Below are 121,896 nucleotides of genomic sequence, written 5' to 3'. Positions count from 1 at the left end.
GTTACCAGTTCAGCCCATAGGCACAGAGCAGCCAGCCCCATACTCTTAGATAGCAGCTCTTCCGATTCCTTTAGCTCTTCTCCTTCTATTTCATTTGGACCGAGACCAGTAGCCTCGCCTAACCTGTCCCCAGTTAGAGTAATGAGCCCAGCTGAGCGACCTGCCCAGCCTATAGTAGGAGCAGCCGAACAGGCTGCTCCGGATCAGATGGCAGCAGGGACCTCAGGGGGGCTGAGGGGCGACTTTGGAGAGGTCGACACTATTCCCCCAGCCCTGGCTCAAAAAGATGTTGACGAGCTGGCGGAAAAATACGAAATTCCGGCCCAGTTCGAGCCCAGGGCCGCCCGTCCAGGGGAGGTCGCCAGCCGACCTCCCCCTGGTTTCGTGGCGATCTACAGGGACCAGCTGATGGCTGGCCTCCGTCTGCCCATCCCCAACTTCCTCTTCTTCATTCTTACCTTCTGGGGTATTCGCATAACCCAGGTCATCCCCAACGCTGTTCGCTCTATCATAGGCTTTTTCATCCTCTGCCGAGCACTCGAAATCCCTTTTTCTCTTGACCTATTTCGAGCCTTCTTCCAGATGAAGGTCAGCGGGAAGGTGCCTGGGTGGTTCTACTTCGCCCGACGAAGTGGAACGAAAACCCCCACCCGCGAGGTGTTTACGGGGACACCTTCCTCCATCAAGGACTGGAAGCCTCAGTTCTTCTTCGTGAAGAACCTAGGTTTTCCTCCCCTTACCTGGAGAGCAGAGACTCAAGTCTCAGATCCCATTCCGTCCCCGCTCCCCGTGTCCGAGCTGAGCCGCCTACTCAGCTCGGACACGAAGCTGGACGTGAAGGAGTTCAGCAATGGCCAGCTTTGGGCGGCGGGGCTGATCCGAGCTAGCTCCTCGGATCCTTCCTTAGAGGATAGGCCACTCTCGACAGACGAGCTGGACGCCTGTAACTATCCTGCCCTTCCATCATCATTATTATATTATTTTATTTTATTTTTTTTTTGAACCGCTGACCTCTTGGCCTTCTGTTTGTGCAGTGAAGCGGTTTTCCTCACTTCTATCCATTGGCGGTAGCAGCAACCCGGGCGCCGCTACTCAGACTCCGTCGGCCATCCCAGCCAGCTCGGTGCCTGCTCCCGTACCTCAGCCAGCTCCCGCCCAATCCTCCAAGGCGGTTGAGGCTGGGAAGAAAAAGAAAAAGAAGACCACTGCTAAGAGAGCCAGGGTGGAAACGCCCTCGTCCCCAGCTCGGGAGGAGAGGCCAACACCCGAGCCCGCCCAAAGCGGCCACTACGGCGTGAACACCGCCGAAGAGCAAGCCCGCGCTGAAGCTCCTCCAAACCTGTGGCAACGCCAAAGCTCCCTGCTCTTCGACCCCCAGACGCAGCTGACGACGCACCAACACCCTATGCACTTCTGCCCCCAGTGGAAGCTATCCATAAACGACCGAGCTCAGTTCCCAGACGCAGCTCGGGAGCTTATCCAGGGCGCCATCCTTCCACGCGACTTCAACCTAGTCAAGACCATGGATTCGTCCGATCTCCTCAATTACTATTACACGGGAGCAGCACAGGTCGGTATTCTCCCACTTCTTTGCTATAGGTAGGAGGTTACTCTTGTCATGGTTTTGACGCCTCCACACTTGTCCTGACAGATGAACGTGGTCGGGCCCGAACTGGCCAAGCGTTACGAGGGCCTGCTCCCCCTGCTGACTGAAACGAAGGCGGCCAACGAGAAGTTGCTCAGCCAGAACGCAGCAGCTGTGGCCGAAGCTGAAGGCCTGAAAAAGCAGCTCGCGCAAGTCCACACAAACTTCGAGCTAGAACTGAAGAAGAACGCCGATCTAACCTCACAGCTGAAAGAGGAGCAGCAGAAGGTAGCTGAGCTGACTGCTCGGGCGGAGGCGGCCAGAGCTGAAGGAGGCCAGGAAGGCGTGCGGGCCTTCCTCAGGTCGGACGGCTTTAGGGGCGACCTGGCTATTCTGAATACCCCTGTTCTGCAACATGGGTATTCCCTGGCCCTAAAGGAAGTGCAGGGGCTAGATCTGCCCGGGTTCGATCTGAGCAAGTTTTCCAGCTACAACCCCCTGGCCGTGGAGCAGCTCGACCGCCTGGTGGAGGGCTACACGCATGGGCGGAAGCTGGTCGACCTGGTTGCCGATCCTTTGCTGCCGGTGACTACCCCTGAATCCGAGCAAGAGGAAGAAGAAGGCGAGAACTAGAGTAGGGTCTTGAAGTCCGAACTGTTAGTAGGCAGTTCGTTTTGTGGGAGCTCGGCCCTTTCTATGCTTAATTCTGTTAGCACGAGCTCAGCCCCTTGTACAGTTTTACTGAATTTAATGAAAAGCCTTTCCTTTGCTTCATACTTAGTCGTATTTGCCAAATTTCTTGTCAAATAGCTACATCAGTTCGGCCCTGTGCTAATATAAATGAACTACATGCTCCACGGCCCCAAACAAAATGAACTACACTCTAAAACAAAATGAACGAACACATTGACATAAATAAAAGGTCTCGACCTTGAGATGTTCTAACACGCGCAAGCTTTAACGAAAAATTCTCAAGTTGGAATTGTGCCAGGTACGCGGGACTTCTTCCCCCCCGAGGTGGGTTAACTTGCAGTACCCAGCTCGATCTGCCTCTCTCACCACATAGGGGCCTTCCCAATTTGGATCTAGTTTGCCCGCGCCCTGAAGCCGACTCACGCTATTCTTTCTCAATACCAGGTCTCCTGGCTTGAAGGTCAGAGGCCTTACCCTAGCATTGTAGTGTCGCGCGACCTGCCCTTTGTACTTAGCCATCCGTATAGCCGCCTCTTCTCTCCTTGCTTCCAGCAGGTCCAAATTAAGACGTAGTTCTTCCTCATTGTCCCGAGCTACGAAATTCTGAACCCTGCCCGAGGGAACTCCTATCTCCGCAGGGATCACCGCCTCGGCTCCGTAGGTTAGAACAAAAGGAGTCTCCTGGGTAGCAGTTCGGGGAGTGGTTGGGTAAGCCCACAGTATGGTCGGCAGCTCGTCCAACCACCCAGTTCGGGCGAACTCCATCCGTGTCTTCAAACCATGCAGGATGGTCCTGTTGACGTTCTCGACCTGGCCATTGGCCTGAGGGTGGCCTACCGATGTGAAATGCTGCCGGATCCCGAGCTCCGTGCACCAGCCTTGAAAAGCAACGTCGGCGAACTGACGTCCGTTGTCTGAGATCAAGACATGGGGTATACCGAATCGGCAGACGATGTTTTTCCAGAAGAACTTCTGCACCGACCTGCTGCTAATGGTGGTAAGGGGCTCGGCCTCCACCCATTTGGTGAAATAGTCTACAGCCACCACTACATGCTCATAACCCCCCGGAGCTCGGGGAAACGGACCCAACAGGTCGATTCCCCACTGGAAAAAAGGCCAAGGGCTCTGGAGAGGGATCATCTCCTGAGTCGGGGCGTGATGGATCGGCGCATGCAGCTGGCAGGACTTGCACCGAGTTACCAGTTCGGTTGAATCCAAGAACATGGTTGGCCAGTAATAACCAGACAGCATTCCTTTCTTGGCCAAAACCCTCGGGCCGACGTGGTTTCCACAGATGCCCTCGTGCAGCTCACGCAGGATGTAGTTTCCCTCTTCCGGAGTGATGCACCTCAGCCACGGGCGCAGGTAGGATTTCTTGTAGAGTACCCCATTTGAGAGCTCGTATCCCCGCGACCTGAGGAGGACCCTCCGCGCCTCCACCCGGTCTTGAGGGAGTTCTCCACTAGCTAAATATCGTACGATGGGATCCATCCATGAGCTCACTACCTGAATAACAGCCGAGTCCACCTGGTCATATGCCCGATTTCTGACGACTTCCACCAGGATTTCTTTGTTCAACGTACCGACCGAGGTGGAAGCTAACTTGGACAGGGCGTCTGCCCTTTTATTTTGGCTTCGTGGGACCTGTTTGAGTGTGAACAGCTGAAACTGAGCCCTCAGCTCGTGCACTTTGGCGACGTACCTTCTTAGGGGCTCCTCCTTAACTTCATAACTTCCCCCTACCTGATTGACTATCAATTGCGAGTCGCTGTAGACTTCTATCGACTCGGCCCCCAGCTTCCGAGCTATCACCATCCCTGCTACCAGGGCCTCATATTCGGATTCGTTGTTGGAGGCCCTAAAATCAAACCTCAGGGCGTAGGCCAACTCGTCCCCCAGAGGGCTGGTCAGGAGAAGCCCTGCTCCGCATCCTTCCTTGCTCGACGACCCATCCACGAACAGCGTCCAGACTGGAATGGTCTGATCAATTTTGCCGGTGGCCTGTTCGATCTCGGCAGTCTCTTCGGCCGGTTCAGCCTCCGCTGCGTCTCCGATCTGTCCGGCCTGAACTTCCTTTGTGACCTGTCCGACCTTGACATGTCCTTTAGCTTGCTCGGCCTCGACTGCCTTTATGGTCTGCTCGGCTTTGGAAGTCCTGGTGGCTTGCTTGACCTGGACAGCTTCTTTGGCCTGCCTGGCCTCTGCTGCGCCTTGGGTTGTTTGGGACCGGGAGGTCTGCGCGGCCTCGACTGCTTCTCCGGACTGCTTGGCCTTGACTGTGTCTCTGGTCCGCTCGACCCGTGACTCCTGTTGTCCGAAGGAGACCCCTTCGGCTATGAAATCTGCCAATGCTTGGGCCTTAATGGCCGTGCGAGGTTGGTAGCGGAGGTCGTGCTCGGACAACTCCACAGCCCACCTCACCATTATACCTGACGCGTCCGGTCTGGAAAGAATCTGTTTGAGTGGCTGGTCGGTCATAACCACCACGGGGTGAACTTGAAAATACGACCTGAGCTTCCGGGCCGCGTGGACTAACGCTAAAACGTACCGCTCAATCGAGGTGTACCTTGGCTCCGCACCCTGCAGAGCTCGGCTGACATAATACACAGGCTTCTGGATTTTTCCTTCTTCCCGAAGTAGCACCGCACTGACTGCCTCCTCCCCCACTGCTAGATAGATAAATAAGATCTCCCCATGTGTGGGAGAGGTCAAGGCTGGCAACCGCGCGATGTGGGCCTTTAGCTCGTCAAACGCTCGCTGACACTCAGGGGTCCACTCAAACTGGGGACCTCTCCGCAGGGCCTTGAAGAAGGGGGAACCCCGAACTGCAGATTTCGACAAGAATCTGTTCAAGGCCGCCATCCTGCCAGCTAGCCGTTGAACCTCTTTTATGCTTCGGGGAGGAGCCATGTCCATGATAGCTTTCACCTTGTCGGGATTAGCTCTTACTCCGTCTTTTGATATCATGTACCCAAGGAACTTGCCCGATCTGACCCCGAAAGTGCACTTCTTGGGATTTAGTCGCATCCGCGAGCTCCGTAGGACGTCAAAGATCTCCCTGAGGTCGTCGATGAACTGCTCCGGAGTTTGGCTTTTCACCAGCATGTCATCCACGTATACCTCCATGTTTCGGCCGATCTGGTTTTTGAACAGCTTGTTGACCAGCCGCTGATAGGTCGCGCCTGCATTTTTCAAGCCAAATGGCATGGTGGTATAACAATACGTACCGTATTCGGTGATGAAGACAGTCTTCTCTTGGTCCTCCTCATCCAGAGCTATCTGGTGATACCCTTTGAAAGCATCCAGAAAGCAGAAGATCTCGTACCCAGTTGTTGAGTCGACCAGCTGGTCGATGCGAGGGAGAGGGTAGCAATCCTTCGGACAAGCCTTATTCAGGTCGGTGAAGTCCACGCACATCCGTCAAGCCCTGTCCTCCTTTTTGACCAGCACGGGATTGGCCAGCCAGGTCGGATAGTAGATTTCTTTCACAATCTTGGCTTCCAGCAGCTTGCCTACCTCCTCCTTGACGACCTCGTTGCGCTCAGGCGCGAAGTTTCTCTTCTTTTGTTTTACTGGTCGGACGCTGGGGTCCACATGCAGCTTGTGAACCGCCAGTTCGAGAGGAACTCCGGGCATGTCGTCGGCATTCCAGGCAAAGATCTCGGCATATTCCTCCAGAAGAAACTCCAGGGCTCTCCGCGTTAGCTCGCTCAGGCCGGATCCTGCCCTGACCACACGATCAGGTCGTTCAGGACAGACGGGCAATTCAACCAGACTCTCGTCTGTCTCCAGCCTCTCCTCTTTTTCCGCAGGTTCCCATGGTTCCAGATAGGCTGTCTGGGCTACTAGTTTCTCCTTACCCTTAAGGGTTGCAATATAGCAGGCCCGAGCTACCTCCGGGTCCCCCTGCACCTCGGCCACTCCCTCGGGAGTGGGAAATTTCATGCTAAGGTGTAAGGTCGAACAGACAGCTCGGAGTGCGTTTAGGGTTGGACGTCCCAATATCATGTTGTAGGAGGACGGCTCCTTTACCACCGCGAAATTCATCGAAACAGTTCGGCACCTCGGTGACTTCCCTATAGTGACCTGGAGGGTTATCATTCCCTCAGGCCTTACCGGCGGACCTGCAAAACCTATCAAGGGAGTACGAACTGGGATGAGCTGCTTATCTTCCAGCTGCAGTTCTCTGAAGGCCTTGTAGTACAACACATCGATGGCGCTCCCATTGTCAATGTACACCTTTTTTACCTTATAGTTACACGTGACGACTTCTATCACTATTGCCTCGTGGTTATTGGAAGCTAAGGGTACCGCATCCTCCGGCCCATAGACGATCTCCTCGTACATCTTTAAGCGCTTGTTTGAGCTCTCCCCACTGGGGGGAGGTCTGTTATTTCGCCGAGCCGAATGGCTATCCCCTCCAGCAGGTCCCCCTGCAATAGTGTTGATTACTCCCGCCAGATTCGGCACCCCACGTACCGGAGTCCGCTCCCGAGGACCCCGAGGTCGGTCGTGCGAGCTGGACGCCCGATCTCGTTTGAATCCTCCCTGCTTCTGATCAGTTCGCCCCTCGCGGACGAACTGGCCAAGATGACCCCTCCGGATCAGCTTTTCAATTTCCTTCTTAAGGTGGCGGCAGTCTTCAGTGTCGTGCCCCACATCCCTGTGGTACGCACAGTACAGGTCCTGATCTCTCCTGTTTCTATCCCCGGCCAAGGGCCGGGGAGGTCGGGAAAGTCCCTCTTGCTCCATCACCGCGAGGACCCGAGCTCGGGAAGCCGTGAAGGAAGTCCAAGGCTTGTCCCCCCCTAGGGGTCGGCCTCTAAGCGGGTGGTCATAGGTAGGCTTCCGCCCTTGGTCACGTCGAACGTCTCCTTGGTCGGTTATTCTTCGGCGCTTGTCGTCCCTCTGCCTCTCCTGAGCGCTCTTCAAGCGGTTAGCCTCTTCAGCATTGGCCTTCTCATGAGCTCGATCCAGCATCTCCCGAACTGACTTGGGCGGTCTCTCCACGAGCTCGGTGTATAACTTCTGCTTCCGTAGCCCGTTAATGAAGGCAGCCATGACCACCTTGTCGTCTCGGTCACGGACCTGGAGGGATTCGTTATTGAACCGCACCATGTATTCACGCAGTGATTCCTCGACCTTTTGTTGGATGGTCATAAGGTGAGCGGTGCTTTTAGAGAAGGCTCGTGAGGAAACGAACTGTGCCGAGAATGCTCGCGCGAGCTGGGTGAAAGAGCTGATCGATCTGGGGGGAAGCCCCTGAAACCACTGCCGAGCCCTTCCTTCTAGGAACATCGGGAAGGTCTTGCACCTGACCGCATCCGCGGCCGTTTGTAAGCGCATCTGCGTCATGAATACGAACAGGTGGTCTTCCGGATCCGTGGTGGCATCGTAAGGTTTCATGGTTGGAATTTTGAAATTCGCGGGCAGTTGGTATTCCTCGATGTCAAGCACAAAGGGGGAAGCAATGTACCTCTCCGCCTCCGGGTCGAGGATTAGGTCAAGCTCGTCCCGTACCTGTTGTCGCTCCCTCCGGGGGGAGAGCCTCCGGACGGGCTCCGGATGTTCAGTTCGGGAATTCTTGTGAGATGGCTCTACGACCTCGACCTGCTCACGTGTGAGTTCCCGATGCGTCCGCTTGGCCCCGTGATTGGGACTCCCAGTTCGGGACCCTGACAGGTCGGCTCCCTGTACCTTAGGCTCCTTGTCGGAATGACCTCCCGACTGCCCTTTGAGGTAGTCCATGATCGCCTCGAAGGTGGGCAGGTTTGCTGCCACCGTCTGCACCAGCTGTTCGGGTGGGATCCGTGAGGGCCCCGCCCCTGCTCCTTCAGGTGTCGGATCCTCATGAGAGTTTTGGGGGCCGCTTCGCTCCATCCCTTTGGATCCACCAGCGTTCCTTTGAGACCTAGTTTTCGGCATGATTCGCGAAGAGAAGTAACTTGTTTCCCACAGACGGCGCCAATTGATGCGACTGCCGAGGAGAAGGTCCGACCTGGCCAGATGCGTGGAGGGCGAGCTGAGCGGTCTGACCTGCACACAGGCGAGCTGCGAGGCTAGGTCCCCTGTGGCAACTCCGACGATCAAGTCAGAAGAAGATTCGTAAGTAAAGAGTAGTGCTTGTGCTGTGAATAGCGTACCTTGTGTTTTCCCCACGCATGGTATTTATAGAGTCACAGGTAGTAGTCTCCTAGTAGAACAGGGAGTCCTTATGGGAGCATAACTCTCCCTAGGGCTCCATAGCTTAGTTAAGGCGTGCTTGGGCTCTGCAGCCCGCGCGGCCCATCCAAGCCGACCTGCTGGGCCGGGAACCTCCTACCAGCCGAGCTTATGGGCCAGGCCGACGTGTTCGTGGGCCCCACTACAATTACTATAATGGATTTCCTTTTTTTTCTTTATCAATTTTTTTCCCTTGCTTCATGATAGGATCGGCTGATCTCTAGAGCCAAACCGCCTCCAAGAACCGGCCAACAACCATAGCCTGTAACATTAGGAAACACGGCAGTCCCGAAAAGTGACTTCAGAAGTGTATCTCAAATGCTTCAAATCATCTCCACCAATTTTAGTAAAAGCAAAATTTCAATTGAAATTCAAGTTTGTACAAATCTGAAAACCCGCTACCGTCACCGCCATTGCTCCTCAAAAATATCAATTCACCATGAATGAATACGCAACATCTCACAGCGACAGATATGAACCAAAAATCAAGAAACCTCAGCAATATCATATAGAATCCAGTCAATAACTAGCGAAGTAAAAAAGAAGAAGAAAACGCAACCATCGCTAACTTGGGTCCCATATTTGACCTATGCTGGAGGATTGAAATTATTTTTGTTTAACCTCTCTCTAAATTCTCTGATCAATTTTATTTGAGATGTTATGCTAACACCCTCCTCCACACCCCTCCCCCTCCAAAAAAAAAAGAAAAAAAGAGACGCTCCTAGTTTCATCTCCACCACTGTCAGCCTACAACCATCCATGTCAACGGTGGGAGAAAACAACTCTGGATGGTCTTTGTCGGGAACGACAACTCTAGCCACTGGTGGAAGATGGTCCCTGTCGGGAGCAACTGCTCTAGTTACCGGTGGAACTCATGGAATTGGCCGTGCAATTGTGGTGGAGCTAGCCCAACTCGGTGCCACAGTCCACACTTGTGCAAGAAAAGAAGCAGACCTGAATGAACGCTTGCAAGAGTGGTCCTCCATGGGATTCAAAGTCAGTGGTTCAGTCTGTGATGCATCTTCAAGAGAGCAAAGAACCCAGCTCATCGAAAAGGTGACTTCCATCTTCTGTGGAAAACTCAACATCCTTGTAAATAACGTTGGAACAAGCAAAGGGAAGCCATCTGAAAAATTTACCTCTGAAGAATACGATATGATGATGTCTACAAATCTTGAATCTTGTTTCCATTTTTCCCAACTCGCTTATCCTCTCCTAAAGGCCTCTGGGATCGGAAACATAGTCTTCATTTCCTCTGTTGCAGGTTTGGTAAGTATACAAGGTTTATCTGTTTATGCAGCAGCAAAGGGCGCAATGAATCAACTGACCAAGAATTTGGCTTGTGAATGGGCTAAAGATAACATTCGCGTAAATTGCGTTGCCCCTGGGGTCATTAGGACCCAATTAAGCGAAGCTGTACTCAATTCTGATGAAAAATGGAAGAAATTCAAATCAAGAACTCCAATGAATCGAGTTGGAGAGCCAGAAGAAATTTCATCCCTGGTAGCTTTCGTTTGTCTCCCAGCTGCTTCCTACGTAACCGGACAGGTTATAGCTGTCGATGGAGGACTGACTGTTAATGGAGTCCAGTGGGACTAATCGTTGAACCATTCTTTCTTCTTATTGATGCTATTCAGGAAGAAGTATTGTTTAATCTAGAAGCATTTTGGGGTAAACTAATGGTTTCTATGGTAAAATATATATTAAGAATTGGCTTGCATATCGTCGGTTGGTGTACTCAGCACTGTATAGTGTGTACTACTACTATATTCTACATGCATGCAATTTCAAATATTCCAGTATCTCCAGCTAATTTGCCTACTGAATTATTTTGTATTGGTTTTTTTTTTTTCAAATCTCTTTTTGAATTCATCTGATTTATTATGCGTATTGTTTTTTTTTTCAAGCTCTTTTTGAATACATGTGGACATAGCATGTCCTAAATGTGTGGATAGACAGTTTCTTTTGCCTTTCTCCTAGGTGTGGATAGACAGTTTATTTTACGTCTTCAACAAGAAAACCAAAGATATGACAGAAGATTAACGTTTTGCACTAATCCAAATAAAATTTCTTGAGTTTAGGGTCCGTTTCAATTGTATCTATCGAAATGATTATGTGGACAAAAAAAAGGATCGTGAAAGAGAATACAGTTGAACTTTCTACACTCAAAAAATTTAAAAAATGAAAGAAATGTTCTAAAAGTACATGAGATCCATATACCATATTCAAAGGTGGAAAATATAGAAAACTACAAAACACCCTAAAACCAAGATGAAACTAAATGCTTTTCTTGAGAAAATAAAGGTTACTACAATAAAACTTACTCAACCATTTTGAAGATATGGGTTGTATTAGTTGTAAATAAGACTTTCAGAGACCATATGGTTTGAAGGAAAGGAAAGAAAAAGATACTAACGGAAAAGAAACGAAAGGAGAGTGGAGGAGTGTGATTTTCATCTATCTTGTTTGGATTAAGTGTGAAAGGAAAAGAAATGAAATACTGAATTTTTCTTTGGATTGAAAAAATGAAAAAAAAAAAAGACAAGGAAAAGATTAAGTGTTAATTTACTAGAAAAGATATGAAAAAAATTATTTTTAAAAAATTTTAATTAATTTAGTTTCATTTCCCTCAATTTTCGTCCACTTTTGGGGGGAAATCATAACTGAACAAAATAACTAGAGCTTTTTCCTCCCTATCCTTTCATTTTCCTTTTCAAAATTCAATCCAAACAATAAAAATTAACATTTGGTCGCATCGTGGTTTCCATGCTGCAATCTGCATCCCTCATTAGTGCGGGAAGGGAATACTTACAGAATCATCTCATAACGGCTGCATTAATCTTCTAGCAGAATGGAAGAGATTTGATAATTTGTCTGTGGTAATGCAAGATCTCATGCTAAAAATACAATCACATTATCATAGGTAGTTGTATTTATCAATTTTTTTTTTTAAAAAACATGTGAATGCATTAAGTCTCGTTAGCCATCTTCTCTCTTCTAGGTCACTTGGCTGATTGAAAAGAATTGATGGATCATTTCGATATTTGAGTTTTACCAACGCTTGATCAAATTCTTTTCTAATTAATTTTGGTTATAATTTCTATCTCTTCTAAGAACTTTTATCTATTCAATAAAACTAAAATTATTTCTTCTTAAGGTTTCTCTCTCTCTTCTAACAATATTTAATAATTATGCCTAATTTGTTTTATCAATATGGATTAATTTTACGAAGTGTGATTTTAATTGTTACATTACTAAACTCATTAATGTCTTAAAATTTAGAATATTCATTCTATGAAAAATTAATTATTGCAATTTTTGTATTTGATCGAGTACGAATATGCATTTTTAGGTTTATTGTCAATAATGTAACATTTTTAATTTTTCAATAACATCTATCAATTTGTCATTATGCACTACAGTATTTGATGTATATTATTGCATTATAATAAGATCCTTTCTACTGTATGTCTTAAAGGTACAGGATAAGTATACAAAATAGAGGATGTGAGCCGACAATAAAATTCAAACATTATCCTCTGAATTGTGCAAATCTTTACTTACAAAATTTAAACTTTTACAAATAATTAAACACCCAACTTTAAAAATTAGTATCGCTAATTAAACACTTATATTACATTAATGTTTTAAAATTAGTATGAGTGACTGTGTAAGAATATTGTTCATTTTTTCATTTATATTATTTATACTTCTACAAGTTCACAACTAATTAAAGGGCAAAAAACTAACATGCTCGGGCTGAATGCTAGCTTAGACTGAATTGTATTAGATTAGGTAGTTAAACCTTAAACGATGAGAGTGCACTGGGCTTTAATTGGGTTCAACCTATCTTGATCCCAACTCAAAGCGCCATTAATTTGAGCCCAAATTTCAGCCCAACCCAAAGTTAGATAAATTTGGACGCTTTGCTTGGAGTTGAGCTCAAGGGTAGCCCGATCAACGGTCCAATCAGCTAGAGATGCATTTTCACTCTATCCATAGAAAATCACACATTCCTAATGCACCAAAAAAAAAAAAATTGGAAAAAAGCAATTTTTTGGGTAAGTTAAAATTTATTTCCAACTAGTAAAATGTACGTTATAATCAATACAATAAAATTAATCGACAATGTGGAATCAGTGGAAAAAAGCATTGCAAATAAAAAAAAGCTTTCCATAGACAGTTACAACCTGTCCGATTATCTAGGAAGCAGCAGGGAGACAAAGGAAAGCAACTAGGGATGAAACTTCTTCTATTTCCCCCACGCGCTTCATAGGTTCTATTTTCTTCAGCTTTTCATTAGAACTGAGAACATGTTTGGCTAACAGGGTACCGATAATGTTAGGAAATTGGTTTGATTTCTTTTAAACAGGGTCAAGCAATGTAATTTATAATAGGTCTGAGTTGGCATACTATAAAGTGACATATAAGGGTTGACATATAAGTTCGTACATGGAGAGAGATCGAGTTCTTAAGAGATGAAAGATAATATATAATGGTTGAACTTGGGTTTAAGTTGTGTTTTTGTATAGGATTTTTTCTCTCACAATAAAGAACGAATTTTCTCTCCGTGGATGTAACCTTAATGATAGAGGCGAATCACGTTAAATCTTGTGTGTTATTTATCTTTCGTGATTGTGGTTTGTTTGTTATTAAATTATTGTGTTTTTGATGTCTCAATAGTTATGTATTCTGCACTTGAATCCCAATAGATAAAACCAATGCGAAACACAGTTTATCCGGACGTTATCTTTAGCCCATTCGCAAGCCAAATTCTTGGTGAGTTGATTCATTGCACCTTTTGTTGCTGCATAGACAGATATATTTTGTATACTCACAAAACCTGCAACAGAAGACATGAAGACGATGCTTCCGACCTTAGAGGCTTTTAAGCTAGGATAAGCAAGTTGGGAAAAGTGGAAACAAGATTCAAGGTTTATAGACATCACCATGTTATATTCTTCAGTAGTAAACTCTTTGGCTGGCTTCCTTTTTGTTGTCCCAACTTTATGTACAAGGATATTGATTTTTTTTTTTAATGAAAATGGTGTTAGATTAATTACTTATTGTGACCCATATGACCACTTAAATATATAAGTAATAAAGTACTATTATCCCACGTACACATACATGAAAGAACAAATTAAGTACTTGTATGGATAGGATCAAGGCATCATGACCATAAGTCATGTACTTAATTAATAAGTCACAAGATTTAATGATCAAAGTCATGAATCTAACTTAAGTGATAATTGAATTTATCCATACATTTATGAAACTTCACATGAATGAATGTATATATATCCTTGAAACAAGTGATTAATGGTACGTAAGATTCATTCAAGTAGAAAAAACCAATGAGTCTTATTAATGATCAATGATGAGATAGGTCACTTATGTATTTATAAATAGGTTCTTGATCCCTCTCTCCACTCAATTAATTTGTGAGATTTACCGATCACTACAGCAAATATAAGAGAGAGTAGGAGAGGGAAGATCAAGGCTTGAAACCATATAATTCCAAGTAGAAACATATTCAAGGGCACAAGGTATGTCTTAATTGTCTTTATTCATGATTTGTAAGTCATGTTTGAAGATCTTGATATTATTTTCTAAAAATGGAAGTCACCTTTTCAATGAGCTGAGTTCTTTGTTCTCTTGAAGATGCATCATAGACTGAACCGATTAGGGGTGTGAATCGAAATTGAAATTCGTAATTCGAAATTTTTTGAAATTTTGGCATCAGAATTTTTGATCGAATTCGATTTCAAATTCGTTCCGAATTCCATTCGAAATTCTGTAAATTCCGGTTTCGGGAATATAAAATTATTATTATTATAATATAAATGTTATATTACATATATATAAAAAATTATATATATATATTAAAAAAGAATTTGAAATCGAAATAGGAATTCCAAATTCCGATAATTTGAATCAACCTTTTTCTAGCTTTGTTTGTGCCTTGTTTGTATAACGTATTCTCAACCCTTTTTCATTTTCGATACACTCTTCCAAATAAAGTTGTTACGGTACATTTAAGAAAAAAAACTCCCAAAAATAACTATTCAAACCGAGACGTTCTTTGGAAAAAAAAAAAAAAAAAACCCAGACATTCAATTGAGGACCAAAAGGGTGGTTGGCAAATAATTGACGGACCTGGGGCCAATGCACGATTGTTGTCATGAAAATTTTGTTATTGGAAGTAAAGTCTAATACGACTACTGAGAGCTTATCAATATCGACTCCACAGAATTCACGTCATTTTTTATCTAAAAGAACGTTCAAAATAACTTTTTTTAAATGGTAAAATCCGAAAGAAGAAAATTAAATGAAAAGAAAAACTAACCATCCGTTTCGTGGGAATTCCACAATGGCAATGGCAACGAGTATCAAAATTTCCTCAATGCTGATAGGTTTTGGCGGCTACTTTTCACTTGTTGGGTAATTAGGTTGCAATGGTAATCTATGAGATATTTTCCGTTTTCTTTTAATTACTATAACGGATTTCCTTTTTTTTTTTTCCCTTCATAATTTTTTTTTTTTTTTTTTTTTTTGTGTTGCTTCATAATAGGATCGGCTGATCTCTAGAGCCAAACCACCCCCAAGCAGGCAAGCACCAGCCAACAACCGTAGCCTATGACATCAGGAAACATAATTGTAGTCCCCAAAACTTCAAAAGTGTATCTCAAATAATCTCCACCAATTTTAGTAAAAGCAAAATTTCAATTGAAATTCGACAAACTATTCTTTTTTCAAGTTTGTACAAATCTGAAAACTCACTGCCGTCACCACCAATTGCTACTCAAAAATATCAATTCACCATGAAAACCCAACATCTCACCACAACCACAGAAATGAACCAAAAGTCAAGAAACCTCACCCATCTCTAACTTGGGTCCCATAGTTGAACTATGCTGGAGGATTGAAACTATTTTTGTTTAACCTCTCTCTAAATTGTCTGACCCAAAAAAAAAAAAAAGACGCTCCCAGTTTCATTCATCACCCCCACTGTCAGCCTACAACCACCCATGTCAAAGGTGAGAGAAAACAACTCTGGATGGTCTTTGTCGGGAACGACAACTCTAGCCGCCGGTGGAAGATGGTCCCTGTCAGGGGCAACAGCTTTAGTTACCGGTGGAACTCAAGGAATTGGCCGTGCAATTGTGGTGGAGCTAGCTCAACTCGGTGCCACAGTCCACACCTGTGCAAGAAAAGAAGCAGACCTGAATGAACGCTTGCAAGAGTGGTCCTCCATGGGATTCAAAGTCAGTGGTTCAGTCTGTGATGCATCTTCAAGAGATCAAAGAATTCGGCTCATCGAAAAGGTCTCTTCCATATTCAATGGGAAGCTCAATATCCTTGTAAATAACGTTGGAACATGCAAAGCGAAGCCAGCTGAAGAGTTTACCTCTGAAGAATACGATACGATGATGTCTACAAATCTTGAATCTTGTTTCCATTTTTCCCAACTCGCTTATCCTCTCCTAAAAGCCTCTGGGATCGGGAACATAGTCTTCATTTCTTCTGTTGGGGGTTTGGTAAGTGTACAAGGTTTATCTGTTTATGCATCAACAAAAGGCGCAATGAATCAGCTGACCAAGAATTTGGCTTGTGAATGGGCTAAAGATAACATTCGCGTAAATTGCGTTGCCCCTGGGGTCATTAGGACCCAATTAAGCGAAGCTGTACTTAATTCTGATGAAAAATGGAAGAAATTCAAATCAAGAATTCCAATGAATCGAGATGGAAAGCCAGAAGAAATTTCATCCCTGATAGCTTTCCTTTGTCTCCCAGCTGCTTCCTACATAACCGGACAGGTTATAGCTGTCGATGGAGGACTGACTGTTAATGGAGTCCTGTGGGACTAATCATTGAATCAGCTTTCCCGGCAATACGGCAAAGCTAGTTAGTGCGGGAAGGGAATACTTATAGAATCATCTTTTCATTTTCTTCATCTCAGTCAATGTTACAGGCAATTTAAGAGTATCTGAAATTTCATACGTATGGATATTAGGTCTGAGATTGGAACGAAGAATAACTTGCATGCATATATCTGATTCTTCGTAATGTGACTCAAATTGATTTGAACTCGACATTTGTGTGTACTTTCATCAAGAGAATATTATCAATAAATGACATTTTTTTTTAAATTTTTTGAGGAAAATTGGAGAAAGTAGACAGGTTTAACTTGAGAGTGGATCCAAGATCTCATGCTAAAAATACAATCACATTATCACAGGTAGTTTTATTTATCAAAAAAATTTTAAAAAAAATATGTGAATGCATGAAGTCTCATTAGCCATCTTCTCTCTTCTAGATGACATGGCTGATTGGAAAGAATTGGTGTATCATTTCGATATTTGAGTTTTACCAACACTTGATCAAATTCTTTTCTAATTAATTTTGGTTATAATTTCTATCTATTCGCTAGTTAAACATTTATAATACGTTAATGTTTTAAAATTAACATGAATGACTCTGTGAGAATATTGCTGATATTTTTATTTATACTATTTATACTTCCACAGGTTCACAACTAATTAAAGAAAAAAAAATAATACTCGAGCTAAATGCTAGTTTAGAATTAATTTATTAAATCAGGCAATTCTACCTTACACGGCGAGAGTGCAATGGGCTTTAATTGGGCTCAACCTATTTTGATCCAACTCAATCCACTTTTAAATTGAACATAATATTTAGGCCTAAAGTTCAGCCCAACCCAACGTTATCAAAATTTGAAGCTTTTCTTGGAGCTGAGCTTGAGGTAGCCCGAACAACAGTCTCTCAGCTGGAGATGCATATTCGTTCTATCCATAGAAATTCACACATTCCTATTGCACCGAAAAAAAGAAAAAAAAAAGCATTTTTTTTGGATAATTTTCACGCAGAAAAATGTACGTTACAAGTAGCGTAATAAAACTGATTTACAAGGTGGAATTAATTAAAAAAGCATTGCCAGTAAAAAAAAAAAAAAAATTTATTTTACAATCAACCCAAAAAAAAAAACATTGCCAGCATCAAGAAACAATACAAACCAATATCTTGCAGAAACATTGCAACGATGACAAGATCAAATGTTTTTTAATGATTAGTCCCAGTAGATTCCATTGACAGTCAGTCCTCCATCGACAGTTATAACCTGTCCGGTTATGTAGGAAGCAGCAGGGAGACAAAGGAAAGCAACCAGGGGCGAAACTTCTTCTGGTTCCCCAACTCGCTTCATGGGAGTCCTTGATTCTATTTTCTTCAGCTTTTCATCAGAACTGAGCACAGGTTTGGCTAATGGGGTGCTGATAACCCCAGGCGCGACGCAATTTACCCGGATGTTATCTTTAGCCCATTCGCAAGCCAAGTTCTTGGTGAGTTGATTCATTCCACCTTTTGTTGCTGCATAGACAGATGCATTTTGTATACTCACGAAACCTGCGATAGAAGAGATGAAGACGATGCTTCCAACCCCAGAGGCTTTTAAGAGAGGATAAGCCAGTTGGGAAAAATGGAAACAAGATTCAAGATTTGTAGACATCACCATATCATACTCTTCGGCAGTAAACTCTTCAGGTGGCTTCCTTTTATTAGTTCCAACGTTATTTACAAGGATGTTGAGTTTTCCACTGAAGATGGAAGTCACCTTTTCGATGAGCTGAGTTCTTTGCTCTCTTGAAGATGCATCACAGACTGAACCGGTGACTTTGAATCCCTTGGAGGACCACTCTCGCAAGCGTTCATTCAGCTCCTCTTCTTTTCTTGCAAAAGTGTGGACTATGGCGCCTAGTTGAGCTAGCTCCTCCACTATTGCACGGCCAATTCCGCGAGTTCCACCGGTGACTAGAGCCGCCGTTCCTGACAGAGACCATCTTGAAGTGTTTTCTTCCAATTTTGACATGGCTGGTTGTGGGCTGATTGATCGAGCACGATTTTTCTTTCTTTTTATGACAAAAGTAATACTCAAGGTTGGGAAGGATAATCTGAATCAACCTTTTTCTAGCTTTAATTGTTTTGCCTTGTTTGTACAACATATTCTTCAACCAATTTTCATTTTCGATACACTCTTCCAAATAAAGTTGTTCCCGTACAATCAAAAGAAAAAAAGAAACCCAAAGATAACCATCCCAAGTCCTAACAGAGGATGATTGGGATGTAATTGAGGACAAAAAGGTAGTTGGCAAATAATTGATGGACCTGGGGCCAATGCATGATTGATGTCATGAAAATTTTGTTCTTTTTATTTTCTTGTGGTGTACATTGGGAGTGAAGTGTAATACGACTACTGATTCCCAATCAATAGCGACTGCACAGAATTCATGTCCTTTTCCATCAAAATGAATGTTCAAAATAACTTCGCGGTTAATGGTAAAATCTGAAAGAAGAAAATTAAATGAAAAGAAAAACTAACCATCCGTTTGGTTGGAATTCCACAGTGGCAATGGGAATGACTATCAAAATTCCTCAATGGTAATAGGTTTTGCCTACACCTTTTCACTTGTTTGGTAATTAGGTTGCAAAGTATCTATGAGATACTTTCCATTTTCTTTTTCTGCATGAATTCTTTTTTTCTCTTGCTTCATAATGGGATCGGCTAATCTCTGGAGCCAAACTACCACCAAGCACCAGCCAACAACCACGGAAATAAAACCCACCACCAATTGCTGCTCAAAAGTATCATTTCGCCATGAATACCCAACATCTCACCACAAACACACAAATCAACAAAAAATCAAGAAACCTCAGCCATCTCATATAGAATCCAGTCAATATCTAGGGAAATAGAAAAGAAGAAGAAGAAGAAGAAGCAGAAAACCATCTCTAACTTGGGTCCCATGGTTGAACTATGCTGGAGGATTGAAACTATTTTTGTTTAACCTCTCTCTAAATTGTCTGACCCAAAAAAAAAAAAAAAAGAGACGCTTCGAGTTTCATCACCCCCACTGTCAGCCTACAACCACCCATGTCAAAGGTGAGAGAAAACAACTCTGGATGGTCTTCGTCGGGAACGACAACTCTAGCCACCGGTGGAAGATGGTCCCTGTCAGGAGCAACAGCTCTAGTTACCGGTGGAACTCATGGAATTGGCCGTGCAACTGTGGTGGAGCTAGCTCAACTCGGTGCCACAGTCCACACCTGTGCAAGAAAAGAAGCAGACCTGAATGAACGCTTGCAAGAGTGGTCCTCCATGGGATTCAAAGTCAGTGGTTCAGTCTGTGATGCATCTTCAAGAGATCAAAGAATTCGGCTCATCGAAAAGGTCTCTTCCATATTCAATGGGAAGCTCAATATCCTTGTAAATAACGTTGGAACATGCAAAGACAAGCCAGCTGAAGAGTTTACCTCTGAAGAATACGATATGATGATGTCTACAAATCTTGAATCTTGTTTCCATTTTTCCCAACTCGCTTATCCTCTCCTAAAAGCCTCTGGGATCGGGAACATAGTCTTCATTTCCTCTGTTACAGGTTTGGTAAGTATACAAGGTTTGTCTGTTCAAGCAGCAACAAAAGGCGCAATAAATCAGCTGACCAAGAATTTGGCTTGTGAATGGGCTAAAGATAACATTCGCGTAAATTCCGTTGCCCCTGGGCTCATTAGGACCCAATTAAGCCAAGCTGTACTTCATTCTGATGAAAAATGGAAGAAATTCAAATCAAGAATTCCAATGAATCGAGTTGGAGAGCCAGAAGAAATTTCATCCCTGGTAGCTTTCCTTTGTCTTCCAGCCGCTTCCTACATAACCGGACAGGTTGTAGCTGTCGATGGAGGACTGACTGTTAACGGAGTCCAGTGGGACTAATCATTGAACCATTCCCACTTCTCATTGATGCTGTAGTTCAGGAAGAAGTATTGTTTAATCTAGGAGCATTTAGAGGTAAAATTAAGAATGGCATGAGTTCGGTTTCTATGGTAAAATATTATGAATTGGCTTGCATATTGTCAGTTGGTGTACTACTACTGTATTCTACATGCATGTAATTTTAAACATTCCAGTATTTCCAGCAAATTTGCCCATTGATTTGTTTAGTATTTTTTTTTTTTCAAATCTCCTTTTGAATTCATGTGATTTATTATGCCTCTTGGGTTCTTTTCTTTTAATCTATTTTTGGGTTCATGTGGATATAGTATGTCCTAAATCTGGGTACGTGTGGATACGGTATGTCCTAAGTCTGGATCCATGTGGATATAGCATGTGCGTCTTGTTTTACGTCTTCAAGAGGTAAACCAAAGATATGACAGAAGATTAGCGTTTTGTGGATTCACTAATCCAAACAAAACTAAGACTTGAGAGTTTAGGGTCCGTTTCAATTGTCTTATCGAAATGATTATGTGGATAAGAAAAAGGATAGTGGAAGGAATAGACCGCAGTTGAACTTTCTATACTCAAAAAATTAATAAAAAATAAGAAATGAAAGAAATGTTCTAAAAGTACAAGAGAACCATTATCCATATACCATACTCAAAATAATAACTTGAAATATTATCCAAACATTGGTGTTATCCATATTGTCTAACAAGAGAACCATTATCCAAACACGCATGTTATCCATTTACATGAGAAGTGTGTTTGGACAAGATATTATTTGGGATGTATATTTTTTTAAAATTACTGTAATACTTTTTTGATGTGACGTATGCGAGATAAAAAAGTAATTGAAAAATTTGTTGATAATACAAGGGAGTCAATGTGTATAAATAAGGTGTAAACCAAACACAGAAACCTACAAATACAAAACACTCTAAAATCAGCAAGAAGCTAAATGCTTTTCTTAAGAAAATAAGAAGGTTAATGCAGATAATGTACGAGAACAACACATAAGAACTTTTAGAATGTAAGAGGCAAATTGGTAGATATAGGGGCTAATCTCCAAATTCCCAATATGGAACTGCAGAAGAGAATTTTCTCTTGTTGCCGCTGGTATAGATTCCTATAAAAGACTGAGTACAAAAGACTTTTAGCTTTAGAGAGTGCAGAGAGTAACACAGAGAAACACATAAAAGAAAGAAGTTGCCTTTTAAATGCAGAAGAATAAAAAAACTGTTTCTCTTGTGTTAATTCAACAAGAAGGTTAAATGGTCAATATTAATTGTTTAAATTGGTTGAAACCCATTAACAGTCACTCCTTCATCCACAGCTATAGCCTGTCCTGTGATGTAAGAAGCAGCTGGGAGACATAAGGAAAGCCACCATGGATGAAACTTTCGCTGGCTCTCTTAAGTCGCCTCATCTAGCAATCTCATTGGACGTGCCGCTAGTGAGGTTCAATTGATCGACGGCTCGACGCAATTGACCTCAATACTGTCTTTATCCCATTTACAAGCCAAATTCTTTATGAGTTGATTTACTGCAGCTTTAGTTGCTGCATAAACAGATAAATTTTCAACACTCAACAGATCTGCAACTGAGGAAATGAACACGACATTTCCATTCCCAGATGCTTTAAGAAGAGGATAAGAAAGCTGAGAAAAATGGATTCAAAATTGGTGGACATAGAGTAATCTTCTGCGGCATGTTCAACAGTGGGCTTGCCTTTCCATGTTCCAACATTATTTACAAGTATATTCAGCTTAATCATCAGCTGTTACAACATTAATCATCAGCTGTATAATCCAGAGCCGTCTTGGCTACAAGAGTTCTAACATTGTTCACAAGAATGTTTAGCTTGGAATCAAAGATAGAAGCAACCTTTTCGATTAGTTGTATCCTTTGCTCTCTTGAACGAGTGTGGACCGTAGCACCTATTGCAGCCAATTCCTCCACAATTGCTCGGCCTATTCCGCGAGTACCACCAGTGACAAGAGCTATCATTCCATTGAGAGACCATCTCAAGTTGCTTTTCCCAATCTTTCCCATGGATTAGCTGGATTTATGCAGGTCTAGTTATGTTGCTGATACACTACTAAGGAGAGAAAATGGGCCTCATATTCTGAGGATTGGGAAAGGTTGATGGATGTATTGTGAAATTTACACTGTTATCTATTTTTGCGCTGTATTTGTAGCCAGAAACTACACTAGTAAACATCTGTAATCGGGCAAGTGCTATACTGTATACAGAGTCAAATTGGTTTATGAATTTGCACTCTAACATTTGAATTAGTATATTTTCCAACTGGTGTACAAGAAAAACAAAGATAATTAGAACATCAAGCAGGCTGAAAATAACCTTAAAGCTATGATAATAATTAACGACAATACATTACCGTGATTTATGCAGGTCTAAGATCCTTTAAGCTATGTTGAATACAAGCAAAAGTACGTCATGGCAGGCCTAAGATCCCTGTTTTTATTTCCTTTTCTTAGTATTCCGGCTATGATTTAGAAGACTTTCATCTTATGCAGGATTGTCGCCATTTGTAATGGCAAGATTTTTTTCTTTTGACATTTTTAGTGTGCATTAAACTACCTTATTTTTTCTTAAATTAAAAATTAAAGATAGTTGTGACAATTTTAGAGTTACCATCCTCTAAATAAAAGTGTAAACCTAAACTATTTTGCACTTAAAAGATTCAAATGTATGTCTGATTAGTCATTAACAAAATAACCTAGTTCTGGAAAAACAATAATGTTTTGGACACAAGTACAATATTTGAAGCTGGTGGGAGTAATTTTTAGTTCAAAAATTATGTCCGAAATTAGTTGAAACAATGAGAAATGTTTGCTTTATTACAAGTACTTTAATCAACCAAAGAACAAGAGGGAAATGCTTCTTTTACTTCTTCCTATTCATACTCTTTTCATTTTTTGCGTGTTAACTCGCGCCTTTGTTGTTAAGGTCGAGTAAAAGGAAGATTCAATAAATCGACCAAAGAAAATAAAAAACCAATAGATAAACAGGTAACAAGAAAGGGGATAATATGGCGATTCGCAACGTTAAATTGCAGATGAGAGTTTTTTCTTACAAACACTGAAATAGGCCACCATCCAAGATTGGATACAAACATTTAAGGGAAATTTGTCAAATTGGTCCATAATATTTTCATAAAATTTTTTTTTTAATTCCCAACATTTAAAATCAGCCAGAATCGTCCTTAAAATATAAATTATGATCCATTTTGGTTTTAATGCTCGTATTTGCTCATTTTTTCGACTGAAAATAGCACGCCTCTCTCACATGGGTATGTTTTTAAGGGTAAAATTGGAAAACATACTTCCTTACTTACCTTTCCCCTCCTCCCCGACCCCAATCATCACCACCACTAGTATCAACACCGCCCATTTCCCCTTCCTTACCTTCTCCGTCCCTCCCTCCCCTTCCGTCTGTGCCACCACTACCACCCCCTACTGCCCCTCCTCCATCTGTAAACTTATCACCCTCTTTTCCCCCACAACCATCACCTTCCCCTCTCTTTGGCACAACACCTCCCTCTCCAGCTCTTTCACCCTCTCCTCCTCGGCCAATTGCAGTCCCATCACCACACACTTCAGTTTCTCCACCACTTCTCGCTATAAAGTCACCACTCACCAGCCCTCTCTCTCCTGCATTACCTCCTCCACCATCACCTGATTCTTCCCAGGCTCCATCCTTGTTAAATCCCCCTTCACTTTCGGTGGCGTCTCCTCCTCCCATTACCACATCTCTTATTCTACCTTCTCCTCCTGCCTCCCGCAATAATGCATTCCAAGCTGATGCTCCAACTAGCTTAGCCTTACCAGCAATTGCCCCTGAGAAACCCACTGCAAGATTAACTACACTTGCTCTAAATATTACTGCAATCACAATATCCAGAAATGGTAGGGGCATGAAGGGCGGAGTTGTCATGACAATTGGATTCGTGGGCTTTTTGACAATTGGTCTTGTGGTGCTTGGTGTCTAGTTGGCACGAAAGCAAAAGAAAAAGAGAGCCCTATTCAACATTAGGTACACAATGCCTTCTTCATATGCTTCCTCCCAAAATTCAGGGAAAAAATTAGGGTTTCTTGTGACTGTAATTTTAGGAGGAAAGATGAAAAGGGATACTTTTGCTTTCAACCGAAAATGAAGTGTATTTTCTGGTTTTGCCCTTAAAAATATGTCCACGTGAGAGAGGTGTGCTATTTTTAGTCGGAGAAATGAGCAAATACGAGCATTAGGACAAAAATGGATCATAATTTATATGTTAGGGATGATTCTGATTGATTTTAAATGTTGGAGACTAAAAAAGTTTTTTGTGAAAGTATTAGGGACCAATTTGGCAAATTTCCCAACATTTAATTATCATAGACTGCAGATTACAGAGAGGAACACATAAAAGAAATAAGTTGACTTTTGAATTCAGAAGATCAAAGGCGCAAATTCTTCCTGTAATGTAGAACTCACAAGAAGGTTGAATGGCAATATCAATTAACTAAATCTGACTTGATCCATTAACAGTCATTCTTTCATCCACAGCTATGACCTGGCCTGTAATATAAGAACCAGCCGGAAGAGAAAGGAAAGCAACCAGGGATGAGATTTCTTCTGGTTCTCCAATTCGCTTCATAAGCGTTCTTGAGTCTGCCTTCCTCATGTATTCTGCGTTGTTGAGCCCTTCTTCAACTAACGAGGTCCTAATAATCCACCGAGCAACGCAATTGACCCGAATATTGTCTTTAGCCCATTCGCCAGCCATATTTTTCGTTAATTGGATTACTGCAGCTTTGGTTGCTGCATAAACAGTGAATTTTCCAGACTAAGTAGGCCTGCAACAGAGGTAATGAACACAATGTTTCCAATCCCAGAAGCTTTCACAAGAGGATATGCAAGTTGGGAGAAATGGTAACACGATTCAACATTGGTAGACATATGCAAAGAATAATCTACAGCAGGATATTCAAGCGCTGGCTTGCCTTGGCATCTTGCAACATTATTTACAAGTATATTCAGCTTCCCATCAAAGATAGAAGAGATCTTTTCCATGGTCTGTGTTCTTTGCTCTCTCGAAGATGCATCACAAATTGAGCCATTTACTTTAAATCCCCCGTTGGACCATTCTTGCAGCCGTTCATTGAGCTCTGCTTGCGTTCTTGAAAAAGTATGCACGGTTGCACCTAGTTCGGCTAGCTCCTCCACAATTGCACGGCCTATTCCTCAAGTTCCACCGGTGACAAGAACTCTCATTCCCATCAGAGACCATTTTGGACCCTTTTCGCTCATAACAGCAAGATCTATACTTACCTGTGCTATGACGCTGAAGATGGAAAACAAAGGCTGATGATTTTAATAATAAACCTTAAAATTTTGTGGGCAGGCACCAATAGCAAACTGCCTGAAAATGTTTAGGATCCATTGTATATCACCGATTATGACAAGATTCCTGTTTGGAAATTCCAAGGTGGTCAAATTGGAAGAAGACAAGGGCCTACGTATCCAAGTTTCATTTCCATTTATTATCATATTAATCTAGAAATCGTTCAATACGATTCTAATAATGCAGATACCAGTTACTCTCCATTTTTAATTACTCCATCTGTATTCAAACATTGCAGACCATATATCAAGAATGTGTCTAGTGTGTAGTAACCATTAAATGGGGAGGAATGACTTACAAATGGTAAAACCCCTATAAATTGAAGAGACTCTCTCCACCCCAAGATTTTTTAACTCTTGAATGAACTTATTTCTCTGCCATAGTCTGATTTGAGAAGTATCTGCATAGAGTTACTACTAAGAATGAGTATGCTCTGACATAAGTCAGTAAATTTGTGACGCATTTCAACTAATGACATAAAATTCAAGAAAAGTATTTTTTTCATCCACTGTAAATATGTTGAATTGTTTAGTTCAACCAACATTACAAATTAAAAACTATAAGATGTTGTAAACTATCATTAGTAGTTTTTTAATATATTATTATCTTTAGTCCCAAGCAGACAATATGCAAATAACATTTTACATGCCCAAAAGGAAATAGAATTAACTGGGGGAAAACAAAAAAAGGTTGTAAAATCTTGCTGGAAAATTAAACATTTGCATTGATAAGATATGGCCTATTCCCCTATTCAAATCCGTTGACAGTCATTCCTCCATCCACAGCTATAACTTGGCCAGTGATATAGGAAGCAGCCGGTAGACAAAGGAAAGCAACTACAGAGGAAACTTCTTCTGGCTCTCCAACTCGCCTCATAGGAGTTCTTGATTCTACCCTCTCCCTGTATTCTCTTTCATTCAGAACCTCTTCCACGAGTGGGGTTCTTATGTACCATGGTGCAACAGCATTAACCCGGATGTTATCTTTAGCCCACTCGCAAGCCAAATTCTTTGTGAGTTGATTCATTGCACCTTTTGTCATTGCATAAACGGATGTATAGTTCACACTTACCAGACCTGCAACGGAGGACAGGAAAACAATGTTTCCAATCCCAGATGCTTTCAGGAGGGGGTAAGCGAGTTGGGAGAAATGGTGACAAGATTCAAGATTTGTAGAAACAACCAAATTATACTCTTCAGCAGTGTATACTTCAGCTGGCCTGGGTACAAATGTTCCAACGTTATTCACAAGGATATTGAGCTTCCCATTGAAGATAGAAGAAACCTTTTCCATGAGCTGCATTCTTTGCTCTCTTGAAGATGCATCACAGACCGAACCAGTGACTTTGAATCCCTTGGAGGACCATTCTTCCAAGCGCTCATTCAGCTCAGCTTCTTGTCTTGAAAAAGTGTGCACTATTGCACCTAGTCCGGCTAGTTCCTCCACGATTGCATGCCCGACTCCTCGAGTTCCACCGGTGACTAGAGCAGTCATTCCAGAAAGAGACCATCTTGGACTATTTTTTCCAACGGCACTCTCCATGATTGATAGTGGGATGAGCCTGAAGATTGCCAAAAACTAATGTTAATATAGAGATTTTTGGGCTAATAACTTATTAGAATAATGCAACGTCGTTGTGATTGTGGGAGTAGATGGTCCCCTTAAATCATCCAAAAGAAAGGAGAATACAAAATCCGGATAGGAATAAAAAACCTGGAGAAGATCATCACCGCTTCCTTCCCATTCAGCCAGCCTGTCCGCACATCGATTTGCTTCCCTGAAGTTATGGACGTCAGTAATGGTTGGCTGTCGAATCACGCTAGTATGGCGCAGCCGATCTTCTGCAGTACTCATGTGCCACTTTTTATTTCATTTTTTATTATACTGCTACTTTTCTTTTGTAAATATTATGTTTTATTTTCTTTTTTTTTTTAAAATCCAATGACTATTAACTGAGTAAAAATAAATATAACTGTTTTTAAAAAAGTAATATATAATAAAAAATTTAAAATACAGTAGAAAATTCATAAAAAAATCTCATTTTTTATGCCTTTTGATTTTTTGAGTTTGTTAAATTTTGTATATTATTTAGTTAATAGTTATTGGATTTTAACCAAACAAGAAAAAAATAAAACATGATGTTTATGAAGAAAAAATAGTAATATAATAAAAAATAGAACAGAAAATCCGTTATGCTAGTATGGAGACCTGATTTGTTTATGATTTTATAGATTGTTGTCAGATTTTCTGGCGGTTGGTCATCAAAATTAGAGAAGTGAAAATTTTTGCGAGTGCCTGCCATTTACTAGCATCAAAAGATTTTCAAATAGTAATGCTGTAGTAAAAGAGGTAATTTGTGAGGCCCCGTCCGCTGCCAAAGTAGCAGAACTCAAGAAGAGAGAGGGCCAGAGAGTAGAAGAGGTCCGATTGCGAGTAAAATTTGAATGTGCGATTTTGAGACTCAATTAGATTAATTTTCAACTTAGTATCTAGTTTTGAGTGTTTCAATACAAGTTTCTTTGAGCGTACACTATAATTTACGTAATAATTGATGTTATTTAAGTTGTTTGCTACTTTGTTTGTCTGTCTTTCATAAAACTTGTACGAGAATACCTGCTTTGTACGTTATTTTGTGAGCCATAGATAGATTTATTGGATAGATGCATAAGTAGAAATACAAAACTAACTTATGAAAGAAACGTAACTGTTGAGGTTGGATCAACTTGTGTTCTTTGATAAATCTAACAATTTTCTGGTACAAATTCTCTCACTCTCTGTATTTTTTTAGATAGTTTGTTAATTCAAGTACTGTTGTTTTTGGTATATATTGATTCTAGATACATTGCTCCAAATAGACAGTTTATTGCCAGAATAACTTTCCTTCCAAAATATATATCCAAAGTAAGTTAATTTTAGAATTTATTATCTTTATGATCCTTTTTGCCACATAGCTTGCATATATGACAGGATAGAGGTAGTGGTATGCTCCATTTTTCTTTCCCATCTAATATCTTCCTCGATCCTCTCTTTAAACCTTCCCACATTTTTTTTTGTTTTGTTATCTTTTTTCCTTATCAAATGTAATTCTCAGACGTCAATATTTATATTAACAGCATCCAAAACTTCATTATCATTCTTGACATTGTTTCGGTGGATGAAAATATTTTTGTTATGTGTGCCTTGCAAGTTAGGCAAACAATCAATTATTTTTCTCTTGGATCTTCGTATCCATGACTGGTAAAGAAAAATGGTGAGAAGCGGTTACTTCTGATGGCTGAACCTCGAAGTGCAGAGTAATGGCTCAAATATTTCAACTCAACTTGCAATTGGGTCACCTATCTATCTTGTGAAATTTTTTTCAGTCTTGGAAATTTAATATAGTTGTACTATGACTGAGTGTTTTTTTAAGTCATCCGACTCTATTTAGAAATAAAGAAGAGCAGTATACTTATTTGTCTTCTTGGTTAACAGTTTCTTATTATTTTTTTTGTCTGTCACCTATTTGAATGATTGCCAACATATTTCAAACTTGTTTTTAGAACCTCGTTAACTAATCCCATCTTGATTTTCTTTCATATTCTAAATTCTAGTTCCTGACTAGATAGGAAATTGTGCAAATCATTAAGTACGAGTTGCAGGAAAAAATTATAATTGAGGAAAAATTTTGGTTCCTGACTATGCACAGTAAGTTCTATTTTTGGAAGAAATTATAAAAGAGGGAGTAATTTAAAAAGAGTAAGAAATTTATGTATTTGTTCGTATCATTTAGGGCACATCAAACTATAGTTTAAAAAAATGAAATTTTGTAGCAATAGATAAAATATCTCCATTATTTATAAACTACCACTTTTGATAGAAGCCAGACACTGAAAAAAAGAGAATAGAAATGTATATCATACACTGAGTGATATAAGGGTCCAATTAAATGTAATTGAATATTTAATTGGATAAGTAAATGAAATACTTACAAACTGTTATTGTTGCCGAAAAAAAAAAAAAGAAATACTTACAAACATTTTGCATTCGATTTGATAATCTTTTACGAATATGTGAACATTTTTCACACCAATCAACTCTAAGTACGAACACCAATATGGGGGAGGGGGGAAATTAATGTATTGATTTGAACAATGTAATTCCATTTCCTGAGAATTAAGAGCATACAGAATTCGAAATTATCATTTTTTTAGAAAATTTGTAAAAAATATTGCATAAAAATATATAAGTATAAATAATTTATACCTTCCTTTTTAAATGTCTAATATAAGAAGCATCACAATGAAATATGAATCGTGCATACTTGTTTTGAAGATCGAGATATAGGTTACCGTTGGAATCTTTAACTTCTATATTAACATTGCATCTGTTAAGAAGAAAATGTGATGTACGATACAATAGATACACACCATTTTTGCAAAATAAGATTGATACGGTTGTCTACAATTTTTACATAACTCATAGAACATACCGTCGACGTTAATGCTTTGAATGTAAGCAAGTATTCAAAAATATTTAACTTTGTAGGCAGAAATTTTCCATATTGAAATTAAGTCGAGGGCTAAGATGGATACCGCAGGGAAATTGAAAGAGATGATAGATTTCTATTTTTGTTTACGAAAATGACCAACGAACATATGGGATAAGCAGCAATAAGAAGAGATCGTAGGTGCCGGTGAACTATTATGACGAATCAACAGATGGGATAAGCAATGGGAAGAAATGACAGATACTGATGAAATATTGTGGTTTTTGTCTTTTTTTTTGTTGAAAGAATAAACTGCTATGGTTGAAGGATGCTATGTTTTTATCTCTTGTTATGGTCTTGGAGAAGTTTTAATTGAAGTGAAATTCATATTTGGCGCATGCCAATGAGAAACGTGTTGAGTTCAAAGACAAAAACGTCTCTTATTATGGTCTTGGAAAATTTTTAATTAGAGTGAAATTCATATTTGACGCATGCATGCCATAGGGAAACGTGTTGTATTAAAAAATGGAAACGTGGTAGTGATTTGAAAGACATGCACACTAATGACTTAAAATGGTGTTGTACATGCATATACTAATGAGTTATTTCAATTGTAAAGAATAACGTCCACATGATAAAATAATTTTGAAAAGTAACTAAATATCAATAGTACATGCGGCGGGAGTTGAGACATATTTTATAGAATCAATTAAATGTGAAATGCTAGACCAATAGAATTGAGAGTGAGAAGGTGTGTGGAGATTTGTTGCTGAAAACCCTTCTCAAATATATATAGATAAAAATTGCTTGTCCTTTTTTTTTAAAGCACATATAATGCTAAAAGTGGCTTTGAAACATAAAGATAATTGAAGAACGTATTTAAAATTTTTCAAAAACACATAAGTATCCACAAACATATTGTAAAAGAAACAGTAGAAGTCATTCACTACTACGAAGAAAATATTCAATATATTATTCTCTGCCAGGATGTGTCTTCAGCTTTACTACAACACGAATGGACGTACTAAAAGCATAGAGAGCCTCATGAATTCCTCAATTTTAATTCTTTTTCCCTAGCAGAAAAGAGGGAGTAATTTAAAAAGAGTAAGAAATTTATGTAATTGTTTGTATCATTTAGGGCACATCAAACTATAGTTAAAAAAAATGAAATTTTGTAGCAATAGATAAAATATCTCCATTATTTATAAACTACTACTTTTGATAGAAGCCATACACTGAAAAAAGAGAATAGAAATGTATATCATACACTGAGTGATATAAGGGTCCAATTAAATGTAATTGAATATTTAATTGGATAAGTAAATGAAATACTTACAAACTGTTATCGTTGCCGACAAAAAAAAAATGAAATACTTACAAACATTTTGCATTCGATTTGATAATCTTTTACGAAGATGTGAACATTTTTCACACCAATCAACTCTAAGTACGAACACCAATATGAGGGATGGGGGAAATTAATGTATTGATTTGAACAATGTAATTCCATTTCCTGAGAATTAAGAGCATACAGAATTCGAAATTATCATTTTTTTAGAAAATTTGTAAAAAATATTGCATAAAAATATATAAGTATAAATAATTTATACCTTCCTTTTTAAATGTCTAATATAAGAAGCATCACAATGAAATATGAATCGTGCATACTTGTTTTGAAGATCGAGATATAGGTTACCGTTGGAATCTTTAACTTCTATATTAACATTGTATCGGTTAAGAAGAAAATGTGATGTACGATACAATAGATACACACCATTTTTGCAAAAGAAGATTGATACGGTTGTCTACAATTTTTACATAACTCATAGAACATACCGTCGACGTTAATGCTTTGAATGTAAGCAAGTATTCAAAAATATTTAACTTTGTAGGCAGATATTTTCCATATTGAAATTAAGTCGAGGGCTAAGATGGATACTGCAGGGAAATTGAAAGAGATGATAGATTTCTATTTTTGTTTACGACAATGACCAACGAACATATGGGATAAGCAGCAATAAGAAGAGATCATAGGTGCCGGTGAACTATTATGACGAATCAACAGATGGGATAAGCAATTGGAAGAAATGATAGATACTGATGAAATATTGTGGTTTTTGTCTTTTTTTTTTGTTGAAAGAATAAACTGCTATGGTTGAAGGATGCTATGTTTTTATCTCTTGTTATGGTCTTGGAGAAGTTTTAATTGAAGTGAAATTCATATTTGGCGCATGCCAATGAGAAACGTGTTGAGTTCAAAGACAAAAACGTCTCTTATTATGGTCTTGGAAAATTTTTAATTAGAGTGAAATTCATATTTGACGCATGCATGCCATAGGGAAACGTGTTGTATTAAAAAATGGAAACGTGGTAGTGATTTGAAAGACATGCACACTAATGACTTAAAATGGTGTTGTACATGCATATACTAATGAGTTATTTCAATTGTAAAGAATAACGTCCACATGATAAAATAATTTTGAAAAGTAACTAAATATCAATAGTACATGCGGCGGGAGTTGAGACATATTTTATAGAATCAATTAAATGTGAAATGCTAGACAAATAGAATTGAGAGTGAGAAGGTGTGTGGAGATTTGTTGTTGAAAACCCTTCTCAAATATATATCGATAAAAATTGCTTGTACTTTTTTTTTAAAGCACATATAATGCTAAAAGTGGCTTTGAAACATAAAGATAATTGAAGGACATATTTAAAATTTTTCAAAAACACATAAGTATCCACAAACATATCGTAAAAGAAACAATAGAAGTCATTCACTACTACGAAGAAAATATTCAATATATTATTCTCTGCCAGGATGTGTCTTCAGCTTTACTACAACACGAATGGACGTACTAAAAGCATAGAGAGCCTCATGAATTCCTCAATTTTAATTCTTTTTCCCTAGCAGAAAATGGTACTGATAAGGGCGGCTGTAATTCACTCAACTCTTGAAGCAATATGCCATGGTTTAATTGCCGTTATGTTTTGCTTTCAAAGAGAGAAGTTCATCAATCATGTTTTAGCTATTTAACAATTGCATGTTACAACATATCCTGGAAATCGGGGGAGGGTTGGGTTGGGTGGTACGGGGGGAGGGTGTCAGGATCAGGGGCCCAATTGCAATCAGATAGGAAATCTCAGGGGCGCTAGCATAATTAGTTAAATGTCAGGATCAGGGGCCCAATTGTAATGAGATATAAAGTCTCAGGGGCACTAGCGTAATTAGTTTAGGTGGGACCAAATGCTGTTAGAATTCGTTATAACTGAATTTTGTTAGAATCACATTCATTGCACGAAAATTCCGTGCCAGATGGATTCGGACCAATTGAGCTGTATAAATCCAAGCAACTGGATGGATTGGATAAGCAGAAATAACAATTCAAATTTTCCTCTCCAATTCATATGTTCCTGATTCTCTTCTCTCCTTTCTCCCCTTTCTTCTTCTCCTTTCACCCCAAATCTGTCGATCCAATTTATTTCTCTCATCCTTCGTTTGAGAGATCCTGACAGCTGGTATCAGAGCTGCCAGCGAGTCCTCGGCAGTTCCAAGATCCACCAATGGCAGAAAGTACACGTTTCAAAACCTTGGAGGACCATATCAAGAAGCAAGAGCTCAAGTTGCAGGAAGTGTTGGAGGACGTGAAGAATATGCAGCTGCAAGTCAGGGAGGAAATGGCGGAAAGAGACCGAAAGATGGACACGATCGCGCTAGGGATGGATCAGAAGCTGGAAGCACTCAATTCCATGATGAAGGCGTTAATGACCAGGGAAAAGAACTCAGATGATGGAGGCAAAGCTGGGAGAGATCGTTCGCCCTTGCTGCCAACACCTCCCATTCACCAGAAGTTGAGCGTAGGAGTAGAAGAGGAAGTAAGGAGTTGTGAATTCCTGAGTAAGATTTCTAACTATAATCTTCCAAAACTTGAGTTACCTATGTTCAGTGGGAACAATTCTAGAGAATGGATTCGAAAATGCAATAAATATTTTCTGCTGAATAAGGTACCTGAGGAACACAAACTGTTGGTAGTAGAAATGTTTTTAGAAGGCAGAGCTGACAATTGGTTCCAGGGGGTCAAATTAGAGAAGCCAAGGCTGACCTGGGGGGAATTTGGGGAGTTGATGTGCCAAAGATTCGAAAGTACGTACTGCAGAGATATTGTGGAAGCGTTTAATAAACTGCAGTAGGTTGGTTCAATAGAAGTTTACCAGGAGAGATTTGAGGAGTTAAAAACACTAATGCTGATCCAGAATCCAAGTCTTACTGAGGAATACTTTATTTCCAGTTTCACAAGCGGACTCAAGGAGGAGATTAAGCCAATGGTCAAAATGCTCAGACCCAACACTTTCTCAGGAACCATGGAGATAGCTCACCTGCAGGAACAGGCTCTCAAGTTGCAAGGGAAAACAGTTAGAGATGGCCACAAGGTAATGGCTGAACCCAAATTTGGAATGTTTAGGCATCCGACCTCTACCAATGGGGGAGTTAGCACCTATAAACTACCACAGGATAATATATCTAAAGGAGCTTCCAAGGTTTCAGATAGGAGTCCAGAGTTTAAGAGGTTATCTCCCCAAGAACTGCAGTTCAGAAGGAGTAATGGCCTATGTTTCAAGTGTGGGAAGAAATTTGGTGTAGGACATCAGTGTAGGGTGAAGCATTTGAATCTCATGATGTATGAGGAAGAGGAGGACACTGAATTTCAGGATGCTCAAGGGGAACATGATGAGCTGACTGGGAATCCAGGGGAACCAGTGGAAATTTCACTGAATGCTCTCTCAGATTCACTAAGGCGAAATACAATCATGCTGCAGGGACAGCTGTTAGGGAAACCTGTCAAGATTCTGGTAGATACAGGTAGCAGTGATAGTTACATCCATCACAAGTTGGTGACTGCGCAAGCCATTCCCTTTGAATATGTCAAACCTTTCACTATCACCATGGGGGATGGGAGCTTGGTAACAAGTGGGGCTCAGTGCCCCAAGGTTCTATGGGATATTCAGAACTACAAGTTTTGCTTTGACCTCAGAATCATGGAGTTAGGCGAATGGGATCTCATTTTGGGGGTGGACTGGATGCACAATTACAGTCCCATTACTTTTGATTTCCACCAACTAAAAATCTCTATGTATCATCAAGGAGAGATAGTCACTCTGCATGGGGCAGTTACTGATACCACCATGGAGTTGGTTAGAAGAAAGGATCTCAGGGATTTCCTGCAGGAGAAGAGGAAATGCTGTGCCATCTCAGCACAATGTGGAGAGTGGGACACAGAAAGACGAGGGGTTCCAGGTTCAATAGCTGCAGTGTTGGAGCAATTTTCAGAGGTATTCCAGGAACCTACTTAGTTGCCTCCCAACAGACCCTTGGATCATCAGATTCCTCTCAAGCCAGGAGCACAAGCCTTCAAAATGAAACCATACAGGTACCCTCACTCACAGAAGGCAGAGATTGAACGACAAATTGTCGAAATACTGAAATCAGGAATCATCAAGCCAAGCAATAGTCCTTATGCCTCACCTGTGCTGCTGGTCAAGAAAAAGGACAATACATGGCGTTTTTGTGTGGACTACAGGCACCTCAATGACCAAACAGTTAAGGACAGATATCCTATCCCTAACATTGATGAACTTCTGGATGAACTTTATGGAGCCAAGTTCTTTTCCAAGATTGACCTGAGGTTAGGATACCACCAAATCAGAGTTAAGGTAGCAGATACTCACAAAACTGCCTTCCAAACTCATCAGGGACATTATGAGTTCTTAGTGATGCCTTTTGAGCTCACAAATGCCCCAGCAACCTTTCAGGCATTAATGAATCAGATTTTTGAACCATTCCTGAGGAGGTTTGTTCTGGTTTTCTTCGATGATATCCTGGTCTACAGCGCTACTCTGGATCTCCACAGGGAGCATCTCAGGCAAGTACTGGAAGTGCTACAACACAATCAGCTATATGCTAAGATCTCCAAATGCTCCTTTGCTCAGCAAGAGATAGAGTATCTGGGACATGTGGTGTCTAGCAGAGAGGTGAGTATGGACATAAGCAAGGTGGAATGCATACAGACATGGCCCATTCCCAGGAATGTTAAAGAACTTAGGGGATTCCTAGGTCTCACAGGGTACTACAGACGTTTCATAAAAGGCTATGGAACCATCAGCAAGCCATTGACCAATCTACTAAAGAAGGATGCTTACAACTGGAATGCTGAATCTGACAAAGCCTTCAACCACCTCAAACAGGCCATTAGTAGTGCCCCAGTGCTAAGACTGCCCAATTTTAGTATCCCTTTTATAGTAGAGACTGATGCAAGTGGCCAAGGCATGGGAGCTGTCCTCTTACAGGAGGGTCACCCTATAGCCTTCATCCGCAAAGCCTTCTCCCTCAGAAACATGAGGCTGTCTGTTTATGAGAAGGAGTTGATGGCACTAGTTTTTGCAGTAACAAAGTGGAAGCACTATCTAATTGGGAACCATTTTATTATTAGAACAGATCACAAATCTCTGAAATTTCTACTGGAGCAAAGGCTCACGACTACTGCTCAGTACAAGTGGTTGACAAAACTGTTAGGATTGGATTATGAAATCCAGTATAAAAAAGGATCGGAGAACACTGTTGCTGATGTTTTATCTAGGAGGACCATGCTGGATCAATAGCCTGCACAACAGCAGTTGATGGCCATTACCAGTGTTCAACCCTTATGGATGCAAGAGCTACAAGATAGTTACTTTGAAGATACACAGTGCAGGGAGTTGATGGGTCAACTACTGCTGGATCCTAAACCACAAGACTCTGATTTTCAACTCAATCAAGGGATACTCAGGTACAAGGGAAAGCTGTATGTGGGAAATAGCAAGGGAATTAGGCAGAAAATAATCAAGGCTCTACATGAGTCCCCCATTGGGGGACATTCTAGTCAAAGAGCTTGCCTACAGAAGGTGCACAGCATATTCCATTGGCCAGGAATAAAGAAGGATGTCATACAGTTCGTACAAGAATGCGAAATCTGCCAAAGGAACAAAAGTGAACGAGTGCCATATCCAAGGCTACTGCAACCTCTACCAATTCCTACTCAGGCCTGGTCACATATTACCATGGACTTTATTGAGAAATTACCTTCCTCTGGAGGATTTGACACTATTCTGGTAGTGGTAGACCGACTGACAAAGTTTGGTCACTTTATACCACTTTCCCATCCGTTCACAGCTGTCCAAGTAGCACAAGTCTTCCTAGATAATGTCTACAAGCTCCATGGTTTACCAGAGTCCATCATAACAGACAGAGACAGGGTATTCACTAGTGGTTTCTGGCAAGAATTGTTCAGGATGGCCGGAACTGAACTACACTATAGTTCCTCCTACCATCCAGAGACTGATGGTCAGAGTGAGAGGCTGAATCAATGTCTAGAGACCTATTTGAGATGTATGACCAGTGAGAGTCCAACTCAGTGGAGCCACTGGCTCAGTTTAGCTGAACTGTGGTACAACACTGCATACCACACTAGCTTGGGAGTTTCCCCATTCGAGGCTCTATATGGCTACAAGCCTTTGCCATTACCCTTGGGACCCTACCATGATACACTGATACCAGCAGCTCATGACATGTTGCAGACAAGAGCCCAAATACTTCACAGGATCAAAGAGCACTTGCATCAGGCTCAGAATAGGATGAAAATATTTGCTGACAAACACAGGACAGAAAGGCAGTTTGTGGTGGGAGATTGGATTTTTCTGAAATTGCAGACAACAGACGGTGGCACTCAGGAAAAATCTAAAGCTAGCTGCGAAATTCTTTGGACCCTTTCAAATAGAGGAAAAGATTGGAGCTGTCGCATATAAACTCAAGCTGCCACCAGGCTCTAAGGTGCATCTAGTTTTTCATGTATCACTTCTAAAGCCTAAGTTGGGACCCCATCAGTCCACTACTCCTACGCTCCCAGAATTTGATGGATGTGATCAGTGCCTGTTACAGCCTGCAGAGGTCTTGCAAAGGAGGGTGACCATGCGCAATGGTGTTCCTGTAATCCAGTACCTCATTAAGTGGCATCAGCTGGGGGAAGAAGAGGCATCGTGGGAGGATCAATCTTTTATCACTAAGCAATTTCCTGAGTTTCAGCCTTGAGGTCAAGGCTGTCTTTAAGGGAGGAGTAATGTCAGGATCAGGGGCCCAATTGCAATCAGATAGGAAATCTTAGGGGCGCTAGCATAATTAGTTAAATGTCAGGATCAGGGGCCCAATTGTAATGAGATATAAAGTCTCAGGGGCACTAGCGTAATTAGTTTAGGTGGGACCAAGTGCTGTTAGAATTCGTTATAACTGAATTTTGTTAGAATCACATTCATTGCACGGAAATTCCGTGCCAGATAGATTCGGACCAATTGAGCTGTATAAATCCAAGCAACTGGATGGATTGGATAAGCAGAAATAACAATTCAAATTTCCCTCTCCAATTCATATGTTCCTGATTCTCTCATCTCCTTTCTCCCCTTTCTTCTTCTCCTTTCACCCCAAATCTGTCGATCCAATTTATTTCTCTCATCCTTCGTTTGAGAGATCCTGACAGAAAATGGTACTGATAAGGGCGGCTGTAATTCACTCAACTCTTGAAGCAATATGCCATGGTTTAATTGCCGTTATGTTTTGCTTTCAAAGAGAGAAGTTCATCAATCATGTTTTAGCTATTTAACAATTGCATGTTACAACATATCCTGGAAATCGGGGGAGGGTTGGGTTGGGTGGTACGGGGGGAGGGAGTGTAAGCAAGAGGTTTCGGGTTCGAATCCTCCTCGCTTACACTAAAAAAAAAAAAAAAAAAAAATTGAAAAAAAAACACATATCCTGGAAATCAGTTTCTTTACGCTAGCAAAAGGCATTTTGAATTGGTATTATTTGTAAAATAAAAAAAAAATATTTACTTACATCACAAACATATTTTTTAATTATCCTTTTAAAGTTTATTGTAATTCAAATAATCTCCTATCCAAACACATCCATATAAGATGACAATACATGACAGTTCCTGTCCTACGCTTCTTTCTCTAGCTAAACCAAAGCAACAAAATCATGCCCCCAGAAGGAATCAGAGAGGATAAAATAGAACTTTTTTGGGATAAAATAGAATTAGATCTACAATTCTCTATAATCCTTAACTAATGAGACCACTAATCATGGATCCGTTTAACTTCCAACGGCTGGTCAAGACCATTTCTAGGTTCTTGCACCTATTTGTTAGAGTCACACAACACACACAAAAAGGTTAACCATTTTGATTACAAAATTGCTTAATATTACCTTCTAAAAATCTAAGAGCACGTTTGATTTGCAAATTTTTAGAATTTTTATAAAAAAAAAATATTGTAACGATATGACGTATGAAATTAAAAATGTAACATAAAAATAAGTCAAGAGAATATTCTAAATTTTTGTCCGAGAAACTCGCAATCTAAACGAAGCCTAAGCTTAGTTAATTGTGCCTATCAGTAGGTAGTTCCCAGAGTTAACGAATCAATAGGCATGACGCCATGATTAGAAGTAGAGGTGGCAAAATGGATATATGGATCATGATTGGTTTCATAAAAATGGATCATGGATTAAATGGTCTAATTCATTTAAATCCATATAATAAATGGTTGTATATAGATTGGATCCAAATGGATGATGGATATCCAATTATCCAATTAAAATTCATTTAACTAACATACATCTAATTTCTTTAACTAGCATGCAGCTTAAAATGACACTCCTAAGAGTGTTTTAAAAGGCAAAAGCGTTGGTGAGACATTTTATCTTTGCCTAGATTGGGCGAAAGCCATCAGACGTAAGCTCCATAAATTTTTAAATTTTAAATAAATAAAATTACAAATCCGTGTAATATATGAAGAAATATTATAAAGTTATAGTAATATTTATGTTATAAAGAAAATTGTTTAGTTAAAACAATGGTCACTAGAGAATAAAATGTGAAACTTTTAAATAATTTAGGTCTCAATTATAATTTTAGAAAGATAAAACAACAATAAGACACAAAATGGGGAAAATTTAAATGATGAAGCAAAATGATGGGGTTATATGCAAAAACTATCATGGTACATCCCTAAAGCTACACCATCATTCCTCTTCATACTCTGCGCCGTTTCTTTCTTTAGTATCTTTTCACTTTCTCCTCTTCTTCTACCCAAACAAACTCATTTCGTCTGATTTATCCTTTTCTGCTATCCTTTGCAGATCCTTCACAACTCCTTCTTCTGCTTCTATCTTTCTATTTTGTGGTCACCTTCTATTTCTCTCCCTATATCAGTATCAGCACTTTTTTTTTTGTTTTCTGCAACAGAGCACGCGCGTGCGCCTTTCACGCCCTGGGCAACGGCTTAAAGCTGATGACATCACTGGGCTTTCGCCCAATAGAAGCTACACCTCATTTGGAAGGCCGGGCGCGCCCCAAAACGCACCCGGACTACGCCTTTGAAAACAATGCTCCTAAGTTAATAGGGTGAGTTCTGATAACTAAGAAGAATAAAAACAGAAAAAAAAAAATGAACCATCAAGCCAATTGGTTTTATTTGAAATCTCTTCTGATTCTATCTTCTTCAAGAACTCTGGTTCATTGATCAAATATTCAGCCATTGAGGTTCTAACAAGCCAGGGTGCAACAGAATTGACACGAATATCATCTTTAGCCCACTCGCAACCCAAATTCTTGGTGACCTGATTCATTGCAGCTTTAGTCGCTCCCTAAACAGACGAATATTGCAGACTTACTATACCTGCAACGGAGGAAATGAACACCATGTTTCCGGCCCCAGATGCTTTCAGAAGAGGATAAGAAAGTTGGGAGAGATGGAAACTAGGTTCAAGATTGGTGGACAGGTGCAAAGAATATTCTTCTGCAGTATAATCAACTGCTGGCTTCCCTATGCATACTGCAGCACAGCATTATTTACAAGAACGTTCAGCTTGCCATTGACGATCAAAGATACTTTTTCAACCAGTCGAATTCTTCTCTCTCTTGAAGATACATCACAGGTAGAACCCGTGACTTCGAATCCCTTTGAAGACCATTCTTGCAAGAGTTAGCTGAGATCTGCTCCATTCCTTGAACAAGTGTGCTCTGTAGCACCAAATTCAGCAAGTTCCTTCGTGATTGCTCGGCCTGTTCCGCGAGTTCCACCAGTGACAAGAGCAGTGGCACTTGAAAGAGACCATCTTGAGCTGTTTTCTGCCACCTTTGCCATGGATCGGAATTGAAACTATGATGATTAACCCCAAACAGGGCGATATAGAGATAGATAATAATATTATAAATTTATAGTGAATTTACCTCTTTTTTAATCATTTTTAAATAGTTGAAATTACTCTGAACAAATAATTATATACATCTGCATTGTGTAGGATGGAGAATAAAGTAAAATACAGAAAGAAAAAATGTTTAATATCTTTACCATTTACTGACGCCTGTCTTATGAGTGTCATAACACTAAAAAAAAAAAAATCTGAAATGAAGTCATAAAGCAATTGATGAGTCATCATTATCAAAGTAGAAATTATTGTTGGGCAAGCTCCTAGCATGACACCTCATCAACGGACCTCAACCTCGAGATCTCCAAGAATATATAGAATGCCAAATCAAACAGTGTCGATCATTATAGGGATATAAAAGAAAGGTGTAACAACAAAGAAAAAATACGTATACATATCTCTTTTCATTCATAAGATAGAACAATTTTGAATTCTTCCTTCTAACTTGATTGTCGGAGTTTATTCCGAGGATCAAGCCCCCTTCATTTTTACAGGTTATTTGCTAAGCTTGAACAACATCAAGACAAAGTTGCAGAACTCAGCTTCTACATGGGACAAGCAAGAAATGTTGTCTTGCTCAGTAATTGGTCTTGAGCAATGATAATGCTCGAAATTGTATCATAAAGCCCATTATCACTTTACCTCTTTAATCGATACAGTATTTATAAAGCCCCAAATTATTTATCACTCTACGGTATTGGAAAGTTTGAATTGTCTTTATGTATTTTTGTTTATCATTTAAGAAAAGGTCCATAATGATTTGGAGGAAAAGGTCCATGTCCTATGTTTTTGGACCTTTTGACATGATTTCGATCGATTCACAAAATTTTAAGTGATTGGTCGATAAATTAAAGACAGTGTAGTTGCTTCCGGCTTTGAAGATTTCAATACTCAGTTATAACAGCTAACTTGACCCACAAAGCTAAGCAAAACAAAATGTTACTGTAACGGGATGTTCCAAATTGAATGTGACATGGAGATTCTAACAAGGAGTGCATAAAGATTTCGTGGAAAACAAGGACATTGGGATTTTTATTTTCGTGCATATTATATGAAATTCCAAATTGGTTAAGTTTATTACAAAAGTTGAAGTTAATTTTCAGCTAATTAGTTGTTAGAGATTAAATATTTACTGCTCATGAGTAATTGAAGTGTCAACTATAATAACTTATGCTAGAAAAAAGATGTCGAGTAAAACGCCTGGTAAAAAATTCAACTGCAAGGCTAGAAGAGAAAGTATTTGTCAAGATTCTTATTAAGTAGCTTTCTAGAGTCACCAGAATATCAATGTGAAATTACTTTGTTTAATACTTAATCAAACCATGTAGAATCAGTTGATTGAAACATTTCCAGCCAAAATTTTGGGTTCTTATCATCATTGAGAAGTACTGCCCACCATACGTTAAAGCAAAATTCCAACCTCAAGATTGAGTCAATTGCTTCTGCTGAAATGAAGAACGGGAAAGAGTAGCAAGAAATGATAGGGATTATGTCACATATTAAAGACAAAAAAAAAAATTTTGCAACAAGAATTACTTCTCAATAACAGACCTTAGTACTTAGCATAGAGCATCTCCATCAGAAGACATAAAGGCATTAATAGCAGACACTTATCTTTTGTTTTTTTGGGTAAGCAAGAATTTGAGGAGAGCAATTCTTAATTTCTACTCCTAACAATATAAAAAGACATTCTTAATTTATACGTAATTGTTGCTAAATGTGTCTTTAAAATATAAAGGTAATTAAAAAACGTATTTATTCTTTTTTCCCTAGCAGAAAATGGTACTGATAAGGCTGGTGATGCCATGATTAGAAGACATCCAAATGTGGAGGATATCTCTTCTGGTTCTCCTACTCGCCTCATTCGAGTTCTTGCCTCGATCTTCTTCAGGTCCTCTGAGTCATTGAGCATATGTTCTACTAGGGGAGTTCTAACAGACCAAGGTGCAACACAATTGACCCTAATGTTATCGTTTAGCCCATTGACAAGCCAAATTCTTGGTGAGTTGATTTATTGCACCTTTAGCCGCTGAATAAGATGATGAATATTGCAGACTTACCATTCCAAGAACTGAGGAAATGAACACGACATTCCCGTTCCCAGATGCTTTCAGGAGAGGATAAGCAAGTTGAGAGAACTGGAAACTAGATTCAAGATTGGTAGACATGATCAGATCATACTCTTCAGCAGTGAACTCAACAGCTGGCTTCCCTACATTATTTAGAAGAATGTTCAGCTTGCCATTGAATAAAGAAGCGAACTTTTCCATGAGCTGTGTTCTTTGATCTCTTGAACCAGTTACTTTGAATCCCTTCGAGGACCATTCTTGCAGGCGTTGATTGAGCTCTGCTTCAGTTCTTGAAAAAGTATGGACAGTTACTCCTAGTTCAGCCAGTTCCTCCACGATTGCACGCCCGATTCCTCGACTTCCACCGGTGACAGGAGCTGTCATTCCTGACAGAGACCATCTCGAACTGCTTGTTCCCACCTTTGCCATGGATAAAGCTAGAGAACTCTCAGAAAAAAGGAATAATAAAGATCAGAAAAATGCAAAAAAAAAAACAAAAAAAAATGGCCAATGCTATAAATAAGCCTCAAGTACTTGTTTAATAATAGCAAATTGCGGCAGCTATACGAAATCTTAGATGCTTACAGGCGTAAAAAGCTTCAGAATAATCAGTTGCTAACCTTAGCAGCAGAAGCTTGAAACAGATTTAAAAAAGAACCCTTATTATGCTCGGTGCATGGTCGGATTATTTTCCTTTTTCCCCCATATAGAACCCTTATTATGCCAATTGCCAAGAACAATAATATCTCGACAAAGGAAACGTGTTGTGAGCTACACGGTAATAGACAAGAAGCATGAATCAAGAAATACTAAAGCAAGTTTTTAAGTGCAGAGGCCCGGTCCTGAGCCCACACACGTGGCAGCCCAGGGAGGCCTGAGCTGGGCTTAACCCCCAGGCCCATGGGAACCGTCCCGCGGCCCCCCGCCGCTAGGGCTCCAAGGGGCTCCAGAGAACAATCCCGCATAGGTCGGGATTGCCCCCAGTGCGGGATTGAGGCTATTCTGAGCAGGTCCCGCAACGTACGGAGGTCGGGCTCCTAAGCAGATATAAATGGTAACGCACACCGGTTGCGCAAGGTACGCTCAATATACGCCAATTACTCCCGACTGTGTTACTTCCCGTGGATCTTACTTACCAGAAAACTAACTTGACCGTCGGAGTGCCCTCGGGGACGACCTCGGGACTCCCCCACTGGATCACTTCCTTGTTCGTTTTTCAGGCTTAGGACGCGCTCTTCTCATCAGCACGCCGAACTCATCAGGTCAGGTCGGTCCGGGGAAGTTCCGTGCTTCTTCATTAAGCATTTCTCCACTGAAGACAAGAAAAAACTGTTCCAAGTAATAAACGGTTCCAAACTATGGTGGATGGAATATAATATATAGAATTGCTAGCACTTAGGCCTAAAGTTGGAGCAAAAGATCTCCAAAACATGTTCTGAACCCATCGAAAACTCCTATACTTGGAAGCATGTTCAATTTTATGAAGAAATTTAATAAAAACTAGTAAATCACGAGAATAATTGTTTGGATGGTAAGTTATTTGGGATTATTTGGAATATTTTTACTGTAGCACTTTTTGTGATGTGATGTATGTGAGATAAAAAGATAATTGAAAAGATAAAAAGGTGTATTAAAAATTATAATGATGATGTAAGCAAATAAAACTGGATAAATAATACTCAATCCAAACAAACTATCGAGTTGTTGAAATTTAATTCCGTACTTAAGGACGTTCAGAACATATCTTCCTTCATGATTAAAAGAACCTAAAGCACTTGAGGTAGAATTTTCTTCTTCTTTTTTTTTTTTTCTCTGAGTGTATTGAATTAAAAAAAAAAAACTAGAAATCAAGAAGGGAAGCTGGAAAAGTGCTCATTTTTAGTCAAAATGAGAGAGAAAATAAAAGAGGAAATTGCTGATCACCTACCCCCTTGGCCCATGGCGTAGAATATCAAACAAAAGAAAACGCAAAAAGATGGGAATTTTTAGATAGAAAATAATTTTCGAAAAAAAGGTGTTTCCTTTCTCACTTTTATTCCTCCTACTCTCCCCACCCCGCTGAAACAGAATGGCTGAGACGACGTTGCTTCAACTACTCAGACTCCACCAGGACGATGACGGCCTAGACGACGTCATTGAAGAAGTAGATTTTTCTCATCATCAAACCCATCCCCACCGCCATCATCTCGATCCCTACTGGTCTTCCGATTTCGATGCCTTCACTTTAGATCCCTCCTCCGATTTCCCACCGTCCGATGTTCTTCCCCGTGGCCGACTCTCCACTCTCCATCGTTCATCATCAATATTGGTTGATTCCCCCAGCGACATCGTGTCGGAGCCCGAATCGGTTGTCACCAGCGCTGATCTTTTCGACCGCGAGAATCAGGTCAATTTCGTTATGGACCTCCTGCACCAACGAGTTGAGCAGTCCCAATTGTCCTCCACAACCTGTGTGGTGATTGACCCGGAGATTTCCGATGCTGGCCCGAATTTCGGGATTCATGAAGGAAACGACGGAATGGAGCCGACCCATTTGGATCTTGATCTGAATCTAGGGTTTCTCGGAGAGCCCACTTCGGCAAATGTGGAAAATTCGGGGTTCGTAGCTGAAAATTTTGAGGGTGGGGACCATTTTGTAACCGGGTTGCGAGTCGTGGATATCGGGTCGGAATCGGATTCTGATATAAACCATGACGTTGAGATTGATTTTAGTGCTGACGATGATGATATAAGTGAGGGTGATGATGATCCAAGCCTTAGGCTCTGTTGGGATTCTTTTCAGATAGAGGATCATAGAGAAGTTAATGAGGATTTTGAGTGGGAGGAAGTGGATGAAGGAGTTGATGAGAGAGAGGTTCTGAGCATGTTTCTGGATGATGATGACATGCCGGTGATGGCCCGGGAGGAGAGTGCAGATGTATCTAGGAATTTGGACTGGGAGGTTTTGTTAGATGTGCAGAATTTGGAAGCAATCCCCGAGAATGTGAATGAAGGGTTCAATGAGTTGAATTTTGGCGTAAACGAGCATGATGAGTACAACTACACCGCTGAGTATGAGATGTTGTTTGGGCAATTTGCAGAGAGCGAAAATGCCATAATAGGCAGGCCACCAGCTGCTAAGAACGTTGTAAAGAGTCTTCCTTTAGTGATTTTGTGTGAGGAGGATTTGAAAAAGAATAGCTTGATTTGTGCTGTTTGTAAGGATGAGATGGGAGTTGGTGAGAAGGCAAGGCAGCTGCCTTGTAATCATAGGTATCATGGGGATTGTATTCTTCCATGGCTGGGGATTAGGAATACATGTCCTGTTTGTAGGTATGAGTTGCCTACTGATGATCCAGACTATGAAAGGAGGAAGAGGGACCAAAGAGCTACTTGAGTGAATTGAAGGTATATTGTTTTGTAGTATCTGGGTGACTTTGTTTTTCAGCTGTGTGTTGTGCTTAATATAGATGATACTCTTAGATACACACAAATGGATTATGTAACTTTGAGAAGAGCTGAAAGTTACAGAGTTTCTTCATTCTTTTGATGATGTGAATGTTTTATTGCTGAGCTATTTAGTTGAAAGTATATCAGACACCACACTTCAAATATGTAGATAATGAATGTGGTTGCTGTATCTGCCTCTGTTGTACTCTGAGGTTGAGTGCAGGATACTGAAATGTGTATATTAGTAATCTTAAACATCATTGACTTTTGGTTTCCTTAAACCTTGTAGCTCTGGATGTTGTTGCGAGACCTGTTTCTCTTGCATTGTCTGATAAGAATTTACTTGAGCTTCAAGGGACTATCTTTTGTATGTAATAATTATGTAACTGCTGCTTTCCAAGAAAACAATGCAGTTTGCCATCCACAAAATGTAAGAAATGGAAGAATGGTGAAACACAATTCAGATCCAACACAAAAGGAAATTGACCACATCAGATTTTTATTTGAAGTTGTCTTTTTCTTTATGGTTTGCTTCCTTGTCATCCTAAATTTCTTCCAACCCTACATTAAAGCAGTTAGTCATTGGTATATTTTCCATTGCTAGCTCATAAATAACCATTAAGCAAGTAGCATACTAGTCTTGGCTCTGAGATTGGTTAAATAGCATTGTTTGCAAGTTTGAGTGTAATTTAGCTAGCTTTTGGCCTACAGGATATCTTTATATTGTTTCCACTGCTGTAAAGTCTTTTAAATGTGTTGCCTTTTTTTTTTAAGAGTATTTTAACTGATGCATTATGTTACTCATTTCACATTAGTTTAATAATCAAATTGTTGGAATTTGCAAGCTTGACCAATGGAGCCTCTACTAGTTGGTATATGTAATTCATTTAGGATGTGTTGAAGAGGACAAGAGTCATATCATCCATTTTGAAGCAAAAAGACTAATAGTTAAATTACATTGATTGCTTGAACCCTGATTCAGTTATCTTACAACACTTTCTGTTGCCAGGCTTACCTGTCATGACTTCCGATCTTATATCAACAAACGCCTGAAATTCACAATTAATCTTCTTATTTGAAAGCAGAAATGAAATATATATCTAGTTCGTGCTTCCTTTTGTCTCTTTATGTGCTTGTCTGTATATGTCTGTACATGTAATTTATACCTTGTGGATTTTGAAAAGGGGGGGGGGGGTATGAAATGTGGCTTTTTTGGTATTAAGAAATCCACTATTACTGGTAGGTTTCATCAGCACTTGAGAATGATTATAAACTATATGTGAATGCAATCTAATTGGCTTTTTGGGATATTCCTAACCCCAATTTTCTGTAACACCTGTTTGATCATAGATTTTTTTGTTATTAAAGGGTGACACGGTCGTGGCTCTAGTTCAATTGATGGTGGGCGTCATCATCCAATCGCCAGTTCCTAGTTTTTATTTGATTTTTTTTTTTTATAAATGAGCGTGTAGAGAAATAATAGCTGGGAAAAGTTTCTATTGAGATTGATTACAGAGTATATGACATTGTACTGCAGGCACGAGTGCCTGAACCACATTTTTACAATCTCTATAACTATCAATTTGCTTTTATAAAGGATTTTAAAGGCATTAAGAGCTCTAGATTCTGAATGCTTATTTCTGTAGTCCTGAAATAAATTTGAAGTTGTGTTTGACACTCATCAGTCCTCAACAGTGAAAGTATTATTTTTGCTGTGTTTTGTGCTAACTATTCTCTTGTTGGTGCCTTAAGCTATTCAACTTCATTTTGCTATGTGCTGTGATTGAGTTCTGGATCTGTTAGATTTCCTAGGTGATGGATGCTTGGAGATGGCATCATATAGTTGCTGGGGGAAATTGACCTCAGATTTACTGATGCTGCATAGATTCTTGTGGCTCTACAAGACAACGAAGTTTGTTTACTGAAAGCCCCCCAAAAGGGATCAGCTGACCCAGAAACTTTTAGTTGAGAGCTCTGAATTGAACATTCCTGATGTGTGTTTGAGTATTTAACTTGTGCTGGAGTCAAGGACTCGATTGGACATGGTGAAGATGGCTTAAAAAGAAGTTAGGGGATTTTACCAAGGATTTGTTTTTCTTCTATAGAGGTATACTTTCAAAATACTGCATGACATGATTTTTGCAGGGAGCCTTTCCACTGGGGAAGAGTTACATAGAAATGTTGGATGTAATCAAAGCCCCATCTGAGTAAAAGAGATTTGGGTTTAGGGTACAGGTCAAAGGCATAGAAAGTGAGGACTATTACGTAGTGGCTACATGATACAGTGTATTTGTAATTTTGGATGAAATTCTAGCTGTCAATCTTTTACTTGCACCATATCCCCTGTGCTGTGGTATCACACATATTGGGTTGACTACCTTCTTCTTGCCCCTCTAATATCTGATGAGCCTTGCATTTTCCTTTTTCTGTAGCACTTCCTTTTTCTGTAGCACTTCTGGTTACCTTTACTGGTTGATTAATGCTTTTGAGCATTTTGGGAATTTCTGGCTTTGCTCATGCCTTCATGGATGACGATCTCTGGATGGCCGGTATGAGCTGGAAATCTCAGCCAAGAACAGTAGAGGATACTAATTTGAGTAGTTTTCTTCGTGCTAAATATGGCTTTACTTGTGATACGCTCAAGTAAGAAAGACGTTCCAGGTTCAAGCCCGTTTCCACTTCCACATTCCTGCCTAAAATTCCATCCTCACCAAATTCAAATTGTCTCCCCTGCTAACTAGATCTACATGCTTCACGGCTGAGCCGATTACGAAGAATCACCTTGAAAGCATTTGAGCATACTAACTGCACAGAACTAGAGTCAAATGTCGATTACCTCGTAATCTGAATTTCTGAAATGATCATATTCACATGGAAGATGCTTCATGAGCTCGAAGGGATCTACCAACTGCACCTGGAGAATGCCCAGCTATGATATATTTGATCTCTAAAAGAACTTGAGGACCTCACCATTTGAGAGATCAGAAAATGGGCCACACCAGCACGACACCATCCATCCATGTTCTCTCAAAATTGTCTCCCCTGCTAATTCAGAATTAAGTTTATAGTTTCTACTACAAGAAAATCTGCTATTTCCTCAGATGTTGTAGAGCCTAACGCCTGGTTGCTCGCCATGCATCATGTGTACAAGGTGCACGGTCCATAAGCTCAAAGCCACAAACATTTTCATGCTCGTTGAGAAAAGCATAGGTTAGTAGTTGTAATAAGTTCTGATTGTATGGACTACTTGACACGGAAAGCTAAACTTTAAGTTTGTCATTTGATTTCAAAAAGGACATAATTCCATGGATTTATTTTAAGTTTCTGGCATAATAACATAAGTTCTACTTTTTTGATAAAGGTTTGATTCCATGGTATCCTTTATGATGCAAGAATTACATCAGTTCTTCTTCCCAGAGTGCTTCCCATTCGAAGCATCAGCTGATGTTTCCTCTTCAGACTTTGCTACACTGTTCAGCAGTTCATGGAAGCTTACAGGATCTGCATAGGATTGATGTGGAGGCAACCTATGCAAAGATGGGTACATAGATTAGACAAAGAAAGCAAAGAAACTTCCGACAGCTATACCTGAATTTTCCTTACCTGCTTGCCTTCACAGTCTGTCCATCTGTATTCACTTTCACATCATAAATATTGCCTGCAAAATGTGCTAGTAATCTCAATTGGGATACCGAATAATGACATTCTCCAGACATATGATACAAATTAAGTGGTAGGGGCATTGAAGATCCGCACCAGAAACTTTCCAGTTAGCTATTCTGCATGCATTCTAACAAAATACTGAAAGAACTCTCTCTTATTGTGCCAAAACAAACATAAATCCAATCATAACTGCTCTAAGTATGACTACCCAACAGATCCTAAGGTTGGTTTACATGCTTCATATTGTTTCATTCCTTGAAACTCTTCAGAAATATTGAAAATAACTGTTTTTTCCTTTTCAACTGAGTTCAACTAGATGTATTGAGAGAATGAATTACAGCTGCATGAAATCATCAAGTCTCCAGCATCAAGTAGGGAAAGGATGCTAACCTTTAAACAAACTATCTCAGAATAACATAAAGCTTCATACTCGTTTCAGGTCAAAAGAAAACTAACTAAACAATTTCAGCTTGCAAAGTACATGGGGTACACGAAGAGAATGAATCTCAGAACACTGCAATTAACTATGACAAGAACTACTGCCCTTATTACATATGCAAGTATGAAGCAATAGACAAAATGCTACTAGGATTTTAAGGATTTAAGTAGGAGAAATAGGACTTCTACACACATAAAATCAATTGCTACTCTAACTAAAGATCTGAGGCAAAATGCTGGATCCTAGCAAAGCATTTCATGTAACTACACTTACCCCCATACAGGGTCTTGTCAGAGAAGTACTTAGCCGTCACATAGCTAGTCATCTGCGTTACATAATTTTCATACTTTTTCTTGTCCTCCTGGTTATCCATATCCCTACAGATCAAGAACATTGTCGACATTGACATCACCTCCAATAAATGTTTCAGCAGAATGAACTTTTACGAGATCAATCATTTAAGATACATTAAGCATAAATTTCAAACAAACTGGGAGAAGTAAGATGAAATCCTTGTAGCAATCAACAGGAGATGATAAGAAGAATAAAATCCTTGGAAACTAGGTTGCCAGCTGAAGGAAGCAGCTTGTGATACTTTTTGCCCAATGCTTATATTTGATTCATAAACAAGAATACCATAGCCATGACTTGATTTAGCTGGGGAAAACAAGCAAGTGACATAAGGTAGTGTGTTGACAATGAGCTCATTCGTCACAAAAACCAAGTCATGCGACACAGACGGTAAGCTCATTCATAAATTATTGAGAATTGTCATTTCCTTTCCTGTGCATAGCAATTGGCAAAATAACAAGGGTCAAAAGATGAACTTCACAAATCTCCCATCATTAATGATATCATCTCCAGATCACCCCAAGGCAGTATTTTGGATCTCTTCTTCATTTTCAAAACAGTCAACAGAGAACGGGATGATAATGCAAATAAACAAAGAAAGATAATCTTCTCTAGTTTAACATCTATCTACATAGTAGCAGACCACTTTTTTGCAATTGCCATTTATGCCACAAAAACATTCAGGTTTCAGAGAAGCTTCAACAGCAAAATATAGATATCTCCATAAAAAACTTTTACAAAATTCAGTGAAACAAAAAAGATGAGCATTGGAAGCACATGCGTTGACCTTGGTAAATCTAATAGACAAATGGTTGTAAAAGTATATTATTCAGAAATTTTAGGTTAAAAGATATTTTGAATTGCTGATGGCCTGCACCAAATAGATACAGATATTACTGTACATAAGCTAAACCAGTTACATAAATAAAAAAATACAAAATAATTATTATTAGATGCAGGAGAGAATTCTTTACTTGACAAAGGTTTCGATACGAGAAGGGGCTGCCGCCGCACAAGAAAATTAGGGCTAGATGAGTAGAGAGTAGTTTTGCAAATGCAGTAGTGGCCTATTAAAACTCATGGGCAGAATTGTCATATTCTGCCTACCATGAAGGCAATAAAGTAAATGCATGACCATAAAGATTTATAAAAAAACAAATGAAAGATTGAGTAGGCTCAACAAAGCATACATTGACTCTCAGGCTTTGATTTCTTAAAGAAAGTTGTCTCCGCCATTTCCCTAATTCTTATGCTGCGTCACACAAAGAACCTTGGCAGTAAATTAAAATATTCTTGGAAATCTTGATTGTGTAGTTAGTTTTCTTATACTTGCTTATTGTTCACCATGTGCTATAATATAATTCACAATCTTCAATATTTTAGCATTAACACAAAACATTTTTGTAAATGACTGGCTTCAATTCTGTAACTGCAATAGCTAATAAACAATCAACAATTCTAAGTGGTTACATGCAATTTGTGGTTTTCTTCAATGTAGCCAGTGACTCAACGCAGAGCTAAAAGCTTTAGAACTTGTGTACTTTGATGCTTCAGAGATGTACAGTAAAGAAATGAAAAGAGGAAATGAGAAAATCAATGACATATAAGAGAAAAACCATGCATAATAGAGAAGAATCATTCATGTTGCCCTATATCTATGACTGGCAACAAAGATGACCTTGATTCCCTAACACGCTTGTGATCCAATAAAAATTCATAGTCACACACTGACAATATTGTTGGACCACCCCTCCTCCCAATCAAGTGGATGCACTCCGATTTCCAGAACACCACCTGTCTTTACAGTGATACGAAGTATTCTGACAGATTTTACTTTGAACAGCACATCAAGGTTAGTGCTAAATGATGTATACAGAAGTTATCATTTTAAGTAGATGAACTTCAACTTCCACAGACAATCAAGATAAAAAGTCAAACATGACATGGAAACCATAAAGATATTTTAAGTTCAATTTAGTGAAAGAGAACTTACACATAAGAAATTGAGCACCTGATTATGATTTGACATGTTTCCATACCAGACATTTTACATGGGAAGTCTCTACTTACAATATGCGTTCTTCTGTCAACATTCACATTAATATCACATGCATTTCAACGGTATACTGACAGGGGTCAGATTTAGTTTCCTCAAAACTGACATAGCGGTTTTCAAGTGCACAACAGTCCTAGCACCCCATTCAATTTAATTAGTAAAAATGTGCAAGTTCACAATTTTCTTTTCAATAAACAACTCCTGGAAAGCAAAAGTCATTTAGTTTTTGAAATATCTATTGCCATGTTGTTAAATACCAAAACTATAAACATGACATAGATCTCAAAATCAAAAATTTGCCATAGAGAAATTTGGGGAAGTTCTAAAAGGTAGTTTCTTTCAATCTATTGTTTTACACATGTTACAATTTTTTTTCTGTAAGTAGTCTTGAAACCCCTCTGTCCGCCCCCCCTCCCCCACACAAAATCCCTCTCTCACTTCATTCAGAATGAAGCCATATGCATTCTAAGAATATCAAAAGACAAAGAAAACAGGGAGAAGATGTAAAACAGGAAATAAAGCAAGATGGTCTTTGTACGTGCAAGTAATATAGCAAGTTTACATCATATGCTCCATATTGAATTTTACTTAAGCATGCAATTTGATCACTGAAATCATCAATAAACCATTCTATCCCATGACATAGAGCAATTAACATAAAAAGATTATATCATGTATGCATTATATAATTTTGCATATCAAGCATCCAATTTAGCAAAGTGAATGATCATTAAGGATTCTACTCTATCTGAATAGTACACCACAGGAGCTCAGATAATCAAAACTTAGCAAGCGGAAACACATGTATGATTTAGAAATATTTAATGAATCATATGGAAACTAAATCACATAAAAGACCATAATTTATGAAACATACATACTACAACACATGCAGACCCAAAAACCTACAAAGGATAAGCTTTTATTAATTCCACGCGTAAAATCAGATGGCAATATAAATTAAACTAACAAAAATTCTATCTCTTAAGACTTACTTAGATGGTTCTTCTTTCTTTGGCTCCAGGAGTGCACCATTTTCACTTGACACGTCCTGCCAAAAGTTAATTCAGAGAAAAGCAAGAAAATATTGAAAAAAAAAAAAGAAGTAAAAAAAAGTAGTGGTGAATGTTGGAAATAAGAAAGAATAAAAACCTGTTCTTCTTTGTTCGGGGGCAGAGACGGAGATGAAGCAGACTCAGAATGAAGCCCGGAATTTGATGCTGAAGTTGAAGCCATTGTAGCCTTTGTTTGATTACTGATGTCTTTTTCTCCGAGTGTCGGGTTTTTGCAAAGGAGGAGCGGGCTTGAGCCCCGGGGGTGGGGGTTTGGTTTGGATGTCTTAAATACTGACAAGTTTTCCAAATTAGTAACGGCAGCAGATAAATAGAGTTTGGAGTTTGGACAACGAATTGGACGGGTGAGAAGGTCACTGGGATTTTTTTTCCAAAATGTCTAAAGGGAAATTTTGGACACGTTCCTGCACTATCAGAGAGACTCAAGTAGCTGCCAATCTGCCACCGGTTATAGGCGGAAGGGGTGCTGGTAGTGGTGCTGGTGCTGGTGGTGAAGGAGGCGGCGCCACCATATTGGTATGTAGAGATGTTGTGGCAGACGGTTGGAGTTGGAATCTATGAAATGGAAGTGAATCTAAAGTTGTGAAAAATTTAATAGGGAAAAACGCCAATTTAGTCCTTAAACTATTTCACTAAAGCCGATTTGGTCCCTTAACATTTTATCGCATGAATTAAGTCCATTAACTAAAATTCTTGTGCCAATTGAGGACTTATACGGTGTCGCCACCCAAAACACATGTTTCTGTACACAAACCAATGACGAGACAGGGGCTTTTTTGGAAGTAAAAAAATACGATTTCTACGGGAAGCAAGATACCATTTATTCCCACTCATCCGAGCTCAAAACTCAGTGTAGTGAGGAGTTTCAGTGTACTACATAACAAAAAATCCACCCCTCTCCCACCATTCTCTTCCTCCTCCCTAAATGCTAGTAGCAGTTAAATTAAATGGCCATCTCTTCCAATCTTCCCCTCTTCCCTGCTACACTGTTTCTCTTACTCCTCCTACACCTCCCAACATCCCCTGTCTTAGTCACTGAAAGAGAGCGCAAGACGATCATCGTTCGAGTTCACCCCGATGCTAAGCCTTCCATCTTCCCCACTCATCAGCACTGGTATGAGTCCTCCCTCACCTCTCTCCGCTCATCTCATGATTCCACCACTGCTGCTACCACTCCCCCTCCTCTTCTTGTCCACACCTACAACACCGTCTTCCACGGCTTCTCTGCTCAGCTCACTGTTTCCCAAGCTCACGCCTTTCACTCCTTCCCCGGCATTCTCGCTATTATTCCCGAGCAAGTCAGGCCGCTTCATACCACGCGATCCCCTCAATTTCTTAGCCTTAAGACCTCCGACAGCGCTGGCTTGCTCAAGGGTTAACCTTCAAAAACAGGAATTGGAAATAGGCAAGAACAAAAACAAAATATTCAAATCAGACCTGGAATTGGAAATTGAGCTTGGCTATCCAGTTGCTCCAAATAAGCCTTATTAGCCCAACACCCCAAGAAGGTCTCCCTCAATGCAGCCTGCAAAGGCCCCAAAGGAGGCGGGCGAGCTTCAAACGCTTTCAATAGCTTCCTAACTTTAAGATTAAGCGCGGCATAGTGACAGCGATCGCCATCAAACGTGTGCTCGGAGCAAATGGCCCCGCTTTCCAAAAGCATCCTAGCTGCATCCAAATGCCCCGCAAGGCAAGCGTAGTAAAGGGCCACCGAATCCCATTGGTCCCGAGCATTTACGTTGACGCCGGACTCCAACAAGTACTTCAACTGGTCAACGTCGCCGGCCCTGGAAGCCTCATAAACATTGCCGTATGGGACCTTTTTTAAGGGAAGTGAGGAGGCAAAGTCCTCAGGGTCCAAATCGATTCCAACTAATTCTGACATACCTGTAACGGATGATCAAAATTGCTAGTACTGATTAAATGTGGCAAAGGTGTTCGATGAAATGCCTCAGTGAAGTTTGCTTTGTTATTGTGGTAGCAATTAAACATCTGGGTTTTGTGAACTTAAGGACTAATCATGCTGGTGTTGAATTTTCTTAATTTTGACAGAAAGATTTTCCTTTTTCTCTTCTGGGTTTTAGGAATAATGAAAATGATTTCCAGAATTTCAGCAAGGAAGATAGAAAGAGAGGGAATGAAACTGTGACAGATACTGTATTGGGTTTTAGCATGGAACAGGCAAGAACAAAATGGTTAGTGTCTTGCTTCCCATAGAAATCGTACTTTTTTACTTCCAAAAAAGCCCCTGCCTCGCCGTTGGTTTGTGTACAGAAACATGTGTTTTGGGTGGCGATACCGTATAGGTCCTTAATTGACACAAGAATTTTAATTAAGGGACTTAATTCATGCGATAAAATGTTAAGGGACCAAATCGGCTTTAGTGAAATAATTTGAGGACTAAATTGGCGTTTTTCCCAAATTTAATAATTTGTTGCGGCGCAAGTAAGAATTTAGTCATGCTCATTAAGAAAACTGAGAACTTATTTCATTGATTGAGATATTGCTATTTGCTAGTGGACGGGCACCACAGAGTTCTAATTGCTCTAGTCAATTTACAATCTAAAATACTTTAAAAAGAATTTAAAAAAATAGAAACCAAATCATTTCATTTTTTTTTTTGGATAAAATAAAAGTTTGGATAAGAGGATTGACCGCTTTCATGATCTCTCGTAAGAAAGTGATCCATCGTTACCAACTGAATTAACTTATATTGATAAAAACTAAAATAATAAATACTAACGCAATAATTATGTATTGTCCACTTTAAATTCTACTGCATGTTTGGAAAGTCGCTCAATTAAACTTGATGGATAACAAATTTAAGGACTTGGAAGATGAAAATGGTTGCAAATATTAAGAACTTGGTAGATAACGAGTATAGTTCAGCTTCATTTGATTTACTCTAGCACATTTTAGAGACTTTTAATATAAATATTTAGAAATATCACCTCTATACTGTTTCATTATTTTCTTGCTCTTATATACACATACACCCACATTTTTCTTTTTCTCCAAATACACAAATAAAGCTAATTTTTTTAAAATAAAAATATAATATTTGCGCGATATTTCAATTCGATATTATTATCCAATTAGTTATCAAATACATATAATTTAAACAATTCAACAACTTAATGCTTTCAACACTTAATTTTCAAAATTTAGAATTCAGATTTTAAACTATAACATTCTGTAACGCATAAATTTGCAATTAATCCGGGATTTCCCATTGAAAAGTCAACCCCTTTTGGGCCTTTCAAAATCCGGGTTAAACCAACCAAAACAAACAAGTACAGAACCAGGATAGTTTCCTATAGGATTGGCCCATTTAATGGATTTAACCATGAATGGCATTCTAAGAATGATGCACTCGCAGTTTTGGCATTCTTTCCTCGTTCTGTCCTCGCTCGAGATCATTAGACAGGAAGGATTCCTCTTCAGCAGCTTCAAGAATGATGATCCATACGAACTTGGTAGGAATATTGTTCGAAGCAATTCATCTGCCTAAGTCAGTCCAAACGTTTCCTGTGACACTTCTTCTACAGTTGATCAAAGGAAAAAGCAGTTTCTGCATGTAAATTTCTGCTAACCAGTTTTAACACTTCCCCTTCCTGATCTCTTTCAAAAGACCCTAAACTTTCACATACCAGATGATAATGTGCTTTTAATAAATTGATAATCATACACTTGCATGATTTTCAATGCCTTCAGAGCATGTTTTGCAGCTTTAAAATCCATTACCCCATAGACCAGTAGAAGGATTAACAGTCCCTGAATATTGAAACGGTCAAAATGCTAGTTATCACTCAGAACTATCTCCCCACAAGCAACTTTGAGATACCAACTTGATGGAAATGAGGCAGTTATCACAAGTCTTACAGAAGCATAAGTCAGTCCAAAATGGTATAACTTCCCTAGAGTTTTCTCCATTCAATTGACTTATGAGACAACTAGATGGCATTCTTGCAGACCCTGAAAGCAACAACTTTAGGCGTCCTCAACAAGCCAAAAGAATAAAGTGATATCTTTTATTGCTTTCTCAGATCTATCTTTGCTCATGAAGCACTAAAACCCAGGTTAGGGAAATATCAGGTATCAGTTATTTTCTACTCTAATGTCTTCCACATAAGCCTAATCTCTTCTGAGTCAGGAAGCATTTCGTCACTAACAATGAAGCTATAAGTTTTCCCTCCAACTTCAGTCCAACTACAACCTACATCCTTCTGCAGTCCCATCTCTTTCATTATACCCCTGACCCTTCTCACATCATCCCACTTCCCAAAACCAGCAAAGAAGTTAGAGACTAGAATATAACTTTCAGCTCTGCTTGGCTCCAATTCTAACAATTTCTCAGCAAATTCATTTCCCAAATCCAACTCACGGTGATTTCTACAGGAACTAAGCAATGAGCTCCAAATTCTGGCATCGGGTTTAATAGGCATACTAGCAATTAGCTCTAAAGCATCAACAAATCGTCCTGCACGACCGAGCATGTCAATTACACATGCATAATGCTGCAACTTAGGCTCTATGTTGTGAAAAGCATGCATTTCGGTTAAATAACTAAGTCCCTGTTCAATCATTCCAGCATGGTTACATGCAATTAGGATATTAGAAAATGTACAGAGGTTGGGCTTCAAGCCAAGCTTTTTCAGTTTCTGGAATAGCATATGAGCCTCCTTTCCATATCCATGAATTGCATAGCCAGAAATCATAGCTGTACATAATGCAGTGTCTTTATCCTGTACCTGATCAAAAACTGTTTGGGATAATTCTATTGACCCACTTTTGGCATACATGTCAATTAATGAACAATTAACCAAACTATCCTTCATTAAGTCAACCTTCAGAGCGAAGCAATGAGCTTCTTTCCCAAGATGCAAAGCTGACAACCGTGAAATAGCACCTAGGGCACCTACTATAGTAATTTCTTTAGGTTGGATACCATCAGATACCATTTCACGAAAGATATCCAAAGCTGCACAAGGCAGTCTATAGTGCAAGTACCCTGCAATCATTGCATTCCAAGACACTAACCCTCTTGTCTCCATGCTGTCAAATAGAACTTGTGCATGTGCTGGAATATCACAACTAAAGTAAAGTGAAAGCAGTGATGTACTGATAAACGAATCAATTTCTAACCCCTTTCTAAGAACAAAACCGTGAATTTCTTTACCATACCATAGTGATTTCAAATGATTACAAGCTAAAAGAAGGCTACCAATGCTAACCAAGTCAGGGTCAATTCCTGAATGTGCCATTTCAAGATACTTTTCTAATGCTTTGGATGGATTCCCATTCTGTACACATCCACCTATAAGTGCATTCCAGGAGCTCACTGCTTTCCTCTCCAATTTATCAAACAGACACTCTGCCGTACTTAATAAAGCACATCTAGCATATGCTGTAATAAAAGCGTTCGCTAACAATTCACCATTTACAAACCCCTGTCTAATAGAATATCCTTGAAGTTCCTTCAAATACAATAGCTCTGAAGCCGCCTGACAACAAGGCAATACGTTCAACACTGTTAATTCATTAGCCTTGAACTTATCCCTTTCCATTTGCATCTTCCTCACAAGGTCAAATGTTCCATCAATAAGTCCTTTTCTAGAATACCCGCCAATCATTGAATTCCAAGATACTACATTCTTGCTATCATTCAAGTCAAAAGTAACTCGGGCTTCCTCCAAAAGCCCACATTTTGAATACATGTCAATTAGTGCATTGCTCGCCATTACATCCCCACTCATCCCAAATTTCACCACTAAACCATGAACAGCCTTTCCCATCACGGAATCCCCTTCCCCTGCGCAAGCAGGCAAAATAGTCACCATTGTAGCTGAATCAGGAACCAATCCATCCAAACCCATTAACAATTCTCTAAAAAAATTGAAACTTTCTTGAAAACACCCATTTTCGGACAGAACGGAAAGCATAGAATTCCAAGAAACCAAGTTCTTCTCAGGCATAAACTCAAACATCTTGTCGGCATTCTCAAGAATCCCAAACCTCCCATACATAGCAATCAATGCATTCCCCACAAACACATCAGAAGCCAAACCCATCTTCACTACCATCCCATGAACAGCCATTCCCAAATCCACATCCAAAATCCCTCCACAAGCCTTTATAACACAAGGAAACGTAAAATTATCCGGCATATATTCTGTTATTGAGATCATTTCATCAAAAAGATACAACGCATCATAGTAAGACTCATTTCTTGTATACCCACTCAAAAGCGCATTCCATTGGTACAGATTTTTCCCCCGTATTTGATCAAAAACAGAGCGGGAATCTGAGGGAGAACCACACATTGCATACATTGTAATGACCCTAGTATTTAGTACAGGATTATTTCTCAAATGGATCGACTCCCGAATTAATTCATGGACTTTTCTTCCTATTTCAATGTTTTTGTCAACTCCACAGGCCTGTAAGAGTATTCCCAAGGCTAAAGCTTTTTGGGTTGGATCAAGAAAGCTATTATGCGGATTTTCTTGAATCAAATTCAAGGCTTTGATGAGAGTTTTTGATTCGCAAAGTTCAGTTATTTCTTCAAGAGGAGAATTACGACGACCACTTCTGTTCTCAACTGGGGTGGAAATCGATTGAACTGAATGATTGCTGATGGGATTGCGAATGGGGAGGTGATGATGATGATGATTATGGTGGTGGAGATGATGGCTTGAAAATAACGGGAGCACCAAAGCCATGACCTAGGAGGTGCAGTGGTTGCCTCGGTTTGTTAGCTCGGGAGACCTTTTCCCAACGCCTCTATCCTCCTCGTTATCTGTTCAAGTGGGCGGTGAGTTCAAGAATGACAGTTATTTTCGTTATTTCTGACGTTGCTGTCTGACAAGTGAGATCATTGTAGAGTTCCCCCCCAAAAAAAAAAAGAAAATAATAGAGAATTTGTATACTTTTTTTTTTTTTTTTCAAATTGAGTACTCTACACATTTTGCAAGTAAGAATGATAGACTTGGTAAATTATAGAGGTGAATATATATACATTAAGGAAGTGCCAGGAGATCTTGGATTTGAGTCTCATTAATCAAGTGTTTGGTCTGAATTGAGGGATTTGATGAAGGATTTAAAATTCATCCAAATTACTCTAGTTGTTTGAATTGTCTAATAGGGATTTAGATTTGTAATATATCAATTATTAAGATATAGTTTAAATACAAGATTAATTGATAATTTATAATTTAACTACCTTCTAAACAATATAAACAGCTAGTGGAATTTCAGAGGATTTTAAATTTTTCGTCAAATTTTTCAATCCAAACGCAACCTATAGTATTTACCTGGCCATTTTTGTTGATTAATTGTAATATATTGAGTTGCAATCTCTTAATGATTTTAATTTTTATACCTAATTTTTTAAAAATTACACTAAAGCACCAGTAGTGGACCTCTTGTCTAAACTTTTTCAATTTGTCCAAATGCTAAAATTCTGCTCACTTTATCAACCAGGTGGAGTTTCCACCAGATCTTTGTAAACGTTTTGTGCTCTCCGTCAAAAGCACCAAAAACCAGATATTCTGGACGATTGTTTCTTCATTTTGCTTGACTAATCATTTCTGCAAGGAAATTCCAATCTGTTGAGTTTGGGAAAACTATAAGCAGTACTTCAAAGTATCACTCTAAGAGGTATATATGGTCAGTTCGAAACATATATATATATGATCTAACTTTGCAACCATTTGTTCGGTGACAGATACATGCAATGTCATTGGAGGAAACACACAATGCAGCTAAAATACTACATCAGAATTGCACATTTAACATAGCAATCTTGATAACCATAAAAGTTTATAACAAAGTAATAAACTGAATTGATCATTCTAACGCAAGAAACATGGATCGAATAATTGGAATCTTGTGAGACGATGAAAACAAGAAGAACTATATATATACCATGAATTCCTAATTATGCGAATGTGTAAGGGATTAAATTGCTTCCATCACAAGTTACGCAGTATATATGATGCACAGATAAGTCAGAAACACCTCTGCCTACCCTCTTGTTGTCTATTTAAAAATCTTTGTTTCTTTTTCTTAGGGATAAGGACTAATGTAGTCGGTTAGTTCTATGTTGGTTGTTTTACATGGCTCACCTTCCTGATGAGGATAATTTGCTAAAAGGTTTCTTGGTTTTGTAACATATTAATCCTAGTTAAGCAATCATGTCGACGAATCATAAGTGGAATCATCTTTGTTAAGTAAGATGACATGTACAAAGCGGACATCAACCAAGATGCTTAGTGATTGGAAACCCTTCATTGTTGCTCTGAGTGAAGTAAATGGAACCTTGTGAAAACTCATAAAGTCACAAATTCTATCTTATATTAAAGGGCATATCTTGTATTTTGGTATTTCGATTAAAGAATTTCAAAATTCAACTGTACATGTAACAAATTTTCTATCGTTTCTTTTGTCTCATTTGCTAAAGACAACTGGATCGGTTAAATCCATGTTGATGCTTGTTAGATTCACAACTACATTTGGCCTGGCTTCCCTTCTATCTCTAATGGATAGGCATCAATTTTGTTGATGAAGATTATTTAGGGTGTGTTGGACAAAACTGAAAACTGAATCTTGAAGAATGAAACTTAATTGCTTAAGCCTTAATTTGTTGAATCCATAAAGTTAATGTTTGATAACAAATTGAATGTGAGGACTAATTTGAAATATTTTTTCACAGTGTATTATATAGCTTAATAGTAATGTTATGCTTTATTTTTGTTGTATATTACTTTTGTAAATATTATTTTTTTTATTACTAATAATCTACATGCTAATATGAAAAGTATGTTTGTGTGAGAAAGAATATATTTTTATGTGTGAAAATGTGTGTTTGGGAGAAGAAAAATGTATATTTTATGTGTTTGACAAAGAAAATATGTCAAAGAGAAGAAATTATGTAGGTGTGTGGGAGACTCTGTGCGTGCGCGCGCACGAAAGTGGTGTGTGTATGAGAGAGGACAATGTATATTTTCAATAGTATTAACATTATTGTACTAGTTCAATAGTTCAACAAATTATACGATACAACTTTTACTTACAATTTTATATACAATTTATTAAGTAGTTTTACTTAGATGTAAGCAAATCTGGTTATCGAACCACTACCCCCCGAGGGGGAGAGGGGGGAGCAAATCTAGTTATCAAACATACCCTTAATCTTAAAAAATTACTTAATTTATTAACTTTAAGTATTTGAATGGGTTTATCAATCATCACTTTAGTCTTAAAAATTTTGTTTAGTTAACTAAGCACGTGCAAGAAATTAATTGGGAATTCATCCTATTTAATAAACAAATCCACCCAATGAGAGATTTAATTGATTTGACAAAGTACAAACTACAAAATGGACAAAAACAAAAACAAAAACTTTATAGATGGGGCAATAACAACTTGGAATGTTGGATAACACCAGGTACATATACTCCACGGTTACAACCGGAGATCAAATTTTATTTGCTGATTCATCATCAACTCAAATTCGGATATCCAACACCCTTTATTTTATTCTATTAAACCAAAGCACAATCTGGATATCCAACACTCTTTATTTTATTCTTTTAAACCAAGCAGTAAAAGCAGCTTCAGCCCTTCATTCAAGAGATTCTCATGGCAAAATATACTAGAAGATCTTCCTCGGAAAAGTCCGGAATATACTCAGTACATAGATCAAGGAAGCATACTGGGAACATTAGTACATAGTACTATGTAATATAATGAGTTCCTTGCATGCTTGAAGTGCTAGTGACGGTTGCATAATTTGCATATGATTATGGCAAGCAAGGACAGTGCATAAATGGCCCAAGAAATGATCTTCAGCCATGGAGGAAATGCTGTAGTCACGGCTAGGAAGAAAGCCGTGGCAGCAAAGAAAATCCCAATTTTTTCCAATGCTTCAGAAAGCATCCGACTGTTGGGATTTATGAATTTTGCCATAAAAAGGGAGACAAAAGCGAGTAGAATTGAGAAGGATAGTATATGGAAACATGGAGGAAGATTTGAGGTAGTTTGGATTGATTGAAGAGCAATATCAACTGCTGATGTTAAACAAAAAGCAATTAATAGCATAGTCCAGTCTAGATCCCGTGGCACATTTTGATGAGCTGCTTCACGCACGACCTGATCAGGAATGGCGAATGGCCTATGATTTTGAGCCGCAGGCGGAGGAGGAGGAAGAAGAAGATTGAGCCATGGGAGGAAAGGCTCAAGTATTTTGTTGAAGAAATGCAAAAGCACCTCAACTATTTTCTTGAAGAAGAGAACAAGGGCCATAGTTGATGAGAGATCACGGACTAATCAGTTGTACACTGATTGCTTATATAGAGCAAGAGTAACCTAGTCTTTGCCTCGACAATAGCTAAAATCCAAATTTTATAACTGTAAAAGGCACAAATTCCTTGGAGTCATCAAGGGTCGAATGAAATCACAATGCAAACCAGAAAATAAATTTAAAAAAAAAATGTGAGATTACAATGTAAAAAGCATAACCGGCAGAATAAAAGAACCGGAAGAAAATAAAATATTAAATTAGTGGTTTAGTTCGCAAAAGTATCATCTGAAAGCTTGGTAAAAATGGGCAGACTTAGTCTTGACTGGATTTTAACCCTATATATATAAAGGACAACACTTATCCTGTTTCTTCCATGTTTTTGGTGCCAACGAGTCAAAGAACAAAGGCAATGTACCCTGTGCCTGTGGAGGGGATTAACATATTATTGTCTCTGGTACTGTTTCAGTACATAATCTACTTCGCTTATTGCACTAACCTAGAAATAAGCCAAAAACTAGATAGACACGCCAATGCAACCTACTCTACCGGCTCAAGTACTTGGAACAACCTTGAACTTTTAGTCCATATTTGTCAGTTCCTAAGCTTCATATTTTATCGATTTTACAATGACAAGACGATTTTCTGGTGCTTTTTTCTAGGATAATTAACTGTTTACTACACACATTTCTAGTATTACTGTTGTGGAACTAGGAATTACATTGATAATTTGACAAGTTGTATTGGTCAGTACGTAGTAGAAATAGTTCGAAGCCAAAACATGTTTATAAAATAACGATTAAATGTCTATATATAGTTACTAACTATAGTTACTATATATGGGGTGCATGAGGACATGCAGAAAGAGACGATCGAGACAAAAAAAGGGGGCTATTCATGTCATTCCCGAACTATATATATAGAGAAAGAATATATAAGATATGATCCCAGCTGCTCCAGAATATTCACGATGGATTATTCCACCATTAATATCGTGGCATGTAAAAAATTGAGAATTACTACATTACTTAAATTTCCTTTATATTAATGTGCAAAATTGACTTCTAGTCCATATTCAATCTTGATGGACATTAATATGGACAGGGTCATTGACTTCTAGTCTTTAACCTATTTAGTCCAAGGGTCAGTGTTTTAGCTCCTCTTATATATCTTCGTTCAAGCTTTCCTCTTGTGAATATTTCTCGTTTATTCATACCTGCAAAGATGCAGTAATTACACACCTAAAGCACTAAGAAAAAAAAAATACTCAACAATAAAGTAGTTTCCTCTCTTCATATTACTGTTGTGCTATGATACCTTTTATGACATGTTAGCTTAAATTTACTTTCTAAATTGTCTAAAAAATTAATAATCCCGTTGTTGATTTGTCTAAGTTACGTATAAAAAAAAAAAAAAAGGAGAAATTATGTATGCATGTCAATTAGGTAAATAAATTAAAATTTCTTTAAAAAATGTTTCTCATATTATAACCACTTATAGATGTTGGCAATTAATACATACATTAATGCGTATATCGCTTTGGATATTAATATGTATGTTCATCTATAGAAGATAACGTTCAAATTTGCAGAGAACTACTTTTTTTTTTGACGGTGGAATTTGTTTCTGCTAGATTTATATTGTATAATATTATACCATGTCGATTTCAGATCCTATTAGTCAAAAATAGTGGGCATGAGAACTGTAAACTAATCTGTGTGCATTAAATTCTAAGTAAAAATTGACCCCACAAAAGAAGAAAAAAAAAATAAAAAAAAAGTCAATCAACAAAGTGAATTGCACGTGTAACGGCATTATTGTTTTGAAATCTCAAATGCAAATTGGAAGAAGAAAATGACCAGTTCCAAAAAGATTACGGAAGGAATCTACTTTAAGGTGACTGCAGCAAAGCAAATTTATTGAACCTAAGATTTGATATCCCAAATAGAACTAGTTCGTTCGCAGAGTCTATCAAGTACACTGATTAATCAGCACCGCCTAATGTGAGAATTATTCCACAATTTACAGCTTAAAAAGGCTGCAGCATTTGCTGTATGGTGAACATCCAAAATTGCTGTATTTATTGTCACAACACAAGAATGGTTGAGATTTGCTTCTAGTAAATCTTTGGTTAATAAAGACTCAATTTTGTTCAGCCGCAAATTTTGATTTTAGCGTTGATAAGATTTTCCTTGCAACTTCCTTTGGGCTCTGGCCGCTGTCACCAACATCGTGGAGCTCAACTCCATGATGTCACCAACTACCAATGCAACATATATAGAAACTCCATATAAAAAGCATTCGATTCGATTCTACCCTCTCCAGAAACAAGAACCTTGCCCGTATCATTAATTACTCTCTTCTTTCTCTGATTTTTTTGATAAGTAAATACTGAACATCATCAATTTCGTAATCGCATTTCCAGAAATGAGCACAGATAATTTACCTTCTGATATTCTGGAACCCGAATCCCAGTCCTCTGCTGAGGAAACAAATTTGCAGCACAAAAGCACATCTCCATGCACTCATCCGGGGCAGCTTGACTGGGCAGTATTGGTACTTGGGTTTTGCTTGACATCAGCAACTGAAATCGCTCTTCAATCCTTACAAGCTCAGCTGCCATGGTCAGTGCACTTGGTTTCAATGGCTATGGTATTCGCTTTTGCGTCTATTTTCATGGCCAAATTTGTCCCTCCCAAGTACCTAAGTCAGGCAAAATTGCTGGAGTATGGTGGGATTTTTTCTGCTGCCACGGCTTTCTTCTTGGCCATCACGATTGCTCTACCATTATCCCTCAAGATCATGTCTTGGTCCATCTATGCACTCGTCTTGCTGGCTATCTTCAGTTTCCATGCGCTGCCCCTTTTTATGTCGTGTGATCTACTTTCATTAACCACTTATGTTGTATGAGAATTGGGATCGTGTGACATAATAGAAATAAAATTACCTAATAAGCAGTCATCAACTACAATGAAACATACTAACATATATATCAACCGAAGAATTAAGTTGATGGTCTCATTTCTTTGCCCTGTTGTCGAGCATTCTTTAATTTTTAATCATATAATACTGTGCAGACTATAAAGCTTTCCAAAGGTATTGAAGATTTTCTCCAAAATTAGACTAAGCATCAGCTAGCACATCATCACTAGATCAAAAAGAGAAAACGTAATATTTGTCTGCCATTTGTCCAATGGTTGATGATATTAGACTTGGTTAAGATTTGGACGTTGTTGAATAAAGTGGTTCATGCTGTTGCTCATTATGTCAAATTGAGTATTTAGTCGATTTTTTATTGAATTTTTTCCAAGAATTTGTAAAGCAATTGGTACCGATCAACGTTAAGCGTGTATATATGAGAGAGAGAGAGAGAGAGCGTGTAGGGCAAGAAGTAGGATTATCCGTGTAATGCCTATTTCTTACCCATGTTTTAATTACCACAAAATGTCTGTTTCACATTTTATAATTTTTTGTATTCCTTCATAATTAGGTCTTAAGATATTCCAACTGTATCAGTTGGTTCCATTTTTTCATTTTCAATCCAAAATGTCACTCTGAGCCACATGCGTGCACAATTTGAAGGGCAAAGTTTTGAACAGGTTACTTGATTAGATTGTGATTTGGAAATCGATAGAAATAGGTACAAAGTTACCCAAATGCAAGATTTTTATGGAAAGTATCTTTGTCCTCACAATTTTTTTTTATCACTACATGTAATTTTTGTTTTTTTGTTTTTACTGAATTTTGTCAAACAATTAGATACTGCAAAAGAGTCCTGTTGGCCAAACAAATGAAACTGTAGAGAAGGCCGTTGTCACATAAAAAAGAAACTGGAGAGCTAAAGAAAAACCAACTAGTCCTCTTTTGCAACAAAAGAAATAAGGGGAAATGGCCAATTTAATCCTTCAACTTTTTAACTTAAAGGCGATTTCATCCTTCATCTTTTGTTTAGGTAATTTTAGTCCTTTAACTTAAATAGGAGAAGATGAAATGTTTTCAGCTTTACTCCCTAGCATTTTCTGACTTTTTGTTTTGACTTTTAACTTGTAGTTCCTATATTGCCCTTAATTTGGTGGTGATTTTTGTGTCAAAAAGTAGTACCACCGCAAAAGGATGAAATTGGTTACTAAATTTAAGTTGAAGGACTAAAAGCATCTAAATAAAAAATGAAGGATGAAATTGGTTTAAGAAAAAAAGTTTGAGGATTATCTCCAGCTGAACTTTTATAAGGCCCACAACAAGTCTTACATCGACCCGAAAAGTCCTTGAAACTTGGTGTAGGTCCTTTTTTCTAAAAATGTGGCCCATAGTCTTATTATGCATAATTTATTTCCGACGGAACATTTTTATAAAACCTGAAGTCTGAGGAAGTTACATCGTTAACTTCCTTCAAGTTTCACATAATATGCTGCAGCATGTCGATTCTTCCAAGTTATCCATTGGTGACGGTGATGTTAACTGCACAAGAGGTAGTCTAAGGGCGGATTACATCTGAATAATATGGATTATTATTATTATTATTTTTAGGCTGAATAATATGAATTATTAGTTACCTTCAAGAACACATGAATTGCTCGTGGAACAAATACTTTTGCTTTTCAACAAAAGGGAAACTCATCATTTTCATCTCTAAACTTTTACAGTGAAACGAATTTCATCTTTAATGATTTTTTTTTATTAATTTAGTCCTTGAAGTTTTACTCTTCTTTTTTTTTGTTCAATTGTATCCTTGTAGGGCGGCACCACCTTTTTAAACCTTTTCGGCAAGAAGACGATCGGCTTGTTAAAGGTAGTATAGGATATACAAGTTAAGACCAAAATTATGGCTCAGCGAGAAAATACCAATGAAAGGTTTCAAATTCGAATCTTCCTACTTACACAAAAAAAAAAAATTAAAAAAAAAATTAGAGTAAAGAAAAAAATTTTCCATCAAATAGTGGGGCAAACAACCGGGGAGGAAAACATAAAGTAACAAATTTTTTTTTTCCAAAAAGATAAAAACACAAAAACCTGCTACAATTTCTTCTCCTTCGACTTATCTCCTCTGGCCAGCATTGAGCGGTGACCCTGAGATTCATCCGTCCGAAAGGCATCAATCGGACTTTAAGATAAATAATGGAAAGCTGGCCTAGTCACGGCTCGTTCAACCTTTGAAGCTTCCACTTATCCTCCCACCCACGTCCGCCATAGCCGCCAAGTCAATTGGCGCACAAAGTTTTGTGGAATTGTATCACCAAAACAACTGCAGTTTCAAGTAAAAAACTCACCTCCACATATCTAACGTCTTTATCGGAAAATGATCCTAAAGCATCATCAGTTAATATCTTTATCGGGAATCCTTGACAATCTTCAATTTCCATCATCACCTCTTGGGTCATCTTCATTTGCTTGGAACTGGAACCGCGAGTGTAGTGAAAACAACAGCTCATTTTCGGTTTAGGCTCTCGAATCAAAGTGTTTGGCATTTGGGGTATTTTCTTGTTCATTTTCTTCGAGGTTTGGTTAGAAATTCTGAGGTTGGAAATTGTTCCATTTGATCTCATTTTGCATCAACAATATCTACTCAGTATTGTGGAGCGGCTAATCATTGACTACACCTAGGAAAAAAAAAAGCTCCTAAATTTCTGTCACTTCAAGACTATGAATATTTGGTTTAATTGGAAAAATTTTGGTTGGATAACAATCTGTATTTTAACAAGAAGATTGGGTATATATATGCCTTCAGCCTGTTTGTAGAAATGTCGGAATGAAACACCGATAGAGATAACAGGGCAAGGCAGCCACGGCGTGCTGGCTGTGATTCTGCCACCGGTAGAGAAGCAGAGAATTTAATGACGGCGAACAGACGAGAAGAAGAAGAAAAAAGGTACCTGGGTTTTTGTTTTTAATAAAGAAAAAGTTACTTTTTATTTTCCTATCCAATATGAGGGAAAATTGGTTTTTTTTCCCCCTGTTTGATGGGGGGAAAAAAAAAATCTTTGCATCCTCATATTGGTCCTAACTTAATTTCCCTATATTAGGCTTGATTGGCTGGTTACCTTCTGGCTGAAAAGGTTCCAACTGACAGTGCCACTGCAGAAGAATTTAATTAGATTGCAAATAAAATTTTGAGGACTAAATTGGTTTAAAAAAAAACATGAAGGATGACATTGGTTTTAGTGAAAAAGTTTGGCAATGAAAATGGCGAATCTCCCGTAAGAAAAGTTGCAAGATCCATGAAACGAAGTAGTAAAAGAAGTCGTGGCAAAGCCTAATTAATTGCGGTGGGAGTAATTAAAAATGGCGGAACATCAAAATCATGGAAGAGATCATTAGCTTTTTCTCCGAAAACAGGGTGAGAATTGAGATGACATGGAACTGCTAATTTCCTTTGTGTCCTGCGCATGGAACATTGTTTTATCAATTTATTTTCTGGACCTTTCACATCTCATTCTAGGATATCTAACGGCTAATATTGGTCATTTTTGCGGCCCGACTACACTTCAATGGTTTTTTCAGTTTTGGTGGGCGAGTTCTTGTTCTAACTTCCGAAGTCCAGGCTCCCAGCCCTGTATAAATGCTACGTCATGGCAAGAATTAGATAATTCTACTCGAAGCCGGGAAGAAAAAAGGCCAATTATAGTATATATACCACCCCAAGAAGAAAAAGTTCTTGGCCAAATTGTTTCCTCCTGTCCAAAAATGAACTCAGAGGACTCGCCTTCTTCTATACCTTCTTCTGATTTGGAAATGGGGTTGGAACTGGAATCAGAATCCAAGGAGGTTAATCAGCAAAGCGCAGAAACTTCTGCGTTGATTCATCCTCTGCAGCAGATGGACTGGTCAGTTTTAGTTCTTGGGTTCTGCCTAACATCAGCGACTGAAATTGCTATGCAATCCTTGCAAGCCAAGACTCAACTGCCTTTGTCAGTGCACTTGGCTTCCATGGCCATGGTATTGGCTTTTGCATGTATTCTTATGGCCAAATTCGTCCCGTCAAGATTCCCAAACCATGCGAAAGGGCTAGAGTATGCTGGGATTTTTTGCGCAGCCACAGCGTTCTTTTTGGCGATCACAGTTGCCGTACCACTATGCCTCAAGCTGATTTCTTGGTCCATCTATGTTCTCATCTTGCTAGCCATCTTCATTTTTCATGTTCTCCGGCTTATATGATGTATTGATCTACTGCCATATGCCAGTGATACATGCATGGAATTGTGTAACTTCTGTTTTAGCCAAAAGTAAATAATTGCAATTTGAAAAGCCAAGGCGGCAAAAAATGATAAATACCATTCACCCCTTGTGGTTTTGCATTTCATCATATAATTTTTTTGATTGTGCAATAATATCCACTTAATTCCATGTGATTTTATGTAGAGTGAAAAATTGATAGAAAACACCGTCAACAACAGTGTTAGTTGAAATTCGAGATGTCGATTGCGAAACCATAGGAAAACTAAGTGGATATTCGATATTTCAACGTATTCTATATTTATGCTTCAAACTCAGTTTTTGGGCCAATCTCCGTAATTAGATTTGCTTTTTGTTCATTTATCACTTTATATAAAGAATTAAGCGGACATTGATGAATGATAGGGGGATTATATGGTAAAATGTGAAACCAAAGGAGATAAATCGTAATTTACCGAAAATGATAACCTAAAACTCATAGCACTAACCACCGCTGAGGTTTATCGTTGATACAAGGACCTCCTCTTAATTAAGCTTTTCAAATTCATTTATTGGATCACATGTATAAACCTTTGTAAACTCAGAGTTAGCAGTAAAAAAGAAAAAAAATAATCTACAATTTTGGTTGGATTAAGCTCGTGATTTAATTTAATAGTGCCATTATAAATGAAGCATATTCAAGTGAAGAAGCAGACCCAATTTCATGGCCTAGTTCGGGTGTCTACGCATGAAACATATTCAAACAGTAGGTTTTGTCAGGTAAAAAAAAAAAAAAAAGAGTTGTTTCCAAATGACGGTAAAATTATGCTGTTGGCAATTTTCAGTCACATTTTACTAGCATTAGCGAAACAAAACGAAACTTTACTAACATCATTCCACATCAACCAACTTTTTTGGCCCCTTGACTCGATATTCACATCAACCATGAAAAGGAGGCAAGCTCCCAGCAATTTTAATTTGTAGGAACAAATGTGAACACAGATATATAATTCTTTAGACTTGCATCTTATTCACACGGAAGGAAAACTTGGAATTTGCAACGTATACTAGAAATATTTGATGAAATATGAGATTGGCAAACATGGCTTCATCCTCTAACCTTCAGGATAGACATTTTAATTGTAGTCTTCCCTGTGGATTCCATGGTCCCCAAGTCCTGATCACCAGTTGATAGTATCCATTGTAAAATTAGGAAGAAGAACATCGCATTGCAGGCAATAGTGAGTTTTTACTGGTAGATGGCCGGATCTTCTAGTTTTCAGGGTCCCTCAAGATGACTTTGGACCAAAAGTCTTGCCACAATTATAACGTAACTCGTAACTCGTAAATGATTATAACCAACTCACTGCAGTCCTGTCACAATCAGATTTGTTACTTTGTGTTTGTTTTACATAACCGAAATTGGAATCACCAACCACGCTAACTATATTCTTGGTTTGGAACCAAAATGGATTTCATTTTAGTAAGGGGTTATTAATTTGGAACCCGTGTCCTAAAATAATTAACTTGATAGCATTAGCTTACATTTTGTTAAAATAATTATTACAAAAGAGTGGTGCTCCTTATATCTGATACCCCCTTCGTCCTGAAATAGTAGCTGCATTTCAATTTTTGAATTTTTTTTTTTTTTATCAATAGTGTCGTGTTGTTATTTGCAAGCGTCCCATTTCTAGGTTTGCCCTCATTATATCAGAGAATGGATTTTGATTCTTGATAGTAGTACGTAGTTATTTTGAGTCCCATCCCAACTTGTGTTGAAATGATAGTAGACTCATTAAAGGTGTGGATGCAATCAGGTGTCGTAATGTACGCAACCAATGTTTTTTTTTTTTTTTTCAAGTTAAAACTTACTTTATTGTTCCACATGAATGATTTAACCCACTATATATTAAAAACTTTGTAAGGGCATGTTTGGAAGTTTGAAAGTGTAAAAAGGTTATGTGACTCTAATTTTGAGACAATGAAAATTGTGAAATATGACATTAATAATATAACAGAGTGAATACTTTTAATCTCTTCTATAGGAGGTAGGGTCCATGTCCTCTTCTCATGTTTTATATTTCAATATTAATAAATAAAAAAAAAAATCAAGTCAAGTCAAGAACAGGAAATGATAGGAGGCAAAATTTCAAACTTTCATTTCTATTAAACGATTGTTATAATGATACACCAAACAACATGTATGGGAATCATTTATTTTGATACCCATTTCTAACCATGATACCCATTTAACAACAACCCCATAATTTCCAAAATGGGCTTAATAGGTAATACCCAATGCAGAATCTTAAGGTTGTGTTTGGATTGCATTTTCTGTCATTTTTCATGGAAAAAATACTGTAGCGATTTGATATATGTGAGGAAAAAAGGTGATAGGAAAATGTGATCACGGAAAACGACAATATTTTCCGACGGAAACAAGCAATCCAAGCATGGCTGAGCATTAATAGTCAATCAAGAATCTTTTCTAGATGCAGATTGTATTTCTGGATTAATTTATTAGTTATTACTACAATATTTTAACCAAGATCTTAAAAAAAATCATTTAGTGGTGAAGACTAAAAGATCCCTATTACTTAGACAGCGATTCTGTTATGAATAGTAAATTCCTGCTGGCAGGGAGATGTTAAGAAGATCAAAGGACTACCCTTTTCTTTAAATGTAATACAAAATGATGAACTCGAAACATTTTATTGGCTATTGTGCATGTTACATACATGTGAGCTTTGATATACATCAGTATTTATGATGTTTTGTTTGTTTTTTTCTTTTCTTTTTTGTGAAATAATTCATCAATATGGTATTCCATTTCACTACACACTGCTGCCCAGTACAAAATTAACCTTTTCATTGTCTAGAAGTACGAAAGGTACAGGTTCATGTTTATGTATGAATTTTAACAAGTATTACAATTGAAAAAGAAAAAATTAGACATGACGTTACTATTGAATATGGTTTTATTGAACTAGATTTTATAGAACAAATTATGGTAAAAACAATATCACATTGATAAGGAAAAGTTTTGCGCCTAGAAATTATGGGAAAGTAACCTTGTTTGAATTGTGTTTTCTGCAAAAAAAATTTTTACGTTTTCCATGAACATATTTTCCAATCATCCTTTTGTAAACACATTTCTAATCACTTTTTTACCTCACATACATCAAATAGCTATCCTACATTTTTTTTTATGAAAACTCCTAAAAATTGCAATTCAAACGGTCATTCTTGTGCCAATAAAAGAAGGGAAGAACAGCAATCTTCTCCTTCAATTTGAAACTAGTCGGACCTAAAGAGCCATTTTTTAAAGTTTACGGGGTCTTAAGTGAAAAATGTCACGTCACCGTGCTGAGGAAGCCTGTGAGCCCCTGAACCCCAGACCATGAGTTGAAGTCCTTACGAAGCCATCCCAGATCCAAGCCCGTATAAATGGCAAATTCCCGGAGGGAAAATGCACCGTCACGTACCAATTCAAATTAAAATGAACACCACCGCAGACTCACCTTCCTCAGCAAGCCCACCACCACCTCCACCACTAGAACGGCCAACACCGCCACATCCACCACCGGATTCTTCACCTGCACCCCACAATCATCCACCGCCACCACCACCTAATTACGGCACTCCTCCAATAATCCATGTTCCACCTCCTTATCCACCACACCCTGAATGGTTTTCTCTGTTCATGAACTTCAGCTTCACTGCATTCGGCATTTTTGTTCAATCAAACCAAGCTTCCACAAGTACTTCCAGCCATCATCATCAGCTTCCCCCCTTGAGCTTCCAGATGGCTTGCCTTGGAATGGTTTTCGCCTTGGCTGCTTTCGTGGTGTCGAAATACGTGCCTGAAAATCTATCAGCACTGGCTCGGTTTCTTGAAAATGCCGGGGTCTCTTTCGGGGTGACCGGATTTTTCATTGACATCACCCCTTTTTTCCATCTCAGCCTCAAAATCATTTCCTGGACCGTCTATGCAATTTCTCTTATTGCAATTATCATTTGTCGCAATTTCCACATTGTCATGGAGTTAACTAAAGGGCAAAACACTTGACCCAACTGTACAGTACAATTCCAAAGTGTATTCTCCACCTGATCTAGCACTATTAATTCGGTCAAGTTAATTTCCATTCCATTTTTTCCAGTGCAGTGGTGAGTTTTTTTTTTTTTTTCCCATGGTTGGAGTATGAGGTTTTTGTGTACAATGAACGAGGCAACTTAATATGAGCACTACCGTGACACTTTTTTTTTTGGGATAAATTATTAATATACTTTCGTTAAATTTGCACTAATAATAGAAATTACATCATACATATATATAGATATGAAAGATCTGAAAAACAGAGCCATATATAGATGTAGAGAATTACTAATAAAAATTACAGTATATATCTTCAATAGTACTAAAAAATCAGATATAATGCTTGGAGCCGCAAGAACATCTTTGCATTCTTTTTTCTGGGCTAAGGAACATTTGTTATTCACTAAGATCCTCTGCTAATCAAATGGACACGTTGGGTGCCTTGGCCTCAGCTGCTAAGCAGAATGAAGCACCATTTGCCGGCCTCAAGCTGAGATGCTTGTACCTACCCACTAGCGAAACCAGAAAATTTCTTTAGTGGATGCACTTCCTAACTTACTAATTACTATTGTAAAATCTTTATGCTAAAATACAAATTCCAAATGTTATTTTGCAGGTCTCACATTATGTAAAGATCGATGTAAACATATAATCCAATTTTACTATTTAGAATATCAAAATTTGCATTGATTTTAGTCAAGGAGTCAACTTACAAGGATTATTTGGAATAATTACTGTAGCACTTTTTGTGATGTGATGTATGTGAGATAAAAAGATGATTGGGAATATAAAAAGGTGGATTGGAAAATGTGTCTATGATGCAAGCGAAATATTATTTGGAATAATTGGGGTATCCAAACAAACCCAATTAATATTTCGCTTGCATCATATTGGGAGTGTTTGGATAGCAATTTTCTCTAAATAATATTTCGCTTGCATCATAAACACAATTTCCAATCCACCTTTTTATATTTTCAACCATATTTTATCTCACATACATCACATTACAAAAAATATTACAGTAATTATTTTAAATAATATTTCAAATAATACAGTCTCTATTCAAACAAACCAGACGTAGCAAACATATACATGAGAACTTCAAAATTTCTTAGATATGGACTTAGTTAGTCATTTATCCAAATGTAATTTTGAAATAATATACAAAACTGATAAATAGGTTAATAAACAATAATGGAGAATTAACCTAAAGTTCTTAGTTTGTACAATTTGAGAATTGTGTAACTTCTTTTACAGCCAGAAATTAATTTGTGCAATTTGAGAAGCCACGGCCAGAAAATGGTAAAATTACTATTTTCCCCCAGTAGTTTTGTGTTTCCCCATTCAATCTCTTAATAGTGTAATAATATCAATTTAACATCCTTGTGATTCTATGTAAAAATAAATTTATGCAGTTTGAAAACCTACGGTGATAAAACAAAATTAAATTACAATTTATCCCTTGTGGTTTCTCATATTACCACACAAATTCCTTGTTGTTCAATAACATTCATTTCACCTTTTTTTTTTTTGGGTTTTTGTGGGGTCTCTAGAGGGAAACGGTCCAATATTTTTGGTGCTTTTATTTCGGTTTAGATATCTAGATTTAAGAATTTCGTTTAAACCCAATCCATTGATTTCTGAAAATTTTTTTCTACTAATAACGTTGAAGAATCAAGAAGAGAACTCGTTCTTTGGAATTAGTTTTTGTACTAATGACCCTAATATTTTATTGATCCTCTCAAAAGAAAAGAAAAAAAAAGACCTTACCATTGAGAATTTCATAGGTTTTAGTTTCGAGAAGCATGAAGCAAGTAATAAGCTAGTGGTTTTCATACAAAACATCCAAAGCTATTAATTCAGAATAGGTGTGACTTTCACGTGGGTTAATTTCCATCCATCTTAACAGTGAGAATTAACAGAATGATCAAGATAAAACACGTTTAGGAGTTTAGTACACCATCTGGTATGAAAAATAATTTAGTGGTTGAAATAAAATTATTTCCATCTACTGTAGGTTAAAACGTCCTTTGTCATGTCTGGTTTAATCCATGTCATAAACTGGCCTATCAAAATCTATAACCTTCTATTTGGTATCTCTCAACTTAGACTTAGGGCCATTTAGGGTTGCGGTAATTTATTAAAAAATACTTTTTCAATAGAGGTTTTAATTAAAGTACTTATTAAATGTTTAAATGTTTCTAAATATTGTTTGAAAATATAATTTAATAAGTACTTATTATATGAATTAATATTTCCTATACTGATAGTGTATTGGATGAAAGACAACAATGCAAAATTTGAATTTAAAATTCAATTTTTGCATATGTGTCATGGATCCAACGGTAATAATGTATGCACTGTCAATGTATATAAGATTTACTCTTATTATATTGGATAATAAGTAATTTGAAAATTTTTAAATGTACGTATCTCTTTACTTAGTTTATAATGTAGGATAAAAGGATTAAATTTTATGTTTTATTTTAAATCACAAAAGTTATTTTAAAAACACCAAATTTGAACTTTTGCTAAGAGTGTTATTAACACCAAAAATTTGATGTCTAATTTTATGAGTTGATATTCACCAAATACCTTAAAAATATTTTTAACACCTAAAAATATTTTTGAACTATAACCCCAAATTGGGTTTTGTTTAGAAGGGGTTAAGATTTTAACCGAGTGTCACACGTCCAAGGATTAGTTGGATGCTAATATGCTATAGAATTGGTGATTGATTGGTTGTGGTTTTAGCAGAAACTTCTCATAAGTTGCATCGTATCCAAAGCCTACTAAATTGGATTTTCCGCTTTGTCCAGTCCGTCACGAAACTTTTTATGATGCGTTAAAGCGTGGAACATCCAGATTTCTTCGGAGGAAATCGAACGGCTAATGTGGTTCGTTTTTGCGGCGTCATTTGGGTCCCGTCAGAATCATCTAAGCGGCTGAGATTTTTCATTTTTGCGGGCGCCGCTAATCTAAGCGCCATTATGGATTCCCCAGTAACTTCCCCAAGTCTACCAAAATACCAAAGTCGTTGCCGTACCCACAATTGGTGGGCGAGTTTTTCTCCAAGGAAGCTTGAAGCCTTTTATTTTTATATATATAAGCCCTGCCCTGGCAAGATTTTGGATAATTCACTACAAAGGGAAAAAAGAATAACGAAGAAAAGAAACAAAGGCAATTGTAGAATTATTGCCCAAATCATTGCCTCCTCAGTCCCCAAATGAGCTCAGACGACTTGCCTTCTTCTGATTTGGAAATGGAGTTGGAGCTGGAATCAGAACCCACGAAGGCAAACCAGCAAAGTGCGGAAAGTTTTGGATTGATTCATCCTCTGCAGCAGCAAATGGACTGGTCAGTATTAGTTCTTGGGTTCTGCCTAACATCCGCGACTGAGATTGCCATTCAATCCTTGCAAGTCAAAACTCAACTGCCTTTGTCAGTGCACTTGGCTTCCATGGCCATGGTATTGGCTTTTGCATGTATTTTTATGGCCAAATTCGTCCCTTCGACGTTCTTAAACCATGCAAAAGGATTGGAGTATGCTGGGATCTTTTGTGCAGCCACAGCATTCTTTTTGGCGATCACGGTTGCCTTACCACTATGCCTCAAGCTAGTTTCTTGGTCCATCTATGTGCTCATCTTGCTAGCCATCTTCATTTTTCATGTCCTGCCGCTTCTAGGATGTATTGATCTACTGCCATATACCAGTGACATGCATGAAATTGTGTAATTTCCGTTTTAGCCAAATGTAAGTTTATGTAATTTGAAAAGCCAAGGCCAAAAAAAAAAACAAAAAAGGAGGTAAATTACTTGTGGTTTCGCATTTTACCATATGAATTCACTTTACACACTATAATTTTATGTAATTTTATAATTGACGAAAAACACTACTAATAATGGCATCAATAAAATTCTATTTATGTTAATGAGTGTCCAATGGATATTGATTAATACATTTAAATTTCAGCCACACTCTGTACATATAGAGAGAGACACACACTAACAATTATTACGTTTCTTACTCAAATACTGAACACATAAATGAAGCACAACGTGTCTAATTATTTTACATAAAACTACTAAGTAGGAAGAAATTACAAGGAAGCTAAGTAGGTATTCCAGCTATGCTTCAAATGTGTTTCCAAAACTGGTCAAGGACAACAGCCATAACTGCAGGTGCTTTCTGTCCTTTTTAAATGGAATGGTAAATTTTGCAAACCAGAGTTTCAATAGGCAAATCAATATAAGCAATACGCGACGGTTTAAGACTCGTGAGATTGTAAAATTTTACACCAGAAAATTATTGCTTTCTAAATGTTTTAAGAATTCAGGAACGGAATTAAATGGGGGAGAAACATACTTTTGGGTAACTAAAAAAAAAAAGCAACAATTATCTGCCAAAGAATCAGTTTTTACGGACTTAATTCAATACTATTATCAAGAGTAAACATGCTACTAATCCAACTGTCATAGAGATGGTTTGCCAGTTGAATTCGGTGCTGCATTCCACTGGTCGCAGTAATAATAATCACTTAATAAGTACTAAACTCGATTTGACACTTTTTGACAGTTTTTTTTTTTTTTTTTTTGGGGGTACGAGTTTCTCACAGATGTTGCTAGCCCAATTCAAATTGGATGCAGCTCTATGAGGGCAGGCATTTGCCTGGTCGATGACCAGACCTAACACCAGTTTCCAGTAGCATCCATCTCTCAAACTGGAAGGCCCGTAATTGACCCAAAATTTTCATCATCTAGCCTTTTGGAAAGTCCGGGGCCCGTTTCATATTAGAACTTCCAAGTCCAATAACATGGGAATGGTTGAACTTTGATTCATTTTTTTTTTAATTTTAATCAGTATAACTTGTTTAAGCTCCATACCATTTCAGAAGCAACACTATCGAGCTTGAAGGGAAAAAAAAAAAGGAAAAATGTAACATTAGGCTATATCAACAGAATCTCCAAGAGAAGTTATAGGTATGCACATGCATGTATATATATGTAACTGGGGCACATTTTTTTAGCACTATATCTCCCCACTCTTGTGCTGTGCATCTATGCTCACGGACTTAATAGAATGGAGCAAATGACCCAAAATTTCATGAATGAACGTGACTTGATGCAGGCTGGGACTTGTTACGAATGAACATGTCCTTGTAGAAGACTTGTGGATTATGCCAAAGAAAAGTTGGGTTTTCATCGTTATCGAATTATACTTGTACGTCGTAAATGCAATAGGTTGGCTACTGCTTAATATGCTCACAAAGGAAGGGGAGAGGGTAACATATAATCACCCAAAAGGAAGCGAATGAGGGGATCAGAAAGATGGTATCACCTTCCATTTACAACTGAACACCAGAACTCAAGTGATCAAAGGAATAAGGGGATCAGAAAGTTACTATTATTGTTCCATTAGGGAAGATGGTATCAAAAGGTAGGGCGACAGAGCATTGTGACATCATTAAGAGAGGAAGGGATCAGAAATAAAGTGATCATTAAGAGACGAGGGGATCAGAAATGAGAGAGCATTGTGACATCATTGTGACACCATTTAAATCTGAAGGCTAGAAATAAAGCGATCAAAGGAATAAGGGAATCAGAAAGTTACTGTTATTGTTCCATTAGGGAAGATGGCATCAAAAGGAAGGCGACGAGAGCATTATGACATCATTAAGAGAGGAGGGACGACTGACTGACGAGGATTGTTGCTGGTGGAGGCCAAGAGCAGTCATGTTGGTGGAGGATGTCGCGCGAAGCATGCATGAAGAGGAGGGGAAAGCAAAGAGAATAACAGATATATTATAGGTTGACGAAGAGGACTGATCAGAGGAGAAAGTAAGGGCCGGCCGGGCAGTATATTAATATTGTTGGAGTAGTTTACGTGGGATGAGAGTACTTACCAGCACAAGCACAATAGCCAGGAAAGGTGGGGTAACAAAAGAAGCAAAGTTTGGAAAAAGGAGGAGAAGAGTATTAAGTAGTACCCGTCCTATTTTATTAGGGGAAGGTAAAGGTGAAGAAAAAGTGAAAAACAAGAAAATCCGGAAGGTAAGGCAAAAAGGATGGCTGGGAAGGAACTTAAGTGGGAGAAATCTTTTGGAGCCTAAATATTTAGTAATATCTATGGGGTCAAGTGACTAGATAATCACCTGCCATTCACTTAAATCAATCCAATCTCCTTTGAAAAAAATTGTTTTTTTCAATCTTGATGAGCTCATCACATTTTCTGACTTGGCAAGAGGTTGTATGATATTCAAACACAAAATATACAGTACGTAGATATTAACCTCCTCAAGAATCAAGAACCTTCATTCAACCATTTTACGTAGTATGTTGTTTGGCTTTGCTTGCAAATTAACTTCAGTCGATGCTTAAGCTCGATTCCGAAATTACTAGGTGAATTTGAAATTCTTAATTTCACTTTCATGTCCTCCACATTACAAGTCTTAAAATCTTCCCTGAACTAAAAAAATTGCCAAGTGCCTAAAATGGAGGCCGGGTTAAGACTAGTTATGCAAGAGTATCTACGTATTGCATGGGGAGGTTAGAAGCAATTTTTTTGTCTTTTAATTTCTTAAACAGAAAACCTAGGCAGTTAATTCGTTTCTCATCAACAGCGGCCGGCTTGGATGTGCACCTTCTTCGGCTGAACTTGACCTCAAGGCCATTGAACTTGAGGACCAAGTACAGCACCTGGATCCACAACCAGCTGCTGGACTAGTAGTTCCTGATGCTAAGGTTAATAATCCACTAAAAGGTTTTGACTGGGGTTGATGCTTTCCTCGATATCAGCAGTGCAAATAGCTCTTCAATCCCTTCAACCTCAGATTAAACCCCCTCTACTCGTCCACTTGCTATGCTCTTCGCTTTTGATCCTGTTTTCGTCTCAAACTTCATCTCCCCCAACTTCCCAAACTTCGCTAATACTTCGATATCAGTGGCAAAAAGATCTTGGTTTTCTCCGTATTAGTTTTTTTTCCATCACAGTCCAATTCACACCGTCTATCAAGGTCATATGCTGGTCCATTTTTGGTCACTGCTTGCAAGTCATTGCCTATGTTGCTGCTACGAATGGACAAGTTCCTCTTCCTCATGCATGACCGCATGAGCATGAAATGTGAATGGTAGACTAGTTCAGATAAGATATAGAGCCAACACCTAAGAGAAAATAAACACAAAAGTATAAAAATTTTTCACTGCATATCTTCTAAACTATTACATATCTACTATATGAAGCTCCCATAACATCCTTCCCGGCCTTCTTCTTCCTGTTGCGCCTGATTATTGGAAATGGTTAACACCCATGGGCCGCAAATGCTAGCTTGTCTGGTCTACCAAATAATAATAATCATAATCATAAGAATTGTACTTGATTCTTCAACTTTTTATCCTCGTAGTCTCACGTTGGGAAAAGCAAGTAGGTTTGGTAAGAAAGATTATTGTTTGGAACAACTGGTCGTTTCAGGATTTTCTTTTAATGTTGTTACTAAAATTGGAGAATAACTTAGTTCAAGAGCCCAAATGCCAATAATTTAAAACTCCGCTAGGCTATTGCGGGGGGAAGTATAATTGGGAGCAACTCCATTAGATTGGGTTTTTTTATTTTCATCGTGTGGTTATTTCTTTAGTTAAAACCAGACATTTTCCGACGTGGGGAGAGGTCTTTGTAGCGACTCCGTTAGAATTTTGAACACGTTCGTGAAACTTTCCCTACCTTCACTCGATAGTCATTACAAATTTGTTTTCTGGCAAGATTTGGCAATGCAGGAATGGGAGTTTGTGGTTCTGTCATGGCATGATGTTAGCGCTAGATTGGGGTTTGCCTTTTTCAATTTTTGACTCAACTTTGTAGATTAATTTGCTTATAGTTTGGCTTGTTATTTCTTGCTCTATCTTAAACAAAAGCGACAATTTTCCATAAAAAGCATTCTCCTTTTAGCCATCAGAAAAAATATTTTCAGAAGGATAATCATAAAGATAACGAAGAATTAGCAGGTGTGGCAGGTAATATTGTTGCATTAAATTTTAGAATCTTCTAATTGAATCTTCCCGAGTGTTGGTTCAAGTGAAGAGTTTACTCCACTTCTATATTTCAATAACTAATGTGGATAACAAATATTTGATCTGGGCTCTTCTCCATTAACTTTTTACAAAACCAAGGAACTTCTAAAATATGCTTTGTCACATTTTTCTTGGACGTATATATATATATATATATTATCTTGGTTTTTTGGGACAAGGAAACTTTTTAAATTTGACGCCTGAAGAAGCGCAGACGCTTCCCCGAGGAGAGCTGACCTGATCAGCTCGGGGTGTCGATGGGAGAGCTGATCCAAGACCTGTAAAACAGAGAAGATGAGCTAACAGAGGGGGCCCGAGGGTTGTCCCCGAGGGCGCTCCGACGGCCAAGTTAGTTTTCCGGTGAGTAGAGTTCACGGGAAGTAGCAACTGTCCAGAGTTAATTGCCAATAATCAGCGTCCCTTGTACAGTGGATGTGTGCTATTATTTATACCTGCGAGGGAGTCCGACCTCCGCACGACGCGGGACTTGCCCGGTATAGATAGTATCCCGCACTCGGGGGGGACTTCCTCCGACCTCTTCGGGATGGACCTTCGCCTCCCCTGGGAGCCCTAGTCGGTACGGCCCGGGGCTGCTCCCAGGGGTCTGAGGGCCAAGGCCCAGCTCGGCCATTCCTGGGCTGCCACGTGTCTGGGCCCGGAACGGGGCCTCTGCAACGCCACTGGAAAAGGAGTAGTTTTATATGTTGGAGAGGACTCAAGAACATGCATGACGGCAGGTGGAAAGAAAGTGACGTCAACATCAAATTTTCTTTAGAATACCTGCATCTGTCATCTTAACCAAGGAGCACAGGATAGAAACGAAGAAATGTTGGAAGGGGAAGAAAAGAAGCAAGAATTTTGATATTTTCATATTCGGGGGAAAGTTCATAGTAAAAACCAAATGGAAAATCAGTGGCCGAATGGTCAAGAATGTCAAAACTGAGCCTTTTGATAGTGTGGGCAAGAGATTAGCTTTAGCCTTCAGCATAAAGTTGTTGCTGCAGATGTTACTGGGGACAGAATCATTAAAGAGATCAGAGACTAAGTCCAAAACGCTAAAACTAACTGGATATTTAGCTTGCTTTTTTTTTTTTTTTGTCGAATACATCATAACTTCATTTCATTTTGTAAACTTGATATTACAAGACTATACAGCAGATTCGCTTCCTCTGAGGTCACTTTGGGCTTCCTCTTGGAGCCACATGGGAAAACATACATCCCATTCAACATTTGTTGTTAGCTTGACAGCAAATTTTGCTACACTATGTGCACATCTATTCCCATCTCTATGCACAAAAGAGAAAATACATTGTTCAAACAAACCTCTCCTATTTGCTATATCCTCAAGGATATTTAGCTTGCTTGAGCGAGAACTTTTATGTGTTAACACTTTCTACTTTTCTCTCCACACTTGTAAAACGATGTGTCATGTTATGAGAAGTCAGAATCTGAACAACTATTTTCCCATCTTATATCCCTCTTACAGAAGTTGGGGAAATTTGGAAAATGCATGACTTGTAATCCGAGTTGAAAAACTATACAATTTGGGGAAATTACTTCTGGATGACTTGTGAATTTGTATTATGTCACATGATCTTTCAAATATTTTAAAATATCCACATAATTTTTTCATGTCTTTATATAAGTAAAGAAATGGATGGAAAGCATCTGTGTTTATCGCAATTGACCGAGACTCGTTTTCAAAACCAGGGATGATGAAATTACGATGTTCATGTAACCTCCTTATATTTTTACTTATGTATTCATCTAACCCTATTGTTTCGCATGTGTCCACATAATCCTTCTATGATATATGTAAAACACTTAGACCACTATTTTGTTTAGTACTAAACTAAGAGTAATGCTGGCATTTCTATCAACGACGATAGAAAGACTGCTTTCCATCAAATTTTCACTTTGTATAACTACACGGTATTATATAACTATTTTAAAATTTTAAAGCTGTCATATAATTATATACGAAACTAGTAATTTACCCTAAAGAATTTTGACTGGGGTTAAGACTAGAATAGAAAGTCGAATCTCAATTTCGAATGAATCAAATCTCCTACAACTGCTGGGAAGTGGGAAGGCCGAACGATCTGCCATTCTTTATCCTTTCTTTCCTTTTCTTCCCAGCATGTCCAATACCAAGTGTCGTCTGGTCTTGTTCTCCTTATCTTTTGCCCTAGAGATGATGTACGCCGAAAAAGACAAGTATTACATTAATTTAGAGGGTAGCATTAAGCATCGACATCAACCACCTAATTCTATTTATACCACCTGGGAATCATCATTTAAATACCATTCAGCTCATACCTTCTGAACTATCATTTATTTGCAATTTTGCATTTCCGAGGAACATTCTTCGGTGTTCAATCTTCAAGCCATTAATCAGATTAGAAAATACTCAAGGCTCACAAAAATGGAGGCCTGGTTAGAGACCACCTATGGGAGAATATCGACCTATTGCGTTCAGAAAATTACAGCCGTGAGCAGAATGCTTGGGAATTTGATCTTCTTCACGTCAACCTCACCTTCATCTACGTCGGCTATCCCAGACAACCCTCCTCCTCCTTCTGTACTTGACCTGGAGGCCGCTGTCCTTGAGGAGCAAAACATTGATCCGCAACCAGCTGTACCAGTTTCCGGTGGTGTTGCTCCTGCTCACCATGTTTATCAACCACCATATCATTTTGACTTGGCAGCTATAATCATTGCATTTTGCTTGACTTCAGCAGTTGAAATAGCTCTTCAATCCCTTCAACCCCAAATCAAACTCCCTCCGCTCGTGCACTTGCTCTCCCTTGCAATGATGTTTGCTTTCGCCTCTACTTTCGTGTCGAGCATCATTGCTCAGGATCTTCCAAACTTCGCAAATGCCTTAATACTAATGGCAAAGCTATCTATTTTCACAGCATTCTTTCTTGCAATAACAGTTCCTTTCTCGTTCTCTCTCAAGATCATATCTTGGTCCATTTTCGGCCTTTGCTTGCTGATCAGAGTCTATGCTGCCGTAACCAATGGACGCGTTCCTCAAGCATGATTATGAATAAAGTTAAGAACCCAAAGGAAAATTGTGAATTTTCTTTAACGCTTTATATGTAATAATTTCCCTGCACCCGAAGGAAAAAAAATGTTTTTTGCCCCCTCTATGTACGTTTGGTCGGGTACTAGGAAACGCTAGCTTGAGCAGGCCAGCGCTTGGCGCTAAACCCTAAAATTCGACCTTTCAACTATTATGAAGTCTGTTGTAGCCGCCTAAATAAATGAGGTTACTTTGTGTTTCTGAAGTTTTAATATACATTCCTCTCAACTTAACAAATTAAGCAACAGGTTTAGTATGAATATTTGATCAGGAACGATTTGTCTTTTCTTGGATCTTTTATCGAAATTGCTAACAATTTTGAGAGGATGACATGATTCAATGAGGCCACTTGCTAGTTGATACTATCTAAACCTCATCCTCGAGTTTAGATACGCCCATCTCCTGAAGAGTGAACATGCACCCGTGATTTCTCATAATTTCTGGTATTCGCATTGTGTCTGCATGTAATCTTAAAATCATAACGTCTGTGATGCAACTATTGACCTAAACTGAAAAAACTTGCAATCTAAACATATTCTCATTTCTCCCCCACACTGGATTAAGAACCTTGATCCAAAAAACTCATACAAAAAAGTGTTGGAACGAAATTACAAAAAATTTAGAGCACAATGTTTTAATTCAAAAAAGTGAAATCTTACAGAAGTGAAAATGTGCCAAAAATTTCATCCATCAAAGAAGTATTTAGATACAAGTATATCAGCTCAGCCCTGTAAATTATGAAGTTCATCAAACCAGGATCTACAATTAAAGCAACACATGTAAACATTAATACAACATATGTAAACAGTATTGCCCATAGTCCATTCCCACCACCACCACCACCTGCAAAGCTACTATGTTCTTCTTTTCCATTTTATTTCTACACTTCTATTTTGGATACAACATGTAGAGCTTATACTTCAGCTGTTCTTTTCTAAACCATAACGTATCTCATAAAAGCAATCCGTTCCCTAGAAAATGTAACATGCACTGATCTACATACACAGGATAATTTTATTTTGGTAGAAACAAGGGAGTAAATATAAGCAAGTTAAGTTGATCTCTCCTATAACACCTAAAGTGTCTTTCAGAATGTAAAGGCCTAACTTCAATAGGCAGTTTATCACGGGACGCCCTAGTAACTTTCGATTCTTCTGTATTACTGATTAAGAGTCCCACACAGTATATCTGCTTATCCGAGAGAACAAAAAAGAATATACCAATGCCTCATTTAAGAAGACTATCATACAATTTGAAGAAGGAAATGACTCAATCTTAGAGGTAGCTGAAGCAAAACCTTAGTAGTAATACCTTCTTGTAAAAAGCAATATCACAACATTTGAAGAAAGAATAACAAGTACTTAAATGGGTAGATCAATCAGGAGTGTAAGTTGATCTTTTTCTATACCATAAAAGAGCTACCATTATGCCTGGCTACTGGAGGCTCCGGACTATCAGTTGCCGCATTAACGGCTTCCTCTTGTTGAATCTTATCATCAAGTGTGTTTCTACTTTGCGGTAATCAGCAGCGATTTGCTGGCAGTCCAAGCCTCCAGCAGTTTCTCTTTCAACTTCCACTTTGTAGGCCTTGCACTGGCCTTGTCATTGGCACCTTTTGGGCCTCAAAATATATTCCCAGAAGACAGACAAAAGTCGGATTGTTTCTAGAGTTACTGCGTTCTTCATTGCCTTCACCTTCTCTTTTCCTCTCAAACTTAATTCTGGGACTTTCAATACGATTTTCCAAACAAGATTATCTTCTCCGGCATGTATCATCTGTTTTATGTGGTCAAAGTTGGTTCTGTATTTTATTATATCAAAAATTGGTAGAAAATTTTCACATGATACAGAGCTGCCACTTTCAGGTATAATAAGTCAAAAATTTTAGACCATATCATGATACAGAGCTGCCACTTTCATCATCAGGCTTCGATTAGGCACAAAAATGGGCACTAGCGGGTGCCAGTGTAGTTGCCCTGTTATGATAAGGCAGTAAAAAGAATTACAAATACACTTTTACGGATCTAATCTCAAGGCTTCAATCACTAATTGAATAACGCAAAACGTAGCAAATGTAAAAGAATGGGGCCATGGACATTTCCTTTTTGGTGAAAACATTCATTGTCCCTTGGTAGTAGTGTGTTTCTTTTTCCCTTTTTGTTTAGGATGGAGCATCATCACCGTGAGTGATAGACACTTTGATTGTATTCTTACCCATTGATTCCATAGTCCTCACGTCTGCATCACAGGTTATCAATATCCAGTCATCATCTTCATCCAAATACCAAAACTTGAAATCTCCAACTTTTAACTTGAGCCTTGATGCCGCTTCCATCTCCATATCTACCAACCGTGACGAAAATCGAAGTTGAAACTTAATCTTCTTTATCCCTCCATATGCAGCCTTTATCATCATGAAGCTATCCTTCGCTATTGTTGCAGCTTGTAAGGAATTGTGCTTGCTGGAATTTGTACCTTCTTGAGAAGACACATTAGGATGTGAGACCTCCTGACCATATTCTGCATTAGGTATTTCGCGGTCTTTGTTGGATTCAGTGCTAGTAGGAGAGCAAGTGCCCTGGTTTCTCTTGCGCGGCCACCTTGGGATGCCAAATTTCCTACATTTCCTCTTGAGCGTGGATGGACTCACTGAAAATTCGGAATAGGAAATAATATATGCATCATTGAGCTAAAAAATGGCCAGATAATTTGTTGAGTGCACCAGAATATACCACTGTGACTAACCTCTAAGACTCTTAGCAGCATCTTTAAGCGTCAAATGAGAGTGTTTCTCAATAGTTTCACGGTCAAGTTTGTCCAAATCTGATGCTGAACTTATGCTTTCCTTATTTACAGAAAAGTCTACATCACGACTTAGAGGTGCATTGAATCCAGCATCTTCTGCAACTAAGCTTTCCAAATTATCTTGAGCTGGAAAACTAAATGTTGAAGCAGAGGAATTAATATTACTGTTGCCTTCTTTCACGGATTGAGTATCACAAGAATCTTCCTTCCATGCAGCAAGATCATCACCCGTTACGAGGCTAAGTTTTGAATCAGAGGCTTCTAATAAGCGTGGGTATGAAACCAAATCCTCCAACCGTTGTTCGTCAGCGATCAATGTGTTTGCAGTATTTATTGAACTAAGTAGCCAGTTTTGGTCATCTGGGAACAGTTGTTGATGGATTGAGGAACCACGATCCAGCAGTTCATCAGAACCACCGTCAGTATGAAACAATCTGAACAAATCGAACTTGTCTTCTTTTAAAACTTTCAAAACTTCAACAAACATCTCATCCTCCAGTGTATGCCCAGAAGCAAGTCTGAAACTATTGAGATGCTTCTTCATCGTGAGTAAGACAGATTCCAGAAGTTTTCTAGGATCAGCAGTCTTAAAGGGCAGAAAGAGCTCAAGTACATAAACATCATTCCCCGTATGATCGCTCTTTAAACAAATTGCTAAAGAGCTGTCTAAGAGAACCTTTTTGCCAACGTGAGCAAAGGAGTAATCAGCTATGCTCAACTTGGTTACATCTCTACAGAAGCACGGATAACCTGTAGAATATGATTTCCAAACAACCCCTCGCCCCCTCAATAGCGGAAAACTTTCACAGGTATCTCTAAATAAAGAGAATCTTGCGTGTGAGAGGTAATATTCGTTACTCGTTGTTGAAAGGGCATTATCTGTGTAGCTATGACATTTCCCTAACTGAGGCATCCAGGTCTGAGCAAAAGGCAAATTGTGTGTTTGGCATGCATCACCTAATGCTTTGCGGATGTCACGCAGTGCATGGGATATATCTGTTGAGCTCTGCTAAGAAAATTTTCCGAGAGAGAAAGGTAATTAGAACTTCAGCATTAATGGAAGAAAGTTTTATCGGTCATTGACAAAACAAAACTGCAACTTACCTTCGCCAAGTCGCTCTCCAAGTCAAAATCGCTGGTAAAATTTGAAGTCCTCAATTCTACCCCCTGTTCAAAACAAAAACTGTTAACATCTAGAAAAAGAAATAGTTTGAATAACAGACCGGGAATAATTTTGAACTAGAAGGCAATTGAGCTTCTTGATAGAGGAATAAAAGCATATTTCAGCAGCTTGTACCAAGGCTTTGACAAGTAAGACTTAAATGCATTGCACCATAAATTGAAGAGCATTCTAACGTCTATGACACAAATTATGAACTTAGAGTAAATTGCAATAATTTTTTTAAAAAAAAATAAAAATTGTGAAGTACTAGATGGAGTATTACTTGATATTAAAAGAAAATGAAGCTAATACTATACAAGAATAGCGATTTGAATAACTCTTCCTACCGGTTTCGAGTGCTAGGTGAGGAGGAAGCAAGGACAAACCTGAAGTGCCGTCGAGATTAACCCAAATATATATGCAGGCTTATCCATCTCTGCTACAATGTTTCAATGATTCAGTGAAGGTGTTAAGTGCAACGGTATTAATAGCAAGAAAAGCACCAACTCACCAAGGGGAAGAGGAAGGGGTGGCGGGCTAATGTGCAGCCCTTTATCAAACATCCGAACCTTTAGGCAGTTATAGTACCAGTATCAATGAGAAAAGTACCTAGTCTTATTGCAAACAACGGTATGAATTTAACTTAACCAAAATAATATGTGACATCTGCTAGTTTATAAAGAGATCGAAGATCAATTGAGGGCTAATTTATTGCAGAAAATCATTCCATCAATACTAGATATTCTGTAAAAATACATCAAACACTTCCTCATTAGGATCTTGAACGTCAGCATAAAGTATTATCAAGACAAACTTCATTTCATTCTAAAGGGAATTCATCTATGATATTGCACTAAATAGAGGACGAATTTAACCTAAAGGAAAGTGAATCTAATTCACGACTTAAAACCAATTTCTTGTTATTCATTACGAGGTTATATTCCTCTAATTTGCACCAACAGATAATTTGACATCTGTCAATTGAACTTTAGGATTTAGATTTAACCTAACAAAACAGTGCGGTGTCAAAATATAAGTGTCATTGCAAATTTGGCAACACGAGGATTTTCCAATTAGCCGAATTTATACTTGCGAAAAGCTAGCTATACTCCGGCAGTCCACGAAGAAAGACACGTGAAGGCGGACCAGTGAGAAGCACGCTTTCTCTTACCCCTCCTCCGCCATTCCAGTCCACATCCACATCCACATAATCAGCACCACCATCACTACTGCAGGTATTATCCGTACAGTAGTAATAATTCAGACACAGCTTTCTGTACGAACATAGTCCTTTCCTTAAGCAAGTCAACCCAAAAGGCTGGTCTGAGGATTTCAGGAATCGCCGTCCCCCGATCATCACCGGCACCCAGAACTGAGCTAGCATTGCTCGATTATACAGGAGATCAACATGCTGCAGCGCAATTTTGATCTTGTCCTTGACGATGGGAGGAGGAAGTAAAGGTGGACCCACTATCCAAAAAAAAAAAAAAATAGTACTTAGTAATGCAAGTAAAAATATACAGAGTGACGAAGGGAGAATTGATGGCCAAATAAAAAAAAAACTTTAACAGTTACCCTGGGAAAAGAGTGTCTGATAGCTATTTGATTCATCATCTTCCTCGTCCCAGAAAACACGAAAACTTTTGCGAGAGGTGCTTACGGACGTGTGAAGTTTAGTACCAATGTAATCCAGGAACTCCGATTTACTAAAAGTTCCGTCAATATCCTCAACGTCGTTGGGGCATCGTGTTCTAACTTCAGCCATGCCCGCCCTTGCACGGGGCGACGACGGCCGATTTTCCTGCTCCCGCGCCTAAAATGAGAGTCAACCAAAGTCTGCTTTCCTTTACAGCAGATTGACAAAAGGGAGATTTTGCTGGAGAATATGGTCGTATTAGTGGTCTTGAATTGACATATTTCTGGAAAAAGAAAAAAAAAATGAAAGATGAAGAGCTGAATATGTTAAGAGTTGGGCTGCAAACGAGCGGAATCAAGTTGAAACTTAATCTTCTTTATCCCTCCATATGCAGCCTTTATCATCATGAAGCTATCCTTCGCTATTGTTGCAGCTTGTAAGGAATTGTGCTTGCTGGAATTTGTACCTTCTTGAGAAGACACATTAGGATGTGAGACCTCCTGACCATATTCTGCATTAGGTATTTCGCGGTCTTTGTTGGATTCAGTGCTAGTAGGAGAGCAAGTGTCCTGGTTTCTCTTGCGCGGCCACCTTGGGATGCCAAATTTCCTACATTTCCTCTTGAGCGTGGATGGACTCACTGAAAATTCGGAATAGGAAATAATATATGCATCATTGAGCTAAAAAATGGCCAGATAATTTGTTGAGTGCACCAGAATATACCACTGTGACTAACCTCTAAGACTCTTAGCAGCATCTTTAAGCGTCAAATGAGAGTGTTTCTCAATAGTTTCACGGTCAAGTTTGTCCAAATCTGATGCTGAACTTATGCTTTCCTTATTTACAGAAAAGTCTACATCACGACTTAGAGGTGCATTGAATCCAGCATCTTCTGCAACTAAGCTTTCCAAATTATCTTGAGCTGGAAAACTAAATGTTGAAGCAGAGGAATTAATATTACTGTTGCCTTCTTTCACGGATTGAGTATCACAAGAATCTTCCTTCCATGCAGCAAGATCATCACCCGTTACGAGGCTAAGTTTTGAATCAGAGGCTTCTAATAAGCGTGGGTATGAAACCAAATCCTCCAACCGTTGTTCGTCAGCGATCAATGTGTTTGCAGTATTTATTGAACTAAGTAGCCAGTTTTGGTCATCTGGGAACAGTTGTTGATGGATTGAGGAACCACGATCCAGCAGTTCATCAGAACCACCGTCAGTATGAAACAATCTGAACAAATCGAACTTGTCTTCTTTTAAAACTTTCAAAACTTCAACAAACATCTCATCCTCCAGTGTATGCCCAGAAGCAAGTCTGAAACTATTGAGATGCTTCTTCATCGTGAGTAAGACAGATTCCAGAAGTTTTCTAGGATCAGCAGTCTTAAAGGGCAGAAAGAGCTCAAGTACATAAACATCATTCCCCGTATGATCGCTCTTTAAACAAATTGCTAAAGAGCTGTCTAAGAGAACCTTTTTGCCAACGTGAGCAAAGGAGTAATCAGCTATGCTCAACTTGGTTACATCTCTACAGAAGCACGGATAACCTGTAGAATATGATTTCCAAACAACCCCTCGCCCCCTCAATAGCGGAAAACTTTCACAGGTATCTCTAAATAAAGAGAATCTTGCGTGTGAGAGGTAATATTCGTTACTCGTTGTTGAAAGGGCATTATCTGTGTAGCTATGACATTTCCCTAACTGAGGCATCCAGGTCTGAGCAAAAGGCAAATTGTGTGTTTGGCATGCATCACCTAATGCTTTGCGGATGTCACGCAGTGCATGGGATATATCTGTTGAGCTCTGCTAAGAAAATTTTCCGAGAGAGAAAGGTAATTAGAACTTCAGCATTAATGGAAGAAAGTTTTATCGGTCATTGACAAAACAAAACTGCAACTTACCTTCGCCAAGTCGCTCTCCAAGTCAAAATCGCTGGTAAAATTTGAAGTCCTCAATTCTACCCCCTGTTCAAAACAAAAACTGTTAACATCTAGAAAAAGAAATAGTTTGAATAACAGACCGGGAATAATTTTGAACTAGAAGGCAATTGAGCTTCTTGATAGAGGAATAAAAGCATATTTCAGCAGCTTGTACCAAGGCTTTGACAAGTAAGACTTAAATGCATTGCACCATAAATTGAAGAGCATTCTAACGTCTATGACACAAATTATGAACTTAGAGTAAATTGCAATAATTTTTTTAAAAAAAAATAAAAATTGTGAAGTACTAGATGGAGTATTACTTGATATTAAAAGAAAATGAAGCTAATACTATACAAGAATAGCGATTTGAATAACTCTTCCTACCGGTTTCGAGTGCTAGGTGAGGAGGAAGCAAGGACAAACCTGAAGTGCCGTCGAGATTAACCCAAATATATATGCAGGCTTATCCATCTCTGCTACAATGTTTCAATGATTCAGTGAAGGTGTTAAGTGCAACGGTATTAATAGCAAGAAAAGCACCAACTCACCAAGGGGAAGAGGAAGGGGTGGCGGGCTAATGTGCAGCCCTTTATCAAACATCCGAACCTTTAGGCAGTTATAGTACCAGTATCAATGAGAAAAGTACCTAGTCTTATTGCAAACAACGGTATGAATTTAACTTAACCAAAATAATATGTGACATCTGCTAGTTTATAAAGAGATCGAAGATCAATTGAGGGCTAATTTATTGCAGAAAATCATTCCATCAATACTAGATATTCTGTAAAAATACATCAAACACTTCCTCATTAGGATCTTGAACGTCAGCATAAAGTATTATCAAGACAAACTTCATTTCATTCTAAAGGGAATTCATCTATGATATTGCACTAAATAGAGGACGAATTTAACCTAAAGGAAAGTGAATCTAATTCACGACTTAAAACCAATTTCTTGTTATTCATTACGAGGTTATATTCCTCTAATTTGCACCAACAGATAATTTGACATCTGTCAATTGAACTTTAGGATTTAGATTTAACCTAACAAAACAGTGCGGTGTCAAAATATAAGTGTCATTGCAAATTTGGCAACACGAGGATTTTCCAATTAGCCGAATTTATACTTGCGAAAAGCTAGCTGTAAAGTAAAATGAAATATTATCCCTGGTGGACGTAATTCGGTCTTCCTACTCTAAAACAGTTAAAAACTAGTTGAAGAGGTAAGTCTTAATCATCATATTTATAAACCAACACCTATAACTTCTGTTACAACCGACGTTCAATAGCCCAAGAATCCCCCTAGGTCGATGTCTACATATACGTTGGTGGCCAATGCTCATAAGCAAATTCTATTTCAACTCTTGAAAAAGCATTGGACTCGATGAACTTTCGAGCCTCACACGTTAAGCTCAGACACGAGTAGTTCATTAAGCTTGTCGAGCTATTTGAGTTGAAACTGATGATCGAACGAAGCTTGCAAGTAGCGGGATTGAGCTCTACTCAGTTGCAAGTAAATAGAAAACTATGGGTCTATATGAATATGATATTTTTTTCAAAAATCGTTTTTATATTTAGAGCCCACAATATTAATAATAATTTTAGAAAGACACACACACACAATCTCAAATGCAGCTTACAAAAATACCCCCAAAAATAAAAAAATAAATAAAAAAACAAATCCTGGCACATTTTTTTCTTCCACTACCACCACTACCACTACCACCGCCACCCCCTCCTTCCTCCCTTCCCCTCCCCTGCCCTCCCCGCCTTCCTTCTTCTCCCTCCTTCCCCCGCCTTCCCCCACTCCCCTTCCTTTCCCACGTCTGGCCGTGACCAGAAATTGTGAAATTTTAATACTAATTACTTACCTCTAACTGAGTCAGCAGTTGAAACCAGCTCAATTACGCCAATACATTCTCGGGAATTGGGATCGAACACAGGCACAGCCATATAGTCGCTTATCTTACGGCCCATAGCCTCATCCCTTAAAGGATATTCCGAGTCCGCGTAGAACTCCACGCTTGGGCTATACTCCGGCAGTCCACGAAGAAAGACACGTGAAGGCGGACCAGTGAGAAGCACGCTTTCTCTTACCCCTCCTCCGCCATTCCAGTCCACATCCACATCCACATAATCAGCACCACCATCACTACTGCAGGTATTATCCGTACAGTAGTAATAATTCAGACACAGCTTTCTGTACGAACATAGTCCTTTCCTTAAGCAAGTCAACCCAAAAGGCTGGTCTGAGGATTTCAGGAATCGCCGTCCCCCGATCATCACCGGCACCCAGAACTGAGCTAGCATTGCTCGATTATACAGGAGATCAACATGCTGCAGCGCAATTTTGATCTTGTCCTTGACGATGGGAGGAGGAAGTAAAGGTGGACCCACTATCCAAAAAAAAAAAAAAATAGTACTTAGTAATGCAAGTAAAAATATACAGAGTGACGAAGGGAGAATTGATGGCCAAATAAAAAAAAAACTTTAACAGTTACCCTGGGAAAAGAGTGTCTGATAGCTATTTGATTCATCATCTTCCTCGTCCCAGAAAACACGAAAACTTTTGCGAGAGGTGCTTACGGACGTGTGAAGTTTAGTACCAATGTAATCCAGGAACTCCGATTTACTAAAAGTTCCGTCAATATCCTCAACGTCGTTGGGGCATCGTGTTCTAACTTCAGCCATGCCCGCCCTTGCACGGGGCGACGACGGCCGATTTTCCTGCTCCCGCGCCTAAAATGAGAGTCAACCAAAGTCTGCTTTCCTTTACAGCAGATTGACAAAAGGGAGATTTTGCTGGAGAATATGGTCGTATTAGTGGTCTTGAATTGACATATTTCTGGAAAAAGAAAAAAAAAATGAAAGATGAAGAGCTGAATATGTTAAGAGTTGGGCTGCAAACGAGCGGAATCAAGTTTTGGTCTAATCGAATCGAGTCTTAATTTAATTCTATTGAACTTGAACTCAATCTTGAACTCGACGAATCGATAATTTAAAGCACGAGTTCGAAAAAAATAAAAAATAATTATTTTATTTTTTAAAAATAAATAAAATAATATTTTTTCTTAATAAATAAATAAAATATATAAGGATATATGAGACCCCGAATCCCCAGTCCTTGCACCCTGAACCCCTGAGCCCTGGGTTCAGAAAGGCGAGGAATGTGTACAATTGACTGTCCAAGCATATATGTTGATGAATTGCGTTAGTTTTCTAGTATCCTACAGCTTCATATATATTAGGTATTTTCTTTCAAAAATTTTATTATAGCTGTGCGTGTGAAAAACTTTCTACTGTAGATTATTTGTTTGGATTGGATAATTTTGGAGATGTATTTTGGAGTGTTTTTAAAATTTATAATTTTATTGAAATATTTTTTAAAAATTTTATTTTTTTTGATGGGTGGTGGGTAGAAAAAGAGAAAGAGGTGGTAGAGGTTATTTAATTTTATATTATTATTATTATTATTATTGTTTGGTTAAATGTATTTGAGATTGTGTTTTTCTTTTAAATTATTTTTTAAATTTGTTACCGTAAATTTCATAGACAAAAACTGCTTGTGGAGGAAACGAGAAATCTTAAAAAGTTAATGCATCTACCAACGAATTAATTAAGTTGGATCTTCAATCTTTCTAGCAATGTTAGTACTCTTTGGGCAGCTCTCTTATTCGTCAAGTTGGAGTATCTCGTCAAAGTTGGAAAATGCCCGCGCTATAGAGTCAGCAAATGGGATGGAGACGGGGCAGAAAAAAAAAAACCCTCTGGAAGGGACTTATGAACCCTTGGCTGAGGACCTTAAACCTGATCTCTGACCCCTTTTCTGGAAGACTGGAACCATGGACTTCCCTTCACCCCTTCATGAACCGCAGTTTTCTTTATAAACGCATGCCATCCTGCAACTTCTTCAAACAAGTAAAATTACTTTGGTGGAGCTGAAAATGAAGAAAGTCCAAGACTCTCCGCCACCAACTCCACCATCATCACCGGAGTGCCCAGCTGTCAAAGCAGAAATGGATTTGGAGGATCCCGGCAAACCAACGTCCCACCATCAACCGCTTCCCCAGCCAGCTGCTGCTGACCAGAACAACCGTCGTCCCGAAATAAATCCAGAATGGCTTACCTTAATTATGGGTTATAGCTTTGCAGCAATCGGCATCGGCATCGGCTTGCAGTGCCAAGGTTCCAGCCACCTACATTTATCTGTTAGCTTGGACGTGGCTCGGCTGGGTTTGGTTTTCTCCTTGGCCGCTTTTGTGGTCTCCAAGTTCGTGGCTCCAAATTTTGGAGCACAGGCTCGATTGCTCCAGTACGTCGGAGTATTTAGCGGCGTCACTGCCTTTTTTCTGGCAATCACGGCCTTTTCTTCTCTGTGGCTCAAGCTCCTTTCCTGGGCCATTTACATAATATCCGCTATTGCGATTATCATCTCTTGGCAATTGGATTTTTTCAAACGGATGATCAAATAGCACTGCACGATTCAGCTTCAAGAAATTCGCGACAATACACGTATTATTTTGAACATTATATACTGTTTTTCTTTTCTTTTTGCTAAATTCTTGCTATTGTAATATGCATGTGTCTGTCTTTCAAATAGATCCTGCTGGGGGGTAAAAAACCAAAAAAAAAAAAAAAAAACTTAAGTTACCTATGGACTTTTGTGATCTGCTTCCTTGTTTCCAATGGAGATGATTTGATACTACTAATGTATTTCATTTTGCCATGCCATTGTTGAGGGTAGTGATTATTTAGTCGCGAGTCCATTGTTGGAGTCTGAAGGTTGTGTCGTGTTAATGAGGCAAGTTCATATAAGCACTAGGTGACAGTCAGTAATGTTATGTTATACTGTAAAAAAATACGGTAGAAATTATTTTGCCTTAATATTTAAAAGGAGTTAATGGAAAATACAAAGTGGAGGGAGGAACAGAAGACTTTAATTTGCAGAGGACAAATAACCATCTAGCCATGCACTCCAAAAAAAAAAAAAAGAAAAGAAAAAGGGCTGAGAATAATTAATTATGTCGTGGCCTTAATGGAATACCATCAAGAATACCGAGCATGTAATTAATCCAATTCTTGTTGACGGAAAGAGTAATGTTTTGCTTCTTGACTACAGACAAATGTAGTAATGCACTAACATTTCACAATTATCGCGAAGCATGCTTGAAGGCCCGTCTCCGAGCAGTATCATTCTTCAACAAAGGCCCATAGATAGACCCTAAAGTTCACAACTGCTAGTGCTAGCCCCGTGGTTCTAAAAAGCTTGGGGCTTATTTTCGATTGGAACTTACAAGTCCTATGATATGGGGCTGGGTTAATCTTTTGTTTATTACTACCTGATTAAGGCACATTCGGAATTAGGACTATACATTGTAGTATTTTCCAGCCCTTGCGCTGCATCCATGCTAAAAAGATTGGGCCCCTATCCGCTGGACTTGTGTGCTTTATCAAGTTCAAGTACGGCCATCAGACTCGACATGGGTCAAGACTTGTTATTTTAATCAAGGCACAATGAATGCGCCCGCTTAGAGAGATGGCAATTGGGTCGGGTGCTCAGGAGGCTACTTTGATATGCAGGTCGCTAAAAATCCTATGTACATCTAATACATACAAACGAATAAAAATTCTATGTCCATCTAATCAATATATATATCAATTATGCTGTATTGTATTAATGCAGATCAATAAAAACCATATATGTTTAGCATGTATCTAATATATATAAATTAATAATACCGCTTTGTATTAACATATAATAAGTGTTATTTATATGAAATAATTATAATTTCAAGACTATTTCTATGTTTATAATTTTCCCCCTTCTTTATATTTATCCGCTTATTTATTAACTCACTTATTTATTAACTTTGTCGAAAGTGTGTATATTGAAAAAAAATATTAAATATCAAAAAATTACGCAGGTTGCTAAAAATTCTATGTACATCTAATACATACTAACGAATAAAAATTCTATGTGTATCTAATTAATATATATAAATCGATTATGTTGTTTTGTATTAATGCAGATCAATGAAAATTATACGTGTTTAGCGTATATCTAATATATATAAATTAATAATACTGCTTTGTATTAACGTATAATAAGTGTTATTTATGTCAAATAATTATAATTTCATGACTATTTCTATGTTTATAATTTTCCCTCCTTCTTTATATTTATCCGCTTATATATTAACTTTGTCGAAAGTGTGTATATTGACAAAGATATTAAGTATTAAAAAATACACAAATCACTAAAAATGCTATGCACATCTAATACATACAATAGCCTTCTTTTTATATTTATTCACTTATTTATTACTTTTCTCCAAAATGTATATATTAGCAAAAATATTAAATATGAAAAAATTATGGAAATCGCTAAAAATCCTACGTGCATCTAATATATGCAAATGAATAAAAATTCTTTGTGTATCCAATCAGTATATATAAATCGATTATATTGTTTCGTATTAATACAAATCAATGAAAATCATATGTACTTAACATGTATCTAATATATATAGCAATCCTTTTTCTATAAAACAATCTGCATCTTTCACACAAATACATCAACCCTCTATTACAAAATAAACTAATACCTTTCTTTCTTTATTACTGAAGCACTATTCACAGATCAAGAAAAACTAAGGGTCAAAAACAGAAAAGCCCCCGGTGGTATAGCTATCATATAGAAAAGCCCCTTGTGGTTTAATATTATACGCGTCGATACCCCATGATTTGAATTATTCTAAAAAGTTGACGGAAATCATTAAAACAGATGGAGTTGAGTAAAAAGCCAAAAATACCCTAAAGACGCAAATGTACCACTTTCAGTCAATTGAAGTCTATTCCTAAATTGCGGCTCCCACCACTGGCCAGCCCATAGCTCCTCCTCTGTTTCATCTCTCCAATTCACACTTCCAAATTCCATTCATTACTAGTCAGAGTCAGTAGTAGGCATGGCCATGGTTCCACTTGGAACCGGGAACCGGACCGGAACCGAACCGTTTGGAACCGGACCAGAACCGGAACCAGAACCGTGGAACCAGAACCGTAGTAGAACCTTGGATAAAGGTTCCGGTTCTGGTTCTCTAAAAAATAGAACCAGAACCAGAACCGCCGGTTCCAGAACCGTTAAAAAATTTAAAAACAATTAATATAAAAAATAATAAAAGTAGAGACATCATGATGACCTTGGTCATCATGATGCCACCACAATTTTTGCTCTCAATTTTTGCTCTCGGGGCTCCTCCTGACTTGCACAAAGGTCCTCAGGCTCTCAACGGAAGAAAGAAACAAAGCAAAGGATAGAAAAAAAACAAGAAAGGTGGCTGCCTGCTAAATTTGACAAATTGGGGGTTAGGGTGAATTACAAGTTTACAACGTTACAATTCAACGTTGTAATTTTGTCCAAATTTTCAATACAACGTTACAAATTTGGAATGTTACAATACAACGTTCCAAATTTTTAATTTCATTTTGTCCTATAAATAAGACTTGAAATTTTATTTTCTACTACACCAAAATCAATCTTCTCTCTTCCATCTCTAAACTACTCTCAATTTCTTCATCTATTATCTATTTATTATTTCATACTTTGTAGAATAATAATAAAATTAAAATATGATATTTATTTTGTATTTATTTTTTTACATTTTATTTAAAATTTTAAATATATTGTTATATTCGTATTAAAATTGGTAAGGATAAGAAATTAAATAAAATTGTATATAACCATACGGAACCGGAACCGGAACCGGAACCAGAACCAGAACCATAAGGAATCGAAATCAGAACTATGCGGTTCTGGTTCTACCTTTTTGAAGAACCAGAACCGCCGGTTCTGGAACCAGAACCAGAACCATCTTATATGGTGCGGTTCTGGTTCTACCTCTTTGAAGAACCAGAACCGGCGGTTCTGGAACCAGAACCGTTGGTTCTGGAACCGTGGCCATGCCTAGTCAGTAGTCCCCAGTTCTCGCCCCCTTTTATCTCCAGTTTCTATCACATAAATCATTATCATCAAAGTCCTTCACTCGAAAGCTCATTGTCCACCCGATCAGAGCTTCCGTATCAGAAAGACCATCATCAATTTCCCCACCACCTTAGCAACCCCAGCCCACAAAGCTGCCGATCAGAAAAATCCCAGGTGACTGTGGGCTTTCCTTGATTGGACCCTTCAAGGGCAGACTCGACTACTTCTACAACCAAGGCTAAAAGACCTCTTCACCGGCACTTTCATGCCCTCTACTGAACTCACCGGTGGCTGCTGCGTCCTCTCCTACCCATGGTTCGAAGTCTCGGCAGAGTCGTTACCGTCTCGGCCCCTACCGATACGATACCGTGACGAAACGATACCGAGATACTTGACTCGCCAAGAAATCGGCCGAGACGTCACCGCGACGGATTGACTCGGCCGAGTCACACCGAGTCACTCCGAGTTATCCCGAGTCAAGACGAGAAATCGGCCGAGTTACACAGTGACGGATTGACTTGGCCATTTCTTTTGCTATTTTTTATTATTTTTGTTTAGCATACTTTTTTTATATTATTAATAATTTTTAGAATATTAAATACTTTAAAATTTGCGTCTCACCGAGACCGCGACCGATATGCCGAAACCGATATGGAACGTTCCGGGCCGTGACCGTGACCGCGACCACGACTTTGAACCATGCTCCTACCTTGATCCATCCGAGCCCAACCACGCCAAGCTTAAGAAACTCATGTTCTTCCACCTCTCCTCCCGCCGAGACCACGTCATCCCGGAGTTCCAGAAGAGCTACATCGAGCTATTCGATGGCCTTGAGCAAGAACTCGCCACCAATGGCAAAGCCAAATTCAGTGAAGCCAATGATCAGGTAGCTTTCAACTTCCTAGCTCGATCCCTCTACGGTGCAAACCCAGCCGACTCACAACTCGGCCGTGACGGCCCTAAATTCATCGGAAAATGGGTGGTTTTCTAGCTTCATCCCGTCCTGAAGGTCGGCCTCCCCAACGTCCTCGAAGACCTGTTGATCCACACCTTCCCTTTATCCCCGGCTCTGTTACCCGCAATTGAATGAAAGTGAAAAGATTTTTATTAAAGTGTGAAGGGTAAAGTAGGCATATCAGGTGAAAGTTTGTGGTTGAAATCTATTTTTCGCAAGAAACACGCGCCTTTCCAGTGCATTTAAGACAAACGCAATACATTTGACGATTTCCATCGACTTTTCAGAATAATTCAAAGCATGGGGTGCCGATGCATATGGTATGAAACCACAGGGGGCTTTTCTGTATGATAGCTATACCACAGGGGGCTTTTTTGTTATTAACCCAAAAACTAATGATACATTTCTCATTTTATATCATGCTAACAGCAGAGGATCTTGAATCTTTGGTAAGTTTAATGTAACTTACATTGTAGTCACTACAATCCATACACTACATTACTACTTCCTACTTCATATAATACATACATTTCTTTCCACCTTATTTCGCAGATACTCGTCGGTGATATACCAACATATATACAAACAAATGAAATAGGACTCATCAACTGCTATCATACTAAAACTCGATGGATCTTCCAGCTAGAAGAGATACAATTGACAAAAGGTTGGCAAATATTTGCTCGCAAATATTTCTTACATGAAGGAAGTATTGTGCTCTTCACCTTCCTGAACGAAAACAATTATCATATCCAACTCTTTGACAGAGACTTCATCCAGCACTCATCATTAAACCTCTCTAGCAATCATAATTAAGCATCTCCATGACAACTTATTACCCATAACAATTATATTATGCTAAATTATGTATCTTCGATGTAACAAAATCAGAATTTTACCACCAGCTATTACATTTCTCTCACCATGCTACTTGAGGAAATTTACAACATTACCAACCGCTCTACTTTACTATAACAAAAATTCATATACAAATATTTACAATCATAACGCTACATATACCTACACAAAAATGTACATGCACCTTAAAAAACATTTTATCTTCACACATAACACACAATGAATATAAATTTCCTATAATATATACATCAACAAATATATAATTTTTCTATAATATATATATCGACAAAAAATTTATATATCTAATCAATACAAATCAATTGTACCATTTTGTTTTAAATTCCACTAAAACAACTAATTGTTTTTAAAAATATAAAATAATCATTGTTTTTAAAAATATAAAATAATTTCAAATAATTATTTCAAAAATTAAAATAATCAATTCTTACTTGAATAATATTTCAAAAATTAAAAAATATGCGACTGAAAACCAAAATAAAAAAACACTAACTTTTCTCTAAAATTATAACGAAAATAAGCAAACTACCAACAATTTACATACAAATACTTAAAACCACATCCTCATATATACAAAGAAAAATATACATGATACAACTTTTAAAAAATCATATTAACGCGTTAATCACAAAACAAATACAAACACCACAAGTATCGCAAACAAACAAAACTAGAAAAAATAAACATGCTAAAAGAATATTAAACAATCATACAACCTCAAATAAAATATCAAATAAACATATACATATATATATAAATAAATAAATAAAAATTTAACAGACAAATAAAACCACAAAAAATATAAAGCTATATAAAATTAAACCATTATATCACCTAAAATAAAATACTAAACTCACACACATACAGACACAGACACATATATAAATACATATATAATATTACAAAATATACCATCTTTTTTACTAAATCAATATCATCTTTACTTATCAAAAAAAACATACTTAATTAATAAACACATATTTTACCAAGCTACAATATAAAATTATTCCAAATCATCAATTTATCTCATCACAGAGCAACCAAACTATATCAAAATTTGCCAAAAAAATACCTATTATCCATTTATTTTTCAAGAAAATTCCCATTCTTTTGTATCATTTCCATAAATTATTCCACTGCAGCAATGCACACATCCACATCCAACCTATCCAAATTATGAAAATATCATAATCCTAAAATATACATAAACTACCAACAACCAGAGTACAATAAATTATAACGCTTTCAATATAATTCTCTCCCTAATTTTCCATCCTATCAACTTTAAAAAAATAACTTATATTCTATTAATTTAAATAATATTTGCTTCTTCCTAAATTAAAATCAAAAAACAAAATTTTTTAAAACCAATATTATCCATCAAATCTTTATATCACATTAATTTTAAAAAAGGCAATACAAAACACTTCAATTTTACTATATCTATTTATAAATAAATCAATCCAATATATCACCTCTCTATTCACTGCTCCAACTCCATTATCATACAATATACCCTAAATCTATATTATTAAATAAATTTTATATTATTCTAAAATAGTCAATAATGGACACCCCGTGAAACGCGCGGGGCACCAGGCCTAATTTTAATCAAGGCACAATGAATGCGCCCGCTTAGAGATGGCAATTGGGTCGGGTGCTCAGGGGGCTACTAGAGGGGTTAGAGAATTTTCCCCTCCTCCGTTAAAAAATGAGACGGGGTTAGGGGTGCACACGAGACGAACCAAATCGAATTTTGATCTAATCGAACCGAGTTTCAACTTAGTTTTATGAAAGTCGAACTCAAATTCGAGCTCAACGAGCTCTCAATATAAAATTCAAGTTCAACTCAAATTCGAGTCGATTTCGAGCTTAAAAAAATAAAAAATTATTTTATTTTTAAAAATGAATAAAATAATAAATTTTTAACAAATAATAAAATATTAGGGATATATATGTGTAATTTTACTATTAAAATAAAAAATAATATATATATATAATCGAGTCTGTAACGACCCCACCTCCCCCTAAGGCGTACTAGAGGGTTCGATGGGCCGCCTGCCCAGCTCTCGCCGGGACTCAGTCGTTCGCTACAGTCCTCAATTAAAAATTGAAATAAATCACAAGAATAAATAGAGCATTGATCCAAACTTAAAGCGGAACTTATATACATTGCCAACCCAAAAGAGAATATAAACATCAAATATACAAGGGTTCTCAATCCTTCATACGTCCAGCCCGTGCCAAGCACTAGGCGAGAACCACTACAAAAGAAACAAAAGAAACAAAACTAGATTGGCTAGTCTATCTCAAGCTTACGTCCTCGCTCGCCTTCCCCTGTAAGGAAAACAAAACTAAATGGATGAGCTAAAAGCCCAATGAGGTTCCGAACACATAATCAGATAATCAATCCAATACATTAAACATAAAGTATCAATAATTCAAGAAACATTTTCAATGGAAAGCGATAGTAACACATTCATTAAAAGGATACGGCTCACAAGAAGCAATTCGTTATTTCGTTCATTCGTTCTCCTGACATTTCCCCTTATTCCTCCAATCATTTGAAACTGCATTTTTCGTTTATCAATAACCCTCGTTCGATCGTTCGTTCATTCATTCATTCATTCACCCCCGTCCTGGCCGTTGGCCAGTCTCCACCAACCTACAGGGTAATACTCGAGTATACCAAACGTTCACCCAAGTCCCTAATCGCCCGACCGAGTCCGCTTCTGGCTCGAGACGACCGGTAACAAGGGGCAATGGCCAGTTCAGCCCAAAAGGCTTACATTCATGCGCAAGTAACATTTCAATCATTAAATCCTTGAAAATTGCACAGTTATTTAGGTCGAGTGCGATAAAGTACACACTCGCCTAGAAAGCTCGTTTTGGAAATCTTTAAAAGCACTTAACACATTAGCAAATGATAACAACAAGCCATAGAATCAAATAAGGAACACTCACCTAGAAATGCAAAATATCGTGCAAAATATCCTTCCGGATATTACCCTTAATCACCAATGAAACCTAAGGTTGAACAAGAGAACATATTACAGTTTATCGAGCAAAACATTTAAGGGAAACAAAGAAACCCGACTAATTAGGAGTAAAACGTGTAAAGATGACTTTCAAGTAAGAAGAGGGTTGTTTGAACCCAAGGATGAGAAATCATGTTTTAAAATGGAAAACTGGTCATGGTATTGGCCAAACAAAAGTATACAAGTTCAAATAGAAACCTAGCCCTCGGGCGAAAATTTGGGCAGCACGCCCTTTGTGTTTACCTAATTTTCCAGCCATTTTGGCTTCATTATTTTTCCTCAACCACAACCCAACATCACACATAATCAATTCAAGTCAAGAGCCGTTCCATAGGCTCACAATATCATAAGAATAAGAGATACAGTAATAACAAGTGCAGAAATTCAATTTAGCAAAAGACAGATTTGACGTGTGAAAGCGGAAATAACTTATCCGAAGCTACGCTTATCGGATTAAGACGCAAACTATGCCGTTTCGAAGCTAAGACTCAGGGTTACAATGTTCATGAAGGTCACTTAGTTCAGTTTCTAATTTAACTTGGTCAAATTCTCAAATTACCAAACCAGAAACCAATTCGTCGGCTGTTTAAACGCAGAACACTGTAATGGTCATAACTCAGTCTACACAAGTCTGAATCAGGTGTTCTTAGAGGCATTTTAAAGCTAATACAGAACACTACAACTTTCATGTTTTGGCCCAGAGCTAAATCAGACTGGATCCTGGTCAAAAAACGTGATAAACTGGACTTAACTGAAGAAACGGACTGCTGGGAATTACTTAGAACAGTAAGGGTATTTTGGACTTTTCACGTCCTACATTGCTCCGATTGAGCTGAAATTTTGTAGGCACCTATAAAATGTCATTCTCTACAACTTTTCTTCTTTAACCTAAGGCCAATTCGGCCTCTAACACACAGATAAAAATTCGGACAGAATGTTGGGGAAATTTTCCAGATTCTGGAATTTCTAGTTTCTAGTGAATCTTTCCTTAATTTCTTGGTCTAATCACTACCACAACACCTTATAAAACCTCAATTGCAACATATAAGCATCATACAACAATTTGGGCAGAATTTCCACAAGCCCTAGTTCATCAAATAAATTGGGAAAAACTTCTAAAACATGCTAATCATCCATGATTCCACCACAAAATCAAACTACTAAACTTAATTTAACAAAATTGAAAGCAAAACTTAGAGAGATAAACTCTCTTACCTTGAATAAAGGTCACTAAGAGTAGCCCAAGCTCTCTCCTTCAAAAATCACACCACAAGTCACTAACTAGTCACTCAAGAACAAGTTTAATCGGTTTAGTTTCTTTGTTTCCTCACTTTGTGACTTGATTCAAGAAGAAATGGAGAAGCTTTTCTCTTGTTTTTGCTCTCTCTCTCTCACGGTTCTTCAGCAGAAATAATGAGGAAGAATGGTGCAATTTTGGGGATAAGAAAGTTGGACAATGTCTTGGTCAATGGCCTCTAATGGTGTGACACTTGTCACAACCCTTACCAAGTAAAATTTCCTTTTCTTTTCTTGTATTTTCAGCCTCTAATTTCGGTCAAGCTTAGCTGGAATTTAGGAGATATTTTGCTCAAATATTAATGAGCTCATGTGGTAAGAAAGTGGTGGTCAAGTGGTGCGTTCAAACGGTAGTGCGCGGGACCCGCCGGTTCGCGCCGTTTTTCTTAAAAACTCACGTACTAGGGTTTTTACTTCCCATTCACTAACCTTATCTCATTGCCACTAGTCACATATTATTTCTCACTTAAAAGTCACTTTTAATCCCCAAATTAATTCTTACTCTGTACCGAAAATTCATTCGGCGAAAAATCGCGAAAACCCTAATTTTGCTCCAAACTTGAAACCGAAGCGTAAAACCCTATTTTCTAGGTTTATTTACACTTAGTGTGAAATATTTGGGTAGTGGCCTTTGATAAATAATAATTTTCAAATAAAAGGGTATTTTTGAGAAAAATACAAGAAATTTGCGAGTCCTCACATTCTCTCCCCCTTAAAAAAATTTCGTCCTCGAAATTTTACCTTCAGTTGCCTCAGACGAGTCCGGAACTTGTCGGTTGTCTAAAGCATAAACCTTTGTCGGTCCGCTAGTTCATTTTCCCTCCTTCATTCACTTGTGATTTAGCTCCATCCAGTTGCAGAATATTGCTTTCACGTGACTGTCTCCTCGGACAGTTGCTAACTTGATGATCGCCACTTCCGCAGATTAAACATTTCCGCCCCTTTCTCCAACAATCGCTTTCGACATGATTTGCCTTTCCACAGTACCCACAGACCACGTGAGAAGCCATCTTTTGGCTTTCTTGAAAACTTTTCCCAAATCTGATTTGACTTTCTTTTGTAGATCCTTCACCTATCGCCCCTAATGTCCATGGTGGGTGGGACAAAAAGTTCACTTTTTGCACTTTGGAAGGGACTCTCGCTTCACTTAATTCCTCCACTACACTACTCGATGCACTCCTTTTCTGGGTCTGGGAATCTTTTATCTGTGCCTTTGCAGTCTCGATTCTTTGAGCTTTCTCAAGGGCCTCCGTAAACGTATTCACTTGTACTGCCGCTAATGCTTCTTGGAGTTCCAAATTTAATCCTTGTATAAACCGTCTTACTTTTCGCCGTTCTGTGGCCACCAATTCAGAAGCAAACTTGGATAGTTTCGTAAATTTCGTTTCATATTCGGCCACACTTAACGTTCCCTGGCGTAGTCCAATAAACTCTTCCTCTCTCCTCTCTTGAACTAAAGGAGGGAGGTATTTCTCGGTAAATTCCCTTATGAAATTCGTCCATGTCCATACGGTCTGTTCTCTTTCCCATTTTACTTTAATAACGTTCCACCACGCTCGGGCCGATCCTTCAAATTGGAACACCGCAAAGTTTACTTGTCTTTGCTCGGTGTAGTTCAAGACGGTGAAAATATTAATCATGGCCTCTAACCATTGTTCGGCTATATCCGGATCAGATCCTCCAAGGAATTTCGGAGGAGTAAATTTCTGGAACCTCTCAAGAGCCTTATCTTCTCCGATTTCAGGGTTCCGGGGTTGATTCACGGCCATTTGGCCTTGTTGATCCACCAGTCTTGCCAAGATATCTGTCATTTGTTGCATTACCGTTGCCATTTGGTCTTCGGTTTCAACCCTCATTCCTTGCTCTTGTGCAGCTGTTGTTTCTCTTTCCTCTCTTGGCTCTTGAGCTCGTTCATTCCCACGGCCACGTCCCCGTCCACGGCTACGTCTCCCGTCCATATATATGTTTTCCCTCTCTTTTCTTTTCCCCCAAAAAGGTAATTTAATAAATAAACACGATAAGGTTACTAAAGTAACTATTGAGGGCACCAAATATTCAAATGAACATATACCCACATAACACGCCATACCAAGAAGACGGATAAGCAAATACACAAATACATATCAAGTTGGACAGATAACCATGTACATACAGGTATACTAACGTCATGTAGTAACAATATACTGGTAAATCAAAAGGAAAAGGTGAAGTCGCCCCAGTATCAGCCCGTCTGGTCTCTCACGTCACTTACTATCCAAACTAGATGTCCCTGACCTCTTGTGCTCATTCTAGTCAGACAAAGCCTGTTCATGTTCCCGAAATACAAGTCTCAAGTATTTAGCAGCACCTCAACTATAGAGTACTCAGGCACGAGAATCCGAAATAAGATAATTCACATCTCGAGCTGCAGTCTCAAGAGTAAACTATCTACAATCGAAATTCCTACCTGACATACCTATCTATGGTCTTCAGATACCATGAGAAAGATTTAAGGCCTATAACATTCGCAATTCATAGTTTCACTTAGTCCCTCATACTTTTTCACCACTTAGTCCAGGGTCACTCCACGTAGAAACCACGCGAAGCAGCTATAAGGTTTATCCCTCAATCGCTTAACTTTCAAGTCCAATCAAATCCCACAGTCCGGTATCCTAATCTTTAATCTAGGATACACTACAGAGATCTGAAGCCTAAACTCTGATACCATTTGTAACGACCCCACCTCCCCCTAAGGCGTACTAGAGGGTTCGATGGGCCGCCTGCCCAGCTCTCGCCGGGACTCAGTCGTTCGCTACAGTTCTCAATTAAAAATTGAAATAAATCACAAGAATAAATAGAGCATTGATCCAAACTTAAAGCGGAACTTATATACATTGCCAACCCAAAAGAGAATATAAACATCAAATATACAAGGGTTCTCAATCCTTCATACGTCCAGCCCGTGCCAAGCACTAGGCGAGAACCACTACAAAAGAAACAAAAGAAACAAAACTAGATTGGCTAGTCTATCTCAAGCTTACGTCCTCGCTCGCCTTCCCCTGTAAGCAAAACAAAACTAAATGGATGAGCTAAAAGCCCAATGAGGTTCCGAACACATAATCAGATAATCAATCCAATACATTAAACATAAAGTATCAATAATTCAAGAAACATTTTCAATGGAAAGCGATAGTAACACATTCATTAAAAGGATACGGCTCACAAGAAGCAATTCGTTATTTCGTTCATTCAATGTGAGGACTCGCAAATTTCTTGTATTTTTCTCAAAAATACCCTTTTATTTGAAAATTATTATTTATCAAAGGCCACTACCCAAATATTTCACACTAAGTGTAAATAAACCTAGAAAATAGGGTTTTACGCTTCGGTTTCAAGTTTGGAGCAAAATTAGGGTTTTCGCGATTTTTCGCCGGATGAATTTTCGGTACAGAGTAAGAATTAATTTGGGGATTAAAAGTGACTTTTAAGTGAGAAATAATATGTGACTAGTGGCAATGAGATAAGGTTAGTGAATGGGAAGTAAAAACCCTAGTACGTGAGTTTTTAAGAAAAACGGCGCGAACCGGCGGGTCCCGCGCACTACCGTTTGAACGCACCACTTGACCACCACTTTCTTACCACATGAGCTCATTAATATTTGAGCAAAATATCTCCTAAATTCCAGCTAAGCTTGACCGAAATTAGAGGCTGAAAATACAAGAAAAGAAAAGGAAATTTTACTTGGTAAGGGTTGTGACAAGTGTCACACCATTAGAGGCCATTGACCAAGACATTGTCCAACTTTCTTATCCCCAAAATTGCACCATTCTTCCTCATTATTTCTGCTGAAGAACCGTGAGAGAGAGAGAGCAAAAACAAGAGAAAAGCTTCTCCATTTCTTCTTGAATCAAGTCACAAAGTGAGGAAACAAAGAAACTAAACCGATTAAACTTGTTCTTGAGTGACTAGTTAGTGACTTGTGGTGTGATTTTTGAAGGAGAGAGCTTGGGCTACTCTTAGTGACCTTTATTCAAGGTAAGAGAGTTTATCTCTCTAAGTTTTGCTTTCAATTTTGTTAAATTAAGTTTAGTAGTTTGATTTTGTGGTGGAATCATGGATGATTAGCATGTTTTAGAAGTTTTTCCCAATTTATTTGATGAACTAGGGCTTGTGGAAATTCTGCCCAAATTGTTGTATGATGCTTATATGTTGCAATTGAGGTTTTATAAGGTGTTGTGGTAGTGATTAGACCAAGAAATTAAGGAAAGATTCACTAGAAACTAGAAATTCCAGAATCTGGAAAATTTCCCCAACATTCTGTCCGAATTTTTATCTGTGTGTTAGAGGCCGAATTGGCCTTAGGTCAAAGAAGAAAAGTTGTAGAGAATGACATTTTATAGGTGCCTACAAAATTTCAGCTCAATCGGAGCAATGTAGGACGTGAAAAGTCCAAAATACCCTTACTGTTCTAAGTAATTCCCAGCAGTCCGTTTCTTCAGTTAAGTCCAGTTTATCACGTTTTTTGACCAGGATCCAGTCTGATTTAGCTCTGGGCCAAAACATGAAAGTTGTAGTGTTCTGTATTAGCTTTAAAATGCCTCTAAGAACACCTGATTCAGACTTGTGTAGACTGAGTTATGACCATTACAGTGTTCTGCGTTTAAACAGCCGACGAATTGGTTTCTGGTTTGGTAATTTGAGAATTTGACCAAGTTAAATTAGAAACTGAACTAAGTGACCTTCATGAACATTGTAACCCTGAGTCTTAGCTTCGAAACGGCATAGTTTGCGTCTTAATCCGATAAGCGTAGCTTCGGATAAGTTATTTCCGCTTTCACACGTCAAATCTGTCTTTTGCTAAATTGAATTTCTGCACTTGTTATTACTGTATCTCTTATTCTTATGATATTGTGAGCCTATGGAACGGCTCTTGACTTGAATTGCTTATGTGTGATGTTGGGTTGTGGTTGAGGAAAAATAATGAAGCCAAAATGGCTGGAAAATTAGGTAAACACAAAGGGCGTGCTGCCCAAATTTTCGCCCGAGGGCTAGGTTTCTATTTGAACTTGTATACTTTTGTTTGGCCAATACCATGACCAGTTTTCCATTTTAAAACATGATTTCTCATCCTTGGGTTCAAACAACCCTCTTCTTACTTGAAAGTCATCTTTACACGTTTTACTCCTAATTAGTCGGGTTTCTTTGTTTCCCTTAAATGTTTTGCTCGATAAACTGTAATATGTTCTCTTGTTCAACCTTAGGTTTCATTGGTGATTAAGGGTAATATCCGGAAGGATATTTTGCACGATATTTTGCATTTCTAGGTGAGTGTTCCTTATTTGATTCTATGGCTTGTTGTTATCATTTGCTAATGTGTTAAGTGCTTTTAAAGATTTCCAAAACGAGCTTTCTAGGCGAGTGTGTACTTTATCGCACTCGACCTAAATAACTGTGCAATTTTCAAGGATTTAATGATTGAAATGTTACTTGCGCATGAATGTAAGCCTTTTGGGCTGAACTGGCCATTGCCCCTTGTTACCGGTCGTCTCGAGCCAGAAGCGGACTCGGTCGGGCGATTAGGGACTTGGGTGAACGTTTGGTATACTCGAGTATTACCCTGTAGGTTGGTGGAGACTGGCCAACGGCCAGGACGGGGGTGAATGAATGAATGAATGAACGAACGATCGAACGAGGGTTATTGATAAACGAAAAATGCAGTTTCAAATGATTGGAGGAATAAGGGGAAATGTCAGGAGAACGAATGAACGAAATAACGAATTGCTTCTTGTGAGCCGTATCCTTTTAATGAATGTGTTACTATCGCTTTCCATTGAAAATGTTTCTTGAATTATTGATACTTTATGTTTAATGTATTGGATTGATTATCTGATTATGTGTTCGGAACCTCATTGGGCTTTTAGCTCATCCATTTAGTTTTGTTTTCCTTACAGGGGAAGGCGAGCGAGGACGTAAGCTTGAGATAGACTAGCCAATCTAGTTTTGTTTCTTTTGTTTCTTTTGTAGTGGTTCTCGCCTAGTGCTTGGCACGGGCTGGACGTATGAAGGATTGAGAACCCTTGTATATTTGATGTTTATATTCTCTTTTGGGTTGGCAATGTATATAAGTTCCGCTTTAAGTTTGGATCAATGCTCTATTTATTCTTGTGATTTATTTCAATTTTTAATTGAGGACTGTAGCGAACGACTGAGTCCCGGCGAGAGCTGGGCAGGCGGCCCATCGAACCCTCTAGTACGCCTTAGGGGGAGGTGGGGTCGTTACAGAGTCGGCTGGCGAGTTAACAAGCTGAGTAGCTTTGAACTCGAGTTCGACTTGGTTAGCTCGAGCTCGGGCTTGAATTGCTCGCAAGCGAGTCGATTTGTTTGTAGCCCTAGGCAGGATTTCCTCTCTTCCCTTAAAAATCGAGACGGGGATGTGTGTCTATATACATATATAATATTTTATTTAATTAGTTACAAACTTATAATAATAATATTATTAGTTATAAGTATTATATAATGTATATTAGTATATATAATATAATTAATATTATCAATTATACTAATAGCTATACATGTCTACTAATGAAAATTATTAATTAGTTATGCTAAATTTACTAATGCATTTATACTAAATTTCTAATTACAGTTAACACGATAACAATATTTTTCTAAAAAAATACAATAATGATTTAGTGTTTGTATTTGTTTCAAAAGTAAAAATTTGACTATTTTAGTTGTATTTGTCTCATCATATTCGATTGTATTCAAATAATTTTTGTTTGATTGTTTTTAAGGATTTCATTATAGTGGATAATGACTTTGTGATATATTGGCATTTAAGTATTTGATTCTTGGCTAAAATTTAGCTACAATATAATTATAGGGTAAATTTTTATTATCCCCTGCCGCGAAGCGAGGCCCGCCCCATTGCCATTCATAGTCTTGTTGCACTAGATATGCTAAAGAAATTGGGAAACTTGTTAATTTAGTAGTATTATTTTGCGTACCAATCCTATATTTGGTAATGCCAAATATTTGACTCTCTCAAAATATAACGAGAAAGCTTAGTTGAATGAAATTGAACGGTAAAGGATTTTATTCTAAACAAAGCAAGTTGGAGTCTTCTAGGCTGAGGAAACCTTGGTTTAGTAATTACGGTTGAGATTCCATGGTCTAAAAGTTTCAGGGTAAAGGCTTTCAATCTCAACCCTCCCTTGTTGAGAAAAAATTAAAATAAAAATTAGAGGCCCACAAATTAGAGATCCTAAGTTTAATTTTCTCCTTTTCTTTCTCAGCTTGTTAATTTTCACTTCTCGTGACTAATTAAAAAAATAAAGAAGTTGGAAGCTTTAATCAAATATCCAAACAAGATAATCAAGGACCGGTGTGGTAATTCGTTGTAGTAATTAAAGCAAACTTGTTTAGATAAGCAATACCGCCATATACCTTAAACTCAAATTGCAAATGGGTCATATATGCAATTGTCTTCCTCCTTATTATGTCCTTCCGGTGCTCGAGACTTTTTCTTGCTTAGGGAGTTTCGGTTCTCAAGTGATCTGTGACTTGGCAAGAGAGGAGGTTTGATATTTGATTGAAAATATTGTTTGAACATATTATTTCTCTCAAGGATCTTCATGCTTGCATTCCCCTGGTTGTTGGTATGTTCTTTGGCCTAGAAGTTTCAAAATTGCCGAGTGTCCGAAATCTTGGCGGGATAAGACTAGTTGTTGGGAGGTTGGAAGCCATTGCTTGGTATTGAATTACGAAAAAAAAGGGGAAGGGAGAAAAGGCCAAAAGGTTGAGGAGAAGTATATACTTGTTATCTTACTTGTTGGCATACTAAATCAAATCTGAAAAATAGAAGTTTATTTAGGAGTGTTTTAGTCAAGTTAAATTTTTAGTAGTTTAGCTTTGTTAGAGTCAAGTTTTAGTAGTTTTAGTGTTTAGGAATTGAAAATTTATTCGGTAATTTATTGTGATTATAAGGCTTATTTACTAAATCATCTATTCTATAAATAGGAAGTCTTATATCGATTGATAAGAGTGTAATTTAAGAACCTTTGTTATTATAGGGTGTGATTAATATATCATTATTGGTATTATTCATTCTTTTCCACAGACATACTTGTATGCATGCATGCCTGTAAATTGTTTTCCCACATATACATTGGTCTTATAAAATTTATTTCCTATAATATTTTGGTGGAACATTTTTAGGGTTCTACATTACTCGAGGAGGAAGGTTTTTGGAAACGTCAAACAAGGTTGGAAGCTGAAGAAAAGAAAACAAGAAAAGCACAACACCTGAATAGACAACCGGCCGGAGTAGTTGTAGTTCCTCATGCTAATAAATCCACCATAAATATGGTTTTGACTTCCGGACTATGGCTATTGGCCTTCTATAGCTGAAAATTGAAACTTGAAATTGCTCTTCAATTCTTCAAACTCAAACTAAGCACCTTCAACTCGAGCACTTGCTTTCTCTTGCTGTACTCTATGCTTTGTATTTGCTCCTATTTTTTGGTCTCAAATTTCATCTCTCACGAGTCCGGATTAATTATCCATGAAATAAACTTGTCATGTTCACTTGCTCCACACTTTCTTCTTGGATCATTGGGCACATGTCTGTTGAATGACCCACATCAGTGCAAATCCCACACACCTTGGCCTGAGATGCATTCCCTACAGACAGTTGCCTAACAAACGAGGTTAACTTCGTCAACTGCTGCTGGATAGATGATATCTCTACCTCATTCACCTTGCGTATCGGGACATCCTCCCTCGTACCAAACCAGATTTTAGTTCAAACGGAGTGCTATAATCTAAACTTGGAAAAGTAATGCACAAAGGCTGTTGATTTAAGTTGGGAGCAGCAAACTATCTTAAAGTCCGGGCATTAGCCATAGTGACTTCTTCTCGATCCGAATCACTTGAAGAATCACCAAACGAATCTGTTGGTTCCGCTTCTAGCTCAGGTCTCTGAGATGCAGCACTGGAGTGCTCTTCTCTAAGTTGTCTGGTTTCTTTTATTGTTCTACGCGCAGTCTTCTCCACCTCGGGATCGAAAATTAATTCACCTGTACGAGAAGAACGAGGCATACACTCAAAAAGTACCAAAAAATTAGAACAAAAATTGAATTTAAAAAGAAACAAATATTAACGCCAGTTCCCGGCAATGGCGCAAAAAATTGACAGGTTGTCGAAGCCTGTACAATAATAAAATTAAACCTAATTGCCAAATAAAGTAACCAAAAACCGATTCCAGGTACTGGAGTAGAGACTCTAGGTGTGCAATGGGTTATTTGATTCACCCTGTTCCCGAAGAGTTTGCTTGATTCGATATACCTGAATGGAATGGCTTTTCACAAAGAATTATTAATTTGTATACAGGGCAAGTAGGGTCGTATTCTCAGGGACTGGGGATATTTGTCTCTTAAGAAATCCAAAATAACACAGGGGGGTAATTTTGTAGGAACGATGACAATCAAATAAATTCAAAGAAGAAAATAAAATTAAATAACTAACTGGAAATTAAATAACAATTCACTGAACTTAGAGTAACAATAATTAAAGGTCTAAATCAATTAAAACAAGAAAATAATTAAAAATAAAATAAAATAGGCAACTAAAACTCAAGGTAATAATAATAATTAAAAATCTAGCCAAGAAATAATTTCAGCAATGGTTCACCTAATTGATCATCGATGCACATGCAATTCCAATTATTTATCAGTAAATAGGTTATAACTGCCAAACAATCGATGACAGTCAACTTCTCCTTACTGTGTTGGTGATCAAGGTACGCCTGTTAATCACTACTCTAATTGGGAAACAATCTTAGGTACGCCCGTAAGATTTAATTCCCCAATTACCTTAAGTATTAGAGGAGCCCTATTCTAACCAAGTAACACACTACCAGGGTTATTTCAGATTAGCCCGCGTATCCCCCTGACACGAATCTAATCATGTCAGTTGTCACTAATTCACGGCAATTAAACAATTACGGATTTAATGCCCCAATTGACAATAGATCATCAAATTAACTAGTCATCCGGATCCAAGACAATCAATTAATTAAATAACCATAAGCATAGCAATCAAGAAATATGCGAATACCAATAAATAAAAGAGAAAGATAAAATTAAATCGATCTCACAATTTTTAGACAACTCAAAGCATCCGTTGTTTCCTGACTAGAGTGAGGAAATTAGTTCATATCTGATGAACTGAGTCCACAGGAAGTTAAAACAAGAGTCGCGGCCATTGTCATAAAAATTGGAAAAATGCAATTCGCTCCAATCAAGAAAAGATAGCAAAGTTACAAGAGGTAGCCCTCTGTTTCACTTCGGATGACATACGAAAAAGCAAAAGCAATTGCCAAGAGTTCAGATGAAGAAAAGTCAAGGTTTTCCCAATTTAGCTCCTGACATCCGTAGATGAATCCCACTACCACAAGCTAAGGAAGAAAAGTCAAAGCTAAAGGAAAAAGGAAAGAAAACATAGTGCTAACTCTCTGCTACCTTTTTGTTCCTATACTAATTGCTATTTTCTCATCCCTCTTCTGATGCCTCTCTCCATGCGGCGGCTCTTAGGGAAAAGAACCCTCGCATCTTCGGTTCAGCCGTTGCCAAAAGAAAGGGCCAAAGTTTTCTTCTTTTCCAAAATTGCCTCTCGGATAAGCACTGCTACTTGCATTCCTTTTCTGTCAAATTGGCACTTGTTATCATATTTTTATTCTACTCCTTGAAATAATTGTAAATTACGAAAAATGAGTAGAATCTAATAATTAATCCACATCAGGTCAGGTAATAAGGGAAATTAATAATAAAATAAATAATAAAATTGCACCCTATCAATAATTAGCAACGATTTGCTGGCATTCCAAGCCTCCAGCAGTTTTTCTTTCAACTTCCACTTTGTAGGCCTTGCACTGGTCTTGTCATTGGCACCTTTTGGATCTCAAAATATATTCTGTTGATTTTGATCCCTATCTTTTGATGTTTACAAAACAAATGGATGATACTAATATCTCTCCAAGAAATATTTTCAGTTATGAAGTTATATGATTCCATCAACAAGTGCTATTGAAAGAAGACAAAGGTTGCTGAAAGCTGTCGGACGCTCAAAAAGACTGTATCGAACGTCCGACAACCATTGAGTATCTTCGGACGCAGAAAACCAGCCTATCAGACGTCCTAAGGAATTGAAGAAAAATTCTCAGTTTTATATCATACCTTCGGACGCAGAAAACCAGCCTACCGGACGTCCGATAAAATTGAAGAAAAATTTTCAAACTCACTGCCTGCTGTCGGACGCAAGCATCGGACGTCCGACAGTATCGAACACAAGCATCGGACGTCTGATACTCCAACGGCTAGCTGACTCTTCAGCTACTTTCTATCCGTTGGAAGCATTAATGAGGCACTTTCTTGGTCCTATATAAATAGTGGATGGTCAGATACTTTAAACAACTTTTGCACACTGAAGTTACAAAAGATCTAGAGTGATTTTAGTGAGAAAATACTCATCAAAGAAGATTTGTAATCTTAGTGGTGTGAGGTTCATTGTAAGCTTTTCATTTGTGAGTGAATCTTTCATGAGTGTAGCTCTGTGAGGGTTGTCCTGAGGGATAGTAAAACGTCCTAACTTGATCGAGTGGTGTTCGGGGCAAGGAGGAGGTGAACCTTCCTTTGTACGCAAGAGTGATTGTAATTCATCAATTTGAAGAAACTTATTTGAATTAATCTACAAGCTCAAGAGGAGCTGTATAGTTAATTGGTTTGTAATTCTTTTCCTTTTATTTACTTATTGTTATATTGCGATCTTTTAATTGCTTATTGATTGGCTTTTCGATTGGTTGTCTTCGATCCTTACATATTCCCAGTAGACAGACAAAAGTCGGATTGTTTCTAGAGTTACTGCATTCTTCATTGCCTTACCTTCTCTGTCCTCTATACCTAAAACTTAATTCTGGGACTTTCAATGCGATTTTCCAAACAAGATTATCTTCTCCGGCATGTATCATCTGTTTTATGCGGTCAAAGTAGGTTCTGTATTTTATTATATTAAAAATTGGTAGAAAATTTTCACATGATTCAGAGCTGCCACTTTCAGGTATAATAAATCAAAAATTTTAGACCATATCATGAAACAGAGCTGCCACTTTCACCATCAGGCTTCGATTAGGCACAAAAATGGGCACTAGCTGGTGCCAGTGTAGTTGCCCTATTATGATAAGGCAGTAAAAAGAATTACAAATACACTTTTACGGATCTAATCTCAAGGCTTCAATCACTAATTGAAAAACGCAAAACGTAGCAAATGTAAAAGAATGGGGCCATGGACATTTCCTTTTTGGTGAAAACATTCATCGTTCCTTGGTAGTAGTGTGTTTCTTTTTCCCTTTTTGTTTAGGATGGAGCATCATCACTGTGAGTGATAGACACTTTGATTGTATTCTTACCCATTGATTCCATAGTTCTCAAGTCTGCATCGCAGGTTATCAATATCCAGTCATCATCTTCATCCAAATACCAAAACTTGAAATCTCCAACTTTTAACTTGAGCCTTGATGCCGCTTCCATCTCCATATCTACCAACCGTGACGAAAATCGAAGTTGAAACTTAATCTTTTTTATCTCTCCATATGCAGCTTTTATCATCATGAAGCTATCATTCGCTATTATTGCAGCTTGTGAAGAATTGTGCTTGCTGGAAGTTGTACCTTCTTGAGAAGACACATTAGGATGTGAGACCTCCTGACCATATTCTGCATTAGGTATTTCGCGGTCTTTGTTGGATTCAGTGCTTGTAGCAAAGCAAGTGCCTTGGTTTCCCTTGCGCGGCCACCTTGGGATGCCAAATTTCCTGCATTTCCTCTTGAGCGTGGATGGACTCACTGAAAATTGGGAATAGGAAGTCATATATGCAGCATTGAGCTAAAAAGATGGCCAGATAAATTGTCAAGTGCACCAGAAGTTTTCAGAGAACATCTGAATGTAATATGGACTA

The 121,896-nt window shown here is 38.4% G+C and overlaps 9 protein-coding genes and 4 pseudogenes across 11 annotated transcripts; 3 read left to right on the top strand and 10 right to left on the bottom strand.

The window, feature by feature from the left end:
* Positions 1-9,037: 9,037 nt before the first annotated feature.
* Positions 9,038-10,302, top strand: LOC113741899 (tropinone reductase homolog At5g06060-like). The gene has a single exon (XM_027269558.2). The coding sequence runs from the start codon at positions 9,161-9,163 to the stop codon at positions 10,097-10,099; it is 939 nt and encodes a 312-aa protein (XP_027125359.1). The 5' UTR covers positions 9,038-9,160; the 3' UTR covers positions 10,100-10,302.
* A 2,334-nt stretch (positions 10,303-12,636) lies between these two features.
* LOC140005432 (tropinone reductase homolog At5g06060-like) lies at positions 12,637-15,387 on the bottom strand (annotated as a pseudogene).
* On the top strand, positions 15,307-20,506 carry LOC113741333 (uncharacterized). Its single transcript, XM_027268848.2, has 2 exons — positions 15,307-16,361; positions 19,523-20,506. Exons 1-2 carry the CDS (start codon positions 15,532-15,534, stop codon positions 20,289-20,291), a joined length of 1,599 nt encoding a protein of 532 aa, XP_027124649.2. The 5' UTR covers positions 15,307-15,531; the 3' UTR covers positions 20,292-20,506.
* Positions 17,381-18,589, bottom strand: LOC113741332 (tropinone reductase homolog At5g06060-like). The gene has a single exon (XM_027268847.2). The coding sequence runs from the start codon at positions 18,387-18,389 to the stop codon at positions 17,592-17,594; it is 798 nt and encodes a 265-aa protein (XP_027124648.1). The 5' UTR covers positions 18,390-18,589; the 3' UTR covers positions 17,381-17,591.
* Positions 20,507-21,583: 1,077 nt separating the features above from the next.
* On the bottom strand, positions 21,584-22,346 carry LOC113740624 (tropinone reductase homolog At2g29260, chloroplastic-like). Its single transcript, XM_027268169.1, has 3 exons — positions 22,134-22,346; positions 21,793-21,952; positions 21,584-21,639 (listed from the first exon to the last, which is right to left on the bottom strand). Exons 1-3 carry the CDS (start codon positions 22,344-22,346, stop codon positions 21,584-21,586), a joined length of 429 nt encoding a protein of 142 aa, XP_027123970.1.
* Positions 22,347-24,784: 2,438 nt separating this feature from the next.
* On the bottom strand, positions 24,785-27,521 carry LOC113741880 (tropinone reductase homolog At2g29260, chloroplastic-like; annotated as a pseudogene).
* A 12,590-nt stretch (positions 27,522-40,111) lies between these two features.
* LOC113740623 (tropinone reductase homolog At5g06060-like) lies at positions 40,112-41,571 on the bottom strand (annotated as a pseudogene).
* Positions 41,572-43,073: 1,502 nt separating this feature from the next.
* LOC113740622 (tropinone reductase homolog At5g06060-like) lies at positions 43,074-44,298 on the bottom strand (annotated as a pseudogene).
* A 1,120-nt stretch (positions 44,299-45,418) lies between these two features.
* Positions 45,419-49,335, top strand: LOC113741961 (uncharacterized). 3 transcript variants are annotated; one of them, XM_072047408.1, is made up of 2 exons: positions 45,419-46,916; positions 48,327-48,568. In XM_072047408.1, exon 1 carries the CDS (start codon positions 45,598-45,600, stop codon positions 46,903-46,905), a length of 1,308 nt encoding a protein of 435 aa, XP_071903509.1. In that variant the 5' UTR covers positions 45,419-45,597; the 3' UTR covers positions 46,906-46,916; positions 48,327-48,568. The 3 variants fall into 3 exon arrangements, with proteins under 3 accessions (XP_071903509.1, XP_027125437.1, XP_027125436.1); XM_027269636.2 differs by lacking the exon at positions 48,327-48,568 and adding an exon at positions 48,771-49,335 and having other exon boundaries at positions 45,420-46,916; XM_027269635.2 differs by lacking the exon at positions 48,327-48,568 and adding an exon at positions 48,762-49,335 and having other exon boundaries at positions 45,420-46,916.
* An 878-nt stretch (positions 49,336-50,213) lies between these two features.
* On the bottom strand, positions 50,214-55,116 carry LOC113741963 (uncharacterized). The gene is made up of 5 exons (XM_027269637.2): positions 54,620-55,116; positions 54,463-54,518; positions 51,334-51,437; positions 50,562-50,616; positions 50,214-50,485 (listed from the first exon to the last, which is right to left on the bottom strand). The coding sequence occupies exons 1-5, from the start codon at positions 54,701-54,703 to the stop codon at positions 50,359-50,361; spliced, it is 426 nt and encodes a 141-aa protein (XP_027125438.2). The 5' UTR covers positions 54,704-55,116; the 3' UTR covers positions 50,214-50,358.
* A 2,631-nt stretch (positions 55,117-57,747) lies between these two features.
* LOC113741994 (pentatricopeptide repeat-containing protein At1g18485-like) lies at positions 57,748-61,342 on the bottom strand. Its single transcript, XM_027269675.2, has one exon. It carries the CDS (start codon positions 61,260-61,262, stop codon positions 58,650-58,652), a length of 2,613 nt encoding a protein of 870 aa, XP_027125476.2. The 5' UTR covers positions 61,263-61,342; the 3' UTR covers positions 57,748-58,649.
* A 27,754-nt stretch (positions 61,343-89,096) lies between these two features.
* On the bottom strand, positions 89,097-91,985 carry LOC140005981 (protein NLP6-like). The gene is made up of 4 exons (XM_072047407.1): positions 91,591-91,985; positions 91,147-91,209; positions 89,983-91,048; positions 89,097-89,886 (listed from the first exon to the last, which is right to left on the bottom strand). The coding sequence occupies exons 1-4, from the start codon at positions 91,636-91,638 to the stop codon at positions 89,399-89,401; spliced, it is 1,665 nt and encodes a 554-aa protein (XP_071903508.1). The 5' UTR covers positions 91,639-91,985; the 3' UTR covers positions 89,097-89,398.
* A 239-nt stretch (positions 91,986-92,224) lies between these two features.
* LOC113741747 (protein NLP1) lies at positions 92,225-97,696 on the bottom strand. The gene is made up of 8 exons (XM_072047406.1): positions 97,262-97,696; positions 96,632-97,156; positions 95,185-95,234; positions 94,741-94,803; positions 93,577-94,642; positions 93,307-93,480; positions 92,780-93,123; positions 92,225-92,674 (listed from the first exon to the last, which is right to left on the bottom strand). The coding sequence occupies exons 1-7, from the start codon at positions 97,449-97,451 to the stop codon at positions 92,861-92,863; spliced, it is 2,331 nt and encodes a 776-aa protein (XP_071903507.1). The 5' UTR covers positions 97,452-97,696; the 3' UTR covers positions 92,225-92,674; positions 92,780-92,860.
* Positions 97,697-121,896: the final 24,200 nt, after the last annotated feature.

Source organism: Coffea arabica, chromosome 4e (assembly GCF_036785885.1).
Source record: "Coffea arabica cultivar ET-39 chromosome 4e, Coffea Arabica ET-39 HiFi, whole genome shotgun sequence".
In the NCBI taxonomy this organism is placed as follows: domain Eukaryota; kingdom Viridiplantae; phylum Streptophyta; class Magnoliopsida; order Gentianales; family Rubiaceae; genus Coffea; species Coffea arabica.
Note: the sequence above shows the minus strand (reverse complement) of the source record. Positions and strands in the feature narration are given on the sequence as shown.

Excerpts from the sequence above, each read along its gene's own strand:
- LOC140005981 (XM_072047407.1), bottom strand. The coding sequence starts at position 91,638 with ATGGATAAGCCTGCATATATATTTGGGTTAATCTCGACGGCACTTCAG. Across the intron at positions 91,210-91,590 it reads TAATCTCGACGGCACTTCAG|GGGGTAGAATTGAGGACTTC; the intron begins GTTTGTCCTTGC and ends TGTTTTGAACAG. Across the intron at positions 91,049-91,146 it reads TGGAGAGCGACTTGGCGAAG|AGCTCAACAGATATATCCCA; the intron begins GTAAGTTGCAGT and ends TTTTCTTAGCAG.
- LOC113741994 (XM_027269675.2), bottom strand. The coding sequence starts at position 61,262 with ATGGCTTTGGTGCTCCCGTTATTTTCAAGCCATCATCTCCACCACCAT.
- LOC113741899 (XM_027269558.2), top strand. The coding sequence starts at position 9,161 with ATGCTAACACCCTCCTCCACACCCCTCCCCCTCCAAAAAAAAAAGAAA.
- LOC113741332 (XM_027268847.2), bottom strand. The coding sequence starts at position 18,389 with ATGTCAAAATTGGAAGAAAACACTTCAAGATGGTCTCTGTCAGGAACG.
- LOC113741747 (XM_072047406.1), bottom strand. The coding sequence starts at position 97,451 with ATGGCTGAAGTTAGAACACGATGCCCCAACGACGTTGAGGATATTGAC. Across the intron at positions 95,235-96,631 it reads AACTGCTGACTCAGTTAGAG|AGATGGATAAGCCTGCATAT; the intron begins GTAAGTAATTAG and ends ACATTGTAGCAG. Across the intron at positions 94,804-95,184 it reads TAATCTCGACGGCACTTCAG|GGGGTAGAATTGAGGACTTC; the intron begins GTTTGTCCTTGC and ends TGTTTTGAACAG.
- LOC113740624 (XM_027268169.1), bottom strand. The coding sequence starts at position 22,346 with ATGGGAAAGATTGGGAAAAGCAACTTGAGATGGTCTCTCAATGGAATG. Across the intron at positions 21,953-22,133 it reads TAAACATTCTTGTGAACAAT|CTTTCTTATCCTCTTCTTAA; the intron begins GTTAGAACTCTT and ends CATTTTTCTCAG. Across the intron at positions 21,640-21,792 it reads TTGTAAATGGGATAAAGACA|GACAGGCTATAGCTGTGGAT; the intron begins GTATTGAGGTCA and ends CTTACATCACAG.
- LOC113741961 (XM_027269636.2), top strand. The coding sequence starts at position 45,598 with ATGGCTGAGACGACGTTGCTTCAACTACTCAGACTCCACCAGGACGAT.
- LOC113741333 (XM_027268848.2), top strand. The coding sequence starts at position 15,532 with ATGTCAAAGGTGAGAGAAAACAACTCTGGATGGTCTTTGTCGGGAACG. Across the intron at positions 16,362-19,522 it reads CTGACTGTTAATGGAGTCCT|ATGGTCCCTGTCAGGAGCAA; the intron begins GTGGGACTAATC and ends CACCGGTGGAAG.
- LOC113741963 (XM_027269637.2), bottom strand. The coding sequence starts at position 54,703 with ATGGCTTCAACTTCAGCATCAAATTCCGGGCTTCATTCTGAGTCTGCT. Across the intron at positions 54,519-54,619 it reads CCCCGAACAAAGAAGAACAG|GACGTGTCAAGTGAAAATGG; the intron begins GTTTTTATTCTT and ends AACTTTTGGCAG. Across the intron at positions 50,617-51,333 it reads TGACAAGACCCTGTATGGGG|GCAATATTTATGATGTGAAA; the intron begins GTAAGTGTAGTT and ends CACATTTTGCAG.